The sequence below is a fragment of the Galleria mellonella genome, unplaced genomic scaffold (genome assembly GCF_026898425.1).
Source record: "Galleria mellonella isolate WM207_F2 unplaced genomic scaffold, CSIRO_AGI_GalMel_v1 utg778, whole genome shotgun sequence".
Classification (NCBI taxonomy): Eukaryota; Metazoa; Arthropoda; class Insecta; order Lepidoptera; family Pyralidae; genus Galleria; species Galleria mellonella.
The window spans coordinates 1,023,145-1,167,323 of record NW_026442150.1 but is presented as its reverse complement, the minus strand read 5'-3'; the positions used below and the strand labels follow the sequence as shown (position 1 = coordinate 1,167,323).

The window sequence follows — 144,179 nt, the reverse complement described above, 5'->3', positions numbered from 1 at the left end:
CATAAGCTCATCTGAGAACCGCATTTTTAAAGAGTGATACGTAAGAAGGACTGTAACATATATCTGTGCCTCTAGTGAGAAAAGGTTCAATTCAAAATGGTCACTTTTCAGGAGAGCCAAAAAACTATTTTAAATAAAGAAAAAAAATTCTGCTGCTTTTATTATTTGCTAATTGAACAAGTCAGTGATTGCATTTATAGTAATTTTTTCTCCTCTTTCTTATGAAATTGTCGGTTTTTGTGCAAAACCTATAGTTTTAAAAATAATTCTATTATACCTAGTCACACTTAACAAAAATAGTAAAATTATCATGTGAAAATAGTTTTAAGTTGAATTAAAACGATTTTATTGAAGTATTGAAGAAAAACAATGTTGTGTATTTTACGCTATAAAAAAATAATCGCTATTAAATGGTGTAAAAGGGTTCAAATCGAACTGATTCATTTTACAAAAATAATTTTTGTAAAATATTGTAGTTTTATTTCTAATTATGACTTTTTTACCACAAATATTTTGTTAATTGTAGCCTTTTACATGTTTACTATCTCTATTGTTTTTAAAGATATCGTTACGATTCTTATACCATTCGAAAGAGAAAAATTTGCTTATTTAAAGTAGCCTAAAAAAGAAAAAGGCTATAAGTTGAGTTATACCCTTTCTCACTAGAGGCACAGATATATATTTTAATGGATGAAAATGGTATGGTAACCCCGCCTGCGCTAACGGGATACGCTGGCGGAGCACCAGTGAAGGGTGATAGATGAGAATGAAAACAGGCCAGTTAGCCCATCATGATGAATTCATCAGGAATTAACCATGATAGTTTCCAGCGGGAACTCATACGCACAATGTCCCAAATGAGAGGCTAAGTGCGGAAAATGGAGTCCCTTTCACATTCACATTCACATTCCAGCGGGAACCACGAGGAGGTCGACCTGGTTAGGTATATTGCTAGTAATGGGATTCTCAGTCTTCATTACTAACAATCCCTTTCTCCCCTAATTGAATATATTATACAAAAGTCGTTTGCTTGGCCACCTCTGTCCCATTCGTTTTTCTACCGTGAAGCAGTTGTTTGCATGGCTGTGTTTCGGTTTGAAAGGTGGGATATGGCAGTGAATTTACAGAGTACAGAGGCATAACCACATGCTATTGGGGGGAATGGGATTTTTAACAGTGGAGTTTGACAGCCCCATTGCTAGCAATATGCCCTATTAGCTCGACGTCCACGTAATTCCCCCTGGAAACCATCGTGAACAATTCTTGTTGAATTCATCACGATGTGCTAACTGACCTACTTCATCCTCACCTATCCAACAGCCAGTCGAGCCAAACAGTCAGCTTGTTTGCCATTCTAAGTTGTATAAAAAAAAACCCATCCCTCGATCAATTACTTCCCTCAGTCGCCTTTTACGGCACCCACGGGAAAGGTACGGGGTGGCGTCCATTTGATACCGGGACCATATATGGTGAGTAAATTAACAAATAAAATGTCCTTTTTACTATTTCACTTCTAAATCAAGGTTATTGACCGAACCAATATTAAATTATTGACACTGTAGTTATCACGGAAAATTTATGTATGTATGAGTTATATTTCCCGTGACATCCGTTGCACTAAAAATAACTATTTTTATCATAAAGTTATTTAGCCGCTCTATATTAACAAACAGCGTTATTACTTTGTTTGTTTGTTGTATCACAACTCGTGACTGGTAGAGATTTTATTTCTTTACTGTGAGAGAGGCAAGTGAGCAGACGGCCCACCTGTTGGAAGGCAGCTACCATTACCCATAGTGTGTTTAAAATAGATAATTTATTTGGTTCGGTCATTTGGAGAGGATGGATGAAAGAAGAATTACGAAAGAGATTTATCGAGCAAGAATGTAATGGAGATGTCGGTAGGGGCCGCCCTAGACGGACGTATGTTGACCAAATAAGCGACGTGCTGAAGAAGGGCCGAATTAAAAGTACCCGTAACCGGCGAGCGTGTATGAAAAGATTGATGAATGTGGAGGAAGCGAAAGAGGTTTGTTTGAATTGAACCATTTGGCGTTCCATTGTTTCTGCCTACCTTAATGGGAGACAGGCGTGACAGATATGCATGTATGTATGTATGTATGTAATTTATTTATTTAAAACTTTATTGCACACTTTGATAGTATAAGTACATAAAAATGTGACAGATGCCGGTAAATGTACAAAGGCAAGCTGAACTCTAAAAGAGTTCTCTCCTACCAACACCCAAAGAGGAAAGGAGCATCAATGACAGCGGGTAAAGCGGATGTTGTATAAGGATCGCTACTTCGAATTATTTTTAATAGATGGCGTTGTAGGTCATATTAAGTTCATGGCTCATCTAATCCTAAATATACAAGTACCATAATATTTTATTGCATAAAAAAAACCTTTTTTAATCAATCGTGATAAAATTAATATTGTCTAGTAAACTTTACTTTTTTGTAATATTTATAATGGTAAAAAAGCTGACGGCCTGCCTGATGGACATTGGTAACAGCTGCCTATAGACATGAATAGCATGTGTTTTTTTTTAATGGTTGATAATGGAATGGTAACCCCGCCTGCGTTAACGGTATACGCTGGCGGGGCACCAGTGAGGTAATAAAAAGGCAGGTCAGTTAACCCATCGTGATGAATACATCTAGAATTCAGCACGATAGTTTCCAGAGGGAACCATGTGGATGTCGACCTGACAAGGTATTATTGCTAGCAATGGAATGGGACTGGTAGTTCGCATTTCTAACAATCCCTTCCCCCATGTGATAATGTGTATTGCTGGCGATGGGGCCTTTAATCCTTAAATACCGGGGGGGAAAGGGATTGTTAGTAATGGAGACTGAGAATCCCATTACTAGCAATATACCCAACCAGGTCGCCCTCCTCGCTGTTCTCCTGGAAACTATCATGGTTAATTCCTGATGAATTCATCATGATGGGCTAGCTGGTCTGTTTTCATTCTCATCTATCACCCTTCACTGGTGCTCCGCAAGCGTATGCCGTTAGTGCAGGCGGGGTTACTATACCATTTTCACCCATAAAAAAAAAACCCGTAAATACCTGAAGTTTCAAATTTGATACCGGGGTTATAAATCGCCTACAATCAATTTTATTTTAATATTTGGCTGTTTACATGTTACCAAATATTTTTTTCAAAATAAATATATTGTTTTATATGTTTGTATATGTTTTGATTTTTTTTTACTATTTTTCCCCATTAGTAAACACAGTAAAGGGTATACTTATATATTTTTTTATTTGATTTAAAAAAATCACGCTTTTAAGGGTTAATCCCCAATATTAACAGTCTAATATGTCATTTCCACTGGAACCCTTCATGAATCCGGTCTTATATTTTATTATATACTTAAATGATAATTACATAGATAGATAGATAGATAGATAGATACTCTTTATTGTTTCCTCCATAAGATTACAATAGTAAACTTATTATAAATATAAACAATTACAAGAAATGATCACAGTGAGACAACAATGGGCGGCCTTATCGCTAAGAGAGATCTCTTGCAGCCAACCTTTGGATGGAGAGGAGTAATTATAAACAATTTGGTGGGAGGCACGATGAGAAATTTACATACCTAATACCTTCGAAAGTTTCAGCCAATTCAACTGATCGGCTGTTTACATAATAGCGTTTTATATGTGATTCTTTAGATTGATTTAATTTTTTTATTTATAAATGGATTGAAATAAAATATCTCTTCTCTCTATGATAGAGGGTGTATTGTTGGACATGGGGCCATTATCCCCAATAATATAATTCAATCCCCCCAAACCTATTGTTAATTGAATTTGTTTTACATAGTATATTTGCGCAATGGTTTGAGGAACTACCCACTTGAAGTCAACGCGCGATAGCTGCTGTACAACCGGAAACCATGTGATAACAGCCGTTTGGTCGTGTTCTTACAATGAATCATGCGTCACTTGGTTTGGTGACTGTACGGCCTGTAATCTACTAATAATAATTGTTCGCGACATTATTTGTATATATCGTAATTTATAGTTGTTAAGTCCTAGTTAATCGTTTTGTATTCTGTTATTTTATATAGATTTGCATAGATTTAAGATAGTGTAAGTTAAATAAAGTATTCCTTTGTGTGTTGTCATTATTACCTACGAATAGAAATAGAAATTGTAACAATAAATAGAATTAAGAAATTGTAAATTGCAATAAATAGACGCTATAGAGTACCGATCTGAAGAGACACGCGTCTCGTTCATTCTCGCCCCGTCCCGCTCGCACAGATCGCTAACGCGAGTTGGAAATGTTATCGTGCGAGCGGGCGGGTATAAAGATAGGCCGCCTCTCGTCGAGCGGCATTCGCTTCCGGGCAGCGACGCACTACACTCGAGAAGAAATAGGACAAGAAGAAAAAATACTCTCTTCAGACGGTACCGGAGGCTTCAGAATAGTAATCGCTGTGTTTCACTCCAGCCTGAACCAACGCCCCTACAGTCCACGCTCACCGTACGGCAGTCCACACCGTTCATCGTGGTCCTTCGAGAAGCCGGATTGCTGGAGGAACACCGTTGGTACATCGAGAAGCCGGATCGCTGGAGGAAGACCATTCTGAAGCCGGATCGCTGAAATGCCGACTACGAGAAACATGAAGTCGTCGCAACAAAAAATCGCCGTCACCGAAGCCACAACGTCCGCCGCCACTACGTCGACTACGACCGCCGGAACGCTGTCCGTCGCTGCCACGCCGTCCGTTGCTGCCACCACGTCGTCTGCGGCTGTCAGAACGTCATCTGTCGCTGCCACGTCGTCTACCGCCGCCACCACATCGACTACGAACACGTCCGGCGATACGACGACCACAGGAGCCACGGAGACTACCGAAGCCACAGGAACGACAGAGGAGACAGCAAGGAAGAAGGAACCGAAGCACGGCACGGCACGCACGGTTCGCACCACGGCCTCGCAGAAAAAGAAGGCTCTGGCCAAGGCACGGGAGGAGCTACTTCGAAAGGAGGTGGAATTGGCTGCTGCACGTGTCGCCGCCCTGGAAGCCGAATCAGAGGACGACGAGGAAATAGAAGACGACGACGCTACCGTCAGAAGAGAACGAACGTCGGATTGGGTTCATCGAAGCACGCTAGCACTCACGATGGAGCCGCATGTACCAGAGATAGAAGAAGTCACCGGCAAGCGTCAGGGGTTCGTCCCATCGAGACCCGTTGAAGAGGATTCGAGAGCGCCGCCGCCACAGCCGAGCAGCGACGCACTTCACCGGGACCACGCACGCCACGTTGACCCACATGCCGCCATTCCTACGATAGCAGCAGCGATGCAGTCGATGAAGAAAGAAGAACCGGTGCTGAAGGTGGGCATCGATTGTAATGAGTTTGCGATCGCCATGCAGATGGCCGCTCGCAACATACTGCCCTCCACAGCGTCAAGAGTCACCGAGTTGCCAGTCTTCAATGGATCGTCGAGCGAGTGGTTACCATGGAAGATGGCCTATGAAGAGAGCGCAAGTCAACTCACAGAACAAGAGAACCTAGCAAGACTGCGCAGAAGCTTGAAGGGGGCCGCAAAGGACGCGGCACGCTCCCTATTCGTCGGGTCTACGACCGCAGAAGAAGTAATGAAGATGTTAGCCGCGAGGTTCGGCCGCCCTGGAGCACTCGTCACAGCCGAACTGAACAAACTCCGCGCGCTACCACGACTCTCGGACAACGCAAGAGACGTCTGCCTCTTCGCAAGCAAGGTGCAGAACGTCGTCGCCACGATACGAGCGCTGAACAAGAGTCACTACCTCTACAACGAAGAAATAGTGAGAAACGTCACAGAGAAGATGCCGTCGGTACTACGCTTCAAGTACTACGATTTCGCCAACGACCAACCGGAGGGACAACCGGACCTCATAACACTCTCTCAGTTCCTGCAAAGGACCGCCGCACGATGTGGAAACTTCGCCCCCGCCGAGGAGATACCGTCCGAAGACCGGCGGGAGTCCGCTCCTAGGAAGACGGCGAAGACACACACGACGCAGGAGAAACCCGCTACACCACCGTGCCCGATGTGTCGACGAGAGGGACACGCTCCATCGGACTGCAAGACGATGAAGGAAGCGGACACATCGGCGAGATGGGAGCTAGCGAAGACTCATAGGCTGTGTTTCCGTTGCCTCAAAGTAAGAAGATTTCGCCACGCCTGCAAGAGCAAGAGATGTGGAGTGGATGAGTGCACGCAGACTCATCACCCTCTGCTGCACACCACGCGACAACAGCCGGAGAATGAAGTGACAACACACGTCATCGAGGACAAGTCCGCCGCAGTCACCGCATCGGCAAGGGAAAACGACAAGATCGCGTTCCTGAAGATCCTGCCGATACGAGTCACCGGTCCCACGGGAACGTGCGACACCTACGCGCTACTGGACGACGGGTCGACTTGCACCATCATCGAGACGGCGGTGGCGGAGCGAATCGGTGCTACGGGTCCCCCCGCACCATTCTACATGGAAGGTGTGGCCGGGGCACGGATCAACGCAGCTCAATCGACGCGTGTTCACTTCAAGATCCGCGGGCGGAATTCACAAGAATACACAGTGGGGGCACGGACGATGGACAGACTGCAGTTATCACCGCAGTCGGTACCACGCAGCGTCATCAAGGGCTGTCCACATCTGCGGGACATAGAGAGGGAATTGGTCTATGAAGAGGGCAAACCGACGGTACTGTTGGGGCAAGACAACTGGCACCTACTGCTGGCCCACGAAGTCAGAAGAGGATCCGACACGCAGCCGGTCGCATCACTCACCGACCTGGGATGGGTACTGCACGGTACGAGTCGCGGCAGGACAAGACAGCAGGTGCACAGAATCAGCCACATAGTGACGACACATGAAGAGGAACAATCGATGGAAGAAATGATGAAGCAACATTTCGCGCTCGAATCGCTGGGGATCGCACCGAAGAGGTCTTACAATGAAGAGGAACGTCGCGCCCTACGCATTTTAGAAGAAAAAACTCGTCCGTTACCGGCGGGAGGATACGAGACGGGGTTATTATGGAAGAAGGACGACCCTGTGCCGCCGGACAACTATGAATCGGTAATGCGACGTCTCCAACCGGTCGAAAGGAATTTCGACAAAAACGAAGAGCAGTGGCCGCGTGAAGATAGTACGAGCGACGATAGTCAAGCGGAAACGGGAGAAGAACGCGTACACAAGCTACAGAACGCGACGCAGTTGTCTATAGCATTACCCGATCCGTCACGTTTTTCTAATTGGTTGAAACTTGTTCGCAGTTCAGCACGGGTGTTGCAGTTCATCGACCTCCTGCGACCGACCAGTCAACGCTGCACCGCCATCCGAAAGAGAAACAAGAAGAAAGAGAGCGCCGACCCCACTTGGACCCGCACGAAGAAAGTCGATAGAGAGAAGACGAAGATGAAAATCAAGAACAGCAATAGTCCATCTGTGTGTTTCATCCCCATAGACACACACTACCTCGATCGCGCGCGACGGCTATGGATTCGCGCGATACAACAAGAGGCGTTCGGCGACGAAATCGCAGCATTGAAACAAGGGAAACAGCTGCCGTCATCCAGTCGACTCATACAGCTGTCAGTCGTCATAGACAACGACGACATTCTGCGACTTCGATCGAGAATAGCAGCCGCCGCCGATCTGTCAGCCGAGCAACGAGAACCCCCATCGTCGACGGAAACCACGCCTGGGTGCGCCTATACATCGCATGGGTGCATCGGAAACTTCACCACGGCGGCTTCGAGATCACCACGAACGAGGTGCGACAACACTTGTGGGTGTTGCGCCTACGACACGCCGTCCGCAGTGAACTGAAGAGGTGTCAGCTGTGCCGCCTACGAAGAGCAAGACCGGCGCAGCCATCAACGGGCAACCATCCACATAGCAGGTTGGCGCATCATCAACGACCGTTCACGTTCACCGGCCTAGACTACTTCGGGCCTATGACCGTGACAGTGGGCCGCACTCACCAGAAACGATACGGAGTGCTCTTCACCTGCCTAACGACGCGCGCAGTCCACCTAGAAATCGCCGGCAGCCTCAGCACGGACTCCGCCATAATGGCCCTGCGGCGCTTCATAAGCCGCAGAGGGTGTCCCACGGAATTATGGTCCGACCAAGGCACCAACCTCAAAGGTGCTGACGTCGAACTGAAGAAAGCAGCCGAGGAAGCCATCCAAGAAGAGTCATCAGTTCATTTCATCCGGTGGCGCTACATTCCCCCGAGCGCACCCTTCATGGGAGGTGCATGGGAACGGCTGGTGCGTAGCGTGAAGACCGCACTAGCCGCTACGTTGAACGAGCGGGCGCCCAAGGAAGAAGTCCTCCACACTCTGCTGGTCGAGGTCGAGCACACCCTCAATAGTCGACCGCTAACCCACGTGTCAACATCGGCAGACGACGACAGCGCCCTAACCCCCAATCACTTCATATTGGGCGGTCCATCGCGCGTCCCACTGCCAGGCAGCTTCACAGAGAGCGACGCGGCGGGACACAAGGAGTGGCGTGCCAGCCAGAGGCTAGCTGACTGCTTCTGGAACCGGTGGGTGAAGGAGTACCTACCCGAGTTGCAACACCGGCGGGAGCCCCGAGCTACACACGGAGCCATCAAAATGGACGACCTGGTCCTGATAGCTGATGGGACCTTGCCTCGCAACACGTGGCCGCGAGGCGTGGTGGTGGCGACCTACCCTGGACCAGACGGCGAGGTTCGAGCGGTCGACGTGCGGACGAACAAGGGCATCCTACGGCGACCCACTAAGAAGCTGATCATACTGCCCACATCGACATCGAGCGACGCGAACACGAGTTAACTCCAGCTACGAGAGCTGCGGCGGGAGATTATGTTCGCGACATTATTTGTATATATCGTAATTTATAGTTGTTAAGTCCTAGTTAATCGTTTTGTATTCTGTTATTTTATATAGATTTGCATAGATTTAAGATAGTGTAAGTTAAATAAAGTATTCCTTTGTGTGTTGTCATTATTACCTACGAATAGAAATAGAAATTGTAACAATAAATAGAATTAAGAAATTGTAAATTGCAATAAATAGACGCTATAGAGTACCGATCTGAAGAGACACGCGTCTCGTTCATTCTCGCCCCGTCCCGCTCGCACAGATCGCTAACGCGAGTTGGAAATGTTATCGTGCGAGCGGGCGGGTATAAAGATAGGCCGCCTCTCGTCGAGCGGCATTCGCTTCCGGGCAGCGACGCACTACACTCGAGAAGAAATAGGACAAGAAGAAAAAATACTCTCTTCAGACGGTACCGGAGGCTTCAGAATAGTAATCGCTGTGTTTCACTCCAGCCTGAACCAACGCCCCTACAGTCCACGCTCACCGTACGGCAGTCCACACCGTTCAATAATAATACACTATATTGTGCGTTTGTAGTAATCAACCGACTTCAAAAAAAAAGGTTTTTAATTCGGGTATCATTAAATTGTATTTATATTCCGGTCAGTAAACATATCCTGGTAACGCGGACGAAGTCGCGGGTAAAAGGTAGTTCTATTGTATTTTTTTAATGGGTGATAATGGAAGCTCCGCCTGCGGTAACGGGATACGCTGGCGGAGCACCAGTGAAGGGTGATAGATGAGAATGAGAACAGGCCAGTTAGCGCATCGTGATGAATTCATCTGGAATTAACCATGATAGTTTCCAGGGGGAACCGCGAAGAGGGCGACCTGGTTGGGTATATTGCTAGCAATGGGATTCTCAGTCTCCATTACTAACAATCCCTTCCTTCTAGTTTATTGTATTAGTAAGATGTCACCTTGCCAGATGGTGCGCGAGGAAAGCGAGACGTCTAAATAGAGTCTACAGTTTCCGGCACCAATCATACGATGGCACTGGCGTGGATGTATATGTGAAATACGACCAGTTATTTCCTCCGTATGCCGTTGGCCTTTATTTCATCTGTTTTAAGGTTTACATTCGCGCATCAATGATAACGCTATCTAGCAAGGACAAGCGACAAGGTTGTCCAAAAAGGCCGCAACAATACGGGCATTGTTTCATATTTAATTGCTCATTAAAATTATCACTTGCAATTATGTATATTCGAATTTTAAGTGAGTTTAAAAAAAAAAGTTATTAGAATTAGTTCTGTGTCTGTGTTTATTGTATACTTGCGGCCCGTCCCGGCTTCGCACGGGTGGATATTTTTACATTTTAAAAAATAGCCATTAAGGCTGCACACGCGACGGAAGTTTAAAAATGCAGTAACTTCTCCCGTTTTCCCAACTTTTCCCTTCACCGCTCTGCTCCTATCGATCGTAGCGTGATGAAAAGTATACTATAACATGCCCGGGAGTATGAAGAATAATTGTATGAAGTTTCGTTAAAATCCGTCGAGTAGTTTTTGTTTCTATAACGAACATATACGACAGACAGGCAAAAATTTTACTGATTGCATTTTTGGCATCAGTATCGATCACTAATTACCGCCTGATAGTTATTTTGTAAATATATTTCATGTACAGAATTGACCTCTCTACAGATTTATTATAAGTATAGATTTTGAATTAGTTTCATAACCAACTGTTTGGGGCTAAGAACAAGGAATAACATAGAAGGAATGATAAATTGCCGAAATGTTACACGGCCGTATAACCCTACCAAATTCCGATACAACCTGCTTGCATACTTTGTACATAAACTGTGTCGAATGTATAATCTAGTAATGTAAAATCTGTCATTGACTTATTAAATATTTTCTATACACTAGCCTGCTATGAATTGAGAAAAATAGCAACTGATGGTGTATGTTTCGTCCTCTTTTTACTAATTATATTTGCATAAGAAGAAAGGAGGCAACCATATGATTTACAGTTTTTATTTTATCATTCCTTCTATGTAATTCCTTGTTCTTTGGGTTGGGGGTAGGTTTTGTGTTTATTTTGCGTTGTATAACTTACTAGTGTGGTGCGTGCGTGTGAGCGTGTGTGCGTCTGTGTATGTGCGTGCGTGCGTGTATGTGGATGAGTGCGTACGTGTTTGTGTGCGTGTGTGTTTACGAAACGTATATTTCAAAATTGTGTATTGTATTGTTACAGTGATGCCATCTAGTGCCGCAGAGTGACAAGATGTGTAAAGACGGTTGAGGCGCTCGCGCGCCGACTGGCGCGCGTCACATACCATGTCGTTCTTGAGTAATCTAAAAAAGGTAAATAAATGATTAACTATTTATTTGCACTTCTAAGGACACATGTAACAATGAAAAAGAAACAAAAACAATATAAAACTAGGAACAGTATTAAATAAATAAATACCTCAGCGCCCATATAGTATTAAACTAAGCTAAGTTCGTTTGTGAAAATGGTATGGTAACCCCGCCCGCGCTAATGGGATACGCTGGCGGAGCACCAGTGAGGGGTGATAGATGAGAATGAAAACAGGCCAGTTAGCCCATCGTGATGAATTCATCAGGAATTAACTATGATAGTTTCCAGGGGGAACAGCGAGGAGGTCGACCTGGTTGGGTATATTGCTAGCAACGGAATTCTCAGTCTCCATAACTAACAATCCCTTTCCCCCTGTACGATAGGTATTAAACGACTAATGGACATACTTTTTTAAACTACAGTTAATAAATACAGTTAGACATTAGGCATGGGTAATATGGGTACCAATCCGACATCTATATATCGGGTTCTGCTGGACATTTATGGCCGAAAATCGGTTATCGATATTGCTTACATCGATCGGATATCTATTGTCGAACATCTTAGTCTGTTGTACAATATTATATAAAAAAAAGAAAAAAAATTGTTTTACAGACTTTGGGTTACAAATTTTGAGCCACGTGAAGGTCGACCTGACCTGGTGGTCCACATTACTAACAATCCCTTCCCCACTCACCCCCGCTAGTTGAAGTCCATCAATATAAAGCACCTTCACGAATATAAAGAAAATTTTATTAACTAGGCCCGTTCTTATGACCAGGTGTTACACCTAGGCAGCGGCAATGACGCGAAAAAGAAGAAAGTGTTCGCGAACATACGCGACAACTGCGACCCCACGGAGAACTGGGACATGGTGGGCGAGCTCGGGGACGGCGCCTTCGGCAAGGTAACCGCCATGTTTTTTTTTTTTTAATGTCTGGAAAATGCTTTATGCAGACCCATACACCTTGTGGGAGGTGAATGGGTACTGTGAGAATCCCCCCGTAAGGTGGGGGTGTACCCACCAAAAACCAGACGATGTACCCTCGAGATGCCATATGTCGGAGACATGGGTTGGCTTTCGCACTCACCACATTTCCGACGGCAGCGACCCGCCTCCAGATGGTAAGAGCAGGTCTCCTCTCTCAAGATAGGGTGGATGGCGTGCTCACCTTATCACTCGGGGGATGCGCCGGTATATTAGCACATCCCCCAGGATGTTAATTGATACCTGCTGCTGAGTTTCACTATCGTACAGCCCGCCACGAACTAAAGTTCCATCCCAACCATCTGAATCAGTGGCGCTCCTCCATCGTGCGTTTTTCAAGGCACTTTCTTCTACGTACAACCGCGCTTTGGAATCGACTTCCAGCAGTGGTAACGCTCTATATAAGCAACTCATTTGAACCATTTTCAATAAAAAAGTTTCTTATTGGGAAAAGTTGTTTATTGGGAAAAAAGGAGTATAAAAATACTTACCGTCTGGTAAATATTTTTACCTATTTCTTTTACTAAGTTGAGTAGAATAAATAAAATATAAAGAATGTTGCTTATATAGAGCGTTCACAGTATTTCCGAACGGATACGACATGGTAACCTTCAAGAAAAGAGCATATTCCTTTTTTAAACAATCCGTTTACACACCTGTAATTCTCCCGGTGTTGTGGTGTCTGTTGATGCTTATAGGCGGCGGTAGTTACTTACCATCAGGTGAGCTGCTTTGCTCGTGCATGCTCTGTGTTATAAAGAAATATTAGTCTAAATATCCAGTCCCTTAAGACCTATGTAAACTATGATGATATTGTCTGCTGTCAAATGTTCTTTTCGTGTTAGGCGTGTACCAGAGGGAAATTGGACAAAAGTCGTTTGTTTGAGCATCTCTGTCCCATTTGTGTTTCTACCGTAAAGCAGTTGTGTTTGCATGGCTGTGTTTCGGTTTGAAGAGTGGGGTGTGACAGTGAATTTACAGGGTACAGAGGAATGACATCTGAGTCCTCAGGAAAGGCAACGCATGTGGCCTGTTTATGGTACTGCTCATGTCTATAGGCGACGGCTACCACTTTCAATCAGGTGGGCCGTCAGCTTGTTTGCCATTCTAAGTTGTATAAAAAAAATGTATACCACTAGACACATTACGAGCTGTATAGGTCCCAGCGTAGAATAGGCCACCCCCTTCCTTTCCCGTGGGTGGTCGTAAGAGGCGACAACAAAGGGAGCTTATGATGGAAGGACCGGCAACAGTGTCCGTCTTAAAACATGATCAAAAACCTAACTGCGGTTGCCAACTCGCCTGCCAAGCGTGGCTACAACTGTCAAAACCCTCTTTTGCCTTTTCTTGGGGGAAGTCTATGGATCAGCAGTGGACAGTTAACGCCTGATTAGATGATGATGATGTAATTAATGCCCTCCAAACTGTATAATACATCAATAGTCATCAATCCCACCATATTTATAACTCTAGGTGTACAAAGCCCAACACAAGACCACCGGGCAGCTTGCGGCCGCGAAGCTATGCGTGCTCGACAACGAAGACGACCTGGCTGACTTCACGGTCGAGATCGACATATTGACCGAGTGCCGGCACCCCAATGTAGTGGAGCTCCACGAGGCGTACTTCATCGACAACAAGTTATGGGTGAGTTGAGTTCTAAGTGATTTGCACTAAAGTCGAAATTACCTCGCACGTTTTGCTATATGACAACAAGTTATAGGTCAGTTGGATTCTAATTGTGTTGTGTTGAGGTCGAAATTACATTGCACGTTTTGCTACGAGTATCGAGCTGCACAAAGCGTACTTCATCTACAACAGGTTGTGGGTGAGTTGGATTCTATGTGAGTTGTACTAAGGTCGAAATTACTTCGCTCATTTTACTATTATTATGAAACCACTATTGCCAATATTTGTTAATTTAGAACTCCGTCATTTATGAACCCATGGTCCATGGTCCCATAGGAATTCAGTACTTTGGCCTTTAAATCAAAATAACTGGTCTATGGTTGTGATTATGATTAATTCAGTAATACCATAATAGATGTTGCTGTTTTAGTTAAGACATCGATGATATTACAGTGAGGATTTCGATGCCGATTCCAGATGCTGCTGGAGTACTGCGACGGCGGCGCCTTAGACTCGGTGATGGCCGAGCTCGAGAAGGGGCTGAACGAGGCACAAATAGCGTACGTGTGCCGCGAGATGTGCCGCGGCCTTCAGTTTCTCCACTCGCGGAAGGTGATCCACAGGGACCTGAAGGCGGGCAACGTGCTCGCGACCATGCCTGGTGGCGTTAAACTTGGTAAGTATCCCTCCTTATTGATACCATTTCATTTATTTATAGTTTAATTTAAATAGCGTCGCCGGCCCCCCGGTCGGTACTGCCGCAACCGCTATGTCCCTGCATTTTAAATCTGTAATATCTTCGAAAATATTCTTTTAAATTACATGCTGTAAAGGGCCATATTGATCTATATTAAATGCACAATAATAATAATAATAATAACTTTATTATTAACAAATACAGGGTTCCACAGTTACATGTTTATAAGAAGCTTAATTGGATAAGGATTAATGCTGTATTGCTTAAAATCGCTTCGTAAATAAGCGATTATTTTTCGTGAAAAGTAAAGGATAAAAAATTGTTGTTGTGGGTTATTCCTAAGAGATAGACATATACCATCGCGGACTTTTTGTAGACCTTTTTAAGGTGTATAATACTGTAGTGCATTATTTTGAACTATCTTGTAGGGTTCAGCCAGTGTTTGCAATGTAAGCGTAAAAAAATGAAAATTTATTTACGACATCACATTAGAAACCTTTAAAATTATCAGTGTTTCTCTACAATATTATGCATGTATTATACATATAAACCTTCCTCTTAAGTCACTTTATCTATTAAAAAAACGCATCAAAATCCGTTGCATAGTTTTAAAGATCTAAACATACATAGGCATGCACGTTTGTCATTCAAGTAATCCTTTAGTTTGTAATAGGCTTTGTTCAATAAGTGTTTTTTAATAACAGTTTTAAACTTATTAAAAGACATCCAAAATATCTTTCGATATCTTATTATAATATTTAATACTCATTCCCAAAAAAGAGTTAATTTAATAATACTTGTGCAGCGGACTTCGGCGTGTCGGCAAAGAACAAGATGACGCTGCAGAAGCACGACACGTTCATCGGCACACCATACTGGATGGCGCCCGAGGTGGTACTCTGCGAAACCTTCAGGGACAACCCTTACGATTTCAAGGTATGTCTTTTATTAATGTATGATAATCAAATGGTAAACCAGGCCTGCGCTATCGGCATTTGCTGGTGAGGCGTGAAACCCATCTACCAACAAAATCTACCTAGTTACTTTGTATATATGTCAACATATTTATTATTTCTTAGTAGAAACAACTATACTGTTTCCTCCTATTATTGTACGCATTACAAAAATTATGACAATATTTTTTTTATACCACTGAGGTCGCAAACAAGAAACAAGGCACCTGATGGTAAGTGTGTACCATAGCTTGCAATACCAGAGATATTACGCGCGCGTAGCCGACCCATAAGAAACCTCTTGAAGAACCTCATGCTGTAGACTCTTGGGAAAACCTCGGCAGGGAGTTCGTTCCATAACCTGAGTGTTCGTGGGAGGAAACATCTCTGAAACCGCGCTGTACGCGACCATTTAGGCTGTAGGGTATGAGGGTAAATAATTCTTTAATGAGCAATTTAAATAATGTAAATGTCAATATTAAGGAACCAGGGTTGTTAGATCGCATTCATACAATTCCAAGGTATGGTTTGGCTTCCAAGATAAAGATTGAATGCCAGCTCCGCCTTCTCTATCAGGGTATTGGTGGAGGATGATAGGTGAGGATAAAAATCACGACTATCATTTTGGCCTCGTCACGGCATAGGGAAGGCTAGCCTTTTGTCAGAGGCGATTATGGCAACTTGATGGTCGAAGGATAACATAAATTGTGACTGTTACCTATACTATTTAGTATAGAGGGTCACAGTTCAAAAATCAAGAGAACCGAGTAATCGAAACCAAGGCCTCTATGAGCTTTGGTTTAGATTTCCGCGGTTCGTTTTGTTTGCAACGAATTATTATTCGCCTCGTAACGAAACGTTACCATGTTCTATATTTGTTACAACACCATCTAGTGTCGTGTTTTAGAACTTTTACACCGTTGTATAATTTTTAATTTATTTTTAAAGTGCAATAAAAGAAAAATAAGTTTTAATTTCTAATAAAAGTCGGGTTATCACAGAAAATGCGAAGTCGTTGCAGTCAGTGGCAGTTTTGTAAGACACTTTAATGTTTACCCCGTCAGAGACAGCGTGATGATAGATGAGTTCTTGTTATATTTATGAATAATTATTGTAAACATATTGAAGTATTGTAATTAATTATATCATGATGATATAAAACACCTTTTTTAATACAAAATTCTAATTGTTTGCTTCAACTTGAGAGATAGGATAGTTTTCCATCTAATTATTTATGATCTATAGGGGAAGGGGGTGAAACATTTCCCGGGGTCCGTTAGTAGTTTTTTTTTATATATATAAATTCTCTATATTATACAGTCATATAAATATATTCGGGGCAATAATTAGTCATATGTAATATTATAAATATTAATAATCATAAAAAATTTAAAAATGTCTGCAAAATTAAAATCATGTGTCCGCTACTAGATGGCGTTAGTTTGATGTTGAAACACGCTATCGTTTGGTTTCGGTCTGAGCACTAAGTTTTAATACTACGTTGACCAAGTCAATAATTCAGCCACAAGGTCCTGAGTTATCCTGCATCCAAAAAATATTTTTGAATTGACTCTGCATGCACTACATGCAAGTCATTTTTATTTAAATTTCTAATTTTAAAATAACTCTTGCTTAAATTTTGATCCCAGCTTCTAAGTGACTTGCTAGCAAACATCTAATTTTAAAGTAAACATTTAGCAATACAAATGTTGAAACTGTATATGCGATTTGGTGCAGAAGCTTTTGCAAAAAAAATTACTTATTTAATAAAAGAAAAAAAGCTATTACTAGCTACCCGTCCCGGCTTCGCACGGGTAGATAGGTAGATCTCTAATTTTTTTTTATATACATGAACTGTATTATTCAAGTGCAATAAAGAATATATATATATATATATATATATATATATATATATATATATATATATATATATATATATATATATATATATATATATATATATATATATATATAGCGATTAGTTTAACAACTCGTTATCAAGGGAGGGCTTATCTCTGAAACAGATCTCTTCCAGCCAACCCAGTTTTCATATTATGAACAAAAAGTTCAATCTTCTTTTAATTAACCGAATTAAAAAAAGGTGGAAGTTCTAAATTCAGTTGTATTTTTTTTTTACATTAATTACCTCGTAACTCCGTCAGTTCTAAACCAATTTTGAAAATTCTTTTTTTATCTGAAAAAATTTTTTCTTTCAAATTGGTCTCATAGGAATTTTATGAAAATCTAAATAAAATAGTTTATTTTTTAAATCATAATAACCGGTTTTTCTTTCCATTATTGTAGTCCAGATTTTTCTATGAAACTCAATATTAAATTATTATTTATCATCATTTCAGCCGTTAACTGTCCACTGCTGGGCATTAGCCTTCCCCATAAGGGGAGTTTTGCCAGTAGTTGTCACGCTTGGCAGGCGGTTTGACAACCGCGGTTAGGCTTTTAGAGATGTTTTAAAAGGGATGTTGCTGCCCATCCCTTCACCATTTAGTCGCCTCTTACGGCACCTACGGGGGAGGAAGGGAAGGCCTATTCTATGCCGGGACCATTCGGACAATATTTAATTATATTTCTTTAAATTTACATATTTTTTAAATTGTATTGAACATTCTGTAAGATAATTTTTGTTTCGTCCTTTCCAGGTGGACATCTGGTCGTTGGGTATAACGCTAATAGAGTTCGCCCAGATCGAGCCCCCCAACCACGAGATGACCCCCATGCGGGTGCTGCTCAAGATACAGAAGAGCGATCCCCCCACCCTCGAGCAGCCGTCCAAGTGGAGCAAATCGTTCAATGACTTCATTGCCAAGGCGCTTGTTAAGGTGATTTTTTTTTTATTTTTTTTTATGCAACTTAGAATGGCAAACAAGCTGACGGCCACCTGATGGAAAGTGGTAACTGTCGCCTATAGATATAAGTAGTACTATGGACACAACAGAGTATGCTGTTTCGCTCACCATACCCCCCATACGTTACCATTTCGCCTATAGACATGAGCAGTACCATGGACATAACAGAGTACACTGTTTCGCCCATTATACCCGCCATGCGTTACCATTTCTGAGGACTCAGGTGTTATTCCTCTGTACAGTGTAAATTCATTGCCATATCCCACCCTTCAAACCGAAACACAGCCATGCAAACACAACTGCTTCACGGTTGAAATACGAATGGGACAGAGGTACCCAAGAATACGATTTTTGTACAAAGTCTCCCTCTGGTAATATTCTCTTTATGCCGCGGTTTAGTCTGCATGAAATAGTATTTATATGGTATATATGGACATAGTAAATTAGGTAAGCCCAGTCATTTGCTTCCTGCACAACAAAGGCGGCTTAGAAACTGTTATCAACAGAGGGCGCCACCGTAACACGAGTAGTAGTAATGATTCGTGACTTTACGATTACAGGACCCAGAGAAGAGGCCGACGGCCACGGAACTCCTCAAACACGAGTTCGTCACCGGCAACCTGGACTCCAAACCGCTCAGGGATCTCCTACTGGAGTACCGGGCTGAGGTCGTGGAGGAGGAACTGTTGGACGATGATTCAGAGGTAAGAGCATGTAGATGCTTCAACAGTGGTCACAGCCATACGACCCGCCTTATGGGAAACGACACAGCCCGTGAACGCTATCAGTTTCAGATTGTCGTACGTCACTCCTTCGCCATTTACTTTTGTGATATTGTAGCGTACTTCGCGATGGTTGCTAGGTAACTAGTATAAATAACATCTATGTCATTATTGTAAAAATTTATATAAAAAAATTACACGGTGGTCGTCCAATGGTCGACTGGAGAACGCCGTCCTGTGTTAAGTCCGCCATATGTACATAGAATTTTACTATGCATTAAAATTTAAATAAATAAATAAATTTACAGTATTAGCACCTCAGAATCGACTCCAGTTTCTTCAAATTCTCTCGTAATTTTTATATCTAATTATTTATATATTTATTATATTGCAATAAATAAATAATTTCATTTAAACATACAGAACACTCTAAAAGTACCATTTCTGAATTTACTGGGTACAGAGGAATAACACCCGAGTCCTCAGGAATGACAACGCATGGGGGGGTATCATGGGCGAAACAGTATGCTCTGTTATGTCCACGGTACTGCTCATGTCTATAGGCGAAGGTTATCACTTTCCATCAGGGGGGCCGTCAGCTTGGTGCCATTCTAAGTTGTATAAAAAAAGAAAATCTGCTATTAAATTAAGAGATAGAAACGTAACTGGGAATTATCTCTTATGTATTATTTAATTCTTTTTTATACAATGGCATACATTAGTGACTGCATATTTAATGAAAAAAAAAAAAAATTCACCAAATTGCATTGTCTGTGGAAAAGTTGAAGATGTCCAGCACCTGTTGATGGAATGTGATAGCGACCGAAGGGAAAGGGAAACATTTTTAAAAACATTTAATACTAATAAATTTGATGTGGGAATTGTTCAGAGCATAACGCATGCTCCTACTACCAATATTGCTGAGTGCTTAAGTGAATTAGTAAATAGTATTGTTTAGTCATAATTATAATAGTAGAAAACTTGTTTAGATTTTATGGGATTGACATGTTAAAGAACAAAAATCCCGAATTAAACGTAGATTAAAAAAAAATACATTAGTGGCTAGTGATTTCAAATTCGCCGTTGTTATTATATGCACTGTACTGAATTACATTATAACTTTTATTTATGATTATTTAATTGGGATTGTTTTGTTTAATTCCGCTACCATTAGTATGTGTGTGACTGCCAACACTCGAAGATTCACCACCATTATTATCACCAGGGCGAGGGATAGGCAGCAGCGTCCTTCTTAAAATATCTCTAAAAGCCTAACTACGGTTGCCAACCCGCCTGACAAGCGTGCCAACTACTGGCAAAACATCCTTTATGGGGAAGGCTTATGTTCAGCAGTGGACAGTTAACGGCTGAAGCCATTTATCTGATTAGCCATTGATCTCCGACTGCCATTTTGTTCACGCATGTTTTGCGTCGTTTCACCTCTAAACAAGGCATCTTCAAATTATTAGATCGCTGCTCGGAGCCTAGTGATAATCGTTCGGCAAACTACGATTTTTTGTACGCAAAACGTGCGTGATCAAAATGATAGTAGGAAATTTATGGCTAATATGGAAAGTCTTGGTCAATCTTCGAGTGTTGGCAGTCGCACACATACTAATGGTAGCGGAATTAAACAAAACAATTTTAAACAAATAACCAACGATATGGACTTTGGTAAGATAAAACCTAGTTCAGTGAAATATTTACTTTATTATATATGTATATGAAGAACTAACAATAAAAACACGTTCGCTTGTCCGCACGCTTACTAACCCTTGCCTCGACCAGAGCAAGTCGAGGCGAAGCAAGCACAAACCCAATAAGGAGCAATATCAAAGGATAGGTTAGTATATAAATATATAGTATATATATATATATATATATATATATATATATATATATATATATATATATATATATATATATATATATATATATATATATATATATATATATAATGATTATAGTCTAAGAACTCGTCACTGACTTCTGCAGGTACATTAACTTTTAATAGACTGCTGGAAAGCGTTTATAGCGCTTAGGCTAGACCAGTGTTTTCTAACATTTTTATGCCCCCATACATAATTTTTCCCGACAAACTTTACTTGACGACTCTAATCGTCCAGTTGATATTTTGGTAACGTCAAACGAAATTATACTTTATAAATATTTACAGCATTGTTTTTATTTACTTTTTTTTTTGTTAAATTTGGCATCGGTATCTACTCGTAGCATTGCATTTAAATGACCCGAAGCAAGAGGGTTAAAATCGCTTCGAGTCTATTTTTTAATTAGACAGTGATTGTTAGCAATGGAGTTCGACAGCCCCATTGCTAGCAATATACTCTATTAGGTCGACCTCCACGTGATTGCCCCTTCGTCCTCACCTATCATCCTTCACTGGTGCCCCGCCTGTGTATACCGATAGCGTAGGTGGGGTTACCATCCCATTATCACCCTTTAAAAAAATGGCTTAGTCAATCTCAGTTTTAGCACCCCTCGTCTATTCGAGTGGTTCTCAAAGTGTGTTTGTCGCGTTAATGGCGTGTTTGTGTCTGATTTACATTGCTTGCGAAACGGACGCGCAGCCGCGAGAGCCTCCGCCTGCATTGAAGGTACTAAACATATTAATATTATGTATGTATGTATTTCTTTTATCTCGCTTTCTATGTTTGTTTGTCTGTTGTTATTTGTGTTTTTTTTTATACAACTTAGAATGGCAAACAAGCTGACGGCTCACCTGATGGAAAGTGGTAACCGTCGCCTATAGACATGAGCAGTACCGTGGACATAACAGAGTATACTGTTTCGCCCATGATACCCCCCATGCGTTGCCATTCCTGAGGACTCAGGTGTTATTCCTCTGTACCCTGTAATTTCACTGCCATATCCCACCCTTCAAACCGAAACACAGCCATGCAAACACAACTGCTTCACGGTTGAAACACGAATGGGACAGAGGTACTCAAGCAATCGACTTTTGTACAAAGTCTCCCTCGGATCAGTTGACTTCATTAGAAATTATCCACGATGGTTTCAAGGTGAGATCGTGTGAAAGTCGACCTGACGGTGTATATTGCTAGCAATGGGGCCACTGTTCCCCACAAATCCTGTCCCCCACTTAATAAATAAATAATAATGATAAAATTTTATTACCTCGTCTGCCATTACATCTTCGCTCGCTGAAACTTGTTTTACACTTGACTAAAGCCCGTGTGGTTGAGTACGTTGTTGAGTGAGTGCCCGTGAGTTGTGTCCGCTTGCGTCATCTATCTTTCTCTCTGTACTTATCCATTCTTTATACCAGGTTGTCTGTAAGAGATTGCTTTTATCGATAAGGCCTCCTTTTGTATATGCACATTCTGTATAAATACTCCTTGTATACATCTCTACTGTGCGCAATAAAGAGTTTATTATTATTATTAAACCTTCTTCTATATATGTAGAAGAGAAAGAAAGAATAAATAAATAAATAAATATAATAGATGTGCTAATTGCCATTTTTACAAATACAATACAATAATTACAAGATTAATGGGAATATATATTTATTTATTTATTCTCTATTTTGCACAATAAAACTTTATACTTGTGGCGAGCTTGCTGTCATATCGTCATAGTCGTAGAATACCGACGGATCTGACAAAGATTACGTATATAGATCCGTCAGTATTCTACGACTATGACGATGTGGCATTCTATTATTTCAACAGAAAGCGTATGAAGGACAGACGTGGTGAAAAATATGCGACATAATTATAGTACCATACTGAAATAATTATATATACACATAATACATAGTAAATAAGCATATATATATATATATATATATATATATATATATGTTGTATTGTATTTAATGTTGTTATACCTATATGTTATAATGCAATATGCTGTTGGTGTTCCTTAAATAAATAAATAAATAAATATATATATATTAATACTATGATAAGCATTATTATGAGATATAGTAACTATTGAGTATTTAGTAACCAGAGCTGGTCTTGTTAACTCGACAAGTAATATAAAAAAAACTTTTTAAATTATATATTATATTAATAAATATATTATGAAGTAGCTAATTTAATTGTAATTTTGTTTAAGGAAATAAATTATTATTCTAAACTCGGCTTTTACTGGACTCGTGTTCTTTTTTTATATTACCAAGGTGGCAAACATATGTGTTACATAAACGGGATATCGTTAGGGTAACACATAGGATCTATGAAATGATGGTATAAGGTAGAGGGAAGCACAAAAGATCCCAATGGGTCGACGTGCAACAGCTTAGCTGACGCCCATATGCGAAAAAAAAAATAAGATAAGATAAGGTGGCAAACAAGCATACGGCCCACTTGATGGTGAGCGGTTCGTTCGTTCAGCGCATTAAATTAATGTTTTCCATTTGTGTGTGTTGCAGGAACATCGCAGCTCTCAAATGCATATGGAGATGGAAGATGACTCGACGTCTGTGAGGTCGGGCGACACGCCGGACGTCAAGAGTGAGTCGTCTTTTATTAGATTTTAATTTTTTCGTCACTCTAAGTATTAATCTAGTACCTTGTTTGTTGTAATTTTTTTTAATGGATGATAATGGATTGGTAACCCCGCCTGTGCTATCGGTATACGCTGGCGGGGCACCAGTGAGGGATGACAGGTGACGATGAAAAGGCAGGTCAGTGATTATATATATACTTTATTGCACTAAAACATACAGTAACAACAATAAGTTAATAACATAATGTTAGCGAAGGTGAACTTATCTCTAAAAGAGATCTCTTCCAGTCAACCTAACGCAGTGGCATAGGAAGTAGTTAATGTAAATGTTAATGGGCTAACTAACGTGACATATACACTTAGAATTAAGCATGATGGTTCCCAGTGGAGGTCGACCTGACCCGAGGTATATTGCTAGCAAATAGGACTGGTAGTCCGCATTATATTGGCAGGAACGAGGCCCATAGTTACCACACCTAACAGGCGGATTGGCAACTTTAGTTAGGTTTTTGGTGGTATTTAAAAAGGTTTTTTTTTATGGGTGATAATGGTATGGTAACTCCGCCTGCGCTAACGGGATACGCTGGCGAAGCACCAGTGAAGGGTGACAGATGAGAATGAAAATAGGCCAGTTAGCCAATCATGATGAATTCATCAGGAATTAACCATGATAGTTTCCAGGGGGAACCGCGAGGAGGTCGACCTGGTTGGGTATATTGCTAGCAATGGGATTTTTAGTCTCCATTACTAGCAATCCCTTTCCTCCCTATTTAAGAGGGTTGCTCCTGCCTATCCTTCGCTCTGCCTTTGTCGCCTCTTACGACATTTACTGGAAAGGAGAGGGTGGTCCATTCTATGCCGGGAGTAGACGGCAAAAGAATGAAAAGTACCTGAGTTGTATTGAAAAGTGGCAATATATGAATGGTGTTATGGACGTCACTGTATTAAATGATACTTCTGTCTATAGGCAACTAATTAATTTTTACCATAAGGTTTGTAATGAGAGGGCACAGTAAATTTTTTCATAACAATCTCTGTGTGGCAGTGTCGGAGGCGGAGCCGCCGTCGACAGTGCAGCCCCGCGCGCCGCCCTCGCCGGCCGCCGCCGCGCCCGCCGCCCCCGCCGCCCCCGCGACCCCCGCGACCCCCGCACCGGCTGCGGCCAAGCGGCCGCGCGACGACGAACACCCGCCCGCTGACAGGAAAGCGCCTGTGAGTTATGCTTCTTTTTTTGTTGCAAGGAAATAGAAGGTTAACCCCGCCTGCTCTATCGGTATACTAGTGAGGGATGATAAGTGAGGATGAAAGCAAGGAATCTACGTGTTCCACCGTCTGTACAATGGATTGTGCTCAGAGGAATTGTTCAATATGATGCTCACAGCATCTTTCTACCATCGTACGGCTCGCCATCGACGGGGAGTTCGTCCTCATGTCCTACAGCCTCAATGGTCGCGTACTGCGCGGTTTCACAGATATTTCCTCCCACGAACACTCAGGTTGTGGAATGAGCTCCCTGCCGAGGTTTTCCCAAGAGACTGCAGCATGGGGTTCCTCAAAAGGGGGGTAAAGAGGTTTCTTCAGGGTTGGCAACGCGCGCGTAATACCTCTGGTATTGCAGGCGTTCATAGGCTACAGTAACCACTTACCATCAGGTGGGCCGTATGCTTGTTTACCACCTCAGTGGTATAAAAAAAATATCTACTATGAAATATTTTTCGAAATTTTTTGGCCGAACAATAAAAAATTTTACGTTAAAATTATATAACACACACTGTTTAATTTAAAAATGTTTATATGTCGTTTCTTTATACTATTACAGTAGGATTTGTGAAATGTTAATCTGCATTTACTAGGCCGATTTCGGCATGAAGGAAAACTTAGTCGTCTCTTACGGCACCCGCGGAAAAGGAAGGACTGACCAATTTTATGCCGGGACCACATAAATAGTAATTCACTTATTTACTTCCCCAGGCCCCGAAAAAAGAAAAGGGTCCCGCGCCGCCGCCGCCGCCCGCCGCCTCGCCGCCCGCCTCCCCCGCGCACCGCGCACCCGCCCCCGCGCCACCGACACCCGCCGCCACCACCACCAGCACCACCACCACCAGCACCACCAGCCACACCACCAGCAGCGGGCCCGCGCCCGGCCGCAAGCAGCCCGCGCCGCCGCCGCCCTCGGCACCAGCCACGCCCACCGCCGCAGCGGCCGGCAAGCAGATCGTTGATCAGGTCGACACATGTTTGTTTACCTATTTACACTTTACTGCGCTAATTGACTAATTAATAAGTACAGTAAATTTCAATGATAAGTGATACAAAAGGCGGCCGTATCGCTAAGCAATCTCTTCTAGACAACCTTTGGGTACAGAACATTGAGAAATAAAGACAAAGGGTAGGCCATGCAGTATCTTTTTTATGCAACTTAGAATGGCAAACAAGCTGACGGCCCACTTGATGGAACGTGGTAACCGTCGCCTATAGACATGAGCAGTACCATAGACATAACAGAGTATACTGTTTCGCCCATGATACCCCCATGCGTTGCCATTCCTGAGGACTCAGGTGTTATTCCTCTGTACCCTGTAAATTCACGCCATATCCCACCCTTCAAACCGAAACACAGCCATGCAAACAACTGCTTCACGGTAGAAACACGAATGGGACAGAAGTGGCCAAGCAAACAACTTTTGTACAAAGTCTCCCTCTGGTAAAATTATATAAATAGTGCAGCCACTTACTCTTTGTCTGTTTTTTTTTTTATATATTTTTATATACACCTCGTCTTAACAATTACAAATACAACAAAAAAGAATGGAAAATGTTTAAATTTAGGACACAAAGTTATGTCCGTAAGTAGATTTTGCTTCATAACAAACAGTTTTTTGCTCTGCATAAAAAAAACAACAGTTACAATAGTCACAAAGTAAATTGTAGAAAGAATCGTGGAATCGGTTCAAAATTAAGACCAGTTTCACTTGTCCGTACCAATGTTTCCACACTGGAGGGGTATGAGTGGGATCTTATTCCATCTATCTCCACTAGTAGAGATGAGTGGAAATAATTAGCAACGTAATCACGTGACACAGTCACAATAAATTGAATTTAGAACATTCGTATATTAAAAAAAAAGTTGGCGAAACAAGAAGCTTGTCTGGGCTATCGAAAATGAACGAAATATAAGACGTTTCCATATATAATGTTTGTGATATTCACACAGGTATGCCGCGAGGCAGAAAAGGCGGTAGAAGAGAAGAAAACAGAAAAGTCACCAGATAAACAGAGCGAAATAGTGCATAAACCAAAGCCAACGCCGGAGCCTAAAGAGGAGCCGAGACCAGAAGTGAACAGGACAGAGAAGACATTCAACTCCCGTTCTAGTTCTGTGGAAGAAGTATCGAGAGTGAACACAGAGGCGAACAGAAGGTCGAATATGGACAAATCTAGTTCGAGTTCTATAGAAGAAGTATCCAGAGTGAACGCAGAGGTGAATAGGTTACAGAGAAAGTCAGATACAGAGAAATCTACGTCAAGTTCTATAGAGGAAGATAGAACGGAAGGTGTCAGAGTGAACGCAGCAGTGAACAGAATAGAAAGGTATTCCAGATCGAGTTCTGCAGACGAAAAGGAGAGAACAGAAGTGGAGAGAAGGGAGAAGAACGAGAAGAGATATAAAGATGAGAAGGAGAACAGGAGATCGCAGCAGAATGCAGTGGAGATCAGGCCTGTTACGGTGAGTCAATTGCTAATTTGCTTTTAATTGCAACTTCTGTGTGACTGACTTAAAAAATAACCTATGGTTTTCTCCTTCCCATATAATATGTGTATATAGGCCACTCACACGTATTTATACTTACATAATTATTATATAATATAATATATAATAAATACAAACATACATATATACATAATAAACACCAGGCCGCTCGATCTCTCACCGCTTTATAAATTTTAATATTGCACTTAATAACTTTCATTTTTGCCTTTTAACTGTATCATTCTTCTTTCACTCCTTCTTTCTATTGTATTTTTGACTGTATTGTGTGTATATCTCCCTGTGCATTAAACCACTGTGCTAGCTACTTGGACTGCTTATTTTCACCGCTTGACAAACATCATCGATACGCGGCTTATCAACGCAGCCATACCATAAACACGCATCCCTCATATCAACATCCATATGTATACTAAATTTCATATTAATTGACTAAGCTGTTAAGGTGCTAAGAGATAACAGACAAACTCACATTTTGCATTTACAATATTAGTTTTTTCAATTTGAATTCAATTTATTTGCAACAATACTACATTATGTTGAATATTTTTTTTTTAATAATTTTTTTTGTATTTTTTTTATACAACTTAGAATGGCAAACAAGCTGACGGCCCACCTGATGGAAAGTGGTAACCGTCGCCTATAGACATGAGCAGTACCATGAACGTAACAGAGTATACTGTTTCGCCCATGATACCTCCCATGCGTTGCCATTCCTGAGGACTCAGGTGTTATTCCTCTGTACCCAGTAAATATAAATAACAAGAAGATATCATAAAAAAAACTTTACGATAAAACAGAAACAGTATGAAGTAACGAAATAACCAATAATAAATGTCCAAAAATTACACAATTAACAAATGTCATTAGTAATTTACCATAGGGAGACTTTGTACAAAAGTCGATTACTTGGGTACCTCTGTCCCGTTCGTGTTTCAACCGTAAAGCAGTTGTGCTTGCATGACTGTGTTTCAATTTGAAGGGTGGGATATGGCGTGAATTTATTGGGTATGGAGGAATAACACCTGAGTCCTCAGGAATGTCAACGCATGGGGGGTATCATGGGTGAAACAGTATACTCTGTTATGTCCATGGTACTGCTCATGTGTATAGGCGACGGTTACCACTTTCTATCAGGTGGGCCGTCAGCTTGTTTGCCGTTCTAAGTTGTATAAAAAAAAAATAGGCATAGTACATATTAAAATTGCGTGTTCACACTATGTTTGAAGGATTCGAGATCTAATATTTTTAAATTCATCCAAGTAATATTGTATTGTATTGTATTGTAAAATCTCTATTGTACATAATTTACATTGGACTCATTGCAAGATTTAATATACAATGGCGAACTTATCCCATAGAGGGATCTCCTACAACCTTTGACAAGCTTTCTCGATAATACCTAGTTATTATTAAATGTAAAATAAAACAAGTAAATTGTGATTGTCATTCCAGCCCCCCCAGCAGCCCAAAGAGGGTGAAGCGCGACCGCAAGTGGTGACGGTCGCGTCGCCGGTAGTGGTGCCGGTGGTGGCGGTGGCCGTCAACGACAACGTGGTGGTGGTGGAGCCCAACTCGCTGGCCGCCACGCCCGCCGGTCTCGTCACCGTCACCACCACCCACCCGCCGGTGCTCAATAACGCCGCTCCGGTACGTACTCGTCGCCCGCAGACGGTATACGCGAATGGATGTGTCGATAGATATGTTTTCGACACCGCATGCACAGTGTCTTCACTACTAGATGTCATATGTGAATAGGTTATGTCGATAGATACGTTTTTGATATTGCCTGCGAATAATATAATATAAAGGACTAGCGACCCGGCCCGGCTTCGCACGGGTGCAATGCTAATACTAAATATACCTACCTACTACAGATTGTCCTTATAAACAACGTTTACAGCTTTTTTGCCATTAGACAATACAAACATGATAAAGTGCTATAGGGCGAAGAGCGGCCTTCGACACAGTACGTATCGCTGCACCGCTATGGCCCTGCATTTTAAATCTGTAATATCTTCGGAAGTATTCATTTAAATTACATGCTGTAAAGGGTCATAATGATCTATATTAAACGGACAATGTACTTAAGGTTAAAATTGGATAAAAAATAATGCTGTATCACTTAAAATCACTTCGTAAATAAGCCATTTTTCCCGTAAAATGTAAAGGAAAAAAAATGATTATTGTGGGTTATCCTTAAGCGATAGACATATACCATCGCGGACTTTTTTGTAGACCTTGTTAAGGTGTACAATACTGTAGTACATTATTTTGATTTATCTCGTTGGGTTCAGCCAGCGTTTGCAATGTAAGCGCAAAAAATGTGTCTATTTACGACATCATATTAGAAACCTGTAAATTTATCCGTGTTCTTCTACTATTTTATGCATGTATTATACATATAATCCTTTCTCTTGAATCACTCTATCTATTAAAGAAAACCGCTTCAAAATCCGTTGAGTAGTTTTAAAGATTTAAGCATACACAGGGACGGACAGACAGCGACAGCGACTTTGTTTTATACTATGTAATGATATATAAATATGAACAGTGTATTTAAATCATCATCTTCCTACCCTTATCCCAATTATTATTTGGGGTCGGCGTAATATGTTTTTCTCTTCCATTCTTCTCTATTCCCAGTCATTTCCGCATTCACTCCCTTTCTGGCCATATCGTCCCTCGCACAATCCATCCATGTCTTTTTAGCTCTTCCTCTGCCCTTATAGCCATCTACATTCATTCTTAATACTTTTTTTAAAATATGCTCCTCGTTCCTGCGCATCACGTGCCCATACCGGGATAAACAGCCATCACTTTCGCACTTTGTTTCTCGGCTCCGAGTCTGAGAGCGGAGTCTCGCGGCGTGGCGCCACAAGTGGCGCGCGTCTCTTAAAACATATATAAAAAAAAAACTAGAATAAACGGTAACTTCTTAACTTTTCTATCCACTGGCGCCACTTTCATACTTCCTCTGATATAATCATTCTTGATTTTGTCCATTCTTGTCACTCCGCACATCCATCTTAACATCCGCATCTCAGCTGCATGCAGTCGCTTGTCGTCCGTCACCTTTACTGGCCAACACTCCGATCCGTACAAAATAGCAGGCCGAATTATGCTCTTTTAAATAGTGTATTTAAATATGAAAATAAATAGTCTGTTAAATTACTTCAAAATAATAAATTTAGATACAGTGTTTGTTGGTCGCTCAACAGTTGCCGCCCAACGCGGTGACGATCTCGACGACGCCTCCGATCGCGGACGAGGTGGTGATAGTGGGCGCCGGCTCGTCCTCCGACGACGACTGCTTCGCGCCCTCCTCGCTCGACTCGCTCGACTGCACCAACTGCTACACGGGTATGAAGCTGTTTTTGAAAGAAACAAAGCTTTATTCTACAGTAATATGCGATTGCACCCACACAGGGGTTAAAAAATAGTACATTACTGCAGCGGCCAGCAACTGAGGCATTGATGGACGAACGTGCAAATGTGGGCCGAGGCGTAGCCGAGGCACACATACGTGAGTCCATGAATGCCTAGTTGTGGCCAAGGCTTGTATAGTACTTTTCTCAAACAATGCGCGGAAATCAAAAACACAATTTTACTTTTTTTAGTTCAATGACGAATAACGAACAATAATAATTTTTCACGCACCATAATGTTCCTTTGTTTGTTTTTCAATAAACAGCTTTCTAATTGCAAGCCAGTTCGAAATTTAATTAAAACCTTGTACTAGTTATCTCCATGGTAGCCATGTTTCGAAGTAAAATGTCATTCCATTTTTAAATTACAGGACAGATATGAGTTTACATAGTAATTTATTTGGCTGATACACTAATACGACAGATATGGATTTTCATACAACTTTTGCCGGCCGCTGCCCGCATGTATCTGGACAGTGCGGCAATTTTGATTTATCTCGAAGAAGATTGTCAAAATAATGCTCATATTTCCAAGCATGTTTGAGAAAAATATATTAAGAATTACAATAACGAAACTACACACAATAGTAACTGCTGTATGGTTATTGTTTGCCGTATATCTGTCTATTTACTGTATGGATAATCTGGTGGTATTGTTTTATTGTTACCCTATTCCCTTAGGCCGCGACAGAATATCAGTGCTTTACTCTTTTGAGGGCGAAGCAATAAACCGAGTTGTGACCATTTTGTATTGTTATGGCACACGCACGAAAGAAATATTGTACTCGGCTTTATGTATGTTTTTTTTAATCATTTATATTATCTCACTTTTTATATATATCTATGTATGTTGTAATTTGTGTGCTGTAAGTAATGCAAATAAACTATCTATCTATCTATCTATATATAAATATGGTTTGCAGCGGAGAAGAGCCGCGGCCGTCGGCTGGACAGCAGCGAGGTGCTGATCCTGAGCCCCGGCGCCGGCGCGGACTCGGGAGTCTTCGACGACAGCGGGAACAACGCGCTCAACCTGGTAACGTGCATTCTTACATACGTGGGGGGGGGGGGGAGGGGATGATAGTAATAGGGTCTAATTTCCCCATTACTATTGCTAGTACCTTATCAGATCGACCTGCACGCGGTTTCGCCTGGAAACTATCGTGGTTAATTCTAGTGGTATTCGTCACCATGGGCTAACTGACCTGCTTTCATCCTCGCCTATCACCCCTCATTGGTGTCCCGCTAGCATGTACCGATAGCTCAGGCGGGTTGCTTTTTTTATTATCACACATTAAAAAAAAAAATACATACAAATTAAATAAAAATATATGTTTTTATGTTTGTTACCTTTTTTATGCACTTTAAAATTGCAAACAAGCTGACGGCCCACCTGATGGAAAGTGGTAACCGTCGCCTATAGACATGAGCAGTACCGTGGACATAACAGAGTATACTGTTTCGTCCATGATACCCCCCATGCGTTGCCATTCCTGAGGACTCAGGTGTTATTCCTCTGTACCCTGTAAATTCACGCCATGAGGTTTGCTAGTCTACTAATAAAACTTGAAGACCGATGTCTTTTTCCTGGTGTATATTATTTTATTAAGCTTTTTCCAACACGCGGTTCTTTGTGGAAACTGGCGGTTGAATTCTTTATGAATTCAACATGGCGAGCCAACTGACCTGTCTTCACCCTCACCCATCACCTCTCACTGGTGCGCCGTCAGTTAAATCGATAGCGCAGGCAGGATTATCATTTGAATATCAACCGTTAAAAAAAATACAAAATCTCTCTAGTAAAAGCAAGTATTATAATATGATACACGTGTTGCAGGATACATCACACGTGTCAGTGGTGACCGTGGGCAACGAGGAGGTGCGAGTGCGGGACTCGGCCGCCACACACGTGGCACTGCACCCGCACACGCACGCGCACGCACACGGACAAGCGCACGCGCACTCACACCCGCACACGCCGCGGCTTAGTCCCGACAGCTTTGAGAGGTAACTTTTATTGTATGTTATTGAGAATAAGGCTCAAAATCCTGTATTTCACAATGTGGACTCTATATGGGGTGAAATAGAAAGCTTTTTAGAATGTACTAATACAGAAGTTAGACTTATTTTATATAGTTAAAAGCTTTGTAACTTCACTTTATGTTTGAATGTAATAACAATCGGTTTAACTTAAGTGAAATTGAATCGAGAAAGCTCGACTAGTTCCGGAATCAATTCGTGACCCTTAATTATGAGCGGCTGTGACGTGAGCGCCTACAATAGGCCGAAACAGTCAGACCGCAGTCAAGCTCGCGCTATCATACTCTTCATCTTTCAGTTTGACCCACGATATAATTATGGAACTATAATTGGCGGTGTGGTCCCGGCATAGAATAGGCCACCCTTTCCTTACATGTGGGTGTCGTAAGAGGCGACTAAGGGACGGCGAGGGATGGACACTAGCATCCCTTGTAAAACATCTCTAAAACCTTACTGCGGTTGTCAGTCCGCGTGCCAAGCGTGGTAACTACTGGCAAAACCTTCTAAGGGGTTGGCTTATGTCCAGCAGTGGACAGTTAAAGGCTGATATGATCTGATGATGATATGATGACGATGATCATTATATTAATAATATTGTAACATTTCCTTGTAATTGTTTGTATCTATAATAAGTTTACTATTGTAATCTTATGGAGGGAACAATAGAGAGTACCTATCTACTTGTATTACTTAAACATTGCTGTCAACATCTGAACTGTAGCAACATGGATTTTAATTATTTTATATATCAATTAACCTAACTTTGTGGACACTCATTATTATATATGGTTTCTTTCATACATACACGTATATTACTTGCATACACCCATTCTATTATGATGAGGCTGACATATCCTTAAAGGATAAAAGCCTCTAAATAAAAAAAAAATAAAAATAAAAAAAAAACCACTCTATCTTGCCTACCTTGCGCTTTGGAATTATAACTTTTGTTTGTATAAAATTCGTTATTGGCTGTATTTATATATACTTTACCAGAGGGAGACTTTGTACAAAAGTCGATTGCTTGGGCACCTCTGTCCCATTCGTGTTTCAACCGTGAAGCAGTTGTGTTTGCATGGCTGTGTTTCGGTTTGAGGGGTGGGATATGGCAGTGAATTTACAGGGTACAGAGGAATAACACCTAAGTCCTCAGGAATGGCAACGCATGGGGGGTATCATGGGCGAAACAGTATACTCTGTTATGTCCATGGTACTGCTCATGTCTGTAGGCGACGGTTACCACTTTCCATCAGGTGGACCGTCAGCTTGTTTGCCATTCTAAGTTGTATAAAAAAAAGACGTCTGAAGAATTATTACCTCTCACAATGCTGATGTACGTACTTATTTTATTTGTGTATTATATATAATATATATCTATCTATTTATATGTATTTATTTATATATATGTTTATTTGTTTATTTATACCTATCGATCTTTTCAATTGTAAAGACATTTTATTTATTTATTTTTAACTATAACATTTAAGTCGATTGGTACACATGCATGACTGTAACTACTAATGAACTGTCAGTTTTCTCATATTGGGTTTGCTGGAAGAAATCTCTATTGGAGATAAGCTCGCCTTTGTGCACTATTATGTTTGTTTTTACATTTCAATCACCTTTTGTGTACAATAAAAGAATAAAGAAAGAAAGAGACTTGGCATGTAAGTTGTGTTTTTAAAAGCTGTGGATTTTTGTATAAAATAAATAAATCTATCTATCTGTTACCAGCCGCCGGTCGCAGTCGGACAGCGGTTCGGTGGCGTCGTCGTCGTCGCGCGCGGCCGCCGACGCGGACTCGCTGGCGGCCGAGCACGACGACCACCGACATCACAACGGTGGCGGCAGGTCAGCATCGTAGACTGTACTCCACCTTAAACACCACGCCGACCATACCACCAGTGTGTAGGGGGGAAAGGGATTGTTAGTAATGGAGCCTGAGAATCCCATTGCTAGCAATATACCCAACCAGGCCGACCTTCTCGCGGTTCCCCCTGGAAACTATCATGGTTAATTCCTGATGAATTCATCATGATGGGCTAACTGGCCTGTTTTCATTCTCATCTATCACCCTTCACTGGTGCTCCGCCAGCGTATCCCGTTAGCGCAGGCGGGGTTACCATACCATTTTCACTCGTCAATAAAAAAAAAAGTCCCCACTACTATTAACCCCTTCCCTCTATCTACATCCATTTTGGGGCATGTGTAGCTTCTTTCTAAATGATGGATTATCATTACTGTTTATTATACAAGTCATCTGTTTTTGATTACAGAATAAACGCAGATCTTCAAGGTTTGGAGAACGGAGACCAGGTCGTTTTGAGGAGGAAGAACCAAGACGGACAGTCTGTTAACAGGATACAGAGGTGAGAACAATCAAATGGGTTAAAATTCCGTTTCATTCATTCTATTCAATTCATTCATTCATTACATTCGTTTATTTCATTCTTTTATTTATTCATTTCATTAATTAATTTATAAGTTCAAATCATATTTGTTTGTTTGCTACACGGTTAAATAATATATTACTTATTCGAGTAAGTACAAAACATGCTGCACCCTGTAGAGGTTTGCAAATATTAAATTGTATTTATTTATTTATTTATAGGATTACCAACATAAGATACAGCTACAATAAAGCTAAGTTTTAATACAATACACTGGCAGCTCAGATCTTACCGTTCTTACATTTATAGGCAACCACAGCATGCCTTGTGTTTGACAAACATTAAAATATAATTAAATTATTAAATGAGTAAAGATATTAACAATATGAATAATAATATAATATAAATAATGGAAATTGTATTCAAATTATTATAAAATATAAATAAATATAATGTAATGGTGAGGTATATCAACACTTTAATTTAGTCATGAATACAGAGTGACTATCGCAGTGAATATCAAGTTCAGGCTTGGTTTTTAAAATATCGTTATACAGACGCGTTATGCGGAAAGAAAGAACATTGCATTAAATTATTATAGATAGATAGATACTCTTTATTGTTTCCTCCATAAGATTACAATAGTAAACTTATTATAGATACAAACAATTACAAGGAAATGATCATAGTGAGACAACAATGGGTAACTTTATCGCTAAGAACGATCTCTTGCAGGCAAACTTTGGATGGGGAGAAGTAATTATATTACAATTATAAAGTACAAATGTTTCTCTAATTACAGGATACTTAATGTTCTTTTGTTCATTTTATGCATTACTTTACTACGTTCATTTATTTATGCCTTTTTTTCATTCATAGTGTACAAAAAATTTTAATTGTGAATCTCTGTTTTTGAAAATGGAACACTTAATGACCTCTTCAATTCTTCACAGGTCTAAAGAAGACATCCACATGGCGAACCTCAAGAAGAAGACGCGGAAACGCACGAGAAAGTTCGAGATCGACGGCGTCATCGTCACCACTACCACCTCCAAGGTACGATGATCATCGGCAATTAATTGCCTTTTTTTATACAACTTAAAATGGCAAACAAGCTGACGGCCCACCTGATGGAGAGTGGTAACCGTCGCCTATAGACATGAGCAGTACCGTGGACATAACAGAGTATACTGTTTCGCCCATGATACCCCCCATGCGTTGCCATTCCTGAGGACTCAGATGTTATTCCTCTGTACCCTGTAAATTCCTTATTCCATGCCTTATTCATAAGGGCGTCGAATCTTTCATAAAACCATTTTAACTATTGAAATGTTTTGTTATTTTTCTTTGCGCTTGTGGGAAGGGTCCACCTGGCACCTTTCTAAACCCCCCCCCCTTCCTTTCCTTTTTAACAAGCCTTTGAATATTATGTAGGCGTATTAAAAAAATGAGAATATTCATAATGAAGAATCTCGCCATTTGAATAAAAGATAAATCCTGTTCGCTAGCAGGTGGATCGGGACTGTTGTTTGTGGTAATCTAATGTAATGTAAATAGGACTCTATTTTCCGCGCTTAGCGTCTCATTTGGGCAAAAGAGATAAAAGAATGAAAATAAAAAAGCAACAAAACAAAAAAACAAAATATATAACCTAACAATCTCCTTTCTTTCCCTTCCATCATGCGTGTGCCACAGTAACACAAAATTGCCACATCTCAGTTTATTGCTTTGCCCTTAAAAGAGCAAAACACTGATATTCTGTTGTAGCTAAGAGTCAGTCGCGAAATTCCTTATTAAAAATAACAATAAAAAGAAATATAAATAAAATGCATTGTATGTGTCCATTACATTCGCCTGCATTTGATAGTATATTCTAAATAAATAAATAACAGATACCATTTATGAGGGATACTGCTGTCCATCCCTCGATCGTTAAGTCCTTTCAGTGGCGTCTTACGACACCCGTGGGAAAGGAAGGGGTGGCCAATTCTGTTCCAGGACCATTATTAATTATGGTCTGTGTATAGGTGATATGGGGCGACGAGGAGAGCGGCCGCACGTGGGACGACCACGCGCTCCGCAAGCAGGAGCTGCGCGAGATCAAGATGCTGCAGAAGCAGGAGCAGAAGCAGTTCCAGGACCTCAACGCCAAGGAGCAGCAGCTCCGAGAGCAGCAGGACAAGAGGTGAACGTCTCGTGGCTTTATCTATACCAGGGTTTTCCAAAGTGTGGGTCGCGACCCCTTGGGGTGTCCCCGAGGCTCTACAAGAGTATCTTTATAGTAAAGCAAAAGTTATGAAAGTTCATAAATTACAATCAATTTTATTTTTATACCAAGAAGATGATAAATATGTATACAGCCCGACTGATGATAAACGGTCACTGTAGCCTATGGACACCTGCAACACTAGCGGTGTCACGTGCACCTTGCCGACCCCAAAGGAACCTTAATATACACTTTTTGAAGAACCCCATACTGTAGTCTCTAGGGAAAACCTCAGCAGGGAGCTCATTCCATAGCTTGAGCGTTTGCGAGAAAAAATTCCTTTGAAGCCGCACTGTACGTGACCGTTTAAGTTCAAGCGTGTGAGAATAATATATATAATATTCATAATTTTAACCTTTTTTGTCAATTACACTATTGCGGTCTTATTTTTTTTAATGGATGTAAATGGCATTATAAACCCGCCTTTTTTTTATACAACTTAAAATGGCAAACAAGCTGACGGCCCACCTGATGGAAAGTGGTAACCGTCGCCTATAGACATGAGCAGTACCAGGGACATAACAGTGTATACTGTTTCGCCCATGATACCCTCCTATGCGTTGCCATTCCTGAGGACTCGGATGTTATTCTTCTGTACCCAGTAAATTCACGCCATATCGCACCCTTCAAACCGAAACACAGCCATGCAAATACAACTGCGTCACGGTTGAAACACGAATGGAGACAGAGACAACTGCGCTATCGGTATACACTGACGAGATACCTGTGAGAGGTGATAGGTGAGGATGAAAAGGCAGGTCAGTTGGCCCATCATGACGATGAAGTCACGATAGTTTCCAGGGGAAACCGCGTGGAGTTCGACCTGATAGGGTATATTGATAGCAATGAGTACTAACCTCCCTATTACTAACAATCCCTCCCCACCACCGAGGTTGTATTACTCACGGTAAGGGTGTTGCAGGTTCGAGGCCGAGCTAGCGTCGTTGAACCGGGCGCACGAGGCGGAATTAGATGCGCTGGCACGTAGTGGGCGAGCGGCCGCCGAGCGAGCCGAGCAATCGCTAGAGGTGGAATTACGTCAAGCAGCCAAACGGCTGCGGGCGGATCACGAGCGGGACCTACGCCACTTCCGGGACACGCTGAAGCAGGAGCTGCGGCTGCTCAAGCAGGTATGTCGCAGATATAGCTCGGGGAAAGAATAAACTTCTTTACATTGTTATTTTTTTTTTATATAGCTTAGAATGGCAAAAAGCTGACGGTCCACTTGATGGAAAGTGGTAACCGTCGCCGACACAACAGAGTATACTGTTTCGCCCATGATACCCCCCATGCGTTGCCATTCCTGAGGACTCAGATGTTATTCCTCTGTACCCAGTAAATTTCCGCCATATCCCACCCTTCAAACCGAAACAGCCATACAAACACAACTGTTTCATGGTTGAAACACAAATGAAACAGAGGTACCCAAGCAATCGACTCCATGGTACTGCTCATGTCTATAGGCGACGGTTACCACTTTCCATCAGGTGGGCCGTCAGCTTGTTTGCCATTCTAAGTTGCATAAAAAAAAGTTTGTTTGTGGCGTTTAGCATCGGTTGTGTCGTATGATGAGAATGTGGCGCGGTCCGTGTGGCAGGAGGTGGAGCTGGTGGCGAAGGAGCGGCGCAAGGAGGCGTACCGGCAGCGGCGCTCGCGGCTCGACGCCGAGCACGGCGAGCGCGAGCGCGCGTTCGTGGCCGCGCTCGCCGACGCGCACGACGCGCTGCTGCGGCGCACGCACCACGCGCACCGCCACCGCCAGGCGCTCGCCGACCGCCAGTACCTGCAGCAGCGCCACCAGGTGCGCCTGCTACACCCTCGCACCTCGCACCTCACACCTCACACTCTACACTCTACACTCTACACTCTACACTCTACAGCCTACATGCTCGCCGACAGCGCGGTTACAGGGATGTTTCCTCCCACGAACATTCAGGTTGTGGAATGACCTCCTTGCCGATGTTCTCCCAGGAGACTACAGCATGGGGTTCTTCAAGAGGGGGTTACCCCCCTTTTGACCATCATAGAAAACTATAATGGTTAATTCTAATGCAATTCGTCACGGTGGGCTAACTGATTTGCTTTCATCTTCACCTGTCATCACTCACTGGTGCTCCGTCAGCGTATACCGATAGCCCAGGCGAGGTTACCATACTTATTGTAATATTCCGAATAGTATTTATTTATTCTTTGTCCAACAGATAATGCGCACCCGCGAGGCGGCGCTGTGGGAGCTGGAGGAGAAGCAGATCCACGAGCGACACCAGCTCGCCAAGCGGCAGCTCAAGGACGAGTTCCTGTTACGCCGCCACCAGATGCTAGTGCGGCACGACAAGGAGCTGGAGCAGATCAGGAGGTGAGGCTTCGTTTGTGCAAACCAGAATGATCAACGAGCTAACGGAAAGTGGTCTTAGTCACCTGTAGACATGAGCAGCACCGCCGTTATAGGGGTTGGAAGGTGCTAAATATTTTTTATGCAACTTAGAATGGCAAACAAGCTGACGGCCCACCTGATGAAAGTGGTAACCGTCGCCTATAGACATGAGAAGTACCGTGGACATAACAGAGTATACTGTTTCACCCATGATACCCCCCATGCGTTGCCATTCCTGAGGACTCAGGTGTTATTTCTCTGCACTCTGTAAATTCACTGCCATATCCCACCCTTCAAACTGAAACACAGCCATACAAACACAACTGCTTCACGGTAGAAACACAAATGGGACAGAGGTGTCCAAGGAAACGACCTTTGTACAAAGTTTTCCTCCGGTAAAAATGTTTTTAAACACAAATTTTTTAGAAAATTTAAAATTTGTTCAGAAAAAACACCCGCAAAGAGGAGGAGCTGGCCAAGTGTCAAGCGCTAGAGAAGCGCTCGCTGCCGAAACGCATCCGCGCCGAGCAGAAGGCGCGCGAGATGATGTTCCGCGAGTCGCTGCGCATCGGCGCCGGCCCGGGCCAGCACGACGACGACCGCGACAAGCTCAAGCGGGTACGCCATGCACGATACCGTTACAGTAGGCTAGGCGGGCTCACTTGATCGGACTAATGGTTTTTTAATGAATGATAATGGAATGGTAACCCCGCCTGTGCTATCGGTATACGCTGGCGGGGCACCAGTGAGGGATGATAGGTTTTTATTGGTAGAAAATGGAATAGTAACCCCACCCCGCCTGTGCTAACGGGTTTACGCTGGCGGGGCACCAGTGAATAGATCGATGAGAATAAAAACAAGCCAGTTAGCCCATCATGATGAATTCATCGGGAATTAATCGAATGAGTATACAATAGTACAAACACAACGATGCAATTAATCATGATAGTTTCCAGGGGGAACCGCGAGGAGGTCGACCTGGTTGGGTATATTGCTAGCAATGGAATTCTCAATCTCCATTACTAACAATCCCTTTCCTCCCAGGATGATAGGTTAGAATGATGAACTACTATTAGTCACGATCGCTTCCAGGAGAAACTGTGTGAACCTGTAAGAGAATGTTAACAATGGGCCTGTTTGCCCCTGTTACTAACCACCCCCCCCCCCTCACATTAGTAAGTTTCCTGCTATCGTATACCACTAATTATTATTATTATTGTACAGTTTCAAGAGAACGAGAAGAAGAGATACAGAGCGGAGCAGCAGAGACTGGCCACCAAGCACGCGAAGGCTCGGGAGGAGCTCAAGGCTGCTGGAGAGGTATGGCATTTTTATTCACACTGCCTCTCTATCTGTCGGATAATTAAGAACAGAGAGATAAATTAGTAATTGGAAGGGGGGAAATGTTAGGAAACTTAACACGTCACTACGACCTTATGAACATTATAATAGAAATCAAGAATGTAGAAGGGGTAGGGGGAGACCAAGGCACATACAGTTACATTGTTTTTCATACCACTGAGGTGGCAAACAAGCATACGGCCCACCTCGTGTTAAGCGGTTACCGTAGCCTATAAACGCCTGCAATATCAGGTGTATTACGCTCGCGTTGTCGACCCTGAAGAATCCTCTTTACCCCCCGTTTGAAGAACCCCATGATGTAATCTCTTGGGAAAATATCGGCAGGGAGCTCATTCCATAACCTGAGTGTTCGTGGGAGAAAACATCCCTGAAACTGCCGTATGTACGCGACCATCTAGGCTGTAGGGTATGAGGGTGAACTCCCTGTCGATGGTGGAAAGTGGCTGTGGGTATCATATTAAACAATTCCTCTGATCACATTCCGTTGTACAAGCGGTAGAACACGCAGAGTGAAGCAATATCTCTCCTAAGTTTACATCAGGTAAATCAAGGAAAAAGTTAGTCGTGTCGTATCAAGTGGTGAAGAGACTCGCTAAGCATCGTAGTGAGTGGCAAGAGCTCCACCGACAAGGGCACAGGTCTTAAATAGCAAAAAAAAAATCATATCGGATAGTTTTTTTTTTATAGGTGATAATGAAATAGTAACCCCACCCGCGCTATCGGTATACACCGGTGGAGTACCAGTGACGGATGATAGGTGAGGATGCATCAGGTCAGTTAGCCCATCGCGACGAATTCAACGAGAATTGTTCACGATGGTTTCCAGGGGGAATCACGTGGAGGTTGACCTGATAGGGCATATTGCTAGCAATGGGGCTGTCAAACTCCATTGCTAACAATCCGTTCCCCCCCGTATCGGATAGTTAGTTCATTCATGATATTTATTTATTTATTTAACTCTTTATTGCACCATAAATAAAAATATACAATGACAAGTGATTAATTCAAGTGTAATACAGTAACATAAATACAGATTGAAATATACACATAAAGGTACAAAAGGCGGTCTTATCGCTAGGGCGATCTCTTACAGACAACCTTTGGTTAAAGGAGAACAGATATTGTACCTTTCCCCTCTCTCCAGGCGCTGGTCCGCGAGCTGGAACAGTACCAGAACGAGAAACGCAAAGCGCTCATGAACCACGAGACGAACAAGATCAAGGCGGTCGAGGAGAAGTACTCGCTCGAGCTCAAGGAGTGGAGGGCCACGCTCGGCCACAGGAAGGCGGTGAGTACCACGTTAGCGGAACGTTATGAATTTACAAGTAACTTTAGTTGGACAAAGTTGTTTTTTTTTTTTATTGGATGATAATGAAATGGAACGATTTTTTTAAATAGATCGGTATAACTTGAATTGTATTGTGGGGATGGGAATTTAAAAAGATATATCAGTCCAAAAAATCACATATAAAATGCTATAAAATAACCAATCAGTTGAATTGAATGAAACTTTTTTTTTTTTTATTATGTGTATTGATTTTCAAAAATTCTCTCTACTCGTGCGAAGTCGGGTCGGAACAATAGTTTTATAGCATTAATAAGGATTTCTGATTTGATTTTTTTTTTCTAATAGTAATGATTAGTTAGTATGGAGATTTTATACAATAGTCGATTGCTTGGGTACCTCTGTCCCATTCGTGTTTGAACTGTAAAGCAGTTGTGTTTGCATGGCTGTGTTTCGGTTTGAAGGGTGGGATATGGCGCGGTTACCACTTTCCATCAGGTGGACCGTCAGCTTGTTTGCCATTCTAAGTTGTATAAAAAAAAAGAATTGGACCAAAATTTCCTTATTTCTTCTAAAGCGTAATAAAGCCGGTCACGTTAGTACTGTCTCCCAGTGTGAAGAGTGGGATCTTACGATGATACCACTGTATACTGTGACTGGAAATGATCACGTCACGAGGGGCGGCAGCCCTGTATGTAGTGACTCTAGTGTTGCAAGTGGTCGTGAACTGTAGGTTTCGCTTGCCATCAGGCGGGCCGTATGCTCGATTACCACTCTGTTTCGATACAAAAGCACATAGTAAATTAATAGTAATAGGCTAACTGAACTGCCTTAATCCCCATCTATTATCTCCCACTGGTACCCAGTGTATACCGATAGCGCAGGCGGGGTTACCATTCCATTATCATCCATAAAAAAAAAATATTAATTGTTTTTTATTGTTTACAAATTGTTCCCATATTCATTTTGGTCCATTTTTTGCATTTTCTTTCAAGTAAAACTAATGGTTAGATTTTAAGAAAAGAGAGATTCATTATTGGATACATTAAGTCCTAATAAGGTACAACCATTATGACATAAAGGCCTCCGCAAACGAGCGACAATAGTCTACTTTGTTTATGCCTCTCAAATTAGAAGGTAGAATTGAATTGGCCCCTTACACAGGTTATTATTTTAACCTATTTAGGAGCCCAATTCTAAAACAATAACTACTGTCCCCTTATAAAACTATAATATAAATATTAGCTAAGAAACTACAGTTTTTTTTTTTACGGAAGTTTAAGGCGGACCTAACGGGATGTTTTGGCTGTCACAGACTAAGTCTCTCGTTTGTGGAGGCACTTTAGGTAATTTACAGGCAATACAGTATGCCAGTACTGAAGAAACTTGGAACTTGTCGTTCTAATATTGATGTTTATAAATATTTTAGCATGTGTGTTGTTTTACTCGAGCATCCATAGAGCATGGTTATAATAAACATAGTGCTGGGGACAGGGTTACTTTAATTCACACTTTTAAATTTACAAATTTCAAATATATACATATTTATTTATTTATTAAACTCTTCATTGCACCAAAAATATAAAATTGTACTATATACAATAATAATTAGAAAATTCAAGTTTAATACAATAGCATAAAGTATACATTGAAATATATACATAAAGGTACAAAATGCGATCTTAATGTTAGAACAATCCCTTACAGATAACCTTTTTTGTTACGAAAATAGAAATCTGGTAAAGCCGTGTCGGAGTTTTGTATACAATAAACCTCTTAAATAAACGAATCTGTCAATAGATACGTGTTCGCTACCGCACACATAAAATGAGACAGTAAGGGCCGGCGGATTGTTTTTTTTTTTTATACGTGCTGTAACGAAGTGTTTCTAATGATACATACCATTTTACTATAATGTCATTGAAATAAAGTATATTTGTCCTTAACTTCTTTGGTTGTATGGGAATGTCCGAGAGCCGACAAAAAATATTAAAATCGGGTCTGTCTGTATGAACGGCCACTAAGGGACAGTAAAAGGAGTGAGTAGTGTCCGGAACCGTTGTGAGGTTTACTGTAAAGATATATACATAGACTTAGATTGCAAAATTTCGTCATGCTTTTATTTCAAACTAGCTATTTGCCCGCTACTTCTGACGCGTGGATTTCAGAAGTAGAAAAGCCAATGTAATTTGACCACTTCTAGATGGCGCGTCGAGATGAAACAAACGCCGGATTTAAGGTTACACCTTAACCCGTGTAGCGATCGGCTCTAGGCTAGCTCACTATACGCACTGCATCACTCCAAATTTCGATTAGAGGTTATGGATAAATGGGTTTATTACCTACATAAATTAATGACCTATATAAATTTAATGCAAACGCCTCTGCAAATTCGAGTAATGCAACAGACACTGTTGTGTTGCATTACCGCCCGCCCACATTTTTGTTCGGTACAGCGTATGATGCATAAACGCTCGAGTGGTTAAGGAACATAGCATAGTTAAAACGACGTCGTATTTGGTGCAATAGTTTTTGTGTGATAACCGGAACAAACATACAGACGCGACAAACGATTCTAAAGTCCCCTAAAAATTATTGTTTTGGCATCTATTATTGTTATCAAGGCATATAAATTTGTATTTAATAATATATTTATTTAAATTATTAATAATTTAAATTTCAAATTGTGTGAATTAAACGAACCCCATCCCCAGTACTATAACTGTGGGTTATGCATGTAACGGCTTGGTGACACTAATTAGGTGATGGGATGATGTGGCGTCAGTGGGTACATCATCAGGTGATGAGCTATTCTCTTACAGATAGGTTTTGAGACGCGAAACATCTCTTAGGCTTTTAAAAAATTATTGGCAGTTTTTCTCGGGTGAGTAGTAAGAGAGAAATATATGTATATATTCACTAACAAATTAGTTGTTTATAAATTAAAAAAAAAAACTTCCGTTTCCATTCTGAAGGGGTTTTTTTTTCTATTAAAAAAAAAAGTATAAAATTAGTTCACAATTGTCGACTTTATTGTGTTAGAACTCGTTAAAATTGTGATCTAATACATATTTTTATCGTTTTAATATTGGCCGTTTTGTTGCGAAATTAAAAAAAAAAAGTTATGTTCAAAGTTTGATAGGTACAAAAAAATATTTAAAATAGACTTTATCTTCTTTAAAACGAGAGTTGAAATCTGCGTAACGAAGTTATTAATATAAAATTTTTGAATTTCGAATATTGTGAAAAATGTTTACCACATCCCATCATCCTTCCTTCCTTATTCTCCCATCATTTGGGTTCGACGTAATGATTCTTTTTTTTTATTTTCTCCATTAATCTCTGTTTGCAGTCATCCCAATATTCACTTCCTTTCTGGCCACAAATCATCTTTCACCCCAGTCCATCCATATTTTTGGGTCTTCCTCTATATTATAACCTTCATCATTCAGTAATAATTGGAAATATTTTAAACGTTTAATCCAACATTTGGGAATCTTCAATTAATAGTAGATTAAAAATTCCAATAAAATGCAACTCAATTTGTTGGTATTCGAACCCACATCTCTCTCTCTCTCTCTCTCTCTCTCTCTCTCTCTCTCACCTCTCCAGAGTGTGGTCCTATTACGCCACGGAAGGAATACTTCCAGTTGGTAAATTTTCGACCACTTTTTTCAAAGCATCTAATATAGACCTTAAAATCCATTGATATTTTCCCCAAACCATTCTTTTCATCCCTTCACATCACACGTACATACCGAGACAAAACGGGAATTTAACTTCTGTCACTAGCTAGCAACATTTACATTAGTGTATCGAATTGGGTATAAATACACCATCATCCAGTCTAACTCTTGTGTTCGCGTCTCAAACACACCGTTGGATATATGTTTGTGCCGTCCCAAAGGTCATGCGACTAAACGCACCATTTCTACGCAGACTCTGATAAAGTACTTCGAGGAGGAGCTCGATAACCACGAGAAAAAGTTCCTCATGCCCATCCCGGACAAGGAGGCGTACCTAAAAGTTCCCTGGCCCCAGAACGTGCTGCAGCACTTCCTCAGCGCCCACAACCACAGGACCTCTCTCATAGGATCGCTGTCTAGGTCGAAAACGAGCCTGAACTTCCTCTCCACAGCGAACACACCCAACATGGGCAGGAGAGGCAGCGTCAGTCCAAACCAAACGAAAGTCCTAAAGCCCAAGTTGAGCAAAGCCCAAAAGTTTGGATCGACTTCAAACCTCAAGTTGGTTTCCGAGAAGATTTCAGGTTTCTCGGTCTTCAGCGGGTCGGATTTAAAGAGGGCGCCCATCATGGCGTTTGGCGACGACGTGCCCAAAGAGATGGAGATGCAGGAAACGATGACTTTGGACAGGCCAGTGCTGAGGAAAGACAAAAAGTACAACCGGCAGAGTATGTCGGAACAGCTCTTCAAGCAGTTAAATACGGAAACATCTATGAAGCGGAGCATGTCACAGCAAAGTCTGAAGCAAGATATAGCCATGGAAGCGATGATGATCGATATGCCGTCCCTGGAGGGGGAGAGGTACGATACGGTGAAGAGTTCGAGTACGTTAGGCAGTGATGACAGTGAGGAGGGGATAAGTACGCGACACTTCAGCAGGTGGGGACCAGTCCGGGGTTCGAATAGCTACTCGAACACAGAAGTGCCCGTCAGTCAGTTGTCAACGCTGAATCTGAAGGCGTCTATTGTCAGTGATAAGTCCAAAGACCAGGGTGACTCGGCTGTTTGAGGCTCATCAGAAACTGCATTCGCTTTTATAATTTATACTAGGTCATTTTGTCGTTACCATGTAATAGGAGAGCATAATGTATGTATGTTTTTATCTTCTGTCTCACCTGTGTTTCTGCCGTGAAGCAGCTGTTTAGGTTTAAAAAGTCGGATGTTGTAATGGCCTTACACAGAGCCATAAAATCAATACCGCTGCAATATCTATATATTAGGTTTTTTTAGATATTAGTGGCGAAAAAGAGATTCAGAGAGATATTACCTATACCAGTCGGATATCCGGTCCGGATATATTCCTTTTGAGTTCTCATTTCGATATTATAACCTTATATTGATTACCGATATTTCATATATTTGTTATTGAGCCTATTGAGTCAATATATAGATATTGTAACTAAAGTTTTAGATATAGCTATATACCCGTGATGGATACGATGCGGCGTTGTCAAATGCTATTTAGTTTTTCCTCCATTCTGAATATCATAAAAAAGAGGTTTTGGACGTTTCTAGTATCGTAGCGGAATAATAAATGTGTTTTCATATACAATATACATTTACAATATCCCGATAACCATATATTGGGTTTCTTTGGATATTGATGGTGAAACAAAAGGTCATTTCAATATCGTTCACATCAATCGAATATCTTTATTAATTTTGTTCAGGCTCGTTATTTCGATATTATATATCGGATAATCGATTTGTAATATATCCGTTATTTGACCAATATATAGATATTGCTATATATATATTAGCTCTCCTATGATATAGTGACGGTAAAATCGTATGATTGTCACGTAGAAAGAGAATTAGTCATTAGATTATTTTATTGACGCTTAAATACATTAGATTGTATTATAATTGTTAGAAACAGAAGATAAAAAGAAAGCGTTCAAATTGCTTATCCCTTGTCTATATCTACTTACTCAATGTATATTCTACTTCCTTCTTAAAAGGCAATAAATATTATAATTAAGTACTTTAAACTCCAATGAACATAACAATCAAAGATCATGTAAGTCGAGATGGAGTGTCGAAAACAAACGTCCTAAAAACGCGTCGTTTTTTGTTTTTAAGTATTTAAATATTCGGACTCTTGTCAAGTTATACAAGTCTGGAAAACTTGAAACAGAGGGGTAAATAAATCAATAAAAAATCCTTCAATTAAACTAGCCCCTTGGGTACCTCTGTCCTATTCGTGTTTCTACCGTGAAGCAGTTGTGTTTGCATGGCTGTGTTTCGGTTTGAAGGGTGGGATATGGCGTGAATTTACAGGGTACAGTGGAATAACACCTGAGTCCTCAGGAATGGCAACGCATGGGGGTATCATGGGCGCAACAGTGTACTCTGTTATGTCCATGGTACTGCTCATGTCTATAGGCGACGGTTATCACTTTCCATCAGGTGGGCCGTCAGCTTGTTTGCCATTCTAAGTTGTATAAAAAAAAAACTTCAAAAAATTACTGTAATAATGATTAAAACTTTTTTTTTTTTTATTTTATCTGAATATTTCCTTATATTCTTGTAACATCCTCCACGCTTTCCTTCCTGGAAACAACGTGGTTAATTTCTGATGAATTCATCCCAATGAAGCTGATCTGCTTCATCTTCACTTATTATCCCTCATATCCTCAATGATATCTTGCCAGCGTATACTGATAGTCCAGTTATTTCATTTCTTAAAAAAATCTTGTAACATATTTTAATACATATCTAAGAAACTTGGTCTGATTGGAGGAACCTATGTTTGATTTTTTTCTTACGGTTCGTTGTAATTATACTAAAAGTCACAAATTTCAAGACTAATACGATTTTGAAAAAAGAGTCGGGCTGTTTTTTGAAGCGTTTGTTCGAGGATACTCCATCTATTTGCAATTGATCAATTAGTATTAGAAATGTTACTGGCAAATAGGTTTACCGAAGGAAATTTGCTCACAGCAAACGATTTGTGTCACAATTATCATGTAAATGCTAATATTTTTGTATGTAGGTTTGGAAAACCACTAGATTTATTTATATGTAACTAACTCTATACCGCGGCTTCGCCCGTGATTGTGTCTAGATGTTGTATAACCTATACTCGTTTTCAAGAAATCAAAATGCAAAAATAATTTCTCAAATGCAACTGGTAGGTCCAGAGGCTAGCGCGTACAAATGGAGTCCTCCGATTTTACTATATTAGCATATTGGTATCATCATATTAGCTGTTAATTGTCCACTTTTGAACATAGGGGTGGGGGGGGCAGACGCCAATCTTGGCAGGTGGTTTAGCAACCGCAGTTAGGCTTTGGTGATGTTTTAAGAGGGACGCTACTGCCCATCCCTCGAACGTTATGTTCTCTTAGTCTCTTAGTCCAAAGGGAAAAGAATAGGCGGCCTAATATATTTATTTTGGTATACTTTTATACACATAAAAATATGTTTACATGGTGCAGATTTATGGCATTTATGCCTGATGGCAATCTCTACCAGTCAACGGTATACATATATCAACACAGTTACTGTATTTCCAAGCGTACATACAACAATATGGCCTTCCAAAAAAACGCCAAAGCTTTCGCTTCCATTCGCAGTATTAGAGTTACAAATTAAGTTAGGAATCATCAATATAGGAATACCCTTTGCTGTCATGTTGTAGGAATTTGTATTAAAAAGTTTTATTAGTGAAATATAAGTTGGCATCACGAATGGTAACGCATGAGGGGCACCATGGACGTCGCAGTGCATTCTGTGATATCGTTACCGTTCTATATATAATATCTATATATTGGGCTACTCTAGACCAGTGTTTCCTAACCTTTTTCGTGCCACGCCCCACTTGAACATTTCTAAAATGTTAATGCCCCCATACATAATTGTCCCCGACAAAGTTCACTTGACGACTCTAATCGCCCAGTTGATATTTTGGTAACGTCAAACGAAATTATACCCAATAGATATTTACAGCATTTATTTCTTTTTAATTTACTTTAATTGTTAAATTTTGCACCGATATCTACTCGTAGCATTGCATTTAAATGGCCCGGAGCAAGAGGATTAAAATCGCTTCGAGTCCATTTTTTAGTCCATTTCCTGTGGGGCGTGGACCCCACGTTGGGAAACACCGCTCTAGACACTGATAGTGGAAAAAAGACAATCATCCATTTCAGTCGAATATCTGTATTAATTTCGATATTATATATATTGGATAACAGATATTTAATATATTATTTATTGTGTAAATATATTGTTATATGTTACCCATCCCTAGTGTACAGGCGATGGTTACCGCTGTCCATCAGGTGGGACGTCAGCTTGTTTGCCATTCTAAGTTGCATAAGAGAAGATACTAAAATATGTATAAGTATATGTATTTTATAGTCTAATAACACCGCGTCTAAGACAGCCGAGTAAACGTTTATGTAGTTACATAGCAATAATTATTATGTTGTTTAGGAGTCGACACTTCTGTTTTATTGACGAAACTAGAAAATGAATCTATGCAACCGTCTAGAAGTCTTAACATAGTAAAATAAATTAATATCCGTTACGGATGGCTAGTATTGACACCGTTCTAATATGTATATATTGGGTTCCTCGACTAGATATTGATGGCGGGAAAAGGTCATCACCCATTTCGATATGGTATGGTATATCTAATAATAGTCGGATATCTATATTAATTTCGATCAGGTGTTTCAATTCGATATTATATATAGGTGATATTGTGTCTACAATATATAACTATATATTACTCACCTCTAATATCGGTAGAATTTTACAAGTGTTTGTAATGTACCTCTGACTTATTGACAGGTGTCACATAAAAGAGCTAGAGCCGTTTTATAGTGTGAAATTTTTAAATACAATGAACAGGTTGCATAGGTTTCATCAGTACGTTTCTTTTTTGCTCGAAGTGACGCGCCCCTGAATGTAAAATTACATATTTTTAAACTAGATGGCGTTGTTATGTATGGTCCTACTAGTGTGTTGCGATATGTCCTATAAAGATATTTATTTTTTAATAATATTCTCAATAAATACTTAATTTATACTATTTATAGATATTATACAATATTGTTCGCTTTGTGTATAGAAATAAGTCACAATATTTAATGTCATCTCTACGCTATGCCAATCGTCTTCGCCAAAAGAAAAAAATCCATAAAAGTCATTGTGGTGACAGCGAAACAAATAGGTTTTAGACTTTATAGACTAGGTGATAAAGGTCATATTTATTTATTGAAATATCTTAGAGTAATACATATATAGTACTGTACATAACTGTTATCACAATCGACTATTGTGAAGCAGTAAGCGAGCTCTTATTAGAAAATATAGTTGGGTAATATCTAATATCTATGTATTTAGTTCTTCTAGCCAGTGATGCCCACCCATTGCGATATCGCCCATTCCAGTCGTATATTCATCACGAGCGGGTTCTTCTTTTCGATATTATATATTGAATAAACGATATGTAATATATCTATTATTGGGCCAATATATGTGTAGATACAGTAACTACAATATATAGATATTGCTATATATTACTCACTGTAACTGAAAAGAACATTGATACCGAAGTGTGGCAACGCCGCAATTTGCTGTCAATTATCAACAATAATTTGACAATTTTCAATGTTTTCGATTGAAAATTCTCTGTTTGAGAACTGAAACGTTAATTACGCAATAACATTCTTACAAAGCTGTCACTGAAAATTGCATTTTGATGGCAATATAATAATGTGTTTGAAAAACTCCGTAGGAGAATATGTAGTAGGTGCAAAGTTTTCAATGGTAGGTTTATATGCATACTTATTCTATTATTGACGTTTTAGTTTGGTAGCAGAGCACTGTTTAAATCATCATTTACATTTCAACCGCCATCTGTCCACTGCTGGACATATAAATAGGCTTTCCCCATAGACCGCCATAAAGAACAATCCGAACTTTTTAAATAACCAATCAAAAATCTCGGAAATTGTTCAATTGATTTTGAGAATTGACATTTAATTGCGACGTTGCAGCACTTGGGTGTGAATGATCTATATCGAAATCGAACGTAGGCCATACTTATGTTTAAATTGCTATTTATCGCATCGCGTGCCCCACAGAGGGCGCTGTTATATTGTTTTTAGATTATAAACATTCGATGTGCCTAAAACCTTAAAGCCTTAAATGTATAATAGTGTTAATATTTGTAAAATTGCATATTTTTTTTAATATTATGATATATTTTTTTTAATTATATAATTAATTAAAATATTTAAACTTTAATGCACAGTAAAATTCTATGTACATATGGCGGACTGAACACGCGACGGTGTTCTCTACCAGTCGATCATTGGGCGAACAGAGAAATAAGTAGGCGGTGCGTTATTGAATAGAGGAAATATAAAGCAATACTTGATATATTCATATATTGTAAGCATATTTTTTTTTCTGTTGTCCAAAAAGTACTTTTTGTTACTGTCTCTATTATATGTCTAAATATAGATAGATGGATAGATAATTTATTTGCATTACTTACAGCACACAAATTACAACATACATATACAAAAAAAAAGCGAAAACATAAATGACAAAAAAAAAATACATAAAGCTAAATACAATTTTCGTTTGTGCGTGTGCCATAGCAATACAAAATGGCCACAACTTAGTTTATTGCTATATATATATATATATATATATATATATATATATATATATATATATATATATATATATATATATATTTTTTTTTTTTTTCTTTAAGTTTACTTCAGTAGTATATTTGTCTTGTTTATGAAAATTAAAAAGAAAGTATTTTAAATAGTTTAATAAGATTATTTTTCCCTCATATCTGTTCTTCAAATTTTCAAAGTACATTTAATGAGTATACTTTATTTGCATTTATTAATAATATATAAAAATTTAAATGAAAGTGGTATTAACATTTTATATTTAAAATGAACATTAAAATGTTCAACATTAATCATTTCATTAGAAATGTGTGCCATTATTATTTTTTTTTTGTTTATTTAATTTTTTTTAATTATTACAAATTTATAAAATATCTTTAAAAATAAAAATATTTTAATTAATTATATAATTACTTTAAAACTAAAAAAAAAAAAAAATATGTTTATTACGTTGTATATTATTTTAATATTAAATATATAATAGTTATAAACAAATAAGAGGTAATAACTTATGTAACTTAACTTATGTAACTTACAATTATGCTTATCACACATAACCCCACGTTAAAAACAATAATATTAACAATATTGTTTTATTACAGATTAGATTGTTAAACAATTAAACCATTGACTTGAACTATTTGGTTAAAAACAAAACAAACCATTTTATTGCCCTTATGGAGTAAGTAACGTCTGTACAAGTATGTTTATTTTTAAGTCAACAATTTAGTTTTGTATTAATACAAAAATATAACATGGCGTTATGTTATGTTATTTAATAGTGTATATTTAAATTTAAAATAAAAACCCTACTTTGATTTTAGCTGAGTGATGGGACCATCTTTAGAGTTTTTTTTTTTTTATTAAACTTAATAATTGTAAACTGGTCGTTGTATCGTAGCACTCATTAAGAGTTGGCTCTTTTTTTAGGAGTTGGGTTAATAATAAACTAAATATACTTTGATAAATTGTTACCGTATACCATATTAGAGTTTAACTGTCCTCTGCTGAACATAGGCCTCTCCTATAAGAGGGAGTTTTGCCATCATTTGCCACGCTAGGCAGGCGGGTTGGCAACCGCAGTTTTTTTTTATGGGTGAAAATGGTATGGTAACCCCGCCTGCGCTAACGGGATACGCTGGCGGAGCACCAGTGAAGGGTGATACATGAGCATGAAAACAGGCCAGTTAGCCCATCACGATGAATTCATTAGGAATTAACCATGATAGTTTCCAGGGGGAACCGCGAGGAGGTCGACCTGGTTTGGTATATTACTAGCAATAGGATTACTAAGTTCCATTACTAACAATCCCTTTCCCCCCTGGCAATCGCAGTTAGGCTTTAGTGATGTTTTAAAAGGGATACTGCTGTCCATCCCTTGACCATTAAATTTATAAATGTTAACTTCTTTATAAGGTCAAGTCAGTGTCCTCAGGAATGGCAACGCATGGGGGGTATCATGAGCGAAACAGTATACTCTGTTATGTCCACGGTACTGCTCATGTCTATAGGCGACGGTTACCACTTTCTATCAGATGGGCCGTCAGCTTGTTTGCCATTCTAAGTTGTATAAAAAGAAATATATACAGTTAAATAATTTTCTTTTTCTTGTTTTTTATTTTATATTTAATTTTTGAGATAATTTTATGTCGTTATTTATAAAAATAGTGTTAGTAAAATTATCGAGAAGCTATAATTTTTTTAAATATAAATATGTCATGGAGTCTCTGGACGGACTCCTCCGAAACGGTTCAACCGATTTTTTTTTAATTTTTTTATGTATATTTGGTACCTATGGGAATAGGTCATATCACTAAGTGATTAGGAAAAACATATGGCAGTACAACGTACATATCCCAAAGAGGGTTGACGTCAGGCAGGTGGCCGGTCGTAAAACTAAAAACCAAATCTTTTTGTAATATGGTTAAAATCATATTACGCCGACCCCAAAATGATTGGGATAAGGGTAGGAAGATGTTGATATGGCAGTACAACGTTTGCCAGGTCAGATAGTGTATAGCTATGTTTTTTTTTTCATATATATGAATTGTTGTTTGTTTATGTGCGTGGTAGGCGGGGTGGTCGCGTGCCGGGTAGTCAACCATTCTCCTTCGCGGTCCCAAACTGCCGTATTCATCTGCCTCTCTCTCTCCACAAGCCTCTCTCAATCTTTCAAACGCAATGTTTGTCAGCTAGTAATTGTATGAAGTATGAATTGCCGTATGGTCCCGGCATAGAATAGGCCACCCCTTCCTTTCCCGTATGTGTCGTAAGAGGCGACTAAGGGAGGGCGAGGGATGGGCAGCAGCGTCCCTCTTAAAACATCTCTAAGGCCTTATTTAGTTGCCAACCCGCCTGCCAAGCGTGGCAACTACTGGTAACCTCCCCCCCCCTCCCCCTGGGTAAGGCTTATGTTCAGCAATGGAAAAAGTGAAGCGTGTTTACTTTTAAATAACAAACATTGAATTATTTAGTTTATAAAAAAAACCCAACCGTTAGATATGTGTTATTCGATAAGTTAACATTTTATTCCGAAACAAAAAGACAGAATTAGTTGTAATAAATATTATGTATCTATTCGTAAATAGTTTATCTTTTTTTCAATTTTGAAAAATCGTGTTTATTTTTCTTTTTTTTTTTTTTCTTTTCATTAACTATTCTATTTTACTTGATATTTCTATACGAGAATAGTTTTTAAAACTTACATTTCGATTAATAATTGTAATATTTAATTAGAGAAAAAAAATATTACTCGATTTTTCTGAAACTTCAAAAATTATATTTTAATATTAAAACGTCTACTCATGACTAAGGTCCCGGATGGTCCCGGAACTAGTCGGTAGTTTCTCGACTAAAATACGTGTAAGTTAATCGGGTTGCTATTATATAAAAAAAAAAAAATAACGTATACTTATACAACTATTAACAGTTATTTGTTTATTGCAACATTATTTTAAGTACTCGCTAATTTATGCCTTGTTTAGCAACAAAAAGACAAAATTAGTTTAAATACAAAATTGTTTGTATATAATTTATTGTTTTTGACATTCCAATCGTACCTAAGGCGTATAACTTAACCGCAGGAACATGTACCTACATATATTATATGTAAATAAACTGTTACATTTATAAATGATACTGCTTTCATTACTAAACACTTCCCCTGATTAATACAGTGCCACCCTTCATCAAAGGCATCCCGTCACCAGTGTCCAGTAGCGAGGATAGGATGCCTAAACAAAGCACATTAAACACCCAAACAAACGATTGAGTTCTGAATAGTGACGTGGTGGAGCGGGTCGTTGAGGATCCTAAAATATGGTTGAGCGCAACGATAGCTGACTGGGGGGAAAGGGATTATTAGTAATGGAGACTGAGAATCCCATTGCTAGCAATATACCCAACCAGGTCGACCTCCTCGCGGTTCCCCCTGGAAACTATCGTGGTTAATTCCTGATGAATTCATCATGATGGGCTAACTGGCCTGTTTTCATTCTCATCTATCACCCTTCACTGGTGCTCCGTCAGCGTATCCCGTTAGCGCAGGCGGGGTTATCATTTTATTTTCATCCAATAAAAAAAATCAGTCGTTAACTGTCATTGCTGACGTTGACATCATTGTCATTGTTGACGTTGCTGAATATAGAGTATACCATAAGTGAGGGTTTTGCCAATAGTTGCTACACTTGGCAGGCGGGTTTGAAGTTGGAACCATAGTTAGACTTTATGTTTTAAGTGGGCTTAAGTTCCCTTACTCGCCTCTTATGACAGCCACGGGAAAGGAAGGGGTGGCTCATTCTATGCCGGGACCACACGGCAATGTATTCGGTCAATAATGTTATTTAAATTAAATAAATAAGTAATAAATAAAGAGCAAAGCCTATTACTCACTAAACGATTACTTGAATGACGAGTGTGCATGGCAATAGTTGTTCATGCACTGAATTTTCATTTAATGTTAGACATAGACACCTATATAAATATACATTGTAAATAAACTGGCTTTAAAAAAAAAGTAATTCAATTGAGTTTCTTGCCAGTTCTTCTCAGTTGGATCTATATACCGAACTGGACGGTAGGGAAAAAAATAAAATTATAATGTAAAAATTTGACGTTCATAAGCGGCTAAAATGTCCTACATGAATAAATGATTTTTGAATTTTGAATAATAAGTACTATACATTTATACCAATCGTCTGCTCCTCAAGCTAGGTGTTATGAGGCACCGAGTCATGGATACAATCAAAGCCGTAGCTAGACCCGAGTTTAAAGTAGGGCACAAGCCATAATTGACTTCGAAAAAGTGAATCTGTCTAATTTTCTTGGGGACTTCAATTTTAAACCTTAAATGCCTGAAGTTTCAAATTTGATACCGGGGTTTGCATTGTTTCATTGTTAAATAAATTTAAATGTTTTGATTACCGTCATGCCTAAAGTATCAAAAATTATACCAAATGTTTTTTTTTTTTCAAAATAAATATATAAAAATATCGGTCGATTTTTTTTTTACTATTTTTCCCCATTAGTAAACACAGTAAAGGGTACACTTATATATTTTTAAATTTGATTTAAAAAATCAGGCTTTTAAGGGTCAAGGCCAGGTCATTGCCCATCCATGTTAGGTACATTAGACCCCAAATTTATTACTATTCAATTTAAACATATTTTAACACTTTCAGATTGTAAATATTTCACTGAACTAGGTATTATCTTGCAGATGTCCATATCATTGGTCATTTGAACACAAACTGTATCCTATATCCATACTGTATATATTAGGTATGGGTAATATATAGCAATATCTATATGTTTTAGTTATAATATCTATATACTGGTGCAATAATGAATATGCTAAAAGTATCTTATGCAAAACAATACTAATGGATAACAGACTTTTAATATATTCGAAAATAGATATCCGATTGATATATGCTATATCAAAATGGGATTTTTCTTGCCATTAATGTCTAAAGGAACACAATATATAGATATCGGATCGGTATCCATATTACCCATGCCTAGTATAATTATATATATATATATATATATATATATATATATATATATATATATATATATATATATATATATATATATATATATATATATATTGTATACTGTGCATGAGTACATACTCATGTCTGTTACCTACTGCATGTGCTTCCTAACGAAGGCGCCAAGGCTTCTAACAGCGTACAGACCGCCGGATCGACTGCATGGTATGTTGTTTTTCTATCTCACACGGTGTTTGTTTTTAGAACGCACTAAACCGCATGGTTCATTGTACAGTTGGCAGAATTGGGCATTTGAAATGCATAGGAAAAATGGCGGCAAATCAAATTGTTGTCGTTTTTAAATTCGTCCTAAATGGACAGGCAAAGAGCATGGCCTATACAGCCTAGTCATAAGTTAAACGCGGCAGATGTCGCTTCATATTAGTATATTTTTTTAATGTATGATAATCCCATTATAACATTCCACGGTAACTCCGCAAACGCCACGGTATACACCGGCGGGACACCAGTGAAGGATGATAGGTGAAGATGAAGCGAATCAATCAGCCCATCGTGTCAAATTTAACAATAAATCACGATAGTTTCCAGTAGCAATCAAGAGGAGATCGACCTGATATATATTGCTAGCAATGGGCCGGTTAGACCTCATAATCCCTTTCCCCTAATCTTATATCAGAGTATTTGAGTTAACTGCGGCCATTTAAGAGACTTCATTGTCTATCTTGCTCTGTGCGAGTGAGTAAAGATGTGATCGTTTGAGGCATTTGCCAACTTACCGAGCTGGTGAATATATTCATGGGTGAGCGTATTGGAAGACAGTAAGGCTCACCCAGAGGATGTAATAAATAAATAATAAATAACGCTCGACTTACCCACATATTTGTATTCAACGTGTGAGGAGAGAGCCTCCCGCCGTAACTCAGACTAATTTATTTTCATAACCATGTTTTCAATGGCTGTACAGTTAGAAATTTATAAACTTAATAGACAATAAATCTATGCCCACTAGGGACCAGTAAAATTTCTATCAATAATGAGTTCAGACAACTCACAGGTTCAAGTAACGACGCTTATGAAGTTATATTAAAAAAAAAAACATGCCCTAAATTTTGTCAACTTACTACATTACTTTTTATAAATGGAATGAGCAAAGAGTAATCAGCCAGGTATATAAGTGACTGAACAACTGAAAGTACCAATTAAAAATATAAATCTATTTTTTTTTTACCTTTATTATATCGCATTAAATCTTTAAATTTTAAATGAATATTTCAGATGTTCAGTTACATATATGGTGCAATTTTAAATAACTGAAAATTAATTTCGTAAATATTATTTGTTTACTAAACAAAAAAAATTTTTTTGCACCATAGACAAATATTCTTTTTGTATATTTCAACAGGCATTGGAGGAGGAATTCGCAGCCCAATTAGAAGAACAGGAAAAGCAATCGGCTAATGCCCGGCTTCCCGCCACATCCACAAGTATGCCTCAGCACAGTTCAACGTTGCATTCCTCTAGAACGAGTTTAGCATCCAGTCATTATGACTAATGTCAAATTATTATTTAGTCGAATAACAGAAGAGTCGTCATAAAATCTAGCATTTAGAATAAAAAAAGGAACTAAAGTTAAGTCGATGAATTTAATCGATTATATAGATTAATTGAAAATAATGCTCATCACTATAAATTATATTGATTAAAAAAAAAACCTTTAGGACGGAACTCGAAGCTATGTTCACGGCGTTTTGTGATCGTGTCACTACGTTAGTCGAGTTTTTCCAATTTTTTAACACCAATAAGTAAAATATATAGGGTACTATATTTTTTCCATTCTTTTATTTTATTTTTTAAAGTGCTTGAGAATGTAACTCTAAAAATCAACTGTATAATCCTACCCACTAGTAGTTATGCTAGCATGGCTGTATTCATTTTAAAGAAGAGAACAGGCTTAGGTCAGAAACCATGCTGCCAAGCTTAAATGTTAATCACTTTCCGCGAACAGGGTTGTGTCAGCCTGTTTGTCATTTCAAATGATATTAAAAAAATAAATGCGTGCTCGTATCGTAAAAGTAAAATAAAGAATGGAAATTGTATAGATATTTGCTTATTTATCACAGTACTTTTACTTTTTTAATATAGCTACACTAAAACTATGTTCGTGAAAAATTATATGCCTATATAATATATAATGAATATATGAGTAATAGAAACAAAATTGGCGGGTGCGAGGAACAAAAAACGGGGTAAAAATATTTAAAAGAGTCAGAATTTAAAAAAAAAATTAAAATAACTATATTCGGTGAATATGATTAGCTATATCTCTATTTTGTTAGTGGCAATTTCTAATAAAATTATATCATAGACACAGCGGATACAGCTGTTGTCTATTTAGTGAAAAAAAGTTATACGAAAATATTTTTTTAAATACCAAGACTAATGTTCTTAGCATAGATTAGGTATAGTGCCTACAGTGCTATTCTAAATCTATGATGGCTTTTAGCAAATAATTCAAATTTAGAAATTATCTCAAGGGCGCAATATTTTTTTAATCTTGTAGAAAAATGAGGTGCAGGACTATGTGTGTAAGTGCCAAATTTTTTATGACACCAGCTCGTGGAAGCGATTTACTTAAGTTACTACTTAATTAGGTATTACTCTGTGTAATTTGAAAAGGAATGCGTGTATCTGCGACGGCAATAAAAACACTTTTGTGACAATTCTTTTGGATTTCATAATTAGGAAGGTAGTTTTTTAAAATGAATCGTGCCTATCATAATCGATTGTGAATTTTTTCGTTGAATACAAGCTGAAAAATATGCTGTATTTGCTTCAGAAGACACTAGTAAATATAATACGCATTGTCAATAAAACACTACGTTTTTCTAGACTAATAAATTCACGTATTTTTCTATTGAGTCAAAGTCGATTATTAGTAAAAGTCGATTATTGGCTTTGAATATACTGGGGGTCTACCATAAAATGAAATTCCGAATTTTCGTTCATACCAAAATCGGCTCGGTAAATGGAGATTAAGATTTCGTTCATCAATCCTCAATATCAATCTTTTGATAGGATTTACCTATCATAAAAGTCCAAAGGATTGATATTTTAACATTTTAAATATTTTTAAACAGTATACATTATATAATTATAACATCAAATACGTGTTTCGTTCGGTCCCAAAATTTCAGAAAACATTTCATGGTAGACCCTGTGCTCTTTTACATATACGGCAAACGAATCTACAGATATAATCGTTACGGTTAGCCTTCGCATTTGACAGAACAAGACAGCGTATATCGTAATCTCATTCTCTCTTGAACTCGCCAGCGATAACGATTTGATTGATATATTCGTTTGTACTTTGTCTAGGAAGGTTAAATACGTTATTAAATTGTTACTACGTGTCACCCGCTAGATGGAGTTACAGGCATGAATCCCGTCTCTAACATTATCATTAGAACCAGTTTCAATAGAATTTAAAGGAAATGTAAATGAAAATATAATTGACCCTACCATAATACAGTCGACTTGATATTCAATAGTAGTATAAATAAACAATCGAGTAATCGATTGAACATATCGATTTGTTACTAACTTCATTTAAAAGAGTATTTCAATAGCAATTTCAACAAAATTTGGTTATGTTTTCATTAAGTCCCATTGGATGCGCTCGTTCGTGACACACGAAAGTGGAGACGTAATCTCAATTCCTACTTGTCTAATATTAATCAAAATTTGTGATGTTTTCCCTTCAAGGTATGCCTAATTTGGTAAAGTGATCTTATGTTAGAATATTGGTGACCGTTTTTATACGAAACAGCTTATTATCATGTATTGCAGATTAAATATGTCTAGGTGGCGTGTCGAATTTTAAAATTTTTCAAAAACGGACTGTATACAGAGTTTTTTTAATTCGCACCTTTTAACAAGTTTGCAAGTTCCTTCGAACCGTTCGCAGTGGTTCTATCTAGATGTATTTGGTCTGTATTGGTGTTGTTTAATTGTTAAGGGCCAATGTTTTATGCAATAAGGTGGGGGGAAACGTTAAGCATTTTACAACCAAACTGTGTAGGTACTCGGTCGAAGTAAAATTGTTGGTAGTGGTAGAGTAAGATAACATATCTAGGTATCCCGTTCTACAGTTCCGTATTCGTCATCTATGCTAATATTATAAAGAGGAATGATTTTACTTGTTTGTGTAATAATAATAAACTTAAAAAATATTTAACCAATGTAAGGAAAATTCTTTCACCTATAGAAAGCTACATTATCAAGGAATGGAAAAAACATATCGAAACATTGGCAGTATTTTATTTAAAAAAGAAATTGAGCAAAGTTAGGTGCGCGTTACTAGTATTATATATTACAAACGACCTGCCCCGTCTTCGCACGTGTAGATAAGTAGATATCTAATTTTTTTTTTTTTTGGGTTTTTACATTATTAAATTACATTACATTACAATAAAAAAAACCTTTTTATAATTTTAGCTCAGACTACAAAATAAACAAGTCGTATCTAAATGCTTTGCGTTTCGCTCTTTTAATGGAATTGATACTGTAAATATATAATACCAAACGGTGCTTTATCGAATGAGGTAATCGAATCGATTGATGGTTGACCTTCCCATTCTTTATTTAAATTTTGACAGCTGTTCGAATTTCATGTCTCATCTTTAAAAGAAAAAAAAAGGAAAGGGTATTACATAAAAGAAATAATACAAACTACATCATAATGTTATTTCGTTATATTTAATATAAATTATTATTATTGTATAAGGGAAAATGTTTTTTTAAAGGTAAAAAAAATCCTTGAAATCACTGCCTTCTGTTAGGGTACTGAAGTTGTCGGCCATATTGCCGCGCTGAATGGCCACAGAAATGTGTTGGCCAAAATATAGGCTAGTATTCTAGTCGCCAACTATTTATTAACTAAATAAATAATACTTACTATAAATGTATCAGTTTTTTTTTTATAAAATAAGTTATACATACATCTGTCAAAATAAGCACGAGAATGGGAAGGGATATAAGTAATTTGCTCCGCACATGAGACTGGTCAATTTTAACACCACACGGTGCTTGGATGGTAGATTTATAGTAACAAGGCCTCGAATGTAATCAGGCACTTGTATGTTAATGAATTTTTGTATAGACGAAGGTTTTATTCAAAATTTGAACGGAATCGTTATTCCTTTTGAATCTGTGGCTTCTTTTGTGTACATCTTTCGCGGTGCTTTTTTCTTTTTTTTTTTTTTATTGTTTAAGTGTAGCAATAATAAAATTGTCGAATGGCATTTTAAAAATATTGATGTATGTCCTTGGCCTGTAAAATTGAATAATATCACTTATATCGTCGAGTCATGAACCAAATATCTAAAATAAGGTGGGATATTTTTTTTTAACAAATAATGATTTACAATTTTAGAGATTTTACTAATCTTACGCAACGGGTTCTGTAACATTAGCTTGTATAGAATCAATGCCCAGCCTTATGATTTTAATGCTGTTTGGTATGACTACGCTACACATACACGGAGCTATTATTAATCGCTTCGATTAGTGGAAATGATATTTGTAATCATATTTTACAAAATATTTTTTTATATTGTAATATCCATCTGTTATTCGAAATTCAAAATTAAACTGTTCGTTCGATAATAGATTGAACTTCACCACATACGTTCAGTCTATTAGCGAACGAACCGTTTAATTTTGAATTTCGAATATCAGATGGATATTACAATCGTTTCGTGTATGTTGAGCTTCATATTCAGCGAAAGATTTGACTGAACTAACATTTCTCTAATGTTGGTTTATATAATTAAATTATAAAATCTATTTATAGATTTATAATAATAATTGATAATGTAATTTGCCTTAGAACGATCCACCTGTATGCTTTATTTTATGAAAAAAAAAAAAACTACAGCACACAATTTTATAAAAAAAAAAATATGTAATCTGATAGTATGCATCAGTTGACTGGGACATGCCAGTTCTAGAGCGATATCGACTTATAAATTTTATTATTTGAAACTAAAAAAAAACGCATTTTTTTTATTTTGGCGCCAATTGGCTTAGAAAGAGAACTGTTAAAAATAATTCAACGTGTAAGTTTGAAGAATGATACTTAATTTTAAAATTATTTTAACTGAAAATAATTTAGTTTAAGCATTAATGTAACTTCTGATTAGTCATTATCACCGCACGAATGAAAATATGTATATTTTGTACAGATATTAAGGACGAAACTCCAATTTTAATGCAATCAGTCGATCAGAAAATGGCGACTGACATGTATATCGATATTTTGTGTACAGTACCTAATATTTAGAATAGGGTAAGTAAACGTGCCTAATTTATAGGATTTCAAGTTGTTATTTATTGGCCAAATAAGCTAATATCTACTTTCTGCCATAAAATACTTTTCTTTAAAAACCAAAGACTCAATTTCCGATACTTTTACAATCACGGATACATGTGCCCTAGTCTTATGTTGGCCGGAAGTAGTATAAGGCACCAATAGTGAAGTACTTTTTAAAATTGTATTCAACAATCCTTGTTTTATCAACAAGGAGTGAAAAAGTCAACGATTGTTTCTTATATAAGATTGATCATGTCAGTATCTGTCGGTGCCGATAAGGATTTTCCTGAATCTAAGCGTTATATTAAATTTATAAAATGTAATCTTGAATTTATTACATTTAAAATTCGAACAATAAATTTTGTGACGATAATCGTTCCGTGCATCTAAAGCTTAGACTATGAATAGACAAAAGACAATTTTTTTTTTCGAATAAACAAAGTAACTAACCTATTCAGCTTATAATAATTTTAAAATTTAAATGAGATTCAGGAAAATTGTTATTACTCTTGAAAAATATTATAAGCCATCTAACTTTGCTACTTACAATTTATGATACTATGCTTATCCCTTTCTTTTATCTACTAACTTGCTCGAACTATAAAAGACAATTTTCCGAGTCAATTGTTTTTGGTTCTCTTTGATTTCATATTTTTATGCGAATCATTGAGCGTCGAATAGTGTTTGTTTTAGAAAACAAAACCTTTTTTAGATATAATAACGAATTTTAAGTCATTCTTTTAATAAACACACTATTGTGTAATTTGTAAATAAATTATTTAGCGCATTTTGTACGTTACGACATTATTTTATTTTTTATTTGAGATTACCGCAGTATTTTACAAGTTATATAACGTTAGCCATAGATAACCTTCTTAATAATGTTTTTTTTTTTGTCAATATCATTCAAAAATAAATTATTGTTAAATCTTTTCAAGATATAAAGAACTTAATTTGTATTTATGTGTTTTATTACTGATATTTCAAAATCAAATTTATCTCCCGCAATTAGTGAGATATCCTAAGACTTCCTCTTTAGGTATGTGCGATTTAAATATGGGGTTGATTTTAAGGTGCCATTTCTGTAGTCTTTAAAATTTCAATGTAAAAAGGAACGAATTAAATATCTAATAAAATTAAGTCAATATTATTATGAATTTAGTTTGACTTTTTTAGTTTATTTTTTAGTTTGATTGGTCCATAAAACAGTAATATCGCGAACTATTAAAATAATAGGTTATAAGCGATTTCACTTCAGAATCGACCTCTTTGGAATTATAATTCGGTTTATGATTTACTAATGGCAACAATTTACAAAATGGTTTTAGATTTATCCCTAAGAACAAGGAATGATGAAATAAAAACTAAATCATATGGTAACCTCCTTTCTTCTTATGCAAATATAATTAGTAAAAAGAGGACGAAAGATACACCATCAGTTGGTATTATATACATGCACCAAAAGAGACTTATCAGTTATGAATGAAAGTGACAAAACAGCGTAATAATTAATATATGAGAGAATCACCATATGGTCCCGGCATGGAATAAACTATCCCTTACTTTCCCGTTGGTGTAGTAAGAAGAAACAAAGGTAACTTAATCGTTGAAGGATGTGCCGCAGCGTCCCTCTTAAAGCATCACTAAAAATAAACTGCGGTTGCCAATTCGCCTGCCAAGGGTGGCAATTACTGGCAAAGTTCTTCATTTGGGGGATTTCTACAGGAATACAAACATTGATTTGAACAAAACAGAATGATTGCCGACCATTGTCATGGCTAATCCAATTTATGAGTTTTAATAGAAGTACTTACTTAAAATTTACGTAATATATACCTCGCCATGCCATTATCAATAATATTATTCATAGGGCACTAGTGATAGCACAAATGTTGACGATTTTGGAAACAAATGGCATTTTCCGTGAGGATGGGAAGCGACCTGATAGCGTGACTTTGGTCCCTTGGAAAATGGGGAAGTGCTTGGTGTGGGATGCGACGTGTACCTATAGATACATTGGCTCCGAGCCATTTTTTTTGTGGATGAAAATGGAATGGTAACCCCGCCTGCGCTAACGGATACGCTGGCGGAGCACCAGTGAAGGGTGATCGATGAGAATGAAAACAGGCCAGTTAGTCCATCATGATGAATTCATTAGGAATTAACCATGATAGTTTAATAGGGGGAACCACGAGGAGGTAGACCTGGTTGGGTATATTGCTAGCAATGGGATTTTTAGTCTCCATTACTAACACTTTCCCCCCGCTCCGAGCCATTTATCTAGATTGTCCTTTTGTTCGGGTGCAGCGGCAGTAACAGCGGAAACAGTAAAGATGCGTAAATACTCACATTTGGAGAGGTCTTATTGTTTCTTGTAATTTTTTTCATTCATGGGTCCGTGGGGCCCAGATGCAAAGAATTTTTATCGGGCTATCGCAGCGCGCCTCATCGAGGTTACTGGTAACTCGAGAGCTGGTAGTTACTTTGCGCAAAAAATAAGTTTAGTAATCCAAAGAGCTAATGCTGCCAGTATATTGGGTACGTTGCTTTGTAGTGGTGCGTTGGTAGATTATTTATAAGTAGTAATATTATTTAAGAAATTGCATTTAAATTTTAATTAATTGATGCTCTGTATTTGTTAATATAATAAATATACCTATACGACTAAAAAAATATAATAAAGTCTACAATTTGCGTTTTCGATATTTTTCGACTATGTAAATATATGTTTTTTGACTTTTTTACAAATGAGAAGCTCCTTTATCTTAAAAAAGTAAAGTCGCCGGACTACGACTCGTCGTTTTCAAGTAATTCGCTTTACCTGGGCTGTTCGTTATGCCCGTACTTCCTTAGAAAGTAAATTAGAAATAATAACAATTTTTACATTGTATTATAAATAATTGATTTTCGTTATCTATATCTAAGCCAGCCTTTTAGAATGAGAATTTGAATGTAATATCTGTGATATGTTCTATCTGTGCTTATATTGTCTAATATGACAGCGACAGGACAGTAAGCAGATTTTGAGGTTTGACATTTTGCAATGTAATCATGGCGTCGGAACGGTATAGTTTCTCTCTCACAACTTTCAGGTAAAAAATATGTTTTTAATTATTATTTATATGTTTTTATAAATTAAGTGTATTCATTATTATGTGCCGATATTAACTTATACATTCGTCATCGTTTAATAAGGATAAATAAAGTAAATATTGTGTTTGAAAACTCGTTACGGAATACCTTTACAAAATAATTGAAAGTGTTATATTTATTTCTAGCCCTTCGGGAAAATTAGTGCAAATTGAATATGCATTAGCGGCTGTGGCAGCCGGCGGTACCTCCGTCGGAATAAAAGGTATTTTAATATGTACTTTTAGGTTAGTTGAGAGTTATGAGCAATTTCCTACAATAATTTTCATTAACTCTTACGTTTATGCTTGTATTTTGAAAATAATTAAATGGTAAACGGGAGTGTTAGTGTGTTCATATGTTTTGTATCAAGTAATTTCTATTTATTATATTTTTAATTTGTACTTTTTATTTTTATTTTAAATAGTATTTTTGTACATGACTTGCAATTGTTTATGTGACCCATAAGTATAGGAGAATTATTGTTTATTTTATATACAGTATTTCAGTTGTTTCTTATATGTTAAGAGGTCACTCAAAAACCGCACATTGATTTAAAAAAATTATTTTTTATTTTCATGAATCTGAGTCATTTTGTTATGGTGGTATTATACTTTTAAATCAATAAATTTTTTGCAGCATCCAATGGCATTGTGATTGCTACTGAGAACAAACACAAGAGCATACTGTACGATGAGCACAGTGTGAACAAAGTTGAAATGATCACTGGTCATATTGGTTAGTAATATTTTTTTTTATACAACTTAGAATGGCAAACAAGCTGACGGCTCACCTGATGGAAAGTGGTAACCATCGCTTATAGATATGAGCAGTACCATTGACATAACAGAGGATACTGTTTCGCCCATGATACCCCCCATGCGTTGCCATTTCTGAGGACTCAGGTGTTATTTCTCTGTACCCTGTAAATTCATGTCATATTGTACCCTTTAAACCGAAGACAACCATGCAAACACAACTGCTCCATGGTTGAAACACGAATGGGACAGAAGTATCCAAGCAAACGACTTTTGTACAAAGTCTTCTCTGGTACAAAAAATAGATAATCTAAATAAGTATACAGTCATGACACACCTCACACATAGACACACTTTTCTCACACAGGTGTACACAACAGACATATTATTATACAGGGTGTCCTAGAAGTCGATGTCCAGCTGGAATTGGGTAACAACAATAAAAACAATCTAAGTTATATGTTTTAAATATTAGTCTCACTCTTACTTCCTTAAGTGACATTTCTATTGATATAACAGACACATACACACATTTGTACATACGCATACACACTCAATTATACACACATACTTCTATACATACAATCTCACACACAGCTCTAATTCTACCTTTGGCATATTTGCAAGTAAGTTATTGAAGTCGCTGGTGGAAGACCCAAAAAAAAACCAATTTTATAAATATAACTAAATTTAATTCTAAAAATAATTATTACAATAATAAGTATCTTCAGATCGATGTGTGATCCGTAAGTGAAGTTATATAAAATCAAACATAAAGGAAATGGGTATTTTTGCTGCGGAAATTGAAATGCTGACTGGATGCAGGTGTCTTTCTCGGTAGCGCACCTTCTTGCGTCATGCTAGGTGGTCCGATCCGATCGCCGTTGAGGGTGTGTCGTAATACTTGATAGATATCTACTATAACAAGTAAACATGAATTAAACATTTAAAAAAAAATATTGAATCCACTTACAGTTGACTAAAGTGCTCTTTTTTTATATCACCAGGCATGGTATATTCAGGAATGGGCCCAGACTACCGACTGCTCGTCACCCAAGCTCGCAAGATGGCGCAGCAGTACTATTTGATGTACCACGAACCTATACCCACCGCTCAACTCGTGCAGAGAGTCGCTACTGTTATGCAGGAGTACACACAATCCGGGTAAGGCACAAGTGTTTCTTAATCACAATTAAACATATTGAACAAAGTTTAAATGCATAAGGGCCAGGTTATTTTAGACAAGCATACAACACAATATCAGAAATGTTTTCTCCCATGAACACTCAGGTCATGGAAATAGGTCCCTGGCTACATTTTCCCCAGAGACTACAGTATAGGGTTCTTTAAAAGGGGGGTAAAGAGGTTTTTACAGAGTCGGCAACACATGTGTAATACCCCTGGTATTGCAGCCGTTCATGGGCTATGGTAACCACTTACCAGCAGGTGGGTAGTTTGCTACCTCAATGGTATATAAAAAAAAAGGCATGGTACATTAAAATACATGTTTTGAAAATATAACATCTTCAAAAACTGTTAAATCCTATTACCTCTCACTTTAGTACTATTTTCCTGTGTTCCCTCTTGGTTTTCCTTTGTCATTTTTTTTTTCTGTTGTATGTGTGCTATTAAGTATGTGTATGTTATGTATATATTTAATTGTGTATATATTATATATGTATGTGTATGTATGTATGTATATATGTTTGTATATGATAATATTTATATAATAGTGCGCCACCCTTTGTCTTTTTCTCAATGTCCTCTACCCAATTGTTGTCTGGAAGAGATTGCTTAGCGATAAGGCCGCCTTTTGTATCACTTCTCATTAATATTTACTGTATTTGTTATTTCTCTTTTTACTTGGTGCAATAAAGTGTAAAATAAATAAATAAACATCTGTTGAGATGTAATTCTATCACCATCATGATATCGGCCACTATTGTCTATTGCTGCAGATAGGTGCCCCTACGAACTTGTTATAAGGAATGGGCCTGAGCTACCTACATTCATTGACTCCCTTCAATACATTTGAGGTGGTCACTCCATCTAGTAGGGGTTTTTTTTTATGGGTGAAAATGGTATGGTAACCCCGCCTGCGCTAACGCTATACGCTGGCGGAGCACCAGTGAAGGGTGATAGATGAGAATGAAAACAGGCCAGTTAGCCTATCATGACGAATTCATCAGGAATAAACCATGTTTCCCCCCTGTTATCCCTCACTGGTGCCCCACAAGTGTATATTTATAGCGCAGGTGGGGTACCCATTCCATTTACACCCATTAAAAAAAATTACTCGCATTGGTATTGTTGCGACTGACTATCGGTGACGGTAGATTTTTACCAGAGGGAGACTCTGTACAAAAGTCGATTGCTTGGGTACCTCTGTCCCATTCGTGTTTCAACCGTGAAGCAGTTGTGTTTGCATGGCTGTGTTTCGGTTTGAAGGGTGGGATATGGCGTGAATTTACTGGGTACAGAGGAATAACACCTGAGTTCTCAGGAATGGCAACGCATGGGAGGTATCATGGGCGAAACAGTATACTCTATGATGTCCATGGTATTGCTCATGTCTATAGGCGACGGTTACCACTTTCCATCAGGTGGGCCGTCGTCTTGTTTGCCATTCTAAGTTGTATAAAAAAAAAAAGGTCCGCCTTTTGTACCATAGTTTCTTTCGGTCAATAAAGTTATTTAATTTAAATAAATAAATGTGATAGTAGCCTGAGGGAAATTTTATCAAGGAAATTTTGAAAAGTTTATGCAGGCCTTTTAAAATACTATTGACATTACAGAGGTGTGCGTCCCTTCGGAGTGTCTCTGCTGATATGCGGTTGGGACAACGACCGCCCATACCTGTTCCAGTGTGATCCGTCCGGTGCTTACTTCGCATGGAAGGCCACTGCCATGGGCAAGAACTTCAACAACGGGAAAACATTCCTTGAAAAGAGGTATGATGGTAGGCACGGGTGATATGGATACCGGTCTGATATTTGTTGGGTTCCTCTGGACATTGATGGCGGGAAAACAGGTCATCACCCATTTCGATAACGCCCATATCGGTCGGATATCTATTTTCGAATATGTCAAAAGTCTGTTATCCAATATTATTTTTTGAGTAACAGACTTTTAACATATTCGTTATTGCACCAGTATATAGATATTATAACTAAAATATATATATATTGCTATATATTACCCATACCTAATGTGGAGTACAGGGGGGAAAGAGATTGTTAGTAATGGGGTCAAATAGCCCCATTACTAGCAATATATCCTGTCAGGTCGACCTCCGCGAGGAGTTTGACAGCCCCATTGCTAGCAATATGCCTTATTAGGTCGACCTCCACATGGTTCTCCCTGGAAACCGTCGTGAACAATTCTTGTCGAATTCGTCACGATGGGCTAACTGACCTACTTCATCTCCTCACCTATCATCCTTCACTGGTACCCCGCCGGTGTATACCGATAGTGCGGGCGGGGTTACCATTCCATTATCATCCATTAAAAAAAAAATCAGGGCTTATGTATTTACTCTTCATAATAACATTGTAACAACTCTTATGTTATAAATAAATATTATATTATTAATAAATATAAATAAGGAAATAAATAATAGTTGCTTATTAAATAGAAAATTAATTTGTTAAGTAAAATATTAATTTATTTCTCTTTCCACCATTGTGTAAAGCTGATGTGATTTGTTATTTTTAGCTAGCTAGTTATTTTTAGATGAAAGAGGTTTAAATTTTCCGTATACATTCTGCCTCTGTGTCGGCGTGCAAATGTTTAACAAGAAATTTACATATATATGTAATATATTGTAAATATTTTATGTCAATCGTTTTTTTTTTTTTTATAAAACTTGGAATGCCAAACAAGTAGCCACATTAAAAGTAATTCTACTTCAAAATGTTACAACAATCCAAATTTATTTTGTTCATATTCCCGCCAAATAAGCTTCGACCTTATAGTGTAGGTGAATCTCCTAATTTTTTTTTCAAAGCTAATTTTTTTTTATTTTTTAAGTACGTTTGTTCCGTTGTGGAACAGACTAAGGTTGGAGACCATGCTGCCTAGTCTTCAATATGATAAATTGGATTTTTTTTTCTTTTGCATTGCCTGACTTTTTACTTTATAATCTACGGGATCGTGTAATTTCACTGCCATAACCAACAATATTTTATTTAAATGTTATAAAAAAATTGACCATGTTTTTCTACCATACAGATATACGGAAGAGTTGGAGCTCGATGATGCAGTGCACACAGCTATCCTGACCCTCAAAGAAGGCTTCGAAGGTCAAATGACTGAAGATAATATAGAAGTGGGTATTTGCGACGCGAGTGGTTTCAGGCGGCTCGAGCCGGCGCACGTTAAGGATTACTTGGCGAATATACCATAAGTAGTTTAATATTTTGATCGGAATAAATGATTTTTTTTATATATATATATTTAAGATTTTTTATTTCTTAACTTTTACCTTACCTAAAAACAAAACCTGCAATTCTGTTTACGTGGATTTTGGAAATATGAATAAACTACTACTAGATGGCGTTATAAGATAAAACACGCCAGATTTTAAGCTTTTCGGGAACCATTGTCAGCACAGAAACTGATTTGGTACCATAGATTTGTGTAATTCCGAATCACAATATTTGTCTATGACAAAAATAAAAAATATCTCGAATCAGTTACAGTTATATATATATATATATATATATATATATATATATATATATATATATATATATATATATATATATATGTTAAGAATTGTAGCTTAAATAAATTTCGCCTGGCAACATTTTTACAAAATAAAAAAAGTCTGTCGGTTGTTATCGAATGTGTCGGTAGAACGTACGTTCGTTGTCGTCGTTCTCGTTTAAAAATATTATCGCACGCGTGCATATATTGCCGCGAATATCGTTTGTCTTTTCGTATCGCTTTTTTTAATCATATCACACATAACCAAGAGGCTGATTGAGAGGAGGGCATTGCACTGCTGGTCGGTTCAAGGCGGTGGATAGGTAACCTGGATCTGAAGGTAAGTTCGAACGAGCCAGAAGTACTGGGAAGCCTAAAGCCAGAACCGAATCCTGCAAACTACAAAGTTTCAGGTCAGTGGTCTCCACTTTCATTATCCTCTTGTGTTTCTTATGTTAACTACCACCATTGTATTAAAATTTCATACAGTCCACTAATAACCGTTGCCGGACGATTAATTTCATTTTTTGTAAGATCTTATTTTACGAACGGTCAACATTTTGTTGGTCCTTCGGCGGATTTTGTTGTAAGGCGATCTTTGGATAATTTAGTGTAATTTCGAGTTTAAAAAACTAATTTTCGTAATTCTTTCGCATTATTAATTTTTTGTAAAAATAAGTGGGTACTTTTACATCATACATTAGCAATCAGGATTTCTTCCATTTTGACGCCATATTGCGTTTCGTTGTATTAATTTCATGAAACGTTTTGTTCCATCATTTTGTCGCAATAAATCTCGCCGATCGTTTTTATTGAAATAACTTTTTGCAAAATAATAAAAACATTATTCATTGAATATAAATAAATATTTTCATTGTTAATATTGATAATTTAAAAATCGTAATTCTTTATCTAAAATATTTAAATTGATTTTGCGCTAATAAAACTTATCGTTTCAGAACGTATCTTAAAAGTGACTGTCAATGTAAAAATTGATTGTCATATTTTGTTTTCGTAATTTGGTTGTCAATTTCGTTTGTTTTGATTTTGTTGTTTGTTATTTTCCAAGTTATTTCATTTTATTTGGATATTGCGTTGTAATTAAAAAATAGTTATTTTGTTAAACAATGGAAACCAGTCGTTCATCGTTGGATGCAGGCGATAGAAATCGCATTGGGCGTGATTATGCTTTTGCCCGCATAGAAATGATGGAGGGCACCGATTTAATTGGTTATAGTTTACAGGATGTAAAGGATATTGAGGATGATTTCCATAAGTCACAGTTGGAACTATTAACATCGTTGTCCGGGAGTGATACATCCAGTGAATTAAAATTGTCATTTCGTTTTGAGCAAATAGTAAAATCAATAAAACATCGTTTGAAAAATATAGAACAGAAACCTGTTATATCGTCTAGTGGTAGTAGTAATATGAAATTACCCAGAATTATTATAAAACCCTTTGACAGCCGTATTGAAAATTGGGTCTCTTTTATTCAGTTGTTCGACTCACTAATTCACTCTAAAGAGATAGCACCAGTAGAAAAACTTCATTACTTATTGTCAAATGTTCAAGGTGAAGCTTTAGATTTAATAAAAAATTATCCCCTTTGTGATGAAAACTATTTGTTAGCATATAACACCTTAAAACACAAATATGAACAAAAAAGAGTCATCGCTACTGTCTTTTATGAAAGATTATTAAATTGTGAATCAGTGAAGTCAAAGAGTAGCTTAGAATTAAACAGAATTTGTCGAACATTTAAAGAAAATTTAGATATACTTTCGAAATACCAGTTACCTGATAGTAATTTCATGTTATTTAATTTGTTGTGGAGTAAATTGGATGCAGTAACAAGGGAAGCATTTGAGTTACAACTGGATTCAAATGTTGATATACCTAAATATGAAAATTTAATTAACTTCATAGAAAAAAGAAGTCGAGCCTTGGAGAATTCAAACACATCAAAGTCAAATATTATTACTAGTAAACCAACAATTAGGTCAAAACCATCGCTTATTGTGCCTTCGGTTAACTGTATTGCTTGTTCTTCTTCCAGTCATAGTGTGGAGAAGTGTTCAAAATTCAATAGCTTGTCACCCTTTGAAAGATTCTCTTTAATAAAAGAAAATAAACTGTGTATTGGATGTTTTCGGCCCTCACATATTGTAAAGAATTGTAGAACATTTAGCAATTGTTCTAAGTGTAAATATAGACATCACACTTTACTTCATTTTGACAAAGGTGATAATACAGAGCTTTCACCGCAAGCTTCAGCAGTTACCACCACCTTGGCTGTATTGGGCACTAAAACTCAAGTTTTGTTTTCAACTGCAGTTGTTCTCATTAAAACTAAATTAAATAAATGGACACCTATTCGTATTCTTTTGGATAGTGCTAGTGCTTGCAATTTTATTACACACACCTGTGCAAGGAAACTTGGACTTCACATTGGGAATACCAAACAATCTGTTAGTGGTATTGGTCATGTGTCAGCGGACACACTTGGATCAGTCGCTTGTGAAATTATTCCATCAAATGGTGATGTCACTTGTAAATTTTCATTTGAAGCTTTTATTTTACCAAAGATTTGTTCAGATATGCCATCCGGACAAATTGATGTCTCGGCTTGGAAACATATTCTGGATTTGGATCTTGCTGATCCCTCGTTCCACATACCTGGACCTATCGATATGTTAGTTAGTGTTAACATTTTGACATCAGCACTTCAAGAAGGCCTTGTCAAAGGCAATGTAGGTCAGCCCATTGCTGTTAGCACTGTATTCGGCTGGGTAGTGATGGGAGAATGTGCTACTCATGTTGATTCTTATCGTTCTCATCGTGTCTCTAGTTCCACAAACAATGATTGTCTCTTTGTTTCAAGTTGGTCTTTGGACAGCAATATTAAACGTTTTTGGGAATTAGAAACTATTGATCCCCCAAATCTGTCGTACTTTCGAAATCAGAATTATCGTGTGAAAACTATATGAACGCTTCATATTGTCGTAGTCCTGAAGGTAGGATGGTAGTACCATTAACTTTCGTTGACCCTCAGGCGAAGCCCAAGTTTTGTAATTCTCGTGAGATTGCTCTCAAGCGTCTTTTAAATTTGGAGAGGAAATTTAAAACAAACCCTCTATTTCGGACTGCTTATGTCAAATTCATGGATGACTATTTTCAAAGTGGTCACATGGAGGAAGTTGAACCACCTTCATCGAATGATGGTAATTTTTATTACATTCCGCATCATGGAGTGATGCGGCCTGACTCGGCTACTACTCCTTTGCGTACAGTATTCGATGCAAGCGCCAAGGATACTACAGGAAGGTCCTTAAATGATTCTTTATTACCGGGCCCTAAGCTGCAAAAGAACATTTTTGACTTGTTAGTCAGATTTCGTTGGCATGCAGTTGTGTTCACTGCAGATATCAAGCAGATGTATCGTCAATTTCTTGTTCATCTTCGAGACTGTGATTATCAACGCATTTTGTGGCGTCCTTCTCCTAATGATCCTGTTAGGGATTTTCGATTACTCACAGTGACTTATGGTGTATCCTGTGCCCCATATCAGGCTCTTTGGTGCATTGCTAGGTTGGCAAAGGAATTTTCGTCTCTTGCTTCACGTGGTAGTGCAGTATTAGCTAGAGATACTTATGTTGATGACGTCGTATCAGGCGCCGATTCTGTAGAGAATGCTCTGCAAATACGTCAGGAATTAGTAGAAATTTTGTCGTCGGGTCATCTTCACTTGCGTAAATGGACTTCAAACTGTCCAGAATTTCTAGAAAAGGTGTCAGATTCCGACTTGTACTCGGAGCAACTTCGTGATTTTGAAGATGTTCGTGATGTTTCGGTTAAAATATTGGGTCTTTCATGGTTTCCTGGGGATGATCTTTTTACATTTAAGACATCTTCCAGTGATACTCGTTGTACCAAGCGATCCATTCTGTCGGACATCGCTAGAATCTTCGACCCATTGGGTTTGTTAGCACCAGTGGTATTTCTGGCAAAATATTTGATACAACTTTTGTGGTTATCGGGTGTCGATTGGGATAGTGATGCTCCCGTCACTATCAGTCAAGAGTGGTCTAAATTTAAATCAAAATTGTCGTCGTTAAGTTCGTTTTCCATTCCTCGCAGAATGGTCGAGTCTTTCGAGTCATTACAACTCCATGGGTTCTGTGATGCCTCGGAAAGAGGTTATTGTGCCGTCATATATTGTCGTGTCGTTAAGAATGATGGTTCTGTCGTCGTGCGCTTGTGTTGTGCAAAATCAAAGGTAGCTCCTCTACGTAAGTGCTCAATTCCACGTTTGGAATTGTTAGCAGCTGTCTTATTGTCGGACTTAATTTGCTCATTTGTCGATGCTTTAAAAGAGTTTTATCCCTTTAGTAATATTTATGCTTGGTCAGATTCAACTGTCGCTCTGACTTGGATTCGTGCTTGTCCATCTAAATGGAAAACTTTCGTGGCTAATAGAGTGGTAAATATTCAGGAGAAAGTCCCTCCGCAAAATTGGCATCACGTTTCTGGGTTTGAAAATCCAGCGGATTGTGGTTCTCGCGGCTTACTTCCTGTTGATTTAGTTCAGAATACGTTATGGTGGGCGGGACCTGCCTGGCTCTCCAACCCTGAAGTGTCGTGGCCACATTCAGAGATGTCGTTCGATCAAGCCGCTGCTGATGAACAAAAGATTTATAGTCTTTTCACAGCCTCTAATATGTCGTTTATAGATGATTTATTAAATAGATTCTCGTCGTTACAGCGCGCCTTGCGTATTTTGGCTTATTGTTTTAGATATATTCATAATTTGCAAAACCCTATGCTGAAAAATAATTGTAATTTGTCGGGTGCAGAGATAAATCAAGCGTTTCGTTTTCTAGTGAGGCATGTTCAGGAGCGTTGTTTTGCATCAGAATTTTGTAGTTTATCGAAGGAAGGATCGTCGCTTTCCATTTCCAAACCCATTCGAAAGTTGTCTCCATTCTTGGATGAACATGGTCTTTTGAGGGTGGGCGGTCGGCTTTCCAAGGGAAACCTAACTTATGATGTCAAACATCCAATTTTATTGCCTCGTAATCATAAATTAACAACACTCATTATCGAAGAGTATCATCATCGGTTTATGCACCCTGGTATGCAAACTTTGAAAAACTTATTATCTCAAGAGTTTTGGATATTGTCTTCGAAGAGAGCTATTCATGCAGTAATATCCTCGTGTGTAAAATGCTTTCGTGCTCATCCTAGAGTTGCAGCGCCACCTATCATGGGTAACTTACCAGCGTGTCGTATCAATCAAATAAAGCCATTTTCGGTTTCGGCAGTCGACTATGCTGGTCCTTTCGATATTAGTTTGGGTCGTGGTCGTGGTACACGTACATTTAAATCGTACGTATGTGTTTTTGTATGCACTGCCACCAAGGCAGTGCACCTTGAACTCGTGTCTGAGTTAACTACGGAAGCATACCTAGCAGCTTTAAGGCGCTTTATCGCTCGGCGCGGTCGTTGCTCTCGGTTGATTTCGGATCAAGGTAGAAATTTTATCGGTGCAGCAAATGTATTGCATGACTTGCTGCAAAATGCTACGCATGTAGAACAAATTGAATTTGTCTTTAATCCACCCGGTAGTCCGCATTTTTCCGGTTTAGCAGAAGCTGGTGTGAAGTCAATAAAGACTCATTTGTCTCGTGTAATAGGTATACAACGTCTTACTTTCGAAGAGTTTTATACCGTCTTAGCTCAAATAGAGGCCATGTTAAACTCAAGACCTCTATCGCCTATCAGTTCGGATCCCAATGACTTTTCGGTGTTGACTCCTGGTCATTTTCTCACCATGGAACCTCTCACTATATTACCTGAAAGTAATCTAGTTGATATAAAATTGGGACCGTTGCAGCGTTGGAAATTGCTACAAAAAATCCATCAGGATTTCTGGCGCAAGTGGCATTTAGAGTACTTGCATACCTTGCAGTCGCGTCTCAAATGGTACAACAAACAACAGGAGATTGATGTCGGCACTCTTGTTCTCATTGTCAATGAGCAATGCAGTCCAATGAAATGGAGGATTGGTCGAGTAGTCAAACTTCACCGTGGTACTGATGGAGTTTGTAGAGTCGTTACCATTCGAACCAATTCTGGTGAATGTAAGAGGCCAGTCGTTAAACTGTGCCCTCTACCGTTATCAAATTAAAGACCTTTGTTAAATTTTTGTCGTTTAACTTGTCGTTATTTATCGTTAAATTAATTGTGTCGTTTGAAAGGAAACCTATTGCTAATGTGTAATTAGGAAAATATGTTGTATTTTGGTGGGCGGAATGTTAAGAATTGTAGCTTAAATAAATTTCGCCTGGCAACATTTTTACAAAATAAAAAAAGTCTGTCGGTTGTTATCGAATGTGTCGGTAGAACGTACGTTCGTTGTCGTCGTTCTCGTTTAAAAATATTATCGCACGCGTGCATATATTGCCGCGAATATCGTTTGTCTTTTCGTATCGCTTTTTTTAATCATATCACACATAACCAAGAGGCTGATTGAGAGGAGGGCATTGCACTGCTGGTCGGTTCAAGGCGGTGGATAGGTAACCTGGATCTGAAGGTAAGTTCGAACGAGCCAGAAGTACTGGGAAGCCTAAAGCCAGAACCGAATCCTGCAAACTACAAAGTTTCAGGTCAGTGGTCTCCACTTTCATTATCCTCTTGTGTTTCTTATGTTAACTACCACCATTGTATTAAAATTTCATACAGTCCACTAATAACCGTTGCCGGACGATTAATTTCATTTTTTGTAAGATCTTATTTTACGAACGGTCAACATATATATATATATATATATATATATATATATAAATTATATATATATATAATAAATTATTAACACAACTCTGAATGAAATTTGTTTTTACTGTTCTAAGACTGCATCGTAGTCTTAAAAAAATAAAATTAATCTGATAATTTCTAATTCCACTTCTTTACAATTTCTAATAGATGTAAATCAAGATTATTATAAATTTAGTTTAAAGTAGTTCATAAAATAGTAATTTGGTGGAACTATGAAATTATCAGGTTAATAGAAAATTAGAGATATGGCGCCTCAGAATCGATCTTATTGCCTTTATAGTAAAATCTGTGCCTCTAGTGAGAAAGGTTATAACTCAAGTTATAGCCTTTTTCTTTTTTAGGCTACTTTAAATAAGCAAATTTTTCTCTTTCGAATGGTATAAGAATCGTAACGATATCTTTAAAAACAATAGAGATAGTAAACATGTAAAAGGCTACAATTAACAAAATATTTGTGGTAAAAAAGTCATAATTAGAAATAAAACTACAATATTTTACAAAAATTATTTTTGTAAAATGAATCAGTTCGATTTGAACCCTTCTACACCATTTAATAGCGATTATTTTTTATAGCGTAAAATACACAACATTGTTTTTCTTCAATACTTCAATAAAATCGTTTTAATTCAACTTAAAACTATTTTCACATCATAATTTTAATATTTTTGTTAAGTGTGTTTAGGTATAATAGAATTATTTTTAAAACTATAGGTTTTACACAAAAACCGACAATTTCATAAGAAAGAGGAGAAAAAATTACTATAAATGCAATCATTGACTTGTTCAATTAGCAAATAATAAAAGCAGCAGAATTTTTTTTCTTTATTTAAAATAGTTTTTTGGCTCTCCTGAAAAGTGACCATTTTGAATTGAACTCTTTCTCACTAGAGGCACAGAAATAGGCAATTATTTATACTCTGGGTTGTGTTTTGAGTCAATCAACAATCAAGTTCGATCTTTGAGCTAAAGATTTTATAAGAAATATTTAAAAAGACTTAAAACTTATGTCAATCATACTTACATACATGTGAATTAGTTTTTTTATTTCTTCAAATGTATGGATGTGTATCTTTTGCTTAATTTTGACAATAAGTTCTTTTTGACACAATTTAATTTTTTAATGACATATATTTAAAATTCCAGACAAATTATTATATTGAAGACTAGGCAGCATGGTCTCCGACCTTAGCCTGTTCCACAACGGAACAAACGTAATAAAAAAAAATATTTAAATATGTAAACATAACCTCACATTCCAGACAATTTATCTTTTTGAAGACTAGGCAGCATGGTCTCCGACCTTAGCCTGTTCCAAACGGAACAAACGTACTAAAAAAAAAAAACATAACCTCACAACTTTTATTTATTTACATTGTTCAATATTTGTTTATTGTTTACTTTTTTCCTTACTATTTAAATAATCAATGAATTATAGAAATGTCAATTGATACGTACTTCTGCTTTTGTTGTTTATCCACAGACGAGTTGAGTAATTTATTTGGTCTTGAAAACAAAGTGAATTATGTAGAAGTTCTAAAAGAAATATTCTTGATTACTGTAAGTTCATTTAAATGGTTATTAAAAATAATATTAAGACATAAGCTTTAAATTAATTATATAAGATCGCAATTAATTTTCATCATCACCTTCCTACCCGTATTCCAAATATTATTTGAGGTCTGCGTAGTGTTTTTCTCATCCATTCTTCTTTATTCGCTAATTATTATTATAGAATTCGTATCAAAATCATACGGTAATATTAATGAATAATGTTACTTTTCGTTGGAATCCTATTTAGTGACTAAGATATATATAAGAAATAATTTCAGATTTTGCTCTATAAAAAACATTTAATTCAATCTTAGAAAATGAAATAAACATGGCTGTAAATACTTAAATGAATATTTATTACATTTGTAAGTAGTACATTTGAAAGATAAAGCAGTTATATAAGTAAAATCAGTTCAAAATTGATGATGATAATGGAACAGCCTAAATCTTTTTTTAAACTAGTCTAAAATTTGATTTTAGAATCTAATTTTTTTTTAATCTGAGTAAGATTATGTCTTTAGCTATCCACAGAGGATTATGAAGACAACTGCTACATATGTGGTGTGTGTGCCAACATATTGAGAGATGCACACAGCTTCAGGAATCAATTGTATGACACATTGAATGTTCTATCTACAAATGGATGTTAGTAATGTATTTTTTACTAGGTTTTTATCCATTACTCCATACATACATACATACATATCTGTCACGCCTGTCTCCCATTAGGGTAGGCAGAAACAATGGAACGCCAAATGCTTTGATTCAAACAAACCTCTTTCGCTTCTTCCACATTCATCAATCTTTTCATACACGCTCGCCGGTTACGGGTACTTTTAATTCGGCTCTTCTTCAGCACATCGCCTGTTTGGTCAACATACGTCCGTCTAGGGCGGCCCCTACCAACATCTCCATTCATTCTTGCTCCATAAATCTCTTTCTACTATAATAATAATAATATACTTTATTACTCAGACTACAATTTGGTCCATTTTGTTAGTAACAGTTTTCTTACAAACTATGTTAGTAAAAAGGAAAAGCAAATTAATTAAAGCAGTTCACTCAGACGTGAGCCAGCCGACTAGAACAGCACCTGAATGAAATGCCCAATTATAGGCGAGTTATATTTATCGCCTATTACTTTTAGAATGCTGTCGGTGCTTGTCCTAACCCTGTGTAGCAATGATGCAGTCCTCTTTCTCCTTACAGCGTAGTAGTTATCTACGCGAGATTGAGCAAATATACCTTCTTTGAGTTCTGTAAGTACAGTAGACGTTTTAGAGACACAAAGCCATAAAGTTATATCTGTTACGTTGGTGGCACGACGCCTGTACCAGTTACGAAGAGGGTACATTCACATGTGATTTTTGTGCAATAGCAAATTATGTTTACGTGCGTACACTTAACCGAAGGCGTGCGGATACTTTCCCGCCGATGCGGGTGAAAACCCGCGTTTCCCTTGTTCGTTAAATGATTAAATAAAACTAAAAAAATTATTGTTAGAATTGAAATTTTATATTTTGTTTTTCATCTCAAATGTTTATAACGTTAAAATAAAAGTTTTTTTTATTCTTTTCAATTATTAAAATTCTGGAAGCAATTAACTGAAAAATGCGTACGTTAACCTACATTACTCTATTATTTTATCTCTTTTTACTGTGTATGTCTGTCTATGTCTATTGTTATTTTTGTAATGTAAGTAAAAAAATAAATTATCTATCTATCTATTTATCTATCTATCTATCTATCTACAAAGAAATCGTATTTTATAGTAATTGATATACACAAGTTTGATGGCAGTATCTTGGTCAAGAAAATCAATGATGACGTGTCCGATTTTGATAAAAAATCCGGAGGTAATGATGTTGACGAATTGTACGGGAGCTGTAGTGATGGTGACGTTAAGGGTGAGTTGTTAACACATTTGCTTTTCCAACCAACTTATTGCTCGGGTACCTCTGTCCCATTCGTGTTTCCACCGTAAATCTGTTGTGTTTGCATGGCTGTGTTTCGGTTTGAAGGGTGGGATATGGCGTGAATTTACTGGGTACAGAGGAATAACATCTGAGTCCACAGAAATGGTAACGCATGGGGGGTATCATGGGCGGAACAGTATACTCTGTTATGTCCATGGTACTGCTCATGTGTATAGGCGACGGTTACCACTTTCCATCAGGTGGGTCGTCAGCTTGTTTGCCATTCTAAGTTTAAACAATTTGCTATTTATAACTTCTCTCTTTACCATTCACAGAATCACCAGAACCGATAAAGGAAGAGAATATGGATTCGAACAGTTTAATAAGCGAACAGTTCTCGAAAATCCACTCCCAGATAGAAAGAGACAAAGACACAATGCACATTGATAAAGGAAAAGGACAAGGGACAAAAGAAGTGTATTACGAAGTGACAGACGATTTCAAGTGTAAGATATGTTCAACGGCGTTACCGAACGCTTACGTCTTCCATTTGCATATGAATGAACATTTTCCGAACCACATATGCGAGTTATGCGGGAAAGGTAGGTGTTGGATTAAAAAAAAAGGGTGAAGAGCAAACCCGGTTCAATAGGATCTATGAAATGATGATATAAAGCAGGGGGAAGCACAAAAGATCCGCTTGGGTCAACGTGCAACGGCTTAGCTGACCCCATATGCGGAAAAAAAGAAGAAACCTGAGGGCCTACCATTAAATGTTTTCCAAAATTTCGGAGCCGAACGAAACACAAATTTGATGTTAAAATTACATAATACTTACCATTAAAAAATATTAAAATATTATTCCTTTGGACTTTTATGGTAGGATTTGTGACGAACGAAATGTTAAACTCCATTTACTTGGCCGTATTAGGTATGAAAGAAAACACGAAATTGAGTCCGAAACATCGGATTTTCATTTCATCGTAGGCCACCTGGTTCACGTAGTCCCCGCGTGTTTTTTTTTTGATAGGTGATAATGGAATGGCAACCCCGCCTACGCTATCGGTATACGCTGGCGGGGCACCAGTGAGAGATGATTGGTGAAGATCAAGGCAGGTCAGTTGGCCTATCGTGAAGAATTTGACAACGATGGTTTCCAGAGGGAACCGCGTGGAGGTCGACCTGATAGGGTATATTGCTAGCAATGGGGCTTCTAGAACCCATTACTAACAATCCCCTTCCACCCTTCCCCCGCGTGTAGGACTTTTATACGCGTCTCTCGTTCTATCTTCAAATTGTCCAATACTTTTGTTGATTTGCATAAGGTGTCACTGTATATTGCGCGGAGATCGCGGCTGATTGAATAATTCGACACTGGCGGAGATTTATTTGTGATCTGGTAGATTTTTTTTGCTGGGTGAAAATGGTATGGTAACCCCGCCCGCGCTAACGGGATACGCTGGCGGAGCACCAGTGAAGGGTGATAGATGAGAATGAAAACAGGCCAGTTAGCCCGTCATGATGAATTCATCAGGAATTAACCATGATAGTTTCCAGGGGGAACCGCGAGGAGGTCGACCTGGTTGGGTATATTGCTAGCAATGGGATTCTCAATCTCCATTACCAACAATCCCTTCCCAAAGCGAAGCACTAAACTGAGTTGTGACCATTTTGTATTGTTATGGCACACGCACAAAATAAAATTTTACTTAGCTTTATGTATTTTTTTTTTATCATTTATGTTATCTAGCTTTTTTGTATATGTATGTTGTAATTTGTGTGCTGTAAGTAAGTAATGCAAATAAATTACCTATCTTTCTATCTACATAGATATTTAAATATATAATATATTTATATATATAAAAAAATATAGTTTTCTGTATTTTTTGCAGGTTTCCTAACTGAGAAAAGGCTGAAACGACATATGCCCTCGCACAAGAAAGGGCCTTTTAAATGTGAGGAGTGCAATGCGGAGTTCACCAACATCAACTCACTGGGCTCGCACAGGTACACGTTAAAAACACACGCATACAGTCACGGCCGCTCATGATTAAGGGTTCCGAACTGGTTACGAAACTAGTTGAGCTATCTCGATCTAATTACATGTGAGTTAATTTGATAGTTATTCCATTAAAAAATTATAGAATCATCACCTTTTCCGTGGGTGTCGTAAGAGGCGACTGAAAGAGAGCGAGGGATGGACAGCAGCGTCTTAAAACATCTCCAAAATCTAACTGTGGTTGCCAATTCGCCTGTCAAGCGTGGCAACTATTGGCACAACTCTCCAAACGAGACGTATGTCCAGCAGTGGACAGCTAAAGCTGATATGATGATAATAAGTATATGAAACAGTGTCATCAGAGAGAAGTGTGGACTGAAAGACGATGTAGTGACAAACATCGAAAAAGGAATGTTGCGTTGGTTTGGTCATTTGAAGAGGACGGATGAAAGAAGAATTACGAAAGAGATTTATCGAGCAAGAATGAATGGAGATGTCGGTAGGGGCCGCCCTAGACGGACGTATGTCGACCAAATAGGCGACGTGCTGAGGAAGGGCCAAATTAAAAGTACCCGTAACCGGCGAGCGTGTGTGACAAGATTGATGAATGTGGAGGAAGCGAGAGAGGTTTGTTTGAATCGAAGCATTTGGCGTTCCATTGTTTCTGCCTACCGTAATGGGAGACAGGCGTGACAGATATGTATGCACCGCCCACTTATTTCTCTGTTCGCCCAATGGTCGACTGGTAGAGAACACCGTCCGGTGTTCAGTCCGCCATATGTGCATAGAATTCGACTGTGCAATAAAGTTGAGATGGACGTTTAGGCAGCGCAAGCACGGGCCGGGCCCGCTGTACCGCTGCCCGCAGTGCCCCGAGCGGTTCGCGACGCTGTCGCGGCGAGCGGCACACCGCGCCGCCGCGCACGCCGCGCCGCCGCCCGCCCGCCAGTGCCGCGCCTGCGGACGACGCTTCCTGCTGGCCGGTGAGCGGGGGGAAGGGATTCTTAGTAATGGGGAGGTTTTTTGTCTGAATGGGTGAAAATGGACTGATAACCCCGCCCGCGCTATCGGTATACACCGGCGGTGCACCAGTGAAGGATGACAGGTGAGGATGAAGTAGGTCAGTTGGCCCATCGTGACGAATTCAACGAGAATTGTTCACTATGGTTTCCAGGGGGAACCACGTGGAGGTCTTTTTTTTTATACAATATAGAATGGCAAACAAGCTGACGGCCCACCTGATGGAAACTGGTAACCGTCGCCTATAGACATGAGCAGTACCGTGGACATAACAGAGTATACTGTTTCGTCCATGATACCGCCCATGCGTTGCCATTCCTGAGGACTCAGGTGTTATTCCTCTGTACCCTGTAAATTCACGCCGTATCCCACCCTTCAAACCGAAACGCAGCCATGCAAACACAGCTGCTTCACAGTTGAAACACGAATGGGACAAAGGTACCCAAGCGATCGATTTTTGTACAAAGTCTCCCTCTGATAGAGTGTATTGCTAGCAATGGGTTTATTAGACCCCCATTACTAACAATCCCTTTCCCCCCTAATGGGGAGGTTAATCCCTATTACGAACAATCCCTTCCTGCCAACCGTGGTAATTACTGGCGTCACCTCTTCCCCCCTCGCTCTTTATGGAGGAGATGTATGTTCAGCTGTGGACAGTTAGCGGCGGATATGATGATGAGGAGTAACATCTTCGCCGCTGCACCGTGGAGGTCGTAAACAGCAATATATTACCGGCAGGCAACCTCAATGCCCACATGAGGAACAAACATCTGAAAGTGAAACGCTACTTCTGCACGGAGTGCGACGCGGGCTTCTTTTACAAGCAGGAGCTCACCGCGCACGTGGCCTCGCACACCGGCCTCAAGCTGTACCAGTGTACCGTCTGCCCCAAGAGGTATGGCTTGCACCAAACTTTTATTATATGTAAGTTCCAAATTGACCCGCCATAGGCGGGGGAAACGCCATAGGTGGGGAAAACAGATCACAACCTTAAAAAAAAAAACTTAAATAACAGTTACATTTGTGATTCGGCTAGGTTACAATCCGATCACATTACGTGCACAGCTCGAGTGATTCATGTAAAGCAAACGCATAAAATAAAGAAAGTACATAAAATGTTATATAAATGTTATATTTTACTAGAGGGAGACTTTGTACAAAAGTCGATTGCTTGGGTACCTCTGTCCCATTCGTGTTTCTACCGTGAAGCAGTTGTGTTTGCATGGCTGTGTTTCGGTTTGAAGGGTGGGATATGGCGTGAATTTACTGGGTACGGAGGAATAGCACCTGAGTCCTCAGGAATGGCATCGCATGGGGGGTATCATGAGCGAAACAGTATACTCTGTTATGTCCACGGTACTGCTCATGTCTATAGGCGACGGTTACCACTTTCCATCAGGTGGGCCGTCAGCTTGTTTGCCATTTTATGTTGTATAAAAAAAAAAATAGAAAACAAGTTCTTCCTAAATATCAAATATTTTGTAGCGAATATGTCGATGGATTTGTGGTCGAGCAGTAAGTCGTTATAATGACGACACATCCTTACCACAGGATTGTAATAAGAAGTGTTATTTTTGTAGACTTGCAATGTAAACAATTTATGGGTAGGATTACGTGCTTTGTACCTGTGTATTGAAATTTAAATTAAGCAGTAGAAATGGAGAATCTATGACGTTATGAACGATTTTGTACAGATTTAGTATGGAACTACGCTGACGACGCCTCACTAAAGATGTAATATGAAAAAGTTCAGGCTTGTTTTCATAAGAGCTCAATTTTGTAATGTTACTAATGAGGTTTAACAGGCCCATTGTTAGCAATACTGGGTGTATCAGGTCGACCTCCAAGCTCTTCTCCCTGGAAACCATAGTGGTTAATTCTAGTTCAATTGGTCACTACGGGCCAACTGACCCGTCTTCATCCTCACCTGTCACCCTTCGCTGGTGCCCCGCGAGTGTATACCGATAGCGGATGCGGGGTTATCATTCCACCGTCACCTATAAAAAAAAACCTGCCATAGATACGTTAGTGTACATCATGCCCACCAATTTTATTCTTTAGACCTTTTTTATATGCAAATTAGAATGATAAACAAGCTGACGGCCCACCTGATGGAAAGTGGTAACCGTCGCCTATAGACGTGAGCAGTACCGTGGACATAACAGAGTATACTGTTTCGCCCATGATACCCCCCATGCGGTGCCATTCCTGAGGACTCAGGTGTTATTCCTCTGTACCCTGTAAATTCACGCCATATACCACCCTTCAAACCGAAACACAGCCATGCAAACACAACCGCTTCACGGTAGAAACACGAATGGGATAATTCCCATAAGCAGGAGACCTATGTCCAGCAGTGGACAGTTAAACAGATATGTTGATGATAATGAAAAATATGAACTCAATGTTCATTGCCCGTTATTTCCAGATATCCTCGTAAGAAAGCGCTGAAAGTTCATATGCGGATACATACCGGCGAGAGGCTGTTCTCGTGTGACGCTTGCGGCAAGAGCTTCACACAAAAATGCACCTTAATGTCACACGTGAAGACTCACAATAGAAAGGAAGCCAAGCAGAAAAACAAAAACGCGCCAAAATAGAACTGTTTAGTAATCCACTCTATAACATGGTCGATTCGTTCCGCTTTCTAGGAGTATTCTCGTATAACGCGTTTGTACGAGCCCGTATAACGTGTTTGTACGAGCCCGTATAACGCACTTGTAAGAGCCCGTATAACGCGCTTGTACGACCTCGTATAATGCACTTGTACGACACAACATAGGAAATCCTAGTGTACAGTCTAGGTGATTTTTTTTGTCAAGATCTACTTATCTTTTTTATATTGTTTATTTTTTTTTTATTTTTGTGAGAGTACCTTAAAATAAGAAAGAAAGAAATTAAGAAAAATATTTTATTCAGTGCAGTGTAAAAAATACAATATAAACAACAAACGAGAAAAAAAAATGAGCAAATAAAATGTACATATAATTAAACTTAATTTACCATAATTAAAAATAAACATAAAATAATCATTTTTACATCCAAAAATGCACTGAAATGGCTCCACTCAGCTTTAATGTATGTCCTAGGTGAACATACAGCTGGTTTTCAGTGGCACCAAAAATATATATATAAAAGGGGGGGAGAGAGAGGGCACTATTTATAATATTCATGATAATAATTAAAACAAAATTACAACTAATAAACACAAACCAATTACATATACTAGAAAGAACAAAATAGAATAAAATAACATTAATAAATATAAACATTAAACATATATATACAACTACTTTGCCGTAAGATTTATAGGTTAAATAGTACATAGATAATTCTTGTATAGTTTTTTAAAGGAATCTTGTAACATATAAATAAATATTGTTAAGAAATCTGTCTTTTTTTCTACGCCATGTTGTTTTATTTGTCCAGCTCCTTGGTAGGGACCCCACATATAATATATTTTAATATATATTTAATACACAATCGTAGTGATAGCCAGAGGATAGCCATTGTCGTATACTACTTTTGTTTGCAGATTTTGTCACAGTGAGGAAGAAACGCCGCAGCACTAAATGTATTTCTGTAACCCACACATACATAAACGATATATTTCCTTTGGAAAATACACTCTGTAAGCTGAGGGAAGACTAGACCAGAGGGAGACTACAAAATTAATTTGCTTGGTCACCTTTGTCCCATTCGTGTTTCAACCGTGAAACAGTTGTTTGCATGGCTGTATTTCAGTTTGAAGGATGGGATACAACAGTGAATTTACAGGGTACAGAGGAATGACACCTGAGTCCTCAGGAATGGCAACGCATGGGAGGTATTATGGGTAAAACTGTATTTTTTTATTGCAAAACAAGCTGACGGCCCACCTGATGGAAAGCGGTAATCGTTGCCTATAGACATGTTAAATCTTTTATCCAATGCAGTGTCACTTTTATCCAATTTGTTTATTCCTATGTTATTGTTTTCTATTCTTTAAATTGTGTATATGAACGTATGTATTTAATAATGCAATATACCTTTATTAATCAATTTATAAATTTTCCGGGTTTGAATACCGGTCGGGCCAATTTAGAAAAAGATTTTTCCTGATTAGTTTTTTTTTGATGGGTGAAAATGGTATGGTAACTCCGCCTGCGCTAACGTGATACGCTGGCGAAGCACCAGTGATGGGTGATAGATGAGAATGGGAACAGGCCAGTTAGCCCATCATGATGAATTCATCAGGAATTAACCATGATAGTTTCCAGGGAGAACCGCGAGGAGGGCGACCTGGTTGGGTATATTGCTAGCAATGGGATTCTCAGTTTCCATTACTAACAATCCCTTTCCCCCCTTCCTGATCGGTTCAAGTCTGGGTGTTAAATAATTAAAAAGTACACAGTTTTGATATTTCATATATAATTATATTTGATCTTGTATATTTATTCAAATTTCAGATTGTCACACCCTGAATTACAAGCACCTATTGCGTAAATATGATTTTCCGACATATCAGCACCACATTAAGTTTGTATAAGGCACATTTATTGTTTCTGAACATTCTGAGGATTAATAAACAAAAAAACAATTAAATTTTTTTTTTTATACCACTGATGTGGAAAAGGTATCAATACAAAAATATCATTCGATTCATTTGGTCAATAAATTGATATTGAAAATTGATAATTAATAATACACAAGTAAATGAGAAATAATTTCGCGCCATTTAAACACAGAGCAAGCAATCTCAGTATGTATATATCATCTATGCAAGCAATTATGTTATATAAGAGACGGCACTGTACTTATATTCAAGAAACTGGAAAAGAAATCTGCAACCACGTAAAGGTATTAACACAATAAATTTATAAAGTATTTATATTATGTATCTGTCAAAAATATCTATATCACGTAGGCATCACAAAATACCTAGCCACATTATAATATACTATACAATTTTCAAATTTATTGAACTGGTTGCATAGATTTTATGTAAACATATTTTCATTCAAAGTGGTGCGTGCCTGACAGCGTATGCATTTTTATTTTATTTATCACGAAAAGGAAAGGCAAAGGGAGTGTGCCCAAACAGCTCGTGAATTACTCGTGAACTTACGCGACGTGAATTTTTTTATCATGTCTGATTAAATTTTTTTTTCATTGATTTTTTTAAATTATCGTCACTTGCTCCGTGCTTTAGAGGTCGCGTAAAGCTATCGTGTGATAAGCCCCATCAGAGACTTTCGCGCGCAACGAAAGCGGCTTAAATCCTTGACATCAACCAAAGGGCGCCACCCTCACTGTAGCACTTTGACATTTTCGAAATTCCTTTTACGAAATCATCTTAAACGTATGCGGAAGACTATGATGAAACCATAAACAATTCAAACTTAACATATCTAAACTTGGATGTGTAAAATTACACAAAAAATGCGTTCAATAGAAACAAAAAGAAAAAAAAAATCATTCGATCGCAACCCTGAAATGTCAATTTGTAATACAATTGTTACAATTACAATAATAAATAAGTATTCATGCCTTTAAATTTATTATAAAGGTTATTTCAAATTAATAGCAAGCTAGCCTAAGGGGCCCGTTCACATAGACCGGGTCTGAGCAAATTTTTACTGCATTGAAAACAGTGTCAGTCGTTTTCAAGTTTAAAAAATAATAATTAAAAAGGTATAGAGAGAGAACACCTTCAGTGGTGTTACTGGGAATACACTCGACATGGACGACAGACAGATGTGGGTTCGAATCTCAACAAATTGAATTATATATTTGTTTATAGAATTTCCAAATGCCGGAGATACGAATTTAAAATATTTACAAGCTACAGTTTTCTCATATTAAACACTTTAATATTAAAATAGATTTTCACTAAAATACTATCATCATAAAAGAAAGAAAAAGATAGAATTTCTCTCTCTCTGCGCTCAGACCCGCTCTGTGTGAATGGGCACTAAAATAATTACAATAAAAAAAAATATTTTTGTGTTCTTGCATTTTACATAAACGTTTTTGGTTCCGTGTGTACATTTTATTTTTATTAAAAATTTAAGGCACGCTCAGTAAACTTCATCTAGTTTGGACAGTTCCAACTAAACTGTTGCATTGTTTTCGTAAGTTAATAGTTAATAATTTACATTTCCGTGGACGACACAGTATACACTGTGACGCCCGCGGCATTCGTCACGCCAAGTTACTCAAATACACAATACGAACTGATAATTGGCATGAAATAAACTATGAAACCGGATGGATGGAGAAGCAAGAGATTTATATTGGGATAGAGACCCGTATCTATCCAATTCTCCCTGTCCACCCCACAAGGAACTCGGCGTGATGATAGATACAACTTAAAAACAATATAACAGTGTAACAACTAGTTTTAAAACTCGCAACAAATGCATTAAATACTAAACAATTTAATAAAAAAATACTACATTTCAATAATTAAGCCATAACCACGATCATTTTGAGGTGTTTATTTCATGTAACATGGAAATAGTAAACAAGCTGACGGCCCGCCTGATGGAAAACGGTAATCGTCGCATGAACAGTACCATGGACACAACAGTATACTGTGTCACCACCCTTGGCACTCTTCATGCAATGCTATTCCTTAGGACTACGGTGTTACACCTCCGCACCCTGTAACATCACTGGTATATCCCATCGAAACGGCCATGCGAGCTCAGCTTATAATTCCTTATTTTTACCTAAAATAATCGCAATTAACAACTTTTAGAGATGGCAACACCAAATTTAAAAAATTTGATTACAACACTACGTTGCTAGAGATGGATTAATATGAATGATTCATTCGAATGAGATTCGAACAGCGTATTTGAATTTATCGATTTAAAGGATAGAATAACTATTCTAATAATTCGAATGAAAATATACATTCAAATTTACTTCGATATTCGAATGTTCTTTTTTAGATTCGATGCGCTATCTTTGTTATGTCTTTCAATTCGAACACCAAAAATAAATTCGAATAATAATTAATTAGGTAATTATTCGAATAATTCAATTATACATCCCCATCTCTAGTATATACCTATTTATGCTTCTATTTTTTAAATTGTTATTAAAATTTCTTATTTTTTTATATTTATATGTATATAGCAACACTATTATAATTAAAAAAAAAATGGAGCTAATAAAATCTTAGCACCTCTGCTCGCTTTTTTAAACAGCAATTAAAAATGTGGTGTTGCCATAAAAAATACATCTTTCTGTTCATGTTACGCACACTTAAGTAACTATGTTGTCATAATTCTATATAAAAAAAAACTGCTATTCTATAGAAACTACCGCATGCATAGATTTTTAACTGTCATCGTGGAAGAAATCTGGCAATACTGCGTCAGAATTCTACCATACTTTGTTACCATAGTAGAATGCTACTAGTTTAGTAGTTTCTCTTCTTCCGGGTTGGCGGGGCCCTTTTCTAATGTCTTGAATGTTGCATTCGTGTGCGGACTGGCCGAGGTAGGTACGAACTGAGAAGAAAAAAAAGTAAATTTAATTAATCCTTTTTAATCCTGCTGCTCCTGATTATCTAAAAGACCGATTCTTGTTTCTCAGTGAGGCTAATGATCATACTTTACGCAGTGTCAATAACCTCCGACTTAAATTTCCCACTCATTCTTCTTCCTTTTATTCTAGATCCTTTACTGTTCAGGCAGTTCGTCTATGGAACTCACTACCTACCTCTATTCGGTGCGCTCAAACTCTTACTAGCTTCAAAACCTCTGTTAAATCTTACTACCTCTCACTTTAGTACTATTTTCCTGTGTTCTCTCTTCGTTTTCCTTCATCATTTTTTTCTGTTGTATGTATGCTGTTAAGTATGTGTATGTTATGTATATATTTAATTGTGTATATATTATATATGTATGTGTATGTATGTATGTATGTTATGTATATATTTAATTGTGTATATATTATATATGTATGTGTATATATGTATGTATGTATTTATATATGTTTGTATATGATAATATTTATATAATAGTGCGCCACCTACTCTTTGTCTTTTTCTCAATGTCCTCTACCCAAAGGTTGTCTGGAAGAGATTGCTTAGCGATAAGGCCGCCTTTTGTATCACTTCTCATTAATATTTACTGTATTTGTTATTTCTCTTTTTACTTGGTGCAATAAAGTGTAAATAAATAAATAAATAAATAAATAAATTAAAAACTTAGTTATTAAAAAAAATAAATGTCATAGTGTAATGTAGAGACTTTGACGTAACTGACAGTTCTGAAGGCAACATAGACTATTTACGATAATATGGCACACCGTTTCAAATTCTAAAGGCTTAAAAATATTTACAAGGTTTCGTTTAGAATGGCAAACAAGCTGACGGCCCACCTGATGGAAAGTGGTAACCGTCGCCTATAGACATGAGCAGTACCATGGACATAACAGAGTATACTGTTTCGCCCATGATACCCCCCATGCGTTGCCATTCCTGAGGACTCAGGTGTTATTGCTCCGTACCCAGTAAATTCACGCCATATCCCACCCTTCAAACCGAAACACAGCCATGCAAATACAACTGCTTCACGGTAGAAACACGAATGGGACAGAGGTGGCCAAGCAAACGACTTGTACAAAGTCTCCCTCTGGTATAGGCTATGTTAATATAGAAATTGTAAAAAAATTATTAGAAAAAAAAAATATAATAATAAAATAATATAAAGTCACAGTGTAAGGAATGATCAGTGATCCAACGCGTTTGTAGTGTCCCGAACTACTACATGACAATTAGTTTTTTTTTTCTTTTCACACTATTTGTTGCCATCCTAAGAACAAGGAATTACATAGAAGGAATGATAAAATAAAAACTGTAAATCATATGGTTGCCTCCTTTCTTCTTATGCAAATGTAATTAGTAAAAAGAGGACGAAAGACACACCATCAGTTGCTATTTTTCTTAATTCATAGCAAGTTTTTTTTTATACTACTAAGATGGCAGACAAGCATACGGCCCACCTGACGGTAAGCGGTTACCGTAGCCTATGAACGCCTGCAATACCAGAGGTATTACGCGTGCGTTGCCGACACTGAAGAAACCTCTTTACCCCCTTTTTTTTTAATTTTATCTGTAATTTTTTTCAGTATCACGCAAAAATGACTGCACTAAATTGGATGCAGTATCATCTTGACACGCCATCTAGTGGTGGTGAACTACATTAGTTTTCCTACTTCTGTAATCCACGTGAACGAAGCAGCGGGCAAACAGCTATTTTAAAAAAATACAAACCTAATACTGAGTTTTAGTAACTTCCAAATTCTAGCGGCATGTAAAGAAAATTATGTACATATAAAAAATATTACCAATTTTGGAAGTAAGGGTTTTTTAGTGATAGGGTCCAACTGTTCCATTACTGAGGGGATAATGGGTTGTTAAAAATGGGGATAAGTAGGCCCATTGTTAGCAATGCACCCTGTCGGGTCGACCTCCTCGCGGTTACCCCTGGAAACTATCGTCTTCTTTTCCAAGTGAATCCATCACGATGTGCTAACTGACCTGCCTTTTCATTCTCACCTATCACCCTTCACTGGTGCCCCGCCGGTGTATACTAATAGCGCGGGTGGGGTTACCATTCCATTATCATCCATTAAAAAAAACTGTACCATTGCTAGCAATATACCCTGTCAAGTAGACCACGTCGTTAATTAATGTATCTGACACGATGGACCATAGTGATCAGCTTTCATTCTTAGATTACAACCTTTACTGGGGGGAGGGGATTCTTAGTAATGCGGACTACCCATTAGCCCCCATTGCTAGCAGCATACCCTGTCAGGTCGACCTCTACGTCGTCCCTCTTAGAAGCCATCATGCTAAATTCCAGGTGTATTCATCACGATGGGCTAACTGACCTGCCTTTTCATCCTCACCTATCATCCCTCACTGGTGCCCCACCAGTTTATACCGATAGCGCAGGCGGGGTTACCATTCCATTATTACCGATCAATAAAAAATAATTCCTTCCAGCATTTGAACGGCTTAACCAATCAATATGAAATTTGGTGAAATGTACAATTATAGGTTGGAGAAGGACATAAGTGTTTTAGCTCAGTCAGTAAACACTAAACATATACTGATGAAATCACGTGTTAAAGAAAGTACAGAAACAATGTGCTGTAGGGGCATGCGTACCTGTCTCGGCGGCTTCTCAGGTTCCCTGATCTCTTCTAAATTGTCTCCTTCGCTCAGCAGCTGGAATTAATACAAATAATACACTTATTCCGCTATTGTTTCCAGAAATATTTGGATTTTGAAAAATTCTTTGAAAAATTTCACCTGAGGCATTGATGGACGAACGTGCAAATGTGGGCCGAGGCATAGCCGAGGCATAACATACGTGAGTCCATCAATGCCTAGTTGTGGTCAAGGCTTGTATAGTACTTTTCTCAAACAGTGCACGGAAATCAAAAACACAATTTTACTTTTTAAGTTCAATGACGAACAACAAACAATAATTTTTCACGCGCCATAATGTTCCATTTTTTTTCAATAAACAACTTTCTATTTGCAAGCCAGTTCGCAATTTTAATAAAACCTTTTATTAGTTACCTCCTTGGCAGCCATGTTTCGAAGTAAAAGGTCATTCCATTTTTAAATTACAGGACAGATATGAGTTTACATAGTAATTTATCTGGCCGCAAAACACGACAGATATGGATTTTCATACAACTTTTGCCGGCCGCTGCCCGCATGTATCTGGCCAGTACGGCAATTTTGATTTATCTCGAAGAAGATTGTTCAAATAATGCTCACATTTCCAAGCATGTTTGAGAAAAAAGCAATACCTTGTCAACTTCTGGTTCAATTTGTTCATTGGTACCGCCTTTGTTAAGTGCGCCTTTCTCCATCAGTGTTGCCCGTTTGGCGGCCAAATACATGGATCTGAAACGATATGGGAATAAAATATTAAAATATTAAAAAAATAATAACATAATAATACTTTCTATTTATTTATTTATTTTACTGACCACATTATAAAAGTATGTTTGGTACAAAGATGGATTTAATAGTTAAGAAGTCGTCTGCTTGGGTACCACTGTCCCATTCGTGTTTCTACCGTGAAGCAGTTGTGTTTGCATGACCGTGTTTCGGTTTGAATGGAATTGGAATAACACCTGAGTCCTCAGGAATGGCAACGCATGGGGGTATCATGCACGAAACAGTATACTCTGTTATGTCCACGGTACTGCTCATGTCTATAGGCGACGGTTACCACTTTTCATCAGGTGGGCTGTCAGCTTGTTTGCTAAGTTGTATCAGGTTGACCCTCCATGCGGCGACACTATCCTGGAAACCATCGTGGTTAATTCTAGTGGAATTCATCACGATGGGTTAACTGACCTGCTTTCATCCTCTCCTATCATCCCTCACTGGTGTTCCACCAATGTATACAGATAGCGCAGACAGGGTTACCGTTCCATTATCACCCATTAAAAAAAAGTCCCTGAATGCTACAATTCTATGAGAATAAGCTGCCAGTAGCGTCCGCGTACATCGGAGCGTGCCTTCCCCATAATTCAATTTCCCCATAATTTTACGTAGAAATAATCTGGGCATTTAAATTTTAAAAGAATAAACATACAAGGCAGAAAGACATACCGTTTTATAGCCAAGTAATACAATTCCGCGATCGCTTTAACTGAATAATCGGGGACGAACGTGTGGCGTAACATCGAGTCCATGTTCAGGTTCTGCAACGAGCCAAGTGTAGAGGGCGCTGGGGCTTCCGCTGTAAACACAATATGCGGTGATATTAGATTAACACACGCACACACACACACACACACAGAGAGAGACATATGCATGCATGCATATGCATGCATGCATTTAGATATACTTATTACAAGATAATGTTTATGTCTTAATTTTATGGTACTATGATTTGTATTTGCATGGTTATGGAGGAGCGTGACCTTCTGGTACAGTTTTTTTTTCATACAACTTAGAATGGCAAACAAGCTGACGGCCCACCTGATGGAAAGTGGTAACCGTCGCCTATAGACATGAGCAGTACCATGCACATAAAAGAGTATACTGTTTTGCCCATGACACCCCCCATGCGTTGCCATTCCTGAGGACTTAGGTGTTATTCCTCTGTACCCTGTAAATTCACGCCATATCCCACCATATATTGTGTGTGTGTGTATACACATTTGTGTATATATATATATATATATATACATATACACACATACATACACATAAACATACACACGCATACATACACACTTCTATAATAATTAAAAAGTTATAAATTGTGATGAGACACCTTTTAGCTTAATATATAATAACAAAACAAAAGCAATATAAAGCAAAGCAACATTAATAAAATAGTCAATTAGGTGCAGCAGTTATTGGCACTGTAAGATCTATTGTTGTTAATATATATATTTTTTTTTGATGGGTGAAAATGGTATGGTAACCCCGCCTGCGCTAACGGGATACACTGGCGGAGCACCAGTGAAGGGTGATAGATGAGAATGAAAACAGGCCAGTTAACCCATCATGATGAATTCATCAGGAATTCACCATGATAGTTTCCAGGGAGAACCGCGAGGAGGGTGACCTGGTTGGGTATATTGCTAGCAATGGGATTCTCAGTCTCCATTACTAACAATCCCTTTCCCCCCTACGTAATGTATATTGTATTTTTTTTTTCATTTAAGAGTTTCCTCTTGTCGGTGCAACTAATTCATGCATCTCCCTCCAGCCAGCTCTATCCCAGGCCATATCCTTGATCTCCCTATACGACATGACACCTAGTGTTTCCTTTATCTGTCCCATGTAGTTATTCCTCGGTCTTCCTCTTCCTCTTTTGCCCTCTATCTTTCCTTCTACTATGCTCTTAAAAAAATCGTCATGTCGTATAAGGTGGCCCAGCATTTTTATATTGTATTAATATTTTGTAAACTGTTTTGTTGCCATAAATAAATAAAAAAATAAATAAAAATTTATTTCTTTACCATCACGGTTACTTCTTGTCTATATGACACCTCTTTTTTTTTAAGTCGGTTGAACAAAAAAAAAACTATTTAAAATATTAGCTTAGAGAGAATAAACTAACAATGTACTCACCAAGTCCTACATTCTGCGTGAGAGCCTGAACACCGAAGTACGTGAAGGGTCCCGCTTCGAACACGAGGTTCTCGAGGCCCACCGTCACCTCCACGCGGCCCTCCAGGATCAGCACGAAGTAGTCCACCTGCACGCAATATCACCATCGTAACTTCATCATCATCATCAATACAGCCGTAACTGATCATTGGTGAACACAGACATCTCCCATAAAGAAGATTTTTTTAAACAACTTAGAATGGCAAACAAGCTGACGGCCCACCTGATGGAAAGTGGTAACCGTCGCTTATAGACATGAGCAGTACCGTGGACATAACAGAGTATACTGTTTCGCCCATAATACCCCCCCATGCGTTGCCATTCCTGAGAACTCAGGTGTTATTCCTCTGTACCCAGTAAATTCACGCCATATCCCACCCTTCAAACCGAAACACAGCCATGCAAACACAACTGCTTCACGGTAGAAACACGAATGAGACAAAAGTGAATAAGCAAACGACTTTTGTACAAAGTCTCCCTCTGGTAACGTAGTTATACAGTGCGAGAAAATGAAGTAACAATTATAATGAATTAAATAACACTAGACTACAAATATTTTAAAAGTTGAATATATATGTATATTTTTTGGTCATGATTTGGAAGTCGGTTGAGAATAAATAAAAGATAGATATATGATTTATTAGTATCACTTACAGTACACAAATAACATTAAAAGAATACATATACAAAAAAAAAAAAAACAAAAGGAAAGTACATAAAAGAGGTAACATAAGTTTCTGCAAGGGTGCCACAGTAACACAAAATGGTCACAATTCAGTTTATTGCTTTGCCCTCAAAAGAGCAAAACACTGATATTCCATTGTGGCCGAGAGCCAAATATGAGTTTTAGAGATATGAGATAGCAAACATAAAGATAGCACCAAATTGAGAACAACCTTTACTTGAAGTTGGTTGAAAACCACCGGCCTTATTGCTAGCAATACTCCTAAATGGACAGATAGATAGATTGATAATTTATTTGTATTACTTACAGCACATAAATAACAATACAATAGTACATTACTGCAGCGGCCAGCAATTGAGGTATTGATGGACGAACGTGCAAATGTGGTCCGAAGCGTAGCCGAGGCACACATATGTGAGTCCATCAATGCCTAGTTGTGGCCAAGGCTTGTATAGTACTTTTCTCAAACAATGCGCGGAAATCAAAAACACAATTTTACTTTTTAAGTTCAATGACGAATAACGAACAATAATAATTTTTCACGCGCCATAATGTTCCTTTGTTTTTTTTTTTTTTCAATATCTAAACAGCTTTCTATTTGCAAGCCAGTTCAAATTTAAATAAAACCTTTTATTAGTTACCTCCTTGGTAGCCATGTTTCGAAGTAAAAGGTTATTCCATTTTTAAATTACAGGACTGATATGTGTTTACATAGTAATTTATCTGGCCGCAAAACACGACAGATATGGATTTTCATTCAACTTTTGCCGGCCGCTGCCCGCATGTATCTGGCCAGTACGGCAATTTTGATTTATCTCGAAGAAGATTGTCAAGATAATGCTCACATTTCCAAGCATGTTTGAGAAAATATACTTACACAACTAATTCAGACATAGAACAAAAACAAAAAAAAAAAAAACAAATAGCAAAATATATAAAAGAACAATTTCCTTCTTTCATGCGTGTGCCATAGTAACACAAAATGATCACAACTTAGCTTATTGCTTTGCCCTCAAAAGAGCAAAATACTGATATTCTGTTGTGGGCAAAAGCCAGTCGCGAAATGGACAGGAATAGAGAATTTCGCCTGACGCGGCAACTCACCGACTTGCCCTCCTGGAAGACGAAGCGTTTCGGGTCATTCTTGTCCTCGTCACCTCGCAGCTTGATGTGCTGGATCACGTCCTGCTTCAGCAGTCGCCGGAGCACCGTCTCCGAGATCAGCTCCGAACGGAACGGTTCGACGCCTGGCGGTGGAACGTTTTGTTATGCAACTTAGAATGGCAAACAAGCTGACGATCCACCTGATGGAAAATGGTAACCGTCGCCTACAGAGTTTAACAGTACCGTGGACATTACAGCATATGCTGTTATGTGTATAGTGCTTCTAAAGATTTTTTAATGGGTGATAATGTAATGGTAACCCCGCCTGCACTATCGGTATACGCTGGCGGAGCACCAGTGGAAAATAAAGGGGTGAGGATGGAAGCTCACCAGTTGGCCCATCATGAAAAACTTCAACAAGAATTAACCACGGTGGTCTCCAGGAGAATTGCGTGGACGTCGATCTGATAGGGTACATTGCTAGCAAGCGCCCCTTAAAGTTATGCAACACATGAGGGAAAGGAGGGGAAAATAAGTACTCGGAACATTTATCTCCATCTTTAGAAATATACTCCATTAGTTTAACATCCATGTGGTCCCCCTGGTAACCGTCGTGGGTTATTCTTGATGCATTCATCAAGATGGGCTAACTGACCTGACTTCATCTTCACCTACCACCTCTCACTCTCAGTTACCAGTTCAGTAGAAGAAACAAACAGATTGTACAGGGTCTGCTGTAGCAAGGAGATAGAGATGCTCTCTCTCTTTCGCTAACTCAGTATAAGAGTGAGACAGACTCATTTCAGCAGAAAAAAGGGACAGTCTCACAGTGAATCTAGAGTCTACAGTAGCAAGGGAATATGGTAATACTAAGAGAAGGCGACCTCTTTTCCCAATCCAGTAAAGGAAAGGGATAGAATCACAATGAGCCTAGAGTCTGCATTGAAAGGGAATATATGATCGTGCTCTCTTTCTCCATCACAGTAGAAGAAAGGGACAGACTTATAGTGAGCTTAGAGTATGCTACAGCAGGGGAATATTATCGCGCTCTCTTCATCCAGCTCAGTAGAGGAAAGAGATAGACTCACGGGGACCCTAGAGCCAGCAATAGCAGGGGAAAATGATCGCCCTCTCTCACTCCAGTTCAGTAGATGAAAGAGATAGACTCACTATGGGCCTAGAGTCTGTAATAGCAGGGGAATGTGATCGCCCTCTCTTTTCCCACTTAGTAGAACAAAGGGAGTTTAGAGACTGCAGTAGCAAGGAAATATGGTGACACTGTCAGCACCCTAATGTTTGAAAGACGCAGACTTACTGGTGTTGAGGAACTGGAAGGTGGCCAATATGAGCTGCGGCGAGACGTGCACGCGCTGGTGGTGCTGGTGGCCGGCGAACGCAGCCAGGTCCTGGAACTTGTTCAGCGGCCGCGCCAGCCGTTTCTTGGTGCGGTTGTCGCCTGAAATGGGAGGAAACATGATGTTTCGGGTCACTTATCTATCTCATACTTCTTAAAACCTAAAAAATGAACGAAAATGGTATGGTAACCCCGCCTGCGCTAACGGGATACGCTGGCAGAGCACCAGAGAAGGGTGATAGATGAGAATGAGAACAGGCCAGTTAGCCCATCATTATGAATTCATCAGAAATTAACCATGATAGTTTCCAGGGAGAACCGCGAGGAAGTCGACCTAGTTGGGTATATTGCTAGCAATGGGATTCTGTCTCCATTACTAACAATCCCTTTCCCCCTATTCCAGGTGTATTCATCACGATGGGCTGACTCGTCTTTCATCCTCATTAATCATCTCTGACTAGTACCTCACCAGTGTATACAGTTAGTTCAGGCGGGGTTGCCATTTCATGGTATATTGCCAGCAATGGGACTGGTAGTCTGCATTACTAACATAATCCCCCTCCCCGCCCTCCCCCTATTTTTATTTTTTATTTTATTTATTCATAAACAAAATAAATTCAGGTCTGAGTGTTCTATGCCCCCAGATGTCAATCGCTCTGTTCTCACAACACAGAGCTCATAAACTAGGTCCTAGCTTGAGGAGCAGGCTGAGGGATTAGTATGACGGGGGGGGAGGACATTTATTATTATTAATTACTAGAAAGATAAATTGTACAAAATAGTCTGCCACTTTGGAGGTCCACCATAAATTTAAATTTGGAATTTTCGAACTCAATTTCGTGTCTTTGCTTATACTGAAATCGGCCCAGTAAATGAAGCTTAACATTTGTTTTATTATAAATCTTACCATGAAAGTCCAAAGGATCGATATTTAAGATTTAAGACATTTTTAAACAGCATGCACCTTGTAATTTTAACATTAAATTTATGTTTCGTCCGGATCCGAAATTTCGATAAATATTTCGTTATAGGTTCTCTGCTCTCTGCCCTACTTGTGTGCCCTGCTGTGAAGCAGCTGCATGGCTCTGTTTCAGTTTGAAGGGTGGGATATGGCAGTGAAATTACAGGGTATTAGATGAAGAACACCTGAGTCCTCAGGAATGGCAACGCATGGGGGGTATCATGAGCAAAACAGTATACTCTGTTATGTCTATGGTACTGCTCATGTCTATAGGCGACGGTTACCACTTCCCATCAGGCGGGTTGTCAGTTTGTTTGCCATTATATGTTTTGAAAACAACGCAACTCACTGATGACGTCCGACTCGTCGACGATCTCCGCCTGTATCATCTCCTCAATAACGTCCTCGAGGGTGACCAGGCCGACGGTCTCGTATATTGGGTCGCCGTCGCCCTCTTCGATGCGCTGCACGAACGCCATGTGCCCTTTATGGCCTGCGGAAAATTTAATAAATCATTAAAACACTCAATTTTCTTCACACGAATATTGTAATACATGATTTTTATGAGTGTCATAAGTTATAGGCCCAGAAACAGTGCATCTCTGGGCCCATAACTTGATAATTAGTCGGTAATAAATTATAAGGTGTGATTTTCAAGTGCGACATCTTTTAAAAGTAGATGTTCTTGATATATAGAAGATATATTATTTTATAAAATACTTTTTGACTTTAAAAAGTTCACCGACATTGGACAAATTTACGTGTGTCATAGATGACTCAAATAATGTGCATTTACGTATTTAAGATTCTAGTCCAGGAAGGGTTTAAAAACAAAGGTGTACTTTCAGAAATGCTTCAAACATGTCATGTGAGGACTAGACATTTCTGGGATGGGATGGGCATGACCCATCCGGACTAGAGGGGAAAAGGGATTATTAGTGATGTGTCTGCAGTCCTGTTGCTAGCAATAAATCTTGTCAGGTCTACCTCCATGGTTTCTCCTAAAAACCATGGTACGGAATTCTAGATGTATTCATCACGATAACTGACCTGCTTTTTGATCCTCACCTATCATCTTTCATTGGTAACCCCCGCCAGTATATACTGATAGTGCAGGCGGGGTTACCATTCCATTAGCAGCCATTAAAAGAAAACTCTTCTCCGCTGCTTTTTAAGTACACCTTTGATTCTGCCTCCCTCTTAAACACAACAGCACCAACCTTCCTTGAACTGCTTCAGCATGACGTCCAGGGTGACGTCCTCGAAGACGAAGTTGCACGGGTTCTGGTAGTACTGGCACAGCGTGCGGAGGGGCGTGTTGTCGTCGGGGTCCACGAACGCCAGGTCCTTGATGAACAGCATGGTGACGATGTTCCCGCGCGTACCCTCGTATACCGGGATGCGGGAGTAGCCTATGGACAATGGTAAAATGGATGATGTTTTAGACAATGCATACGGAGATCAGGACTTAAATCTCTCGAAGATAATCTGGGATCGAAGGGTTTAACAAAATCTTGTACAGTAAGGATTGGATTTGCATGTTGTGTCGGTATATTTTTTGGGAGCCAGGTGAGCTAATTTTAAGTTCTATTTGACTTTATTAGAAAAAACATACTATTCCTAGAACATAGAAATAATTGAATTTATTACGCATGTGGGGTATCAAGGGCGAAACAGTATACTCTGTTACAGTACAGTAACAGATTATACTGTAATGTAACCATAGTACTGCTCATGTCTATAAGCAACGGTTACCACTTTTGATCAGGTGGGCCGTCAGCTTGTTTGCCATTCTAAATTGTATCAAAATATACTAATCCGATATCTACAGATACTGATTTTGCAGTATCTATATAGATACTGATCCGATACCTATATATTGGGTTCCTCTGGACATTGATGGCGGGAAAAAGCTCATCACCCATTACGATATCGCCCATATCGGTCGGATATCTATTTGCGAATATGTTAAAAGTCTGTTATCCAATATTATTTTTTGGATAATAGACTTTTAACATATTCGTTATTGGACCAATATATAGATATTGTAACTAAAATACCCGTTGCTATATATTATACCCAGATTATTTATTCTTTTGCCCGTACCCTGTAACTTCACTGCCATATTCCACCCTTGCCGTGTGTGCCCCGGCATGGAATGGGCTACCCATTCCTTTCTCGTGGGTGTCGTAAGAGGCGACTAAAGGGAGGGCGAGAGATGGGCAGCAGCGTCCCTCTTAAAACATCTCTAAAACCTAACTGCGGATGCCAGTCTGCACATATTTGTACTAATGAATAAATAAATAAATAAAAATACAACTGAGTAGAGTACCTTCTTCTTTTTAAAGGCGTTTGATAATAAACCATTACGAGTATCACTCACCAGACTTGACTATTTCGGTCATGGTCTCGAAATCGAGTACGCTATTCATTGGCAGCATGAAGCAATCCTTCAGTTTGGTCATCACGTCCTTCACTGTCTTCTTGCGAAGGTCGAGCGCGCCAGAGATGATGTTCACCTCTTCCTTGTCCAGATCGTTCACATGGTTTGTGACCTGGGAATGGATAATTATGATTTAATAGCGCGTAAAAAGATAGAAACTTGGGAACAGGGAGTTTGTTTGTTTGTTACGTTTTGACGTCTAAACCGCTGCTTCGAGTATGATGAAATGTGGTATAGAGATAGATGGGACCTTGGAGACTGTTAAAGGCTATGTTTACTTCCAGTTAATGAACATATCTCGGTTACGTGGGCGAAGTCGCTGGTAAATACTAGTATATTAAGGAATAGCGATCCGCCTCGTCTTCGTTAATTTATTTTGTTCATTATAGGAAATTAAGTTTGTATTACTGGGAATCTTATCAGGTCGACTTCCACACGGTTCCATCTGGAAACCATCGTGGTTAATGTCTGATGAAATCGCCACGATGGACCAATTGGAACTAAACACTTCGCTTCACCAGCGTATATCGATAGGGAAGGCATGAGGGGCCTTCTATGAAATGTTATTCGAAAATTCGGGACCGAAAGAAGCGCAAATTTGATGTTAAAATCACATGACACATACCCATTAAAAATATCAAAATTGTTAAAATATTGATCCTTTTGGACTTTTACAGTAGGATTTATGGCGATCGAAATATTTTTAGCTCCATACCTGATATTGGTATGAAGGATTATAAGAAATCGAGTCCAAAAATTTGGAATTTCATTTTAAAGTAGATCTCCAGGTTACCATTTCATAATCACTTATAAAGTAAAACTGCTCTTGTTGCTAAAGCCAGTTACCTTGACGAGTTCCTTCAGCCGTTCCCTGTTGTAGTGAGTGCCGATCTCTTCACCCAGGAAATAGTCGAGCAGTTTGCTGGTCGGCCACGCGAGCGGGGCGCAGATACCCATCACAATCTGGGGGAATGGACAGAAAAATATTACTATGATAGCTGAACTGGTAAACGTTGCTTTGTTTCAGTCAACAATCTTACTAAAACAACTGAATTCTTAACTAGCTCTTTGCTTTTCAACCTTTTTTATGTCGCGACCTTCGAAAAAGCCAAAAAGTTATATAAAGTCTTGCGACCCTGTTGCTACATAATTACACTAATAAATAGATAGATAGATACTCTCTATTGTTTCCTCCATAAGATTACAATAGTAAACTTATTATAGATACAAACAATTACAAGAAATGATCGCAGTGAGACAACAATGGGCGGCCTTATCGCTAAGAGCGATCTCTTGCAGCCAACCTTTGGATACAGAGGAGTAATTATAAACAGTTTGATTGGAGGCATGATGAAAATTCTGTTTTTAAACGCATATGGAGATGTAATCCATGCAATATTGTAAATATACATCCCTATTCATCATTATATATATATATATATATATATATATATATATATATATATATACATAATATCATAAGTACCTCAGTACCATTCGTGTTTTTACCGTGAAGCAGTTGTGTTTGCATGGCTTTGTTTCGGTTTGAAGGGTGGGATATGGCAGTGAATTTACAGGGTACAGAGGAATAACATCCGAGTCTTCAAGAATGGCAACGCATGGGGGTATCACGGAGGAAACAATATACTCTGTTATATCCATGGTACTGTTCATGTCTATAGGCGCTGGTTACCACTTTCTATCAGGTGGGCCGTTAGTATGTTTGGCATTCTAAGTTGCATAAACAAAAACATAATGAAATGAAACAAAATATTTAGTCTTACCTTCATTATCCAAATACTCTTTGCGCCAATCAACAACCCGTGCCTTGCACAAATTGCCTGAGGCGTAATTTCAGCTATGAACACGATAGCCAGCGTAGATCCGATGACAGCCACCAGCCCTGATGTCAGATCGTCCAGAATCACTGTGAATGTGCTGTTAACAGCTACGTTACTGAGCAAAATCGTGCACAGCAGATAGTTCCCGTGCGCTCGTACCGGCATAATGGCACGGGCATACTTTCTCTCCTTCTCCGTTCCTGTATTGGCTATAATCCTCAATTCTGTGCGATCTAGTGCCATTAGACCAAGATTCAGCCCGGAGAAGAGGGATGCCAGCATCAGTAAGATGACAATCAGGATCAGTGACGCCCACAAAGGTAGGAGTTTGTTGTGGGTGCCCAAAATCTTCCATTTCTCGTGGCCTTGGTGAATGAAGTCTTCTTCGCTGTCAGAGCTCTTCGCGCAGATGTAAAACTTATAATCCTCTAGAGGCGGCGGTGCGACCAATTCTAATAACGCTGAGTCGCTTTCCACGTATTTTATCTGGGAACAGCATTGAGGTCCATTCTGAGGCTACATTCGTCTAAACCATACATAATTCTTAACCCAATACAGTAGAATCTCGATTATCCGAATATTCGATTATCCGGACTTATTCGTCACATCTCTAATTATCGATTTAGAAATGGTATTATGTTTTAATTGATTAAACAGGTATTATGTAATAAAAATTACGAGCTATTAAGATAATGGAACTTTAATAGCTCGTAATTTTTTTATATATCGTATTGTCTAAATGACGTATGTAAAACCATTTAGATAATAAACAAAAAATAAAATTTTATTATCGTATGATTTGACTTTTAAATCGATTATCCGGATTTTCGATTATACGGAATACACCGGGTTTTAATTGTTTCGGATACCGGATTTTCGATTATATGGCTAATCGAGATTCTACTGTATTTTAATATGATATTTTCGTGTCACGTCGGCTATTTGGTACACATACGCCCGTCTATAGCGACCCCTACCAACTTCACCATACATTCATTCATTCATTCGTGCTATATAAAACTCTTTCGTAATTCTTCTTTCATCAATCCTCTCTAAACAAACAAGTATACGGTATACCTGGTGGTAAACAGTTACCGAAGCTTACGTACAGCTCCATTGCTATCAATATACCCACCAGGTCGACTTTCACGAAGGTTTCCCTGGAAACCATCGTGGTTTATCATTATCTATTTTTCAAGTTCTCACATTTGTTACCCATATTAAGAGGGTTGACAAAATACACACCATCCGCCATCTTGTCGTGGCGGCCATTTTAAAAATACTACAATATTGCGTATTGCATTCAATACTGTCATTAGAACTAAAATTGGTTAGAACTATATGAACTCTCAGACATGTCTTCTCAGACAGTTCTGGAATGCCCTGGCCACCTTTAAGCACGCTCTTAGTAAGGAGGAAGGAATTGTTAGTAATGCTGATTGTCAGTCTCATTGCTAGCAATATACTCTATCAGGTCGACATTCATGTGGTTCCCCCCGGAAACCATCGCTGAATTCCAGGTGTATTCATCACGATGGGCTAACTGACCTGCCTTTTCATTCTCACCTATCATCTCTCACTGGTGTTTGCCAGCGTATACCGTTAGCGCAGGCGGGTTTGAATTCCATTATTATTGATTAAAAAAAGCTACGTTCTTGGTACTTACCCGATATTCTCCATTTAACAGGTTGTGACATGTTTTCCCGTATTCCAGCGGTTTGTGGGTAAAGGCGAATACAGTTTCATTACTGAAACCTTCACCGAAAAGTCTCAGGGTGAACGTGGTTTCGGTCAGCACGCTGGGTATCATACCGTCGACGATCTTCGGTTCCTTGGCTGACTCCTCCACCCTCAAGCCCATAACCTGTTTATTATTATTATTTCATATTATATCTGTTAGGTTCAATATTAAATTACTTATTATATTATAGTTACTACAATTTAATAGTACATTACTACAGCGGCCACCAACTGAGGCATTGATGGACGAACGTGTAAATGTGGGCCGAGGCGTAGCCAAGGCGCACATACGTGAGTCCATCAATGCCTAGTTGTGGACAACGCTTGTATAGTACTTTTCTCAAACAATGCGCGGAAATCAAAAACACAATTTTACTTTTTAAGTTCAATGACGAATAACGAATAATAATAATTTTTCACGCGCCATAATGTTCACAGTTAATAAACAGCTTTCTATTTGTAAGCCAATTCGAAATTTAAATAAAACGTTTTATTAGTTACCTCCTTGGCAGCCATGTATCGAAGTAAAAGGTCATTCCATTTTTAAATTACAGGACAGATATGAGTTTACATAGTAATTTATCTGGCTGCAAAACACGACAGATATGGATTTTCATACAACTTTTGCCGGTCGCTGCCCGCATGTATCTGGCCAGTACGGCAATTTATCTCGAAGATTGTCAAAATAATGCTCACATTTCCAAGCATATTTGAGAAAATTTATATTACATACTTATCATCTTCATCATCACCATATCAACCGTTAACTGTTCACTGCTGAACATAGGAGCTCACCCAAAAAGGTTTTGCAGTTTTTTTAATGGGTTTTTTTTTTTATACAACTTAGAATGGCAAACAAGCTGACGGTCCACCTGATGGAAAGTGGTAACCATTGCCTATAGACATGAGCAAGTACCATGGACATAAGATAAAAGAAATTTTTTTCTTTAATATTTTTTTTAATTTTTTAATTATTTCTATAATTAAGTTTATGATATTATGTATATTTATTTTATTTCTGTACATATTGTTTATCTTCATAATTTGAATGGATAAAATCAATTTAATTAACCTGTTTAATGTATTATCTAATTTAAATTGATTGTATTTTTATTTATTTACAATTAGAACTCGATTCTTAATTACTATATATATTTACAAGGTTATTAAACAGCTGTCGAAAATTCACAGAACTATGTTAATATCACCCACATTATAAGATTGTGGTCAATAAAAAAAATCGACGTAAATTGTAGTAAAACATTTTTGATTTAAAAATCAAACTCCTGGGGGTCTACCATGAAATGAAACTCCGAATTTTCGGACTCAATTTCGTGTTTTTGTTCGTACCAAAATCGACCCTATAAATGGAGCTTAACATTTCATTCGTCATAAATCCTACCATAAAAGTAAAAAGGAACGATACTTTAGCATTTTTAATATTTTTAAACGGTATGTATCAAGTAATTTTAACATCAAATTTTTGTTTCGTTCGGATCCGAAATTTCGGAAAACATTTCATGGTAGGCGCTCTGAATTGGTTTTGATAAAATTTCTATGGGACCAATTTGGAAGTATATCCTTTTAATTAAAAAAAAAATATGATCCAAATCGATTTACAACTGAATGAGTTATTTATTTATTTATTTATTACATTACATCTACTGGGTGAGCTTTACAGTCTAATAAATAACATATATTAATTAATTAATTTATTTATTTATTTCTTATTGCATTCCATAATATAATTAGTAGATAACATTTCAATTATGGACCGTGTTGGGCGCAGCGAGTACGAGAGAGGAGGACGACACTTCTTTCACTTTAGAAATAGTCTAAGGATCCGTTACGATGTTATCCAGCCATTGATATTGTATCACGATAGCTACGTATTTCCTTATTATTATTATTATTCATTATTTAAGTGTTGCTGTGTATGTATTCGTGTCGTAGTTGTTATTAGTATTGTATAGTTATTTAATATATTGTGTAGTTTATAATTATTTGAGTCCTCGGAAATGGCAACGCATGGGGGGTATCATGGGCGAAACAGTATACTCTGTTATGTCCATGGTACTGCTCATGTGTATAGGCGACGGTTACCACTTTCCATCAGGTGGGCCGTCAGCTTGTTTGCTATTCTTAGTTGTAAAAAAAAAAAAAACAAATAAATAAATAAATTTAATTTCTAAATTTCTGCACACAAACACTTTGTGGTCATTCGACGAAACTCCAGCAAGTTGGAGGCAAATATATCCAATTGTGGATACTGGGCTCAAAATATCATTGAGTAGTTTTAATGCAAGAGATAGGGGAGCTTGCTTAGCCAATTTGCTTATGAGGTAACAAACATTAAAAAAAATACCACCGTTTTCAGAATCTCCTTATTTTTTTAAACTATTAAAAAATAATTTTAATTTACCTACACTACTAATCGTCTCAGGTTAGCTCTGGGGGTCTACCATGAAATGAAATTCCGAAATTTCGGACTCAATTACGTGTTTTGTTCATACCTAAATCGGGCCAGTAAATGGAGCTTAACATTTCGTGCGTCATAAATCCTACCATAAAAGTCCCAAGGAATAATATTTTCATATTTTTAATGTTTATAAACGGTAAGTATTATGTAATTTTAACATTAAATTTGTGTTTCGTTCGGCTCCGAAATTTCGGAAAACATTTCATGGTAGGCTCTCTGGTTTCAAAATTTTCAATGTCGTCTTCGTCACACAGAGAGCCTTTACGAGCCTTCCGAAGTGAGTTACAAACATTGTTAAAAGGCCCAAATATGAATTTGGCAATTTTAGAGATTTAGACCGGGATTCGAATTTGGGACTTACGGACTATAGTCATGTACTGCCCAAAGGAACTGTTACCAAATCTTATCAAGTCGATCACAACGTGACCCGTCCGGGGGGGGGGGGGAGGGATTGTTAGTAATGGGGAGTTTAGTCCCCATTGCTATCAATATACCCTATCAGGTCGACCTCCACGCGGTTCCTCCTGGAAACTATCGTGACCAATTTATCATTGAATTCGTCACAATAGGCTAACTGACATGCCTTTTCATCCTCACCTATCCTCACCGCTCACTGGTACCCCGCCAGCGTATAACGATAGCGCAGGCGGGGTAACCATGCCATTTTCACGCATAAAAACGTGACCCGTCCTGGAAAGGATCGTGGTTAATTCTGGATGAATTAATCACTATGAACCAACTGGCCTGCTTTCATCCTCACCTATCATCCCTCACTGGTGCCCCGCCAGCGTATACTGATACCGTAAGTGGGATTACAATTCTATTGTCACTGAGGGGAAAGGGATTATTAGTAATGGAGACTGAGAATCCCATTGCTAGCAATATACCCAACCAGGTCGACCTCCTCGCGGTTCCCCCTGAAAACTATCATGGTTAATTCCTGATGAATTCATCATGACGGGCTAACTGGCCTGTTTTCATTCTCATCTATCACCCTTCACTGGTTCTCCGCCAGCGTATACCGTTAGCGCAGGCGGGGTTACCATACTATTTTCACCCAGAAAACAAAAAAAAAATTTCATTGCCACTCATAAAAAACAAACAAACCGCATGAAAACTCAATTTACCTTTACACCATTAACTATATTGCCATTGATCTTAGCGTTCGAAGTATTTACAGTTGCATTGTCTTTAGCAACATTCCCTTCTATATCTCGTTTTCTTCTAGAAGACTCTAGACCATTCGCTGGGGATCTATCCAGCTCCATTCCGGGCACATACGAGATTGTCTCAATAATTAAGTTGTCAACTTCTGCCCCTTCATTGACGAGGGTGTCGTTGGCTAGTCCCTTGACATTGGGGGCGTATACGTTGTCTTCTATCTGTTCACGGGAGGAGTTCTCGCCGCTCTCCACGTATTCTGTTGATCTGTAACAATCGATTTGTTATTATAATTTTTCTCTTAATTTTTTAACGCGACGTACAATGGCGAATTAGCTGACGGCCCACCTGATGGTAAGTATTGTATTATTTTTTAATAGATGATAATGGAATGGTGACCCTGCCCGCGCTATCGGTATACGCTGGCATGGCACCAGTGAGGGATGATAGGTGAGGATGAAAAGTCAGATCAGTTAGCCCATCGTGATGAATACACCTGGAATTCAGCACGATGGTTTTCAGAGAGGACCACGTGGAGATCGACCTGCTAGCAATCCACAATACTAACAATCTGGGGGGAAAGGGATTGTTAGTAATGGAGACTGAGAATCCCATTGCAATATACTGAACCAGGTCGACCTCGAAACTATCATGGTTAATTCCTGATGAATTCATCATGATGGGCTAACTGGCCTGTTTTCATTCTCATCTATCACCCTTCACTGGTGCTCCGCCAGCGTATCCCGTTAGCGAAGGCCCTGGAAAAAAACCCTGATACCTCAGTTAGGTTCTGCTAGCAAATGTTCGAACACAGTCGATTCCTCCCAATCGCAAATCCAAGCTAAGAACTACCTACAACAGAACCTACCCATCAAAAAAAAAATTACTAAAAATTCTTCCCCCCCCCCCCCCCCCCTTAGAACTTGAACAGCATCGTGGATAGGGGAAGGGGTTTTTAGTATTTTTTAATAGATATGAATAGGGGAATGGATTGTTAGTAATGCGGACTATGAGTCCTTCATAAATTCTATATTTATTTTGTCTTATAATTTCTGCATCTTTTTAAAGCGTAAACACTCATTTTATTTATTAAATAATTAAATATAGATACGTCAAGATACATTGTATGCGTAAGTATATAGAACACTGATAAACAAAACGAGTTAGCCAATTTCATAATTAGCCGACAAAAAGTTGACCCGTTTTTGAGCCTCGAGGCTCTATTTATATAATCTAATATTGAGGCATATTCGTAAAATATATCTTATTATATCTATTAATAAAGTAAACTTTTATTTTATTTGTTACTTGTTCATACAAAAACTTTCTATTTTAACTTAATTGAAATCTGTATAATCTAAGTGTAGGTAAGCTACTTAGTCTTACACTAGTATAGTATTACATTATCTGTGGTCTTACTATCTACTCTCCACTGAGATAATCGAAGCGTATCTACGCTTACGCAAAACTTTGTCAATTTCCTGATATCTGGTAGTATATCTGATTTTAAACAGAATGATGATCGATCGTGTATCATAAGGTATGATTTTAGAACGTGCGTCAATGATAGTAAATCATTATCACATTAAAAAAAAAAAAACTTTTGAGCAGAAAAAAAACATGTTTCAAGTGAGACAAAACCAGTTGTTTTAAAGTAAAAATGAAAACACAGAAACGATTTTCGTAATATTTCTACGGGGACAATCTGTAAGTGTATCTTTTCAGATAAAAAATTATTTTCCAAATCTGTTTACTACTGACAGAGATAGAAGGTAACAAATATAAAAAAAAAAAATACAGTAGAATTTTTTCTTTATGCAACTTAGAATGGCAAACAAACTGACGGCCCTCCTGGTGGAAAGTGGTAACTGTCGCCTATAGACATGAGCAGTACCATGGACAAAACAGAATTGAATAAAATAAATACCTTCAGTTTGAAGTCGGTTGAAAATGCCGAGTCTCATAGCGTAGTTTTTTCACTATATAAAGTTGTGAAAACTCAATACTACAATGACTTGGCAATTAATTGTACAGCAATCACAATTATAAAAAAAAAATGTAATACAAGTTCTACTATATTGATTTTTTTTATAATTTTTTTTTTTAAAGATATACACAACAGGTTACAGACAATAACGTTATATTTATAGAAAATTCGAATGGATGCTAATGAAATGTTTTTTTTTTGATGGGTGAAAATGGTATGGTAACCCCGCCTGCGCTAACGGGATACGCTGGCGGAGCACCAGTGAAGGGTGATAGGTGAGAATGAAAACAGGCCAGTTAGCCCATCATGATGAATTCATCAGGATTTAACCATTACAGTTTCCAGGGAGAACCGCGAGGAGGTTGACCTGGTTGGGTATATTGCTAGCAATGGGATTCTCAGTCCCCATTACTAACAATCCCTTTCCCCTCGCTAATGAAATGGTTACCCCCCACGAGGTGGGGGAAGGGAGTTAAGATTTGCACGTGGTCCCCCATGGAAACAATCATGTTGAATTCCAAGTGTATTTATCACAGTAGGCTAACTGACCTGCCTTTTTATCTCACCTGTCATCGATCACTGGTGCCTCGCCAGTGTACATCGATAGCGCAGGCGAGGCGAACCTTCCATTGTCATCTCATTAAAAAAAAAAAACTAATTATATATCTCCACATCTGTTTCGGTAATGTATTGTTGTAAAATGCAAGTATGACGCAGCGGCCATGACGGAACGCCGGTCACGCGTCACATCAGTTGGCCGTTCACCTCAACACGATGCGTACTCTATCTACCAATATCTACTCTATCTACGTCCGCCTACTACAATTGCCTGTACATGAAAAAAAAAATAAAAAATGTATTTAAGAAAAATCAATATGAGGGAGTTTTATAAGATTAATAAATGCCCAAAACAATGACGTGTCTTATCAAGGAATCACAAAACTACATTTTTGTGAAAAAGGAATAAAGATTTCAACCAAAGTGTATCAAGATACAGTCTTGGATCGTGTTGTGAAACCTCAGCAATACACTTTTTAAAAATATACCGTGGTCTTACCAGCAGGACTCTGGACACCTGGTCACAAGGCACGAACTACCCAAGCCTGGCTTGAAAACAACATTCCGGACTTTATAAGAGCTGAAGACTGGCTCCATCTAGCCCAGACTTCAACCTTTTGGACATCAAATTACGGTCAATTTTAGAAGACATGGCCTGCTCTAAACGACACAGCGTCATGGAGTCTCTTAAAAAATCTTTGGAGTAAGCAGTGGTGAAATTTCCTTTGGAAATAGCGCATAAATCCATAGATTCGTGGCCAGACAGATTAAAGGCCTGTATAAAAGCCAAAGGTGGCCATTTCGAATAGAATATATATTTTTAATTTTTTGCTGAGACTTTATTAAATATGTAGACTTAATATAAATAAGTAAACTTTAGTAATATTACATTACATGATAAAAAAATGCATTTTCATTTGAAACCGAACTTATGGCTGGACCAGGTTTTTTTTTATACCACTGAGGTGGCAAACAAGCATACGGCCCACCTGATGGTAAGCGGTTACCGTAGCCTATGAACGCCTGCAATATCAGAGGTATTACGCGCGCGTTGCCGACCCTGAAGAAACCTCTTTACCCCCTTTTGAAGAACCCTATGCTGTAGTCTTTTAGGAAAACCTTGGCGGCTCATTTCATAACCTGAGTGTTCGTGGGAGAAAACATCTCTGAATTGAGGTAAATCTCTGAGGTATTTCTATCTACATAATCTAAGGTTATTTATTAACCTGACAATCTCTTTATTTTTTTTTTGCTATAGTGGAAAACATTCTCTTTCTACGGTAAGTAAGAACGAATGCATTCTAAATTTAAATATACGTGTCATACAATGCGTCAGCGAACTGTTTGTCGTGACGTCACATAGAATGAGTAAGACTGACAGTACTCGTATAGGGAAAAATAGAATTAATTTAAATATGTCTATTACATACTGACGATACGCTTCAGCTAGTTTTTCTAGAAATATAGCTCACGTTACGCGTTGTTTATCGTTGTTTGTTACAAAAAACCATACGTACATATAATTTTCGAAAATATGTTAAAGCCTCATTATCGTTTTTGAGGCTTTTTTTTATACAACTTAGAATGGCGAACAAGCTGACGGCCCACCTGATGGAAAGTGGCAATCGTCGCCTATAGACATGAGCAGTACCGTGGACATAACAGAGTATACTGTTTCGCCCGTGACACCCCTCATGCGTTGCCATTACTAAGGACTCAGGTGTTATTCATTCTAAGTTGTATAAAAAAAAAAAAAAACAGGAATATAATATTTTGACAAAATTATTTACAAGGTCCGCTCTTATCTTACAGTTTGGATTCTGAAAACTATGATGTATGTATTACGTACAGATTACATCCTAATATCTATATATAAAATCGTAAAACGAGGTCGAATTGTACGTTTGTACGTAAAATAGATCATTAATGCTTATACGAGGTTTGTCCGGAAAGTACGTATAAAAGTTTTTTAAAAATTTTATTTTACAATTATTCAGGTAAATCAATTTTATCCCCTTCAAAGTACTCCCCCTGTGACATAATGCACTTGTGCCAACGCCGTTTCCACTGTGAGAAGGCTCCTTGAAAGTCCTCTGGTTGTAGGTTTCTCAGCTGCCCCGTCGTAGCTTTTTTTATCTCATTTATGTCCCCCAAATGCCGCCCCCGAAGTACCAATTTGGTTTTGGGAACAAGAAGAAGTCACACGGGGCCAAATCCGGCGAATAGGGGGGGTGTTCGGTCACCGTAATGGAATTTTTACTCAAAAACTCACGGACAACAAGAGAGGTGTGGGCAGGGGCATTGTCGTGGTGAAGAATCCAACGCCCCTCTCGCGCCAATTCTGGACGAACTCGTGCCACACGAGCTTTGAGGCGTCTGAGCACATCGACGTAGAATTTTCCATCAACTGTCTGGCCTGGAGGGACGAATTCTTGATGGACAATCCCCCGAACATCGAAAAAAACAATCAACATTGTCTTGACATTTGAGCGGGATTTTCTTGATTTTTTTGTTCGTGGTTCCCCGGATGTCTTATCGAATTAGATCGGCAAAAATTTCACGGCCATTCTTGCCGAGTTTCGAGAGAAACTTGATTACGACGCGCTGCTCTTCAACGGAAGCGGGCTCCATGCCGACGGGGTTTCGTTAAGAGGTAACTTCACAGATGGCGTGACAAGCCAGTTCGCACCGCACGGCGGTCAGACCAGAACTGAAGCATTGTTAGGGACATAAGGAAGGGGTCCTGCGCTTACCTGGCCTCCCCACTCCTCTTTCTCGCATTCCAGAACACTTTTATACGAACTTTCCGGACAGACCTCGTATTTATAATAGCCCAGTTGAAAAATTGTCAGTTCTGTGTATTTTTTTTTATTGGATGATAATGGTATGGTAACCCCGCCTGCGCTTAACGGTAAACGCTGGAAGGGCACCACTGAGGGTTGATAGGTTTTTTTTAAGCGTGAAAATGGCATGGTTACCCCGCCTGCGCGCAGGGGTGGGGGGGGGAGGGATTGTTAGTAATGGAGACTGAGAATCCCATTGCTATCAATATACTCAACCAGGTCGTCCTCCTCGCAGTTCCCCCTGGAAACTATCATGGTTAATTCCTGATGAATTCATCATGATGGGCTAACTGGCCTGTTTTCATTCTCATCTATCACCCTTCACTGGTGCTCCGCCAGCGTATCCCGTTAGCGCAGGCGGGGTTACCATACCATTTTCACCTAAAAAAAAAACCCCGCGCTATCGGTATACACTAGCGAGGTATACCGATCTAGACTTTAGAGATGTTTTAAGAGGGACGCTGCCCATCCTTCGCTCTCCCTTAGTCGCCTCTTACGAAACCCACGGGAAAGGAACGGGTGGCTCAATCTATGCTAAGACTATATGGCCAACCACACGTTACAGTTAGCCCATCATGATGAATTCATCTGGAATTAACCATGATAGTTTCCAGGGGGAACCGCGAGGAGGTCGACCTGGTGACGTGTGTGTGTTGTGTGTTTACAGGTGAAGTCGCTTTTTTGTAATGCAAATACTTGTTGAATGGCATACAGACAAACTGTGCTACTGTCTGGTTCAAAATTGGCCCGTCTCGTCGGTATGTCATTCCTTGCCAAGTGACGTCTCCGCGCCGTAGATGTAAAAAAAACCGAGTGGAAGTGACACTCGTGTGCTTTGTGAATGAATAAATGAATGAATAATGAATGGTTTATTTTTATCTTCACAAAAGGTAATATAAAGTAACAACTTGAGGTACCGTTAGATATGTAAGACCAATTTTGTGAGAGACTGGTGCTTGCGGTAGGTTTTGAAGAACCCGTGTTACCAGGCACCAGTTAATTAATTCTAATTACAAAATAAAATGGTGTTTATGTTTTTTTTTTTGACGGATGATAATGGAATGGTAACCCCGCCCGCGCTAACAGTATACGCTAGCGGGGCACCAGTGAGGGATGATAAGTGAGGATGAAAAGGAAGGTCAGTTGGCCCTCCCTGAAAAATTCGACAAGAATTAATTACGATAATTTCCAGGCGGGCACGTGTGGAGGTCGACCTAAAAGCCAGTTTTTTTTTATGGGTGAAAATAGCATGATAACCTACGCTATCGGTATACACTGGCGTGGCACCAGTGAGGGGTGTTAGGTGAGAATGAAAAGGCAGATCAGTTAGCCCATTGTAATGAATTCAACGATAAATTAGTCACGATAGTTTCAAGAGGGAACCGCGTGGAGGTCGACCTGACAGGGTATATTGATAGCAATGAGGATTAACCTCCCCATTACTAACAATCCCTTTCCCCCCGCAACCTAACAGCCAGTTAGCAATAATACCTATATTGTTAGCTATTGTACAGGCTGTTTTTTTATGGGTGAAGATGGAATGGTAACCCCGCCTACGCTATCGGTATACGTTGACGGGTCACCAGTGAAGGGTGACAGGTGGGGATGATGACAGGTCATTTGGTCCATAGTGACCACTTGAACAAAAAATAATCACTATGGTTTCCAGGGGGAACCGCGTGGAGGTCGACCTGATAGGGTGTATTCCTAGCAATGAGATTGTTAAATCTCATTACTAACAATACCTTTTCCCCCCTTATACAGGCAGTTAAAATCCCTTTACCCCCTGAAGAGTTATAATAACTGATACCATACCACGGGAGTGTCGCTTCCACCGGGATATTTATTAAGTCACAATGCTATCGATCTGGCGCTTATGTTTACGACACATTCTGTTAGTGCCAACTAGTACCAACGTAGTGATACGAACAAATTTATTTTTAACCGACTTAAAAAAAGGAGGTTCCCAATTCAGCTGTATTTTTTTAAACATTTGTTATCACATAACTCCTTCAGTTGCACAAAATCTTCCACATGGGGGAGGCTATGCCCATCGCTGGACAGTCAACGGTAACGGCCAATTTTGTGCAGCAAGTAGTTTTTGAAACAAACAAACAGACACAATTTTAAAAATATTGTTCAAATTTCTATTGAATTTATTGAGACGAGAGGAGGAGGAGGGGGGATTGTTAGAAATGGGGATCTAACAGTTTCATTGCTAGCAATATATCCTGACAGGGCGAATTCCATGCGGTTCTCCATGGAAACCATCATGATTAATTATTGTCAAATTTGTCATGACGTCCCAACTGTCTTAATTTCATTCTCACGTATCATCCCTCACTGGTGTCCCGCCAGCGTATACCGATAGCACAGGCGTGGTTACAATTTTATTTTATTTTATCTTTATTTGGTCTCCTAGCAATTGTTACACTGATAAGATTTAATATTAAAATTACTGTCTATTTATACTTAGTGTACAATCATTTTAAAGGGAACACAGCGTGCTAATTAACAAAAACAATAATATGGTATAACAATCTCTTGAAGTATCTGACATTGGTATAGTTTTTTAGATTCAATAGATGATTGCTTCACATTTCATTATCATCCATTAAAAAAACAAATTATATAACGATTAAACTAGATCAATTAATGTAATATATACATTATAATAATATATTTGTAACAGATGCGAGCGCGTGGCGATACGAAAATAGAGGGAAAAGTATTCTTGACTCTATGGTCGTTTGGATCATATTTTTTTTTGTTTGTCCTAAATTCTCACTTCAACGGTTACTTTTTAATTCCAGACAAATTATCTTTTTGAAGACTAGGCAGCATGGTCTCCGACCTTAGCCTGTTCCAAACGGAACAAACGTACTAAAAAAAAAAAAAAAGGTTACTTTTTATTTGTCAATGTCAAGATTTATTAAAATGTCAAAATATTCCTACTTCAGTGCAGGATCTTCTAAAACATACCATTATGTACCAAGAAATTTTCAATTATATTACTTCAACAATCGGTGAAATTTAAATATGTAATTGTAACTTGTACCTTTCTACTTAACTTACTTTCTTAGTATATTATAATTAATTTATAACTATTGTAATTTTTGTAATTTGTCTTGTAATTTTATATTCTGTTACCTTGTAATTGTTACTTTTTGGCTGATGGCTTTCGCCAAAGTCACAATAAATGAAAAAAAAAAACTCTATTTTCGGTTAGCGCATAGACAACAATTTTTTTCTATAGTAAAAGTAACTGTTGTAAACATAGACTAAGTATAACGTACTTAGTCTAAGATTGTAAATAGTTCTTTTTCTTAAGGGCAATTAATTGCCAATTTTACTACCATTTCTGCCAGCGTCATGTATGAGAGGATAGTAACTCGTTAATTATTATTTCTTCACAAGTAATATTTAAAATACACTACAATGATAACAAACAATTACGCATTGTCTAATCGTGTATTTATGTAACATTGCCAGCATACGTTTCAATAGTTGTAAGATTTTGTTAGGTAACATTTTTAATCTATGGTTTCATCGAATAAAAGTAGATTCTTGAACAAACAATGTATATACCAATATATATACGTGAGGGAAACTGCACACGAACGATATCAAAACAGATTAATCAACCAAAAAGTATATAAAAAATATATATCAAGCTAAAAAACTATAAAAAGTTTGGCTGGTAAAGTTGTCAACGACAATAAGCGTTTATTCACATTGAACGCAGAGCAAAATCCGTTACAGTGTTTCTAAACAGAATCGGCGCATAATTACATGAGAGATAGCTAGAAGCGTGGAATGTAATGAAATTACAATACGAAGGCATAATAGATAGATACTCTTTATTGTTTCCTCCATAAGATTACAATAGTAAACTTATTATAAATGCAAACAATTACAAGATAAATATTACACTAAGAAAACAATGAGCGGTCTTATCGCTAAGAGCGATCTCTTCCAGGCAACCTTTGGATGGAGAGAAATAATTATAAATAGTTTAATCGGAGGTACGAAACTCTGTTCGTTTTTTAAATACATATAGACACGTACAATAATGTGAATATATAAATATATATTTTAAATTTACATACTTAAATAAATCTATATATTCATAGAAATATATATATATATATATATATATATATATATATATATATATATATATATATATATATATATATATATACATATATACGTGTTTCAACCGTGAAGCAGTTGTTTGCATGGCTGTGTTTCAGTTTGAAGGGTGGGATATGGCGTGAATTTACTGGGTACAGAGGAATAACACCTGAGTCCTCAGGAATGGCAACGCATGGGGGGTATCATGGGCGAAACAGTATATTCTGTTATTTCCATGATACTGCTCATGTCTATAGACGACGGTTATCGCTTTACATCAAGTGGGCCGCCAGCTTGTTTACCATTTTAAATTTAAATATAACATATAATCTCGGATCCTAAACGTAGCGTAAAAAAGCGCACCGTAAGCGAGCATAGTGCGGCCAACCGTTGAGAGTAAAGCATTATCTTTTCAGTTGACTGCATTCATAGATTATATGGCCTTGTTTGCTTGGAATGGGATGGTCATATCGTCGTTATAAAAAAAATATATTGAGATTGCACTAAAAGTGGTACATAGTATTTTAATCTTTTTTTTTATAGTGCAAAACTGCACAAAGGCAAACTGATAAACCTTATTACAAATGTAGGTCATAATTGCAAACTTTTAAAAACTTTATAGGTTTCAGTCACGTGACTACAAACTGGCCCAAATTGATTTTACATGAGTTTGTTCAGACAGAGCAATGGATAATACGTCCCAAATTGTTATATAATTAAAAGGGGCATACCATAGGCGTTGTACTACTGGACGGTAGATGTGTATTATGTATAAAAATAAAATGCTTGCCGTCATTTTCCCGCGTAAATATTGACAGTTGCGTCACTGTCATCACCGATGACGTTTCAATACGAAATCACTACCAATGCTTAAGTGTGAGTTGGTAACAAACGCCATCATCAATTACCACATTGTAGTTAAAATTCTAACGCCGTCTATTCATTAGAAGTAATTTAAATAAAATGTAATAGAAAACATTGGCAGTTGATATAAGACGCGAGCGTGGCGGGACCGAAATAGAAACTTTATAGAGGTAACACCTATTGCTCTATGATTTTCGTCTAGGCATACGGATTCATTCACAGCAAACGCGGCGCTCAGGGTCGTGTCACTCCGAATAAAAACAATTGTATGTAACCCATGCAAACATTAATTATATATATATAAAAAAAAAAAAAAACTTAACGACGTCAGTATTCGTATACTATTGTAAATAAGAAACAAATAAGAATAAATTTATTTTCAATCTATAAGCGTTCAGCAAAATAGGTCACATTCAGTGATTTGTTTCATTTTGAGCTCAAAAACCAAAGATTTTTCCAATAATCGTCGTACTTTCTCAATTTTTTTGAAAAAAAAAATCTTTGTTTTACAATCGCCTAGTCATTATAATTCTATAATATGTAATGATAATAACGTGGTAATTGGGGGGGCAAAATATTCAACTATTAAAACACAATTTTCTGAAGTGCTCTTTTCAATTTTACTTAGTAATCGAAATGGTAGATTTTGTATTAGATAATTATTTTATAAATATGGCGCCGTGCAATTGCCATGTCATTATAATTATGACAGATATAAAGATGTCTAATATTGATACGATGACTATCAATAAGTTATAGATTTATTTAGGTATGTGATTCGTTAGAAATTTTTAACAAATATATTGAAAAGGTGTCCATGAAGGACAGTTACTACTTTGTTTCTCATGAAATCAACTTTTTGTAGTGGAAGAACTGCATTGTGATACTTGGCATTTTTTTTATAATTTATGTTTTTTATGGGATCTCATTTCTTTTTGTAGGTTATCTTCTTTTTTTTCTCGAATAATACATCTTATCCGTTAGCTACAAGAGTTATGCGTTATTTGAATAAATAAACGTAGATTTTAATAATAATATTTTTTTTATTTAATGGATGAATAATGAAATTTTGAGATTTTTCATTTTTTCCTTCCTTTATACGCTAACTAAAATTTAAAATTTGAAGGTTGTGACATTGCTATCGTGTACCTAAATTATTAATATATGCTATTGCTCTCCGTTTAATTAGAAACATTCCTTAAAATACAAAGTCCAGATGTTCCGCCCATTCGTATCACACGAACGAAATATCATTTTGTCATAATTCTGTAAATAAATCAGTTGTTACGTCGCGCCGCCATTTTGGCGCTCATCCAGACGACACTAGACTGCGTTTACTGTCAAATAAAATTTTAAGATGGGTCGCAATAAAAATGGCGCGAGAGTCGTTTAATTACATTTTATGATACGGATATTTAATGGTACGTTTTATCTCTCGTGTTAAGTAAAGAAAATTCAATTTAGATAACTAAATAATTATGTAGGTAGATAATATTTAATCTAGTAATTAATATTTCTAACAATATTTATCCCGTAAAAAGAGACGAAGATACTACGGATGTACAGCTTTATTCATATTTTGAATTTCGAACACGTCAAATCGAATGTCTATGTTCTTTTATGCAAATTTGAATAGCAAACAAGCTGACAGCCCACCTGATTGAAAGTTGTAACCTGAGCGCTTTTATTTACATTTCTAAATGGTGTTCTTCAGCCACACTTACCAGAGGGAGACTTAGTACAGAAGTCTTTTGCTTGAGTACCTCTGTCCCATTCGTGTTTCAACTGTGAAGCAGTTGTGTTTGCATGGCTGTGTTTCTGTTTGAAGGGTGGGATATGGCAGTGAATTTACAGGGTACAGAGGAATAACACCTGAGTCATCAGGAATGACAACGCATGGGGGGTATCATGGGCGAAACAGTGTACTCTGTTATATGCATGATACTGCTCATGTCTATATGCGACGGTTACCACTTTCCATCAGGTGGGCCGTCAGCTTGTTTGCCATTCTAAGTTGCATAAAAAAAAAAATTAACAGATTGTGTCACAATATGAAAATGGAAGTGCTAATTACGTACTGTTTGCAAGAACCGTGAAACTGTACAAGTGGTGTTAATAGAGACGCGAATATAACGAACTGTACAAATTGCACGAATGATTGTTCGACTTTATAACCTAACCGTAACATGACACGACAATTTTTGATTGTCAAATAAAAAAAAATTGTGTCACGATGATGGTGCCCTCTGGCGTATTAATTCTTTATGCATAAAGAATGAAATAGTAAACGCAAAAGTCAAACAAAAATATAATTTTATTCATTCTCCTAGTAGTAGTATTAATTTATTCATAACTAGCGGCCCGTCCCGGCGTCGCACGGGTGGACATTTTTAACGTTTCCCTTCACTGGTCTGTTCCTATTGATCGTAGCAAAAAAAAGTTGAAAAGTATACTATAACCTGCCCAGGAGTATGAAAAATAATTGTACCAAGTTTCGTTAAAATCCGTCGAGTAGTTTTTGTTTCTATAACGAACACACAGACAGACAGACAAAAATTTTACTGATTGCATTTTTGGCATCAGTATCGATCACTAATCACCCGCTGATAGTTATTTTGGAAATATATTTCATGTACGGAATTGACCTCTCTACAGATTTATTATAAGTATAGATGGGAAAGACAAAGGAACAAGGCCACACAGCCTGATCTTAAGTACGTTCTCCTACTAATGAGAAACGTTATATATTTTTAATTGTAATAAAAAAATATAACAAAGTTTTTATGGCAGTAATTTTTTTTTTTTCATTGATTATTATATATATTTTTTTTAATGTTTTTCTTTTTTATTCTAATTTCAATGTAAAATAGTAATGTTATTATATAATTGTGTTATCTTCATTATATTATGCTGTTTTGTCATATGTAACATGTATTATTCCTTAAAGAGAGATTGTATCTAATTAATGATATTATTTGAGTGAAAAGTTTGTTTAGTGTATGTGTAAGTAAGTATCTATTTTCCCATCTTCCATCTTCATCTTCCAGTGTCACTCTCTCCTGTTGTATATGTACTTTGAAGTTTGTGTATGTTTGTGTATATTTATGTATGTATTTGTTTATGTATTTATACATATATGTATATATCTTTGTATATATTTATTTATATATAATAGTGCGCCACCTACCCTTTGTTTTTTTTCTTTTCTCAATGTTCTCTACCCAAAGGTTGTCTGGAAGAGATTGCTTAGCGATAAGGCCGCCTTTTGTATCATTTCTCATTACAGTAAAATGTATTTACTTTTTTATAAATGGTGCAATAAAGTGTAAAATAAATAAATATTATATCAGTCGTTAATCGAATATAGGCCTTTCCTTTAAAGGGGATTTTTACCACTAGTTGCCACATTTGGCAGGCGGATTATCATAATATACATTTATTACAAACTGTATGGGAGATAGTATAAAATATAGATAAAACAGAGTGATTTACCAGACTGATGATGAGAGGTGGAAAAGAGATGGAAGTAGATAATTATTATACACTGAAGTACCGGACAAACTTTAGTGGAATTTTACGAAGACCAAACAGCGGGTCTACCATGAAATGAAATTCCGAAATTTCGGACTCAATTTCGTGTTTTTGTTTATACCAAAATCGGATCAATAAATGGAGTTTAACATTTCGTTGGTCATACATCCTATCATAAAAGTCCAAAGCACCAATATTTTAACATTTTTAACATTTTCAAACGGCATGTATTATGTAATTTTAACATCAAATGTGTGTTTCGTATGGCTCCGAAATTTTGAAAAACATTTCATGGTAAGCCCTCAGATATACACTTATTGTTACGCGGTTTACGGAACACAATAGTTTATGTTGACACACGCGTTGTATTCGGTTTTTTTTTCACTAGAGAGATGACGGATGATAACAGATGGTAACCCTAGCAACCACTCATAGTTTTTTTTTTTTACTAGTGCTGCAACCTTAATAGTACATTGTTAGATTAAGTTTAAATATAAGCACGATACACGATATTTTACGAACACTCAGCTTATGGAATGAGCTCCCTGCCGAGGTTTTCCCAAGAGCCTACAGCATGGAGTTCTTCAAGAGGGAGGTAAAGAGGTTTCTTCGGGGTCGGCAACGCGCGCGTAATACCTCTGGTATTGCAGGCGTTCATAGGCTACGGTAACCGCTTACCATTACGTGGGACGTATGCTTGTTTGCCACCTCAGTGGTATAAAAAAAAAATACAGAATTCTTATATTCGAAAGAAACAGATAAAAAATCCATAATAATTCTTATCTGTACTGAATATCTACTTTGATTTATATCTGAATATAGATATAAAATATGTTTTCGGTTTTAAAGAATTGAAAATAGCCGCCATTTTAGTAAATACATGTATATTAATTTGTAAACAATGCGTTACATTTGTATATTTATATCATTAAAAAAAAAAATCCTAATTCTAAATTAAAAAATAGATCTGAACTGAAATATTTTTATCTAATTACTTACAATACTAAAAAATAAAGCATTTCTTTTAACTTACAAAAAAAAAAAAAACTATCAAATAATTTATAAATTCATAAAATATACTATAAACATAATTTAATTTTATGAAGATTTTATAAAAATGCAGTGATCTATTCATTAATTTAGTTACAATCGATGACGGACACTAAAGGGCTACCACCCAGTGCCGTAAAAATCTTTACAAAAAGAAAGTGCATTTGTTTTGATAAAAAAAAAAAAACATGTGTCAGCCAATTTGACGTTTGGTTAGCTAAAACCTTTATCTCTAGATATAGTCTCAGTAATCTGTGATTAACCTAAGTTATTCTGTTTTTACACTCATGCTATATTTGTATTGGCCATAGCAGAATATCAGTGTTTTGCTCTTTTAAGGGCAAAGCAATAAACTGAATTGTGACCATTTTGTGTTACTATGGCACACGCATGAAGGAAGGGAAAGAAAGGAGATTGTTAGTTTATAGATTTTGTTTTTTTTCTTTTTTTATTTGTGCTTTTTTATTTTCATTCTTTTATCTCTTTTACAGTGTATTATGTGTATGTTTTTATTGTAATTTGTGTGCTGTAAGTAATGTAAATAAATTATCTATCTATCTATATAATCCAAGATATACGTCGTAAGTAGAATTACCACTTGATTTCATTCATAAAAAATAAATAACTACATGCCACTGCGTTAGGTTGACTGGAAGAAATCTCTTTTAGAGATAAGTTCGCCTTTGTTAACATTGTTATTAACTTATTGTTGTTACTGTATGTTTTAGTGCAATAAAAAAAAAAAAAATATATATATATATATATATATATATATATATATATATATATATATATATATATATATATTACTAACGTAGTGATCACTTACTCTGCATACCATATACATGAATTTTTACTGAAGATAGACTTTGTACAAAAGTCGATTGCATGTGTACCTCTATCCTATCCGTGTTTCTACCGTGAAGCAGTTGTGTTTGCATGGCTGTGTTTCGGTTTGAAGGGTGGGATATGGCAGTGAATTTACAAGGTACAGAGGAATAACACCCGAGTCCTCAGGAATGGCAACGCATGGGGCGTATCATGGGCGAAACAGTACACTCTGTTATGTCCATGGTACTGCTCATGTGTATAGGCGACGGTTACCACTTTCCATCAGGTGGGCCGTCAGCTCGTTTGCCATTCTAAGTTGCATAAAAAAATACGTAATTTTAATACACAGAACACATAAATAAATTCTCGGAATTGAATTATGGAAACATTCAACGGTCTTACATCATAATATAAAATGAATAACTGCTAATGAAACTTCAATTAGTAAATATCGATTCTGGCATGGCAAATGGTGTTAAGCGCCATTATGTCCGATATTGAGTTCTTTTTTTTTCAGTACGTTTGTTCCGTCGTGGAACAGGCTAAGGTCGGAGACCATGCTGCCTAGTCTTCAGTGTGATAAATTGTCTGGAATAATTGAGTTTTTTTTTTTATACTATACCATAGTGACAAAAAAAAATACGGCCCGTTTGATGATAAACGGGGTTACGGTAGTCTATGAACGTTTCTTTTTTTATGCAATTTAGAATGGCAAATAGTTACACTCCTCGCAAAAATTAAGGGAACATAAAAATTTTTGAAATTTTTGGGTGATTTTCAACAGGCTGTATTTCAGTGAAAAATAATCGTACAGGAAATTTAAAAAAAGGGTTTTGAAGCTTGAAAACTCTAGTTTTCAGATTTTTTGGTGAAAAAATTTTTTGAGCTCCGGTTTCCATGCAATTCTTAAACAAAGCTGAAAATAATTTTTTTCTGAATTTTCTAGGTTTCGTTTTTCACTCTATGAGAATGGAAAAATTTTTTCGAGCTACTTCATTGTATAGGTCTCTTAGCGTGTTTATTCAGCTTCAAAAATCGCTTTGGATGGCTCAATTACGACCATTTGTCTCCGAGATATCGAACTTTGAATGCAAAAGCATCCTTTTCCATTCAACTGCTAATATCTCTGGAACTACTGGTCGCACAGCAAGCGGGCGCCGAGTTTCTTTATCTGCATAAAATTTCCAATTAAGCACAGTCAAGAGTTAGTGAAGAAAAAAATTTTTTCCACCTCTAACATTGAATTGAAAAAAGTGGAAAAAAGTGACTTTTTCTCCTTTTTTGGTTACTTGGCTGTATCTTCGCTAATATGGGCGGGAAAGCTAAGGTTTGAGGAAAATTTTACAGTCTATTGTTCCTTAAAGAATCCCCTAAATCCCTGGAGCGATCGGTTCAACGGTTTTTCCCGGACCAATTGATTGAAATTTTGGAAAAAATAAGGGAACAAGGTTTTTGTCCCTTAAACTCACCCTAATCCATTCAAAAATCAATAATTTCATTTGTTTTTCACTTTTTACTAAATTTTTTTGTTTTTTAAAAATTCATTATCAAAAAAAAATCGAAAAAAATCAAGAAAATTTTTAAGAAAAATTTTTTTTTGAAAAGTCGAAAAAAGTTTTGATAAGTTGAAAAGACGAATCCGACCATGCAACCTCCACGTGGTATGCTTTGGGTAACGCTAATGCCGGCGGTAAATCGATCATCATCAATCAAAGTTTTTGTCAAAAAATTTTTTGTAAGCTTTTTTCGACTTTTAAAAAAAAAATTTTTCTTAAAAATTTTGATTTTTTTCGATTTTTTTTTGATAATGAATTTTTAAAAAACAAAAAATTGAGTAAAAAGTGAAAAACAAATGAAATTATAGATTTTTGAATGGATTAGGGTGAGTTTAAGGGACAAAAACCTTGTTCCCTTATTTTTTCCAAAATTTCAATCAATTGGTCCGGGAAAAACCGTTGAACCGATCGCTCCAGGGATTTAGGGGGTTCTTTAAGGAACAATAGACTGTAAAATTTTCCTCAAACCTTAGCTTTCCCGCCCATATTAGCGAAGATACAGCCAAGTAACCAAAAAAGGAGAAAAAGTCACTTTTTTCCACTTTTTTCAATTCAATGTTAGAGGTGGAAAAAAATTTTATCTTCACTAACTCTTGACTGTGCTTAATTGGAAATTTTATGCAGATAAAGAAACTCGGCGCCCGCTTGCTGTGCGACCAGTAGTTTCAGAGATATTAGCAGTTGAATGGAAAAGGATGCTTTTGCATTCAAAGTTCGATATCTCGGAGACAAATAGTCGTAATTGAGCCATCCAAAGCGATTTTTGAAGCTGAATAAAGACGCTAAGAGACCTATATAATGGAGTAGCTCGAAAAAATTTTTCCATGCCCATAGAGTGAAAAACGAAACCTAGAAAATTTAGAAAAAAATTATTTTCAGCTTTGTTTAAGAATTGCATGGAAACCGGAGCTCAAAAAATTTTTTCACCAAAAAATCTGAAAACTAGAGTTTTCAAGCTTCAAAACCCTTTTTTTAAATTTCCTGTACGATTATTTTTCACTGAAATACAGCCTGTTGAAAATCACCCAAAAATTTCAAAAATTTTTATGTTCCCTTAATTTTTGCGAGGAGTGTATTTTGATATAAATTACAACTGACAGAGATATGAGGTGACAAACATAAATACAGCCGAATTGATCTGTCGCCTATACACATGAGCAGTACCATGGACATAACAGAGTGTACTGTTTCGCCCATGATACGCCCCATGCGTTGCCATTCCTGAGGACTCGGGTGTTATTCCTCTGTACCTTGTAAATTCACTGCCATATCCCACCCTTCAAACCGAAACACAGCCATGCAAACACAACTGCTTCACGGTAGAAACACGAATGGGACAGAGGTACCCAAGCAATCGACTTTTGTACAAAGTCTCCCTCTGGTGAATATATATATATATAAATTTTATAGAAATATGATCATCGAGTATATTAGCTGTGTGGTCCCGGCATAGAATAAGCCACCCGTTCCTTTCCAGTAGGTGTCGTAAGAGGCGACTAAGGAAAGGCGAGGGATGGGCAGCAGCTCTTAAAAAGACACCAAAACCAAACTGCGATTGCCAATCCGCCTGCCAAGCGTGGCAACTGCTGGCAAAACCCCCTTATGGGGGAGGCTATGTCCAGCAGTGGACGTTTATCGGTTGATACAACAACAGATTGAACGACAGAAAGGTCAGCGATAATTAGCTAGATGGCGCTGCATAGTTCACTTTTAGCACGTTCCCGTATTTGTTCCATATTTTTCCATATTCCATGTTTATAACGGCTGAAAACGGCCATCTTTTATTGCGTAGTAAAAAAAAACTGCATGTTGTGAAGTAAAATCTATTTGCAATCGCAAGACGCAAATCCGCGTTCTAAATATAAATATATTTAACCCAAACATCTAGTCACTTATCTGTATTTTGTCAGAATTGAAATGGGTTTTTTTTACAATAAAAACGTCCTTTGCAACCGACTTCAAAAGGGGGAAAGGATTGTTAGTAATGGAGACTGAGAATCCTATTGCTAGCAATATACCCAACCAGGTCGACCTCCTCGCGGTTCCCCCTGGAAACTATCATGGTTAATTCCTGATGAATTCATCATGATGGGCTAACTGGGCTGTTTTCATTCTCATCTATCACCCTTCACTGGTGCTCCGCCAGCGTATCACGTTAGCGCAGGCGGGGTTACCATACCATTTTCACCCATCAAAAAAAAAATATATATTAACAACAATAGATCTTACAGTGCCAATAACTGCTGCACCTAATTGACTATTTTATTAATGTTGCTTTGCTTTATATTGCTTTTGTTTTGTTATTATATATTAAGCTAAAAGGTGTCTCATCACAATTTATAACTTTTTAATTATTATAGAAGTGTGTATGTATGCGTGTGTATGTTTATGTGTATGTATGTGTGTATATGTATATATATATATATATATATACACAAATGTGTATACACACACACACAATATATGGTGGGATATGGCGTGAATTTACAGGGTACAGAGGAATAACACCTAAGTCCTCAGGAATGGCAACGCATGGGGGGTGTCATAGGCGAAACAGTATACTCTGTTGTGTCCATGGCACTGCTCATGTCTATAGGCGACGGTTACCACTTCCCATCAGGTGGACCGTTAGCTTGTTTGCCATTCTAAGTTGTATAAAAAAAAAAATAAAAAAAATTGTGTTTATTTTGTTGAACTGTATTCGAAATTTAATTATACTCGCGGTGACTTTAAGGGTACCCACCTATAATTCTACAATCCGAAATCTTTGCCTATAATATTGCAAATTATAGTTCCAAATTTGAATTTATTCAGAGTTCGAACGCATTTCGTAGCGGTGTTTTGGACAAGTACATCACTAATAGACTTTGTCACGCGACGGGCCAAGGGAGTGTCCGCTTAATGCTATATCGTAAAAAAATAAAACATTGGATATTAGCGGCGAAGGTTTTTAGCCTAATAATATAAAGAACTGCTAATAATATTAGCTAATGGACTCATTTTTTTTTTTACAAATTTACTATTGTGTGTTTTTCGATGCTACTGTGGCAAATTATTAAAGTAATCATTAATTACTAGCTATAGTCCGCGGTTCTGCTCGCCTGGTTTCGTGTTACCCCTTAAAATTGACACTTTCAAAAATCTTTTCTTAACAGATGTTTACATTATAAAATAATTTACGTTTAGAAACATTATGTATTTATTTTATATTTTGTATAGTAATTTTAACTTTTAAGAAAAAAGTGATATTGCGGGTGTCTAATGGTGACGGTAAACGCTTACCATCGGGTAAGCTGCATGCTTGTTTGCCCTGTATGCTATAAAAAAAATTATAGTTATAATTCTTATAATTGTAAATTATGACGAGTGCACTATTGCCCTTTCATTAGCTTTTTTTTATGCGTGAAAATGGCATGGTTACCCCGCCTGCGCTATCGGTATACACTAGCGGGGTACCAGTGAGTGGTGATAGGTGAGGATGAAGAGGCAGGTCAATTAGCCCATTGTGACGAATTCAATGATAAATTGGTCACGATAGTTTCCGGGAGGAACCGCGTGGAGGTCGACCTGATAGGGTATATTGATAGCAATAGGGACTAAACTCCCTATTACTAACAATCCCATCCCCCCCCCCTTTCATTAGCTTGTGATGTTTCTGTTTCGATAATAGGAAACATTTAATAATTGTAGTACAAAAAAAATCGACGTCATTTGTGGCAAAACCAATTATTTTAATTTAAAAACTAAACTAACGGATAGATTTAAAAAAAAAAAAAGAATTTTCCAAATCGGCCAATCAACTGACAGAGTTATGAGATAAACATTTAAATATAAAACAAAAATACAATCGAATTGAGAACCTGCTTCTTGTCGATTTCCTTGAAGTCGGTTGCAAATAGATATCTATGGAAAAAATGGCGGGAACAATGAACATTTAGTTTAAATTGAACAGCTGTAGTTTGAGTAGAGTACATAAACACGCGACGGGACGATGCGTAATTGTTTGTTATGATTGCAGTGCGTTTTGAATGTTACTTGTGGAGAAATAATAATTAACGAGTTACGAGCCTCTCATACATGACGTTGGTAGAAATGGACGTAAAGATGGCGACCGATCACCATTGAGAAAAGAACTATTTACAACCTTAGACCAAGTACGTTATACTCAGTCTATGTTTACAACAGTCATGTTTACTATAGAAAAAATATTGTTATCTATGTATGCGTTAACCGACCATAGAGTCAAGAATACTTTTCCCTTTAACTTACCGCTATATCTACATTATAATTTTCCCTTTAAAATTATAAAAAAAAAAATGACGAATGCATCTGGTGCCGTGCCATATGAAGAGAAAAAAAAAGTCTAAAAAACGTGACAGGAAACAGAATAAAACTAAATTCCAGACAAATTATCTTTTTGAAGACTAGGCAGCATGGTCTCCGACCTTAGCCTGTTCCAAACGGAACAAACGTACTAAAAAAAAAAAAAAAAATAAAACTAATTTATTTTAAAAGTAAATTTTGTCAACACATACACGTGTTATTTCGTCAATACTCTAAATCTGTCTCTAATATTTCAATTTGCTTTCACAGCAAAATCTTTATTGCAAAAACCAACAGGAAGTAATTGTCTAATAGATGTAAGTAAAAATTACTGTAATTTTAGTTTACGATGGCTCATAAAACAATAATTTCGTGAAACTATCAATTTGAAAATATTAGATTAAGAGGTAATTCACTAGAGGGAGACTTTGTACAAAAGTCGTTTGCTTGGCCACCTCTGTCCCTTCGTGTTTCTACCGTGAAGCAGTTGTGTTTGCATGGCTGTGTTTCGGTTTGAAGGGTGGGATATATCAGAAAATTTACAGGGTACAAAGGCATAACACCTGAATTCTCAGGAATGGCAACGCATGAGGGGTATCATGGGCGAAACAGTATACTCTGTTATGTCCGCGATACTGCTCATGTCTATAGGCGACGGTTATCACTTTCCATCAAGTGGGCCTTTAGTGTGTTTGCCGTTCTAAGTTGTATAAAAAAAAAAAGTTATGGCATAGATATAGAGAATTGACGACTCACAATTCAGCCCTATTATCACAAATATAATATTATCAAGGTATTTTATCAAGTATTACTTTATAAACTGTGATTTTATCGTATTTTATGCAATAAGTGCAAGAAATAGACGGTTTTTTTGCAAACGCTTATGTTATAAAAAATGGCACGCTTTTTCTGTAAGTATTTGATAAAATGAAATTGAAATTTTTATTAATATAAAAATCATAAATGTAGTTTCAAAAAGTAAAAATAAATCGATTTGGAAAGTTCTTTTGTCGTCCTCCGTGACGCAGCGGTCAACACGCCTGCCTGCGACGTGGAGGCCCCGGGTTCGATCACCGGCCAGGTCATGATGGAAAACGATCTTTTCCTGATTGGCCTGCGTCTTGGATGTTTATCTATATATGTATCTATTATAAATATAGTACCGTTGAGTTAGTATCCCATAACACAAGTCTCGAACTTACTTTGGGGCTAGCTCAATCTGTGTGATTTGTCCGTATATATTTATATTTATTTATTTATTATCTGAAATTGTAAATATGTATAATACATACTTACAGATTAGTTAAATAGAAATTTTAGCAAAATTTTTTTAAAGTAATTTAGTTTTTAAATCAAAATAACCGAGTTAGTCGCAATTAAAATAAATATTTTGTGGGACATAATCTTTATTGCTTTATTTTAAACAGTAGGTGCAATATTTGTTTGTATAACTCTTAAACTGTTCAACACATTTTAGTAAGGTTAGCGTTGCGGCGCCTGTGCAAGTAGACAGATAGATACTCTTTATTGTTTCCTCCAAAAGATTACAATAGTAAACTTATTATAGATACAAACAATTACAAGAAATGATCGCAGTGAGACAACAATGGGCGGCCTTATCGCTGAGAGCGATCTCTTGCAGCCAACCTTTGGATGGAGAGGAGTAATTATAAACAGTTTGATCGGAGTCGCGATGAAAAAATCTGTTAGTTTTACTCTATTGTTCTGCATTGATATTCTCTATGATTTTAAAATTAACGCCTCGTAAAATTTATTTTACATTTAACATAAAAACTAACTTTTTTGGCTGAGATAGTAAACTTAGATACCTATATAATGTTGTGATCTCTTCTTTAAAGCAAAAAAAGAATTAAAATTTTTGCTATACATCTTATTTTTTTATTTCAAATCGTGTAGGCAGGCGCACGCCATTTTATAGAATTTTTGCTCGACTTCAATTACATTTATCGCGATTAATTATTGAAAAAATATATTTACCAGAGGGAGACTTTGTACAAAAGTCGATTGCTTAGGCACCTCTGTTCCATTCGTGTTTGTACCGTAAAGTAGTTGTGTTCACATGGCTGGGTTTCGATTTGAAGTGTGGGATATGGCATGAATTTACTGGGTACAGAGGAATAACACCCGAGTCCTCAGGAATGGCATCGTATGGGGGGTATCATGGGCGAAACAGTATACTCTGTTATGTCCATGGTACTGCTCATGTCTATAGGCGACGGTTACCACTTTCCATCAGGTGTGCCGTCAGCTTGTTTGCCGTTCTAAGTTGTATAAAAAAAAAAAAAACAAAATAAAAAGTAGTCTATAGCACTCAGGGATAATATATCTTTCTAAAAGCGCAATTTAGTTTCTAAATCGAATCAGCAATCTATTATTGCAATCAGTATAGGGACAATAACGGGCCATTGTCCATTAAACAAACATTTATACACAATAGGAGCCACAGACAGCCCTCTATGTCGAGGCTGTTTCGACGCCGAAGAAACGGCTGCTCACGTAATCCTGGAACGTGAAGCTATGGCCTATCAACATTTTGAAATCCTCGGAACGGTGAGGTCGCTCCGTGAGGCCTGTGAAGATCCCAGCAAGCTTCTGTCCTTCTGGGCGGAGGTTAGCTGTACTAGCCACGACTCATACGCACAACGGCCCAAATGAAAGGCTAAGCGTGGGAAATAGAGTCTAATTTACAATACATTACATTTACCCAGTCAGTAAACATGTCCCGGTTACGCGAAGTCGTCATTAAAAACTAGCTATTTATAAAAAAAAAAATGCGCTTTTAACCGGTTTTGTTTCATTCAATACATACCATTCATTCATTAGTATATTTCGTTCAATTAAATTGATGTTCAAGTTTAATTCGTCCAATTGGCCGTAGACCGGTTATAGGCGGTTTTTTATGTAACTCTGACAATCAGTCAAGCTGACGGACTATCTGGTGGATAGTACAAGGAGACTGGTATAGCGAGGTCCCAGTCTACTTTCTTGATTTCCACTGAAGTGGCAAACAAGCAACCGCCCACCTGATGGTAAGCGGTTACCGTAGCCTATGAACGCCTGCAATACCAGAGGTATTACGCGAGCGTTGCCGACCCTGAAAAACCTCTTTACCTCCTTTTTTTTTTTAAAAAAAAAGACATGCTGTAGTCTCTTGGGAAAACCTCGGCTTGAGCTCATTCCATAACCTGCGTATTCGTGGCTATAATAGCTGGCTCCTGTTGCCAGGTTTAAATAATTCAAAAGCCCTTACTAAAAATAGTGTGTGTATTAACAATACATATATATATATATATATATATATATATATATATATATATATATATATATATATATATATATATATATATATACGGGCCGCTAGTTTATATATAAAAACATGTTTCGAGTTGGCCAGACGGCGTGTTATCAGTGTACGCGCTCACATGACTCAGTATTGTAATTGATACCAATTAATAACACGATTGTATTGTATGTGTACATTGTAATAGTTAGTACATTGTATGTAATGTACATTGGCTTGTGGTCCTTGCATAGAATAGGAACGAAGGAAGTCGTGTTTGCATGGCTGTGTTTCGGTTTGAAGGGTGCGATATGGCGCGAATTTACACGGTACAGAGTAATAACTATAATTACGATGCAAATGCAGCTAAACTATTATATATTTATAAGAACGGCGAGATAAATAAAATACATATTATTATGTACGAATATTAAATAATATTACATACATACATACATATCTGTCACGCCTGTCTCCCATTAGGGTAGGCAGAAACAATGGAACGCCAAATGCTTCGATAATAATATTATAAACAACATTGATACATTTAGTAGCAGCCTGCCAAAGATATTGGAAGCGGCTCAGACATATCTCGAGTCGGGTTAAACACATTTATTATAACTTTGTATGTTGGCACACTAGATTTATAACATTGATTTGGCTTTTGCCGTTATAATTGTTTTTAATGAATAAAAAAAAATGTTTTCAACATTCTTTTGGAAAATTAAAAAAGAATCGACAGAATGCATTATATTTTTAATAGTAAAAAATGTATAAGTGGCCAGTACGTGCAATATTAAGTAAAAAGAGTTAATTACCAAAGGGAGACTTTGTACAAAAGTAGATTGCTTGGGTACCTCTGTCTCATTCGTGTTTCAACCGTGAAGCAGTTGTGTTTGCATGGCTGTTTCGGTTTGATGGGTGGGATATGGCGTGAATTTACAGGGTACAGAGGAATAACACCTGAGTCCTCAGGAATGGCAACGCATGGGGGGTATCATGGGCGAAACAGTATACTCTGTTATGTCCATGGTACTGCTCATGTCTATAGGCGACGGTTACCACTTTCCATCAGGTGGGCCGTCTGCTTGTTTGCCATTCTAAGTTGTATAAAAAAAATCTTATATATTAAATTGAATCTGCAACAATATCGTTCCTTTAGACTTTTGATAGTAGGATTTATGAATGACAATATAAAGCTCCATTTACTGAAGCGAAAATTAGGAATTTCATTTCATGATAAACCGCCACGGGTCGACGACCTTTTGACAGACAGGGATCTCTTAGTGGTAAAGTGCAGTATAGGCCGCACTCAAGCGTAATTGCATAATTTTGATAATCGATCCCAATATCAATGGTAGGGGGGAAAGGGATTGTTAGTTATGGAGACTGAGAATTCCATTGCCAGTAATATACCCAACCAGGTCGACCTCCTCGCAGTTCCCCCCGGAAACTATCATGGTTAAATTCCTGATGAATTCATCATGATGGGCTAACAGGCCTGTTTTCATTCTCACCTATCACCCTTCACTGGTGCTCCGCCAGCGTATCCCGTTAGCGCAGGCGGGGTTACCATACCATTTTCACACATCAAAAAAAATCAATGGTAATGAAAATGCGAAAACATTTTATACAAAAAAAAAATAAGAAATAATTAAATAAAAAAAAATATTAAATGGATAGAAAAAAATGACATTTCTTTATTCTCTATGTCCCTTTCGTTTTTGTTTTTTTTAGTATATGTATTGTTTTTTTTTGTGTATGTATATATCTATCTATGGTTGTTGTTATTTTTGTGCTGTAAGTGATGCAAATAAATTATATATCTATCTATCTGTTTATCTAAATATGGTAGCGATTTAATAGAGAGAAAATAGAATAGGGACCTCGCCTGCGCAATGGCGAAAGGACGCGATTCCAAGCCACGCCTCAATATAAAAAAAAATAAAGGGGTACGCTGACGGGGCGCTAGTGAGGGGTGATAGTTTTTTTTTTAATTGATGACAATGGAATGATGATGACCCCGCGGGCGTTAACGGTATACGCTGGCGGGGTATCAATGAGGGATGATAGGTGAGATGAAAGGCAGATCAGTTTTTGTTTATTATGCAACATAGAATGGCAGAGCACTTGATGGAAAGTGGTAACCGTCGCCTATAGACATGAGCAGTACCATGGACATAACAGAGTATACTGTTTCGCCCATGATACCCCCTATACGTTGCCATTCCTAAGGACTCAGATATTATTTCTCTGTACCCTGTAAATTCACAACCACATCTCACCCTTCAAACCGAAGCACAGTCATGCAAACAACTGCTTCACGGTTGAAACACGAATCGGTACACAGGTGCCGAAGCAAACGAATTTTGTACAAAGTCCCCCTCTGGTAAATTTGTATAATAAGTACGGAGTAAGGGTAAAAATTAAACCGACAATTTGCTGCTAGATGGCGTTGGATAAAAGTTAAACAAGCTATCATTATGTTTCCCTTGCAAGTACAAATTTTGGCGGCAACCAACACGACTTCAGGCATTTGACAATTAGGATTTCAAGATCGCGTTTTCTGGTCTTTAGGAATTTTTGCAATGACTAGTCTGCGATAAGCATAAGTCATCTAAAAGGTATGTATGTCGGCAACGTTCCTACATATAATGGGAAGATTCTGGTCGCCCCGTTGTCCAGTTTGAGTTATCATCGATGATGTGCAACATATACTGTTGAGTCCTCAGGATTGGCAACGCACAGGGTATCACGGGCGAAACAGTATACTCTGTTATGTCCACGGTACTGCTCATGTCTATAGACGACGGTTACCACTTACCGTCAGGTCAGCTAGTTTCGCAGACAATCGCATCGAAAACTACCTACGTTCTAGCAATTCCTATGGCACACCAGACACTCGGCCTCTACAGTTTTATTATATGTATAAATAAAAAGCTTTTATTTATACCACAAAGGTAGCAAACAAGCATACAGCCCGTCTGATGGTAAACGGTCGCTGTAGCCCATGGACGCCTGCAACACCAGGGTTGTCACGTGCGCGTCGCCGACCCTGAAGGAACCTTAATACACCCTTTTTGACCCTATAATGTATTCTCTAGGAATGAATAGTCTTTTTAAAAGAAACGCTGCTGCCCATCCCTCGGTCATTAAGACTTAATCGCCTCTTACAACACCCACGGGAACGGAAAGTGTGGTCAATTCCATGCTGGGATATCTACAAGGCAACTTTATAAATAATACATACATATCTGTCACGCCTGTCTCCCATTAGGGTAGCGCAGAAACAATGGAACGCCAAATGCTTCGATTCGAACAAACCTCTCTCGCTTCCTCCACATTCATCAATCTTTTCATACACGCTCGCCGGTTACGGGTATAAATAATCGATTAGAAATATTGAAAATTAATAGACTGTAATTTTTTTTTTTAATAAAATTGCGAGTACTTGCTCAATTTACTTATCAGTGATCACTACACTAGGCTCGTTACCCTGTTTCGTAGTAACTAGTGAGTGGCTAATTGAATTAGTACGTATTTACCGCCATTTACAGTAGTATTTTTATACAATTTTATCATTTATCTACTCAAAACGTAAAAGACACTTTTTATGATGGGTGAAAATGGTAACCCCGCCTGCGCTAACGGGATACGCTGACGGAGCACCAGTGAAAAGTGATAGATGAGAATGAAAACAGGCCAGTTAGCCCATCATGATGCATCCATCAGGAATTAACCATAATAGTTTCCAGGGGGAACCGCGAGGAGGTCGACCTGGTTGGGTATATTGCTAGCAATGGGATTCTCAGTCACCATTACTAACAATCCCTTCCCCCCGGACGCAGGTGGCTCAGGACCGTTCCTTATGGCGGTCTACGGGCAGGCCTATGTCCAGCAGTGGACGGATAATGACTTCGATGACGATGATAAAATTCATGTGAATTTAATTGTACATTAACAAAGTGTTCATTTCACGTTTGTCATTTTTGTGGGTATTTACGTATAGATAAAAAAAAAATGTGGGTATTTTAATAAAATTATTAAGTATATAAAAATTACAATTAAGAAATTGCCAACGGACTTAGCATAATCAAATAATATGAAAATAATAAACTTAACTTTTTTTTTTATACAACTTAGAATGGCAAACAAGCTGACGGCCCACCTGATGGAAAGTGGTAACCGTCGCCTATAGACATGAGCAGTATCATGGACATAACAGAGTATACCGTTTCGCCCATGATACCCCCCATGCGTTGCCATTCCTGAGGACTCGGGTGTTACTCCTCTGTACCGTGTAAATTCACGCCATATCCCACCCTTCAAACCGAAACACAGCCATGCAAACACAGCTGTTTCACGGTTGAAACACGAATAGGACAGAGGTACCCAAGCAATCGACTTTTGTACAAAGTCTCCCTCTGGTGAATTAATTATTAATTTATAATTTAATTATTAATATTTATTTATTAATTAACACTGTAAAAAATATATAATCTATGTATTTTGTACATATAATAGATAATATACCTACTATAAATATTAATAAAAGAACTTAAAATATTACCTAAAGATTAGTAATTAAATGTTCAGCGGTAAGGCATTAAAATCTATTTCTTGGTCATGAAACTAAAAAAAAAAACTTCCCATCAAGGTTGCCAACTGTTCCAGCTGGGGTGACGCACTTGTGCAACTACCCGCGTGCGTAATAATTCGTGACACATACCTATCTAATCTTAAATCACAACGCTGATCAATAATCTAATCATGTAATAAGACAACGAAATAGGTATACGCTTAAATAACCACTTGGCAACATTTATATAGCTATATGTTATTATATAATTCAGTATTCACACGTAAAAATACAATTGACAATTTCAAATATACCGCCATTTTATCATTTTTATTCCAAATTAAAAAAATACCTTATACTAATCTCCATACGAATAGCTGGCGTATTAAAAAGTAAATCAAATAGGATCACAAAATAATTACAAACAGCTTTACCTTGCTGTGAATAGTTAATCTAAAAATGTAACCCTATGTACACACTTGTATGTATATTTATATTCAAATCGGTTTCGAAAAAAAACATATCACTGGACTCACCTCCACTCATTTCGTTTGATGACGTCATTTGCGTCCAAAAATATACTGCTCCCTTGATGTGTCCACCCGTAAATGCCTTTAGCACAGAAATACAACTTTCCAGACTTGGACACTTTTATGTCAACGTTATTTAGCGTTCTCTCGATAGAAACAATGTTTTCACAAAGTTCACCTCTTACACCCGGCTTGGAGGTTAACGACCACTCTTTAACACCATTACCGGTCACATTTACGTTATAGTAACACGTATTGTCAGTACACGAAACATTGTTTACACGCACGGAAAATATCCATGGCGGCGAGGCAACACATGCGCTTAATAATAAAAATAATAATAGGAAAACACCACTAGTCCGTAATAAACACACTGGCGCCATGGTAGTCGCTGCGGGAAGAATGAGTCAAATCAAAAGTCCGCACTCCGTATGTATGTATTTATTATTCTATCTATACTCTGTGACTCGACAGACTTGCAGCTCGTTTTGTTATCGAATAACCATACGTAATCGAGTCGACGCCGGCCGGCGTCACGCCAGGCCTGCTTGGGTTGCCATATATAATTTTCTATTTCTGTCCAAATATGAAAGTAATATTCTAAAAAAGTTATATATTTTTTTAGTCTTACTAATAAACCAATATTTATTACTACCGAACTTATGATGCAAAATAATAACATAATACTAATATACATATAATACTTAATTAGTTTTTTCTCTAGACAAATGCCAAAATAATATGTTAATACATTTTCTAGAGCTCATTCTATTACATAGACCAGTGATTCTCAACCACTGTGCCGCGGCACTTTTGTGTGCCGCCAAATTTTAAAAGTGTGCCGCCAAATTTTGCAAATATTTAAAGTTTTTGTCATAAACTATTTATGCAGTGTGTTGTAGTAAGTAAATAATTTTTATCTTTTTCTTTGTGTGCCGCCAAATTTTGAAATCGTTAAATATGTGCCGCAACAAAA

At 37.9% G+C, this 144,179-nt stretch overlaps 4 protein-coding genes and 1 long non-coding RNA gene across 12 annotated transcripts in view; 4 read left to right on the top strand and 1 right to left on the bottom strand.

The window, feature by feature from the left end:
- Nucleotides 1–65,231, top strand: part of LOC113510099 (serine/threonine-protein kinase 10) — a 79,848-nt gene extending 14,617 nt beyond the window's left edge. For 2 of the 4 annotated variants that reach the window (XM_052901291.1, XM_052901292.1), the window contains exons 2-27: nucleotides 11,105–11,214; nucleotides 11,994–12,119; nucleotides 13,674–13,847; nucleotides 14,307–14,505; nucleotides 15,332–15,462; nucleotides 18,137–18,316; nucleotides 18,904–19,047; nucleotides 23,486–23,567; nucleotides 24,608–24,774; nucleotides 25,534–25,788; nucleotides 26,777–27,289; nucleotides 28,787–28,981; nucleotides 30,553–30,694; nucleotides 31,683–31,795; nucleotides 32,597–32,766; nucleotides 34,534–34,650; nucleotides 35,076–35,168; nucleotides 36,143–36,245; nucleotides 37,217–37,374; nucleotides 38,378–38,585; nucleotides 39,053–39,256; nucleotides 39,657–39,811; nucleotides 40,276–40,447; nucleotides 41,054–41,149; nucleotides 42,336–42,479; nucleotides 46,416–56,020. In XM_052901291.1, coding sequence (XP_052757251.1) covers nucleotides 11,188–11,214; nucleotides 11,994–12,119; nucleotides 13,674–13,847; nucleotides 14,307–14,505; nucleotides 15,332–15,462; nucleotides 18,137–18,316; nucleotides 18,904–19,047; nucleotides 23,486–23,567; nucleotides 24,608–24,774; nucleotides 25,534–25,788; nucleotides 26,777–27,289; nucleotides 28,787–28,981; nucleotides 30,553–30,694; nucleotides 31,683–31,795; nucleotides 32,597–32,766; nucleotides 34,534–34,650; nucleotides 35,076–35,168; nucleotides 36,143–36,245; nucleotides 37,217–37,374; nucleotides 38,378–38,585; nucleotides 39,053–39,256; nucleotides 39,657–39,811; nucleotides 40,276–40,447; nucleotides 41,054–41,149; nucleotides 42,336–42,479; nucleotides 46,416–47,231 — 4,884 coding nt within the window. In that variant the 5' untranslated portion in view covers nucleotides 11,105–11,187 and the 3' untranslated portion in view covers nucleotides 47,232–56,020. Of the gene's footprint in view, nucleotides 1–11,104; nucleotides 11,215–11,993; nucleotides 12,120–13,673; nucleotides 13,848–14,306; nucleotides 14,506–15,331; nucleotides 15,463–18,136; nucleotides 18,317–18,903; nucleotides 19,048–21,590; nucleotides 21,681–23,485; nucleotides 23,568–24,607; nucleotides 24,775–25,533; nucleotides 25,789–26,776; nucleotides 27,290–28,786; nucleotides 28,982–30,552; nucleotides 30,695–31,682; nucleotides 31,796–32,596; nucleotides 32,767–34,533; nucleotides 34,651–35,075; nucleotides 35,169–36,142; nucleotides 36,246–37,216; nucleotides 37,375–38,377; nucleotides 38,586–39,052; nucleotides 39,257–39,656; nucleotides 39,812–40,275; nucleotides 40,448–41,053; nucleotides 41,150–42,335; nucleotides 42,480–46,415; nucleotides 56,021–59,304 lie in introns of those variants that run through there. The other 2 variants (XM_052901293.1, XM_052901294.1) reach the window with 2 other exon arrangements.
- A 2,020-nt stretch (nucleotides 65,232–67,251) lies between these two features.
- LOC113510133 (proteasome subunit alpha type-2) lies at nucleotides 67,252–72,611 on the top strand. The gene is made up of 6 exons (XM_026893560.3): nucleotides 67,252–67,364; nucleotides 67,551–67,627; nucleotides 68,041–68,139; nucleotides 69,167–69,323; nucleotides 70,955–71,110; nucleotides 72,390–72,611. Exons 1-6 carry the CDS (start codon nucleotides 67,324–67,326, stop codon nucleotides 72,562–72,564), a joined length of 705 nt encoding a protein of 234 aa, XP_026749361.1. The 5' UTR covers nucleotides 67,252–67,323; the 3' UTR covers nucleotides 72,565–72,611.
- A 1,139-nt stretch (nucleotides 72,612–73,750) lies between these two features.
- LOC113510102 (zinc finger protein 28-like) lies at nucleotides 73,751–89,982 on the top strand. 5 transcript variants are annotated; one of them, XM_052901297.1, is made up of 8 exons: nucleotides 81,037–81,260; nucleotides 81,776–81,899; nucleotides 83,027–83,161; nucleotides 83,506–83,772; nucleotides 85,063–85,177; nucleotides 85,995–86,152; nucleotides 86,928–87,084; nucleotides 88,618–89,979. In XM_052901297.1, exons 1-8 carry the CDS (start codon nucleotides 81,141–81,143, stop codon nucleotides 88,787–88,789), a joined length of 1,248 nt encoding a protein of 415 aa, XP_052757257.1. In that variant the 5' UTR covers nucleotides 81,037–81,140; the 3' UTR covers nucleotides 88,790–89,979. The 5 variants fall into 5 exon arrangements, with proteins under 5 accessions (XP_052757256.1, XP_052757255.1, XP_052757259.1 ...); XM_052901296.1 differs by lacking the exons at nucleotides 81,037–81,260; nucleotides 81,776–81,899 and adding an exon at nucleotides 73,751–74,441 and having other exon boundaries at nucleotides 83,506–83,676; nucleotides 88,618–89,980; XM_052901295.1 differs by lacking the exons at nucleotides 81,037–81,260; nucleotides 81,776–81,899 and adding an exon at nucleotides 73,751–74,441.
- Nucleotides 89,983–90,582: 600 nt separating this feature from the next.
- Nucleotides 90,583–143,681, bottom strand: LOC113510191 (unextended protein-like). Its single transcript, XM_026893640.3, has 15 exons — nucleotides 143,210–143,681; nucleotides 113,080–113,380; nucleotides 109,400–109,597; nucleotides 107,677–108,219; nucleotides 106,739–106,855; nucleotides 105,833–106,004; nucleotides 104,670–104,861; nucleotides 103,799–103,942; nucleotides 102,450–102,590; nucleotides 101,135–101,277; nucleotides 99,307–99,433; nucleotides 97,831–97,960; nucleotides 97,017–97,113; nucleotides 96,364–96,423; nucleotides 90,583–93,691 (listed from the first exon to the last, which is right to left on the bottom strand). Exons 1-15 carry the CDS (start codon nucleotides 143,584–143,586, stop codon nucleotides 93,596–93,598), a joined length of 2,838 nt encoding a protein of 945 aa, XP_026749441.2. The 5' UTR covers nucleotides 143,587–143,681; the 3' UTR covers nucleotides 90,583–93,595.
- On the top strand, nucleotides 128,365–134,604 carry LOC128202127 (uncharacterized). The gene is made up of 3 exons (XR_008253618.1): nucleotides 128,365–128,499; nucleotides 131,948–132,140; nucleotides 134,489–134,604. It is a non-coding gene; the product is annotated as an uncharacterized LOC128202127 (long non-coding RNA).
- Nucleotides 143,682–144,179: the final 498 nt, after the last annotated feature.

Excerpts from the sequence above, each read along its gene's own strand:
- LOC113510133 (XM_026893560.3), top strand. The coding sequence starts at position 67,324 with ATGGCGTCGGAACGGTATAGTTTCTCTCTCACAACTTTCAG. Across the intron at positions 67,628-68,040 it reads TACCTCCGTCGGAATAAAAG|CATCCAATGGCATTGTGATT; the intron begins GTATTTTAATAT and ends AATTTTTTGCAG. Across the intron at positions 69,324-70,954 it reads CAGGAGTACACACAATCCGG|AGGTGTGCGTCCCTTCGGAG; the intron begins GTAAGGCACAAG and ends TTGACATTACAG.
- LOC113510102 (XM_052901295.1), top strand. The coding sequence starts at position 73,994 with ATGGAAACCAGTCGTTCATCGTTGGATGCAGGCGATAGAAATCGCATT. Across the intron at positions 83,773-85,062 it reads ATGCGAGTTATGCGGGAAAG|GTTTCCTAACTGAGAAAAGG; the intron begins GTAGGTGTTGGA and ends TATTTTTTGCAG. Across the intron at positions 87,085-88,617 it reads TGTACCGTCTGCCCCAAGAG|ATATCCTCGTAAGAAAGCGC; the intron begins GTATGGCTTGCA and ends CGTTATTTCCAG.
- LOC113510191 (XM_026893640.3), bottom strand. The coding sequence starts at position 143,586 with ATGGCGCCAGTGTGTTTATTACGGACTAGTGGTGTTTTCCTATTATTA. Across the intron at positions 97,961-99,306 it reads CACGCAGAATGTAGGACTTG|CGGAAGCCCCAGCGCCCTCT; the intron begins GTGAGTACATTG and ends TTGTGTTTACAG. Across the intron at positions 97,114-97,830 it reads TATTACTTGGCTATAAAACG|ATCCATGTATTTGGCCGCCA; the intron begins GTATGTCTTTCT and ends ATATCGTTTCAG.